Source organism: Lissotriton vulgaris, chromosome 1_2, assembly GCF_964263255.1.
Source record: "Lissotriton vulgaris chromosome 1_2, aLisVul1.2, whole genome shotgun sequence".
NCBI classification, from domain to species: domain Eukaryota; kingdom Metazoa; phylum Chordata; class Amphibia; order Caudata; family Salamandridae; genus Lissotriton; species Lissotriton vulgaris.
This window is the reverse complement of record NC_141686.1, coordinates 300,595,531-300,739,709: the sequence shown is the minus strand read 5'-3', so window position 1 is coordinate 300,739,709 and position 144,179 is coordinate 300,595,531. Positions and strand designations below refer to the sequence as shown.

Genomic DNA, 144,179 nt, shown 5'->3' with positions numbered 1-144,179 from the left:
CGCCAAATACACAGCTGCTCCACCTCTGTGACCATCTACACTAATGGCACAGTGATGATCCAAGCCAACAATGACAACCTAGAAGCTTTTAACTCCATCTTCCCTTCGCTCCGCACCGCCCCATCACCTTTACACAGCCCCGCCAGTCCAACTCTCTATCCCGGATAGGCCGCCCATTCTGAAGATCGCACAAAGCAACTACAAATCCCCTGCCTTAAAAGCCAACCTCCCCCCTCCAAACACCATCCTACCCCCACCTACCACCACTGATAGCTCTCACCTCTCTCTCCCCCTCCTCAAGCAGTCAGAGCACCATCACTGATGAGGCTCTCGAACCCCCTACTGAACAACACTCACCCCCTCTGATAGCTCTCAGTTCTCTACCCCCCTCCTCAAGCAGTGAGAGCCCCATTACTGATGAGGCTCTCCAGCTCCCTACTGAACAACACACACCCCCCTTCCTCAAACCCCCACTCCCAACTAACAACCAGCGAACCTTGCTCTCAGTAAATGACTCCCAAATCTCACTTGCAACCGACACACAAGAGATCGCTGCTCAAACCACGCAGTGATCTCCCACTCCCCACATCAAGGACTACCCATAGGAACAACTCGAGCAATTTCAACAACAAAAGCCACCCCCAAGATCCCACCCAATACCCTCACCCGACATTCACACTTTCTGCGCCAATCACGCAAGCCCCCCCCCAAGACTCAACGCCCCAGATTGAACGCTACCCCCATCTGGAACCAGACACAAAGACCCAAAAGAACAAGAGCGACAACAACCTCCCCAGACTCCCCTCCCCCACAGAAATGACCCAGCGACTTGCCCTGCTGGAAAGCCAGCTAAAAACGGTAATACTGGGTCTCACCGAAATCTTACTGAACCTCACCTCGCCACTCCCATTTCCGAAACCCACACTCACCAACTCCTATCACACAATGCCCCACAAGAACAAATGGCTCAGCTGGACCACAACTCCCCTCCTAAACCAGACACTGAGGCCCAAAAGAACAAGAGCCGCAATGTCCCTTAGTGAAGCGATGGATCTTGCCTCCGCATATGACACATCCACTACTGCCTCCTCCAGCTCCAAGATCCAGGTTATCACTGGATTTAGAAGAGACTGCTCCCCCCAGATCCTCAAGACCTCCAGCCTTCCTCAACATTATCCCCAGGGCCCCCCAAAGAACAAACTCAAAACAGAGGAGGGATCCTCTACTAACTGCATCCTCGTTAACTGCAGATCGGCCACCAAACATGCTACAGAACTGGCTGAGACGATCCTCACCCACGACATAGACATCACGTTTATCACCAAAACATAGCTAAACGAAATCTTCCCCCCAACTTGTGCCCCTGGGCTTCGCAATCATCCACAAAGACAGAAAAAAAACAACGAGGAGGAGGTATAGCAATCATACACAAGAACAACATCCCTGTGATGGAAACCGTTGACCTCGAATATAACTCTTTTGAATGTCTCATTGCCACCAATAAGACAAGCAATAACAAAACACTACTCTGCCATCTCTTCTACCATCTGCCAGGAAACACTGCCTCATTCGGAGATCACCTCTCCAACCTGATAACTCACTACTCACTCCGTGACTCCAACAGGATAATTCTAGGTGACATCAATCTACACTAGAACAAAAAAAACAACACGCTAATCAATACCCTAAACGATCTCCTAAGCAACTACAACCTCACCCAACACTGTAACGAGAAAACCCACAACAGAGGCTAAATCCTGGATGCCATCTACGCATAACCAGATTTAGTCTCCATCTACCACACCTTGCCTGTTGACTGGTCCGATCACCATACCCTTTTCTTCCACATCAACCAAACGATCCAGCGCCAGCCCCGTAAGCAAGACCCCACTGCTGGGCTGGAAATCTTTCAATCTCATCTCTGAAGTAGAGATTATCAAAAGGCTTTCCAACTCCAAACCCTCAGCACACGTCCTGGACCCCATACCTGCACAACTGGCCAAAAAGCTCAAACTCTCCCTAAGCCCGCTCTGGACCGAGAAGATAAATAGCTCCCTAAGCACTGGAGTCATGCCAGATTGTCTCAAAATCGGCCAAGTGACACCACTACTGAAAAAAACAGGCTCTGACACAAACGATCTGAAAAACTTCAGACCCATCTCCAACCTCCCTCTCCTAACGAAAATCCTGGAAAGATGTGTTCTCCTCCAACTTACTCAACACCAGGACAGCACCAACCTTCTTGACCCCCACCAATCAGGTTTCAGAAATGGATGCAGCACAGAGACAGCAATCCTAAATATAATAGATGATATGCACAAATCTCTTGACACAGGTCAATGTTGCCTACTCATATTCCAGGACCTATCGGCAGCCTTCGACACGTTTGACCACAAACGTCTCATTAAGACACTTAAAGAAAAGGTTGGAACAGAAGAGGGGGTCTTACAGTGGTTCACCTCTTTTCTACAAAATCGCACCCAAAGAATAAAAATCAAAAACTTCTCGTCTGACCTACTCCCTGTTAGCAGGGGTGTCCCACAAGGAGCAGTTCTCTTGCCGCAGCTTTTCAACATCTATATGGAACCACTTACAACCATACTAAAAAAATAAATTTAAAAAAAGCATTCCCTTCTACCTCTATGCTGACAAAACCCAGATCTATCTGGAAACCTCCATTGAAGAATTTCAGAGACTGAACGACACTCTGAGAGAAGTCCAGCACTGGTTATCACACAACCACCTGAAATTAAACCAAGACAATACAGAAATACTCCTCCTCTCCAACAAGGAGAAGAACCCCCAAATCACAGAATGGTTAAAAGCTATTGATGGTCTCAACCATAATCCCACCCCAGCCGACTCTGTAAATTCGCTGGGAATCACTCTGGACCCTAAGTTAGACATGAGTGAACACATCAAGAACACTGCAAGGAGCGCCCTCCTCAACCTTAACCTACTCAGCAAAATAAAATCTTTCATCCCTCCCAACGACCTCAAACAAGCCACTCAATCCCTGGTGCTGTCAAGACCGGACTATCGGAATGCAACCCTCACAGAATCAGCAAAATCTCACCTAGCTCCCCTCAGATCAACTCTGAACGCAGCAGACAAAATGGTCACCGGAGTCAAGAAATATGAACACATCTCGCCTGCACTCAGAGAGCTAAAATGGCTCCCAATCGGAATGCGTGCCAATTTCAAAACTGCCTGCCTCACACACAATCCAGGGGAAGGGGTGGTTGGGCCACAGTATAATGTGCACAAGGAAATTTTACCTAAACCTCAATTATGAATTCAAACAATAGATGTCGACTGAAGGATAAACACAACTTTATTAGTTTATCCTGACACTGATTTATGTCATTTGTTTTTTACTCAGTTATCCAATTGTTTTTTAATACACAGAACAAAGATAGTTATCAACTTCATGCATTGCCATATAATTTGAAAAAACAATCATAAATGTTTACAATAGAAAACGTAGTGGAAAACATGTAAATGTGCATACAATAATGAAGTGCTCGTGATTACATGGAACAATTTGATCACAAACTAGAAAAAATCACAATGATACGTAAACAACAAGAGGCGCAAAGATACTTTCAAGAACAGCACCCTAATTCCTGAAACAGTATAAATCTTTTGCAATTCAGGAAGAAATGCCCATTCCTGCATCAATAACACCGACAATAAATGTTACTAAAGGGAGTAATGCCGACGCGTTTCGAATCCCGCTAACTGATACACAGGATTCTCATCAGGGCAGTGTGAATCAGGTCCATGGGTACTATTTACAAAAAAAGAAAAAAAAGGAGTGTTTTATCAAGACATGGGTTCCTCAATCCAAACAAAAATTTGGAAACTGTGCATCGCCAGGATGCGGCATACCTAAAATGATTCTTGCCCAAGGATGCGCTTGCTTTGTGGTATCGTGTATGCTGTAGGTGTCCGCTGAAACAGAGTGGACATTGTGTCAGACAACATTTTCAAAGGGACAGGGTGTTGCTCACTGAGGTTCATCTGCGAGCAGGGAGAGGCATTTACCTTCACTTAACGTGCTCCGGCGGCGTTTCTGCCGTGTCCCGGATGGACTGTTTCCTTTCCCACTGTGTTACGTCCCTGAAAAATCATATTGTATCGTAAATAAGGATTTTGAGTGTCCGCTACCCTAGTGAAGCTTGTGAGTAGAAAGAAAATTGCGACTTACTTATTTTAGGTTCTGTAAGCGCGGGAAATAATCTTGCTTCAATTTCGAGGATTTCTTTCTGTATGGATTAAAAAAGGGCGGAGGAGAATCACTCGGTTGGTCTGTTTGTTCAAAAGCTAAATGAAACGGACCCTATTGTGTCACCGAAGCTTACCGTTAAGCTGCACGTTTGTCCCCACTCGTCAGTTTCACTGCAACACGGTACTCACGGGTTGTAGGTGTCCGCGGAAGTGCCGGTCGATTATAAGATGTATCATATGATGATTTGTGGCCAATCAGGAACTTGGTGGCCGCGAATTCATACTAGTGACTTCTGGGATTTGTAGTGCTGTGCTATAGTCCGTGATGCTCACGCCCTATTGATTTCACTAAGACAGTTGAGGCCCTTATTGACACTGTCAAATTTCAAAATAAGGTATGCCTCTTTCCGCAATAACATGGTGTCCACATTGGACTGACGTTTTGAGTCAATCCAGACCAATGTTGTCCATTTAAAATCATTTTCACTGTGATTGTTGTTCATAAAATGTTCAACCATTGGTGCGGACAGTATCTTTTTCTTTATTCGCGAACGATGTTGGGTAATCCTTACATTGATGGACTGACTTGTCTTGCCAATGTACACCCTGTTACATGGACAAACCACAGCATAAACCACATTTTTGGTCTTACAATTTGTAAATGCATCGTGTTTCCATTTGACTCCATCATGGATAAAAACATTGCCTTCAATTGTGGTAGAACAAGACACACAATTGCCACATTTATGATGCCCACATATCGGTTTCAGATTCCACTGTGCTAAGAGGTCACTTTTTTGTTTCGGAATGTGGCTAACTGCTTTGATAAGCTGTTGCCCTATGCTGATGTTCTTCCGCATGGCGAAGATCGGTTTTTGTAAGGGGTACTCTAGCGTTTCCAATAAATGCCAATTTTTTAAGATGATGCGTTTGAATTGATTAGTGTGTTGGCTAAAAGTTGTTACGCACACCAGTTTGTCTAATTCCCTTTTCTCTCTCACCTGAAGGAGAGTCTCTCTCGGGGTGAATCTGGCCCTGTTTTTGGAATGTTTAAGTAGCTTTTTTGGGTAACCCCGTTTCGCCATTTCACTGCAGAATGTTGTTGCATGTGACTCGAAATCTGACACATTTGTGCAATTTCGTCTTATCCTTAACAGTTGCCTGTAAGGCAAGTTCTCTTTCAAGCACTGTGGATATGAGCTAGTATAATGAAGAATGGTATTTCTGTCCGTTTCTTTTTTGTGCAAGGAAGTTGTCAGCTTTGTATCACCGATGCCTACTGTGACGTCAAGGAAGGTCATTTTATTTTTACTGGATTCCAGCGTGAATTTTATGTCAGGATGTCTAGAGTTTAGCCATACATGGAATTGATCGAGTTCCGTCTGGCTCCCCTGCCACAGGAGCCAGACGTCGTCAATGTATCTCAGCCATTGATGTATGTGACCTGAGAAAGGGTTGTTGTTGTGTATGAATCTCTCCTCATATTGTGCCATGTACAGCACAGCCAGCTCCGGCGCATAAGGGCAGCCCATGGCCGTCCCTTTAATTTGAATGAAGAAATCATTTTCAAACTTGAAATAATTGCTCCGTAAAGTGATTTCAGCCAAGGATACAATAAATGAGGTGGGTACCCTATGGGGCCTCTCCCGCTGTTCAAGGTATAGTTCAATCACCTCAAGTGCCTCATCTTGAGGGATTTGGGTATAGAGAGAGGCGACGTCTAGCGACACCATCAGTTGAGTTTGTTCGTCAAATGTGAGCCCCTCAGTTTTGGTAATGAAATACGTCGTGTCCCTGAGGTATGATTTCACCTGCAGTATGACTGGTTTTAGAAAGAAATCAATATATTTGGAGACTGGCTCCAACACGGAATCGCACCCAGACACGATGGGTCTGCCTGGCGGTGCCTTTTCATTTTTATGTATCTTCGGCAAAAAGTAAAGATCTGGCGTTCTTGGGGATTTCTTGTTGAGATATTCAAACTCTTTTGGGCCTAAATAGCCTTCTTCCAGTCCTGTCTTGGAAATTCTCGCAATTTTGTCTTGAATTGCAAACACAGGGTCCTCTTTTGAGGGTCGATGCCACTCTCGATTGGTCACATGTAACAGCAAGGTACATGGACCGGGGCCATTGTACTACAGCCCCGCCCTTGTCCGCTTGTTTTATTAAAATGGATGTGTCTGATTTAAGATCACTAATCGCTTTATTTTGGCCTTTGCTGATGTTGTTTTTCACAAAACTTTTGGTCTTTTCAAGTTTGGTGAGAGATGATAGGACCGCTTGTTCAAAAGCAATGATTTGTTTCGGAATGTTTTGGGTCGGAGTGAACCTTGATTTGACTCTAAATCCTGTAATTTCCTGACTTGACGTCACTTCGGCATCTGCGAAGAAAGCGTTCAACCTTATCTTGCGACAAAAGTCTAATGCCTCCAATTTAAGTTTCGTAAAATCTGTTTTTTTTGTTAGGGACAAACTTGAGGCCCAGGCTCAAGAGCATTTCTTCATCTCTCGATAGTTGTTTATCAGAAAGGTTTATTATAGTAGACCTGTCTAGTTAACCCGTCTCCAGAAAAAACATATCCGAACTGAACTCCACGGCCACTTTTTACTTAAACATCTAAAAGCAGAGACTATTCCTTGGGGCCTTCAGGTCAAGAACATTCCGGTCATCTTCACAGAGGATACAGACTACAAAAAAGGTTTTAGTCAAATCAACACCAAGTGCAGTAGGGATTTAATGGTGCACACTATAGAGACAGCACAACGCATATGTAGTCAAGAAGAGAAAGAAATAGAGGACCTGATCAAAGCCATCAACGACAATCGGTAAAATACCATCACTCCGCATTTTTTACTCCGCATACTTTCACTCCTCATACCATTAGTACGCAGGTACCTTTACTCCGCATTTTTTCATACCGCATGCCTTCATATATTATATGCTTTTATCTTGCATGCTTTTATGACGAAAATCATTTTAAAAGCATGATTGGTAAAAGTATATGTTTTAAGGTAAGTTGTAAGGTAAGTATATGGTTTTGTTTGGGTTCAGGGGTATTTTAAGGGTGGGTTTGGGTTATGGGGTGCAGGGGTATTTAAGGGTTAAGGGGTACAGGGGTATTTTTAGGGTTCAGGGGTTGTTTTGGGTTTTGGGGTACAGGGGTATTTTTAGGGTTCAGGGGTTGTTTTGGGTTTTGGGGTACAGGTGTATTTTTAGGGTTCAGGGGTTGTTTTGGGTTTTGGGGTACAGGGGTATTTTTAGGGTTCAGGGGTTGTTTTGGGTTTTGGGGTACAGGTGTATTTTTAGGGTTCAGGGGTTGTTTTGGGTTTTGGGGTACAGGGGTATTTTTAGGGTTCAGGGGTTGTTTTGTGTTTTGGGGTACAGGGGTATTTTTAGGGTTCAGGGGATGTTTTGGGTTTTGGGGTACAGGGGTATTTTTAGAGTTCAGGGGTTGTTTTGGGTTTTGGGGTACAGGGGTATTTTTAGGGTTCAGGGGTTGTTTTGGGTTTTGGGGTACAGGGGTATTTTTAGGGTTCAGGGGTTGTTTTGGGTTTTGGGGTACAGGGGTATTTTTAGGGTTCAGGGGTTGTTTTGGGTTTTGGGGTACAGGGGTATTTTTAGGGTTCAGGGGTTGTTTTGTGTTTTGGGGTACAGGGGTATTTTTAGGGTTCAGGGGTATGTTTGGGTTTTGGGGTACAGGGGTATTTTTAGGGTTCAGGGGTTGTTTTGGGTTTTGGGGTACAGGGGTATTTTTAGGGTTCAGGGGTTGTTTTGGGTTTTGGGGTACAGGTGTATTTTTAGGGTTCAGGGGTTGTTTTGGGTTTTGGGGTACAGGGGTATTTTTAGGGTTCAGGGGTTGTTTTGTGTTTTGGGGTACAGGGGTATTTTTAGGGTTCAGGGGTATGTTTGGATTTTGGGGTACATGGGTATTTTTAGGGTCAGGATGGGTTAGTGTTTAAGGGTGCTGGGGTATTTAAAGGGACTAGGGTGGAATTAGTTTTTAGGGTTTTTATATATATATATATATATATATATATATATATATATATATATATATATATATATATATATTACCTACTGGCGGTCGCCAGTAGGTATATATAGTTAGGATTTTTTCCCTATGGGATTTCTGAAAATTCTATGTCTAATAACTTTGGCGTTTGTAGACGGAATCGGCTGAAATTTTCAGGAAAATGGCACATTTTGTTTCTGAGCAGCTCCTGGAAATTTGGGGGGGGGTTCGTCAAGGGGGGGCTGAGAAAAAAGGGGGGTCCCAAAACGCGTTTTTAACATTGAGTTTTCCATAGGGCGGTTGGACTCACTTTTAGCTCGAACGGCTGAATGGATTTGCACGAAACTTGGCAAAATTGTAGGGACTGTTAGCCCGATGTGCCTTTGCTAGGTCTCAATATATGTGCTTCAGTGGATTTTGAGAAATTAACGTTTAAATCAAGATATATATCTGTAACAGCGCTCCGGGCAGCGATCCGGTTCGCGTACTTTTCGCTTATCGGAACTTTGCGAAGCGAAGCTGATTGGCTCTCCCGCGTCTGTCAACATTCTAAACAGTCCGGTGCGGCCGCCATCTTGTCTCTCGGTAGGATCGAGAGACAAGAGGAGGCCAAAACAAAGGAGGAAATGAAGGAAAGGGGGCAAGGTAGACCCCTTCTGACCCCCTAGGATTGATGAGGGGATATTATAGAGCCACGCTGGGCCCAAAAAAAAAAAAAAAAAAAAATTCCGTTTTTTTCGCCGTAGAGACGCGTCTTGGTACGCGAACCGGGCAGCTAACCGGGAAGCTAACCGGCAGTGTAACGGGAGTCTGATGAGTAGCTGATTGGCTGTCAACATTGTAAACAGTTCGGAGCGGCCGCCATCTTGTCTCTCGGTAGGATCGAGAGACAAGAGGAGGCCAAAACAAAGGGGGAAATGAAGGAAAGGGGCAAGGTAGACCTCTTCTGACCCCCTAGGATTGATGAGGGGATATTATAGAGCCACGCTGGGCCCAAAAAAAAAAAAAAAAATTCCGATTTTTTTCGCCGTAGAGACGCGTCTTGGTACGCGAACCGGGCAGCTAACCGGCAGTGTAACGGGAGTCTGAGGAGAAGCTGATTGGCTGTTATCTTTGTAAACAGTCTGGAGCGGCCGCCATCTTGTCTCTCTGTGGGATCGAGAGACAAGAGGTGGAAAAAAGGTGTAAATGAATGAAAGGGGTAAGGCAGACCCCTCCTGAACCCCTAGGATTGATGAGGGGGCTATTAAAGTTCCCTGGGGGGTGAAAAAAAAAATGCGATTTTTCGCGGTAAAGGTGCTTCCTGGTACGTTAACCGTGCAGCTAACCGGCAGCGTAACGGGAGTCCGACATATTGTGTTTTTTGAACGTTTGTGATATGTGCACGTGTGGATTTTGTCTAATTAAGGTTAAAAAAATATATATATCTTTAAGCGTGTTTTAGCGCGCTTACGTTTTGGGTTTGGTTTGCGCTGCAGAGATGATACGTCACGGTTATGCGATGCATCATGAGGCGTCTCACGGGCTACGTGATACGTCACTTAATAAAGAATATATTTTACAGCTATAGATATTAGCTTTTAAAAAACCAATGAAATTCACAGAAAAAACCATAGGTTATAGACCATATATAGTTAGGAATTTGCATTTACAAAACCTTGAAAATTCACTGAAAAAACCATAGGTTATAGACCATATATAGTTAGGGATTAGCATTTAAAAAACCTTATTTTATTTGCACAAAACCATTGAAATTCCTTATATAGTTAGTTGCACTAACTATATATCGCGGACCCGCAATCCACTGCTAATGATGTCACATATTACATCATTCATGACATGGTCAGTGACATCACTGATGACATCACTGATGACATCTCAAATGACATCACTGATGACATCACTGATGAGATCTCAAATAACATCACTGATGACATCACTGACATCTCATTTGACATTACTGATTACATCACTGATGATATCATTTATGTGATAATACATCTTCAGACTCTAATATAACCTTAGATACACTCAGTGTAAACAGGCACTCACAGACTGTCACACATCCATGGAGTTACTCACACACCTAGTCAGTCATGCAAAGAATCAATCACACCTCCATTTCCTCAACTATACAGTTATACACACCTTACTTATTCAAACATATACTAACACATATTTACTCTCTTATACAATCACTGATACAAGTTCACAATGATTCATACAGCCACTCTCACATTCACTGGCTCTTATGTTCAGTTATTTATATATGTCAACTCTCACATGGAGTGTGATTTACATATGTACTTACTTTGACATGTAGAACTGAGATATCCATTCACTCACCAATATACTCATGCACACAGTCAACTGTCCATACAGCTGTTTCTACATGCACTTTTGAAGCCATACACCTAGGGAATCAACTGCTCACACATCTATGCACAGAGTTATACACCTCCCAGCCACCCACACACATACTCAGTCTCCCATACAAATACTTGGGCAACCATTCAATAACCCATATAGTTACTGATATAGCTACTGATTTAAACATGCAGCAGTTTACAGAAGAACATAAATAATGATTGCCAAATTAAGACACTTTAATCACTAACCCATGCACTCAGTGAGACACATTTAATCATTCTCTCATACAGTCAGTCATGCACCTACTAAATCCTTCATCCAGACACTTATACATCCACTCATTCTTCAATATGTAAGACATATTTTAACTTTACAGAAACATACAGTCACTGGGTGTTGTCATCAGTGATGTCATCAGTGATGTCATTTGAGATGTCATCAGTGATGTCATCAGTGATGTCACTGACCATGTCATGAATGATGTAATATGTGACATCATTAGCAGTGGATTGCGGGTCCGCGATATATAGTTAGTGCAACTAACTATATATGGAATTTCAATGGTTTTGTGCAAATAAAATAAGGTTTTTTAAATGCTAATCCCTAACTATATATGGTCTATAACCTATGGTTTTTTCAGTGAATATATATATATATATATATATATATATATATATATATATATATATATATATATATATATATATATATATATATGTGTGTGTGTATTATTAATATAGTTCTAAATATAATGTAATTTTAAAGACTTAATTTTTCATTTTATTTAAAATTATATATATGTGTGTGTATATACATATATATTTATATTCAATGAAAAAACCATAGGTTATAGGCCATATATAGTTAGGAATTCGCATTTACAAAACCTTATTTTACTCGCATAAAACCATTGAAATTCCATATATAGTTAGAAGCGCAAACTATATATCGCGCACCCGCAATCCACTGCTGATGATGTCACATATTACATCATTCATGACATGGTCAGTGACATCACTGATGACATCACTGATGACATCTCAAATGACATCACTGATGACATCACTGATCACAACATCCAGTGATTGTATGTGTCTGTAAAGTTTAAATATGTTTCACATATTGAAGAATGAGTGGATGTATAAGTGTCTGGATGAAGAATTTAGTAGGTGCATGACTGACTGTATGAGTGAGTGATTAAATGTGTCTCACTGAGTGCATGGGTTAGTGACTAAACTGTCTTAATTTGTGCATCAGTATGTTTGTTGTTGTGTAAGCTGCTGCATGTGTTGATCAGTAGCTATAAGAGTGGCCATATGGGTTATTGATTGGTTGCCCAAGTATTTGAATGGGAGGCTGAGTGTGTGTGTGGGTGGCTGGGAGGTGCGTGACTCTGTGCATAGATGTGTAAGCAGTTGATTCACTAGGAGTATGAGTTCAAGAGTGCATGTGGAAACAGCTATATGGGCGGTTGACTGTGCATGGGTGTGTTGCTGAGTGAATGGATTTCTCATTGCTACATGTGCAAGTAAGTACGTATGTAAAACACAATACATGTGAGAGTTGAGATATATAAATAACTGAACATAAGAGCCAGTGAATGTGTGAGTGGCTGTATCGATCACTGTGAGCTTGTATCAGGGATTATATAAGAGAATAAATATGTGTTATTATATGTTTGAATAAGTAAGATGTGTATAACTTTATAGTTGAGGAAATGGAGGTGTGATTGATTCTTTGCATGACTGACTAGGTGTGTGAGTAACTCCATGGATGAGTGACAGTCTGTGAGTGTCTGTTTATACTTAGTGTATGTAAGGTTATATTAGAGTCTGAAGAGGTTCATTGTATTATCACATGAGTGATGTGATCAGTGATGACAAATGAGATGTCATCAGTGATGTCATTTGAGTTGTCATCAGTGATGTCATCAGTGATGTCATCTGAGATGTCATCAGTGATGTCATTTGAGTTGTCATCAGTGATGTCATTTGAGATGTCATCAGTGATGTCACTGACCATGTCATGAATGATGTAATATGTGACATCATCAGCAGTGGATTGCGGGTGCGCGATATATAGTTAGCGCTTCTAACTATATATGGAATTTCAATGGTTTTATGCGAGTAAAATAAGGTTTTGTAAATGCGAATTCCTAACTATATATGGCCTATAACCTATGGTTTTTTCATTGAATTTTCAAGGTTTTGTAAATGCAAATTCCTAACTATATATCCACTATAACCTATGGTTTTTTCTGTGAATTTCATTGGTTTTTTAATAGCAAATATGAAAAGCTTTAAAATGTCAAGTACGTGATAGATAAAAACATTTTCGTATTTATGCAGGCTGATGTGCTTTTAACGCTGCACCCCCCCCCCCTCCCCTCTTTTGCCTTAGTAGTACTCTCTCTTTGCAGATACTGAAGGGTAGTTAACGCAGGCCTTTACCCCCGTTGTAATCCGTCGTGCCTCCTTGTCTCTCCATTTGATTGATTGTTGTCCAAGCATTTACTGTTTTAGAATTGGTTCTCTTTGGATCATTCTCTATTTACAAACAAGCACAAAGTCGCAATACTCTGTTTAGTCTTTGCAGATAGTGAAAAATCGTGTAAAAAAATAAAAGTAATCGAGCAAAATCAGTAGGCCACTAATTGGATCTCTTTTTGACCTCGCTAAAATAGAAATATTAGGAACAACCCTTCATGAGAAATACGAAAATAGTGAGATGAACTGAGCTCCACACCATGAGGGCTGCAAGACAGCTCGGCTCCATCACCCATCCCGCACAAAATAACGACAAACCCTATGCAAATATTAAAAATATAGACAACACACCAGCAAAGAAACAGGGTAAAACATTTTATTAAAAAACTATTTACATAACGTTGGTTTATAAGATGATGTCAGTAGTGGACCGATGTGTGAATAGATCGAAAACAGCACAAGGCTCCAAGATCCGGATGGCAAGCTCCTGGATGTTGGGTGCCATAGTTTAGAGTTCTGAATTTCAGCCTTTTTCAATGCCTGTGCTTTGTTGAATCAAAATGGCGGCTTGACACAAAGCTGACTCAAGCGTTGCTACTGATGCTATGCAGAACAAAACTGGTTTTCAGTTTGTACATTTTTCTAGATTTTTCAATCCAAGTTTGGTTGACTTTGTAGAACGATGGCTTCAGATTTTCAACATACGGTGTGGTGGCGCTGACTGGGAGGGGGCGCTTCGCTCCTGCCCCCTCCCCAAGTAAGATTTTCATACGTGAAAGTACGTTAATGGTTTTGGTCCCTGAGATGCTTCGATGTCACTACCATTCTCAAATAGCATAAGTTCTGGATGTTGGGTGCCATAGTTAAGAGTTCTGAGCAGTGCTTGTAACACTGTCTGAAGCTTATTTCCACCTACTGCAGCTTCACTATTCTCAAAGTAAGTGAGTGTCGTTTGTGGACCTGACTGCATTAGAAAACAATGTGATATGTTACCTTCCTAAACAGCTTGACGGAGGCCCCTGAGGGGCGGTGTGATGGCCATGGACTCGGAGAAGACGCTTGGCTCCGACACCCTCCCCAAGTCTTATAGCACTGGTGTAGCCTGAGATCGCCCCCAACATAGGCGGCCGGCTCCCGGGGTCCGGCGGAACTTTTTGCCTTTTGATGACTCTTCAATTCTGGACCTTGTCCCACAATCCTTTTGACCTGAAGACAAGCTGTAGTGGGGCGCCCCTTTATCGTTTTAGTTGCCATTCCGCCCGCTTTTGCTACACTGTGCCTCTTCCGCCATTCAGCTGTTTACCGCCCGCTCTTGCGACTACAGCGTCTCGCTCACCATGTAGTTGAGATGCGCCCGCTCTTGCGGTGCAGCGATAGGCGGCTGCCACAGGACTCTCTAACACCTGCCCTGAGCAGTTCTTAGCCATGTTATCCAATGGGAGGTGGATAACATGGCTAAGAGCATTAGGTCGATAATACATGAATATCGCTGACTTTTCTGCGATAATAGCAAGGTTTATCTGCGATAAAAATCGCCGATGTGCGGCGATAATTTTTGTCTCTAAACAAGTTAGAGACAAAAATTATCGCTAGTTGTTCGTAATATGCCCCCGGGTTTTTGCTTGCAGAAATCGGGAGGCGGGAGACTAGCACTGAAATCAGTACTCACACGCCTGAATCAGGAGGATTGGCATGTCTGAATTCTCTACAGCTGGGGCCATAAACTACATCCGCAGGGTTAGGTGATAGCCTGGGACCAGCCTGGCATCTAAAATGGCTGCCGTGCACGACAAAATGTGGCATTCGAAAAAAGGCAAGATGGAAGAGATGTATCAACATATATCAGCCTCCTCAGCCACCCTCAGGAAACATAGGGGATTAGGATACGTCTCCCGCACCCCCTTATACCTAGTACTTTAATTAACGAAGCACAAAATGGCGAATTCCCGTTTCGCTACCAGTTTGCGGCCCAGTTCGCGGCCCGTGAAGCGCTTCTACCGTGAAAAATCATTTTTTTTTTATTTTCCCCACGGGACCCTTTAATAACCCCAACAACATTCCTAGGGGGTCAAGAGGGGGATACCTTGCCCCCTTTCATTAAATTCCCCCTTAGTTTTTCACCTTTTCTTCTCTCTCGATCCTACCGAGAGACAAGATGGCGGCCGCTCCGGACTGTCACGCAGCAAAAAAAAAAAAAAAGCTCACGCACAGCCGCTGGAAGAGATGTATCAACATATATCAGCCTCCTCACCCACCCATAGGAAACATAGGGGATTAGGATACGTCTCCCGCACCCACTTATAACTAGTAATTTAATTAACGAAGCACAAAATGGCGAATTCCCGTTTCGCTACCAGTTCGCGGCCGCGTTTCTACCGTGAAAAATCATTTTTTTTTTATTTTCCCCACGGGACCCTTTAATAACCCCAACAACATTCCTAGGGGGTCAAGAGGGGGATACCTTGCCCCCTTTCATTAAATTCCCCTTTCGTTTTCCACCTCTTCTTCTCTCTCGATCCTACCGAGAGACAAGATGGCGTCCGCTCCGGACTGTTTAGAATGTTGACAGACACCGGAGAGCCAATCAGCTTTCTGCGCGCAAAGTTCCGATAAGCGAAAAGTAAGCGGACCGGATCGCTGCCCAGAGCGCTGTTACAGATATATATCTTGGTTTGAACGTTAATTTCTCAAAAACTACTGGAGCACATATATTGAGACCTAGCAAAGGCACATCGGGCTAACAGTCCCTACAATTTTGCCAAGTTTCGTGGAAATCCATTCAGCCGTTCGGGCTAAAAGTGAGTCCAACCGCCCTATGGAAATTAACATGGGAAAAACGCGTTTTGGGACCCCCCTTTTATCTCGGCCCCCCCTTGACGAACCCCCCCCCCAAATTTCCAGGGGCTGCTCAGAAACAAAATGTGCCATTTTCCTGAAATTTTCAGCCAATTCCGTCCACAAACGCCAAAGTTATTAGGCATAGAATTTTCAAAAGTTCCATAGAGAAAAAATCCTAACTATATATACCTACTGGCTATCGCCAGTAGGTAATATATATATATATATATATATATATATATATCTTTAAAGATAAAGTACTTTTACAAAGTATATGACTTCACCACACATGCATTTGCGTTATAATTGCATGCGGAGTGAAGTCATATGCGTTGTGAAAATTTGCGGAATCATGGCATGAGGAGTAATGGGTTTTGCGGACTTAAAAATGCGGAGTGATGGTATGCGGGATTTTTTTTTGCGGAATGGAAAGACATATTCACGACAATCAGACTACCACTGAAGCAAAGTTGTTATTAGACAAGATTGAAAAGGAAATTGCGCTTTTCAAGGACAACACCTTAAATACAAAATCAGCTCAATTTGAAAGAGACTCCAACTCATTTAGATTAGAACAGGTGTATCCTTTTCTCAAAGAAGATTTTTACACTTCAGGAGAATCCTGGGGGGCTTTGAACACATTCCAGGGTAGATCTAGAAACAGGTTCATAACATTCTCCGATACAACCTCATCTGACTCTTCCCCAGATTCCAGGCAAATTAACTCCAAAAGACGAGGTGCACCAGCGGCATCGTTGTCTTTTTTAGCCAGAGGCGGACAATCGAGAGTCCGTTTCAAGCAGCCATGGGAGATGCGAACTCGCAACAAATTTTACAAGAACTAGACAGGTCTACTATAGTAAACCTTTCTGATAAACAACTATCGAGAGATGAAGAAATGCTCTTGAGCCTGGGCCTCAAGTTTGTCCCTAACAAAAAAACTGATTTTACGAAACTTAAATTGGAGGCATTAGACTTTTGTCACAAGATAAGGTTGAAAGCTTTCTTCGCAGATGCCGAAGTGACGTCAAGTCAGGAAATTACTGGACTTAGAGTCAAATCAAGGTTCACTCCGACCCAAAACATTCCGAAACAAATCATTGCTTTTGAACAAGCGGTCTTATCATCTCTCACCAAACTTGAAAAGACCAAACGTTTTGTGAAAAACAACATCAGCAAAGGCCAAAATAAAGCGATTAGTGATCTTAAATCAGACACATCTGTAGTGTAGTTCCTAGTTTCCCACTAGGCCCTGCGCATTGGAATAACATAAACAGTAGTATCGACGTGGAACTGCTTATATTCCAGGCCTCCACTGACTATGCTAAACTTAATTGGGTGTGTTACCAACTAGCTCAGAGGTCACTGGAAACGTTCTTCTCTGCATGGGAAGTGATCAGCTTCCTTGGCACAGACAAGAAGGGATTCAGCTTTCCAACAACCGTGCAACATGACAACTTTGCTCATCAGATCAAGAGTCAATCTCTAGGGTCGTGTGAAACAATAGACATGTATTTCACTCAGTCAGTCTAGTGCAGTTTACTCTCACGAGATGTAGAGAATAGAGAGACGGGCGTTTGTCAATAAAAGGTCAACATTTATTGAACATTTATTGAACAGGACAAGAGAAATGTATTGCCACAATTGCAAGAATTGTTATTATAAAAAGTACGTACAGTAAGATAAGTATTGCGAAATAGAACTGTAAAAGCATTGATATGGTTTCTTAGCCATACAATGGTTTAAAAGTAATAAAACATATATACAGTCATATATACATTAGGCTAACATACTCAACTGGTGCTTCTAACTAAGCCTACCCCAGTGTGCCTGACCTAAGCCTAACACGTGGAAGGGGAGTAAGTAAGTAGCTTTAAGTTAAGTTGGTTTTGCCAAGGTTTGTTTCAAGAATTCTCATCTAAGGGTTTAGTCAACACCATACCTCTGAATAGAATGATGGAGGATTGGTATCTCCTTCAGGGGTCACTCTCGATATCCCAGTCACCCGCGAGGGCAGACCGGAAACGCCGGAGCTGGATTTCTCTGCAGGAGAAAGGCAGCGGCTCTTCTTCAGCGCGTCGAGGAAGGAGGGGGGACAGCGTCCGCGGGCAGCTGGAATCTGCTGGATGTCTTCGCAGAGGGACGGCTGTTCAGCTCCTAAGCGTACTGCACCATCGTTCGCGCTTTAGCAGCGATAATGGTATCAGTAGCTTCACCACCACAGGGACAGCAGGCTGCAGCGACAGGGTGCTAGAGTCACCAACACGGGGTCTTGCAGGCAGCTAGCATCAGCAACAGTAGCTCGTACAACAGCAATTGCTTAAGGCAACGTTGGTAATATTTATACCTGACAGGTGCCGGGTTTGACGCAAGTTTGTTGGACATAAGACGTCAATTAAAGATGTCACTAGGAAGTGATAGTTATCCGTTGCTCATTAGAGTTCCATTACTAATCAAAACACAGCAAGCGGGGATTTCCAGGTTTGCTGAGTTTTTATCTTGTTGAAGAACTCGGAGTGTTAATATAGGAATATCAGATAGTGACTTCTGCTCTGTCATTGCACTAATTGGTCGCAAAGGAAGTGGCAGAGAGAACTATGCTGGAATGTGGCTCTGTTCGTGTGAGGCCAGAGATGACTTTTCTGAAAATCGCACTTGAACGGTTATGCCAATATAGGGAATAAATGGATTTATAGCCGAATAGGGGCATAAGGTCACAGTATCGATCAGGAACCTAGATAAACACGCAGCACCCTCTCCACGGGTTCATGTCCATCAAAATTACTAAAACTAAGCAATTAGATGCATGTGTAACATTGCCCACCCCAAAATACATAAATGCATTCGAAATAGGCGTACTTGTAATACATGAAATTTAGGTACTGTACGTTTTTTAAGCATAGAAATCATTCAAAAAATTATTGCATATGAAATCATTGAAAGATTATGCAAAAGAATTACACATGAAGTATCTCTGACAGAAGAAGGGCGAGATAAATCATCACATATATAAATGCATTGTAATAACATGTGCTAGATGCTGATGTAATGTTGTTATGTCTCTAGATGTGTTTAGAAATAGAAGTGTGAAGCTTCTGTTCTCTAAGAATAGTTTTTATGTTAAGCAAAGAATTGTTCGTGCCAAAAAAATGGTCAATATTAAAAATGTCCAATTCAAAAGAATTAATGCTTGAACGGGGAAATAGAGTTCCAAAGCTTTTTGCAGTTTTTGTTGATCAAAACTGAAGGCCGAATTCAGAGTTCATGGGAACGCTGTGTGTCGGAAAGCTTCTCCAAAAGTTATTGTTTCTGTACGGGTGAGAACATCGTATCAGACAGGCTCTCAAAAAATTGGTCTACAAAATCAGGTGACAGTTAAACCAAATTAGATAGCGCTGTAACTTGGCAGGTGTGAGAATGATTGCTGTCATCGTATTCAGGAGCAGCAATGCTCACAGATGGCTGTACCTGGGTGATGCTGCTTTTGTCGCTTGCTCCACTGTTACCACCTAGTCGTAGCACAGGAGTCTCCACAAATGCCGTCATCAGGATTGGTAGCCGCTGGGGACAACACAATGCGTGAGCCGTTATTGGACTGAGCAAAGTATCGACGTCCATTGGTACTGCTGATGGAAGTGAAAGACAGATGTCCAACACGCATTCATCTCCGCAAAGCATACATCTTAGTACCGGTAAGATACAGTTCTGCCATATAGGTCTGAATGAAAGGAACCAGGTCATGTTTAGATCTCTCAGCCTGGCCAATCCAAGGACGTTAGTTATCCTGTCCCGGTAGCGCATTGCTAGGATTGTCTCTTCCATTCCCATGGGAGCTATGTCTGAGTTTCGGCTTGCCATAACGAAGCAGGAGGGTCAAAAATAAAATCCCTGCTACAAGTCCCAAAAATAATGGTATTCCGCCAAAAACAGAGTGTACAAAATTAGGAACGATTCCCAAAATTGCCTGGAAGGGTGTTAGAAGTCCCGTAAAGACTGTCTTAAATATGCCTGGGATGCTTGTCGCACTAGACATGTTAAGGAGTTGGCTCAACATTTCTACGAAATGCACGGGGCAATTTGTTGATAAAAGGTCATGAACTTCAGTAGCTGTCCTTGCAACTAGAAGATCATACGTCTCTTTTGATGACGTTATAGGCACTGTTGTCTGTAAAAGTACAGATTTCATTTTGCTTAATGTATCAATTCGTATAGAATAGAGATTCAGACGAGGCCAGATGGGAGTCACTGTGTCTGCAGGCCCACTCGGAAACAATGCTTGCATACAGCATTTGACCATGGATGTTACTTTCACTAGATAACTTTTCCCTGGCACGAGGCCACAACATCTGTGATCCGTTCTAGGAATGTAACTCCCGTTCGAAAGTTGCATAAAGAAGGGCTCTATCTGAGTTGCAGGTGTGACTAGCTGGTGGCATGAAAGGTTGTTAGAATTTCCATCACATGCTCCGTGTAAATTAATACCCTGACACAAAAGTATACCGCTTAGTGAATGTTTACAGTTGTCACCACTAAGAAATACATTTTTGTCGCTGTCACTATAGCAAGAATGAGTGTATGGTAATTTCCATATAGATTTTACATATCCTTTACCCAATTGTTCATATTGGCCAGCAGGTATGTATTCAAGGCACTTTTTAAATCGGAAAGTTGTTATCGGAATTGTGATAATTCCGTGTATCATCCATTCAATGACAGGACTCTCTGACATTGTCAATGGTAATCTCTCGAGTTTTTCGATGCTCAGGATTGTATAGTCTGCTCCTTTCTGTGCCAAACTGATCTGTTTATCAGTAAGGTTAAAACTGGAAAATAATGACGTTGTGTTGATTAAACGCCAAGGCACATAGCCTGAACGAAGATTTTGCAGCGTCCAGCCTAATTCTATAATAGAACGCAATTGAGATTGGCCATGTTGTAACATTAGCAAGTCTCTGTCTATCACATCAAAGGCAGATGATACAATATTGTCCAACGAATATATTCTGGAAGACAGAGTCATTAACCCATTGTCTACCACAGAAAGTGATTTCTCCAAATTAATACGATCAATTTCTCGTATTTTTTCAGCAGTTTCAATTTGTTTGACTTTCCAAGCCTCGTTGTAAGCAGCATAGATGCTGGTCGCTATGAAACGCTTTTGACGCTGTTTGCGTGGTCCAAGAATGAAATCGCGCAAATCAGCACCATCTTTTAGTAAAGACAAGTGTTGCTTAATTTCAGCCAGTGTGGATGTTGTTAGCCATTCAAGGCAGAGTTTCCCTACACTGTATGTTGTTATAATCCCTGGATGTTGTCTCTGGGAATATCTCGAGTCTAATCTGGTCATTTTTAACCCCTGTGTTTTATTCGGGAATCTATCTTGACAGCTGTTTGTGTCAGTAGGCCAGATTAACCACTTTTTCCAATCAGGATGTGTTCTGTTGAAATGTAAAAATTTTACACGTCTAACTCAATATCTGTGGTTGCATTTTCAGGTATTGGCTTTGGTATAGACGGTGTTTTATGGTCTTTGTTCTTAGCTAGGCCAAGACAAGATGTTTGGTGTACTGTGTCATTTAAAAATAACATTTGTTCTGGTATCATGCAGGTTCTAAATAGTGCTTCAATGCCTTGCACCTGCCAATCTTTTGTACCCCAAATTGTTTTCGTTTCAATATTATTTTTCCAATACTCAAAACCAAATGTCATCATTTTGTCATAAAATGCTTCTGAATATATCAATTTAGAATTTGTCAGCATTGTTTTCATTCCTGTTTTATCTAACAGTTTGTAATAAAACGTTTCTGCATCACTGGTGTTAGACCCTGAGAAGTATTTGAATTTCTCAAAAAATGCTTTAGAACTGCTTTTAGGTGGTGTAGAACAATGTTCCCATTGATTATACATAAAAACATTTCTCGGCTGTGCAGATTTATGCAAGTAGTGATCCCCATAGTGGATGTAACAGAATAACTGCTCATAACTAGATGAACCTTGTAAATAATCATGATCTGTGAATCTAGCTGACATTACTAAATCAGACATCATGTCATTAATACTGTTAAAGTCCCAATCATCAGAGAATGCACTAGGTGTTACAAAGTCACTTAAGGAAACCTTTAGTTGATGAGGATACTTCAGGATTTCAACCGGACCATATATTTCATAGTCTGTTTTCTCCCATACTACCCCACCAGGTATTGGAATTGCTGTGACATTTACTGTTGACAGTTCTCTTTTCTTCGCGTGGGATGATCTGTGTGGTTTCAGGACTAGGTTGATGTTCTGACTTGCTGTGTCCATTCAATTGTAATAAACTTTCCTAAAATTAAAACTAAAATTAGGCAGAGTAGGAGTATGAATACCCCTGAAATAATCCAATGCTCAATCAACGGTGAATCCAGATATAATTCTTTGATTTGTTGAAGGAGTCCTGTTGTATTTTCTTTAGAATACTTTTTTGTTTCTGGCATCACTTCGGGGTCGTTCTGATCTTCAGAGAAGTTGTCGAAGTTGATGAAATAACCAGAGGCAGTTCTGTCAATTGATGGGATTGTTCTTTCAATCTGTCTTTCGGTAGCACTTTCTGATGCCACATCAGTGTAGACTGATGTTGTTTCTTGACGAACTGTTTCAATCTGTGTTTCAAGAGGCACGAGTTCCATGGCATTATTGCATAGTCCTTCATTGTGCACTGCAGGCTGATCGAATGTGATTAGTCTTTCAGTTTGAACCTCTTGGATTGTTGCAAGTTTGGGTATTCTGTTGTTTCTTGGGAGTCCACTGGGCCTACTGTTGATTATAGGCCACATGCTTGTGGTTTTACCAGGTCGATGGACACGACTCTGTTCTCCTTTTTACCAGCAAGGGGCGGTAGCACAACTGATCTTGTTCCGGTGACTGCCAAGACAGGTACTGCTTTTCTGTAAGAAGGCCCAAATTCCTTCTTAACCGCGATCTTTTCTCTGACTAGATCCCCAATCTTTGGAATCCAGACAGGCCTTGCTGGGGCTGTTGCTGGTAGTGCCTCGTCAGTGGTACTTGGCTGTTGCTTTAACTTCATGTTGCTTAAGGATTTTCTTGTTTCATTCAGTTCCTGTAAAACAGCCAAACGATCTTTGATGTCAAAGTTTGTTGCTTTTTCTTGTACCACTGACATCTGACTATCGAGGTCCTGAATACGCATTCTAATTCCGAACAATAGTTCATATGGGCTGAAACCTTTTAGAGAATTTCTTGGCATGTTGTTAAGACTAGTCTGGACACTTATTAAATGTTTGACCCACCCAGCGCCTGAACCTAATACCTTCGCTGTTATAGATTGCTTTATGTCCCGGTTTTTTCTTTCTACCACACTATTCCCTTCTGGGGTATGACGGACAAGAATACCGCAACCCAATTCCCATGTTAGCCATGGCCTCCTTATAAGCTCGAAAGCTAAAAGCAGGACCCTGGTCAGAATGGAACGTGGTAATTGCGTATGTGCCGATATGGACTCGCAAATCTTTTATAACCGTTCTAGCGTCAGCCGAGCGCTGGAGGCCTCATTATTTAAGTGCTTTTCGTCTTAATGGTGTACACTGGGACGCGCTTCTCTTCTTTGATTGCACAGATAGACCGCCTTATGCTGTCTAGAAGGGATCCTGAAACTACACTGGCCTGTTCATTACTGCGATTTCTGTTGCAGTTTTCACAATTTTGAGCAAAACATTGAATATCTATACTCATTCCTGGCCACCAGTACTCTGATTGTAATTCTTTCAGAGAGGCTTTGATTGTTTGGTGTCTCAGACCCAACCCCATGTGTGCTTCCAGTAAGAGGAAGCCCCTCCTGCTCCTGTTTGGAATTACTCTGTCCCCCACTCCAGGGATTCGAGCAAAAGGAACGGAGTTTGCATCGATTACATATGCATAATTGAGTGGATAGTTTACGAGTAGTGCTGCACAGTCGCCTTTTACGGTCGTTTTTACTGCCAGCATGGTTTCCCCGTCTATGTATTTATCTGTACGCTTTTTTGTGGCTACGGAAGCCGGTTTAGTTGCTTCCGCTTTGGCTGTATTAGCCAATGAATTCCCTGCAACGTGAACGCCATCACGTTGAAGACTCTGTGCGTGAATCACGTGAGTCTTTTCTAGTTCTTTGTGTAAAAGAGCTACCTGTTCCCAAAGCATTTTATGCTTTATTGTGGCACCTGTGTCATCTTTGTAGTCGTTTTCGATCCAACTCTGCAGTTTATTGTTGTAAGAGTTGATGCAAAAATGAGAATCGCACACGATAAGTGTCGGGAATTCACGTTCTGCATTTTCGAGCGCCATCTTTAAAGATCTGATTTCAGTTCTCTGAACCGAACAGTTTCTTACAGATTCAGTTTTTGTTACATTCGGTGTAATTTTACCGCACAACCAACGACATTTAATGATCGCACATGCTGCACCGTAGGATTTTCTCTCTACGTTGAAATGCTGTACAAAGCTATCTGTATATATTATACAGGCGTATTGTGGGAGAGGCAGAATTTCGATTGGCAGAGGATATTCTTCTTCATATTCTAAATCATTCAGTTCTTCGAATTGCGGGGCGAAATAGTATTTCACATCTTCCGCTCCTAGAGAATCTATACACTGTATCCATCTCGGATCCAGTGACAATGTAGGCATGTTTACTGGGCTGAATAGCGCTTCGAAGGCGGATTCCGCTGTAAGGATATTAATCCGTTTGCCGTGTGCTAGTTCTCGCTCATTTGCTAATGCTATTTGCACTGCTTTCACAGTTCTTTCTGTGTGACTGAATGTTTTTTCTGCTTGTGTGTACAAGTGAGATTTAATTGAAATAGGTACCTTTTCTCCCTCATTAGAGGTTAGGTACGTGAATCCGCATCTTCCTGGGATGACTCGGATTACAAGATCGATCGTGTTGTCACGTGTATCTAATTTTGTTTTTGCTAACATGTCTGTTTGCAGTGATCTCAAAATTTCTGTGTGTTTTTGAGTCCAATTGATTTGTTTAAAATCAGGTTTAATTAGTTCGTAGAGAGGTTTAACCCTCTCTGCGTAATTTAGGATGTAAGTTCTTCCGAAATTCAGAAAACCTAGAATGGATTGTAAATTCTTCAGCGTTTTTGGAGCTTGGAGTACAGCGCACTTCTCTAAGAAGTTGTCCGCTAGGCTTTTCCCTTCACTTGATAATTCGTACCCTAAGAATAGTACTGTCAGATGGGCAATTCGGGACTTTTTAAAGTTGAATTTGTAACCCTCTGCTGTGAACCCAAGTATAATGGTGTTCACTCTTTTCAAGTGAGTATCCAAGTCGTCGTCTGTGAGATAGATATCATCTACGTAAGATAATGCCTCATCATCATAGATTTGTAGTAACTCTGTTACCCTAGCTGAGAATAGTCCTGGGCTGTTCTTGAACCCCTGTGGGAGTCGACAGAATTTTTTCTGCGACCCAAATGCAGAGAAAGCGGTCAAATATCTGCTTTCTGGTGCAATGTTTTGACAAAAGAAACCATTAGATATGTCTAATGTCGTTTTATATTTTTTCCTAACTATGTTATTCATTAGGGCTGCACTATGCGAGTTTTGTACTGCAAAAGTTTTGCAACATGTATTAAGATGTCTGTAGTCCAAAACTAGACGATATGAATTGTCTGGCTTGGAGACAGGAAACAAAGGATTGTTCATTTGAGGGGTGCATGTTTCAATCACCCCCTGGTATTCAAGTTGATCTAAGATCTCCCTGACTTGTTTTTTAGCTTCTTGATTTATGGGATACTGCCGTTGGGCAGTTGGTTCACTTTTTAGTTGGATTTTGTGAGGAGGTGAATCCTCATCCCATCCTACATGATTTTTATACAATGCAGGTGCCTGGGCTACTGCCCATTTCCTTGCATATGTATATTTTTTGTGAATCGGAATGTGATTCGAGAAGGCAGGCATAATCACTTCTTCGCCACGAGGGCACTCCCTGACAAACTCTGGGGGCCAATCTTTTTCAGCTAACAGAATATCATAGCCTTTTGAGAGCTTATCCCAAAACAGACCCTTAATTTTCCTAGTCTTATCACCCTCCATACGCAATGTTATTTCGTATATTTTATGGGGCTCGCTAAGTCTGGTGTCGGCAGTTTCAACCTGAATGAATTCATTCGTGTCCACTGTCTCCAGATGACTCATCAAGATCTTGCGCGCTATACTGATTTCTGCTGCACTGTCCAACATTGTCAATGCCCACTCCCCGTTTTTCAACTGTGTCCTCAGTATTCTCGGCATGGTTGATTACTCTAATACTGGCTACCTTCTTTTTCTGAAATTGAGATTTTTTACTCTGAGCAGGTTCCTTGTCTTTGGACTTGGTGTGCTCTCCTGGGTCTGACCGTCCTCTTCTTTCCGAATTCTGTGGAAGAGATCGAGAGGGACGTGTATCAATACTTTGATATCTATCAGGTTTTTTCAGATTATCCCTATTTCTAAGGTTATATCTTTTCTCAGAGGGCTCCCTCTGGGGAGACTGGCGTTCTCGAGTCGGAGTTCTTTCCCTCCGTCGAGGAGACCTTCCTCTGGATTGGAAAACTTTTTCCTTGGGAGTGGATTGTTTATTTCCATCCCAGCTCTTTTTAGGAGTGTTTAAATTATTTTTAATAAATAATTTTTCAGGATTTTCGAGCAGTTGGGGCTTAACTGGTTTCCCACCCAAGCTGTCTCTACATAATTCTTCATAGCATTTTTCTATGATTTTTGCAAGCTCAACAGGATCTTTTATATCTGTTTCCTTCAACTTCTGGCGGATCGCCACAGATGCTGCTTCTCCTTTAATGTTGGCTAATAATATAGCCGAGACCTGCTTGAAGTCTTTCAGTAATTTCATACCTAGATTTAAAGCGGGCTCTGGACCGAATTCATTTTGAATCTGTTTTAGCACTTCTGGTATTACCGCCATAGACGGAACACTGTGTGTTTTTGTGTAAATGGAAGCAAAGACTGTACCCCAAGTGTCGCAGTCCTCCACGTGTGGTGCGATTCCCATTGGAAGGCAGATGGTCAAGATTCTGTGTTTCTCAATAGGGGTAGTATCAGGAAATACTGCCTCTATTTGAGTGATTTTCTGTGCTAACCAGAAAGGAATTTGTTCCCGTTTTACGGGTGTTTTACCAAGACATGACTGTATGTTCTGTGGTGTAATTTTATTTGTGTTCCCCTGATGAGGGGTCAGCTGTGGTGCATTAACAGCTGGTTGGACTGTTGCAGTCCGCATTACATATTGGACTAATTGCCTATGTATTTTAATTAGTGTTTTGAGCTGTGCTAACAGCTCTTCCTTAGACATTTTTACAATGTCAGGATGTGGTGTGTAGCTGGCTAGAACCGGCCACGTGGCTCCTGGTCTCCCTAGTGGACCGAGCCTAGTTATGTGATCATTGTGTTTTAGGGCGCCATTAAACCAGAGCAGGTGCTCTTGAAATTTAAGTGGAATTTCAATCTCCTCGAAAGGAGCGTACTCTTCCGGAGGTTTCTCTATTTTGTAATAGTGAAACTCTTTTGTTATAGCGTTTACCGCTGGAAAGTTTATCCATGAATAGAATACCTCTGTCTGCCGATACTCGTGAGCCTCTATCACGAAAATTACTGTACCACCTTGAGGTGTCAGTACGTTCTCTATAAGTTTTAAAGTTATAGATCTTCTTAAGTGTGCCCGGATGATTATAGCATCCGGGTCTGTGTGTTCGGGACCCTGCTGAGTCGCATCTGCTGTGGCCCCAGTGGTTCCGTTATTTTCTGGCATTGTAAAAATGCAAGGTTTGCAGAGTAGGTCTCCAAGGAGACAAAGATTAGGTGCACAATATTTTGGAACACTGTATCCTTCAACGTTGAATAAACCAGAGCTTTACATAGGAATCTCTTCCTACTAAGGTCGGGCGGATTTTAACCTTTCACCCACTCCAGACGTCTATTGTAGTATTTACGGGAGAAAGGGGTGTGAAATATGCACGACTGAGTTACTCTAAAAGTCTTGCGTTAGTTTATCGCCTTACCAAACGTTAGGGCGCCATGTAGTGTAGTTCCTAGTTTCCCACTAGGCCCTGCGCATTGGAATAACATAAACAGTAGTATCGACGTGGAACTGCTTATATTCCAGGCCTCCACTGACTATGCTAAACTTAATTGAGTGTGTTACCAACTAGCTCAGAGGTCACTGGAAACTTTCTTCTCTGCATGGGAAGTGATCAGCTTCCTTGGCACAGACAAGAAGGGGTTCAGCTTTCCAACAACCGTGCAACATGACTACTTTGCTTCTCAGATCAAGAGTCAATCTCTAGGGTCGTGTGAAATAATAGACAGGTATTTCACTCAGTCAGTCTAGTGCAGTTTACTTTCACGAGATGTAGAGAATAGAGAGACGGGCGTTTGTCAATAAAAGGTCAACATTTATTGAACAGTCTTTCTTCTCGTACAAGAGAAATGTATTGCCACAATTGCAAGAATTGTTATTATAAAAAGTACTTACAGAAAGATAAGTATTGCGAAATAGAACTGTAAAAGCATTTATATGGTTTCTTAGCCATACAATGGTTTAAAAGTAATAAAATATATATACAGTCATATATACATTAGGCTAACATACTCAACTGGTGCTTCTAACTAAGCCTACCCCAGTGTGCCTGACCTAAGCCTAACACGTGGAAGGGGAGTAAGTAAGTAGCTTTAAGTTAAGTTGGTTTTGCCAAGGTTTGTTTCAAGAATTCTCATCTAAGGGTTTAGTCAACACCATACCTCTGAATAGAATGATGGAGGATTGGTATCTCCTTCAGGGGTCACTCTCGATATCCCAGTCACCCGCGAGGGCAGACCGGAAACGCCGAAGCTGGATTTCTCTGCGTCGAGGAAGGAGGGGGGACAGCGTCCGCGGGCAGCTGGAATCTGCTGGATGTCTTCGCAGAGGGACGGCTGTTCAGCTCCTAAGCGTACTGCACCATCGTTCGCGCTTTAGCAGCAATAATGGTATCAGTAGCTTCACCACCACAGGGACAGCAGGCTGCAGCGACAGGGTGCTAGAGTCACCAACACGGGGTCTTGCAGGCAGCTAGCATCAGCAACAGTAGCTCGTACAACAGCAATTGCTTAAGGCAACGTTGGTAATATTTATACCTGACAGGTGCCGGGTTTGACGCAAGTTTGTTGGACATAAGACGTCAATTAAAGATGTCACTAGGAAGTGATAGTTATCAGTTGCTCATTAGAGTTCCATTACTAATCAAAACACAGCAAGCGGGGATTTCCAGGTTTGCTGAGTTTTTATCTTGTTGAAGAACTTGGAGTGTTAATATAGGAATATCAGATAGTGACTTCTGCTCTGTCATTGCACTAATTGGTCGCAAAGGAAGTGGCAGAGAGAACTATGCTGGAATGTGGCTCTGTTCGTGTGAGCTCCCAAATATTAAGAGTATGAAAATTATAAACAATTTACGCCTAAGTATTACAATTAATCACACAACAAGAACGTTTTCTTCTTCAAAGATTAAGAATTTTTATGTAATCATTTACTTGTAAATCTCATTTTCCAACAAGTCAGTTATAGACACAATTAATGCAAAATGAAAGAAATGACAAAAATTGTAACTCAACAACACTAGAATGCTGTGTTTCTGCAATTAACACTCTGCAGAAAAATATACTGATACATTAGAGAACATAGTTGAGAAGTAGGCCCAATGCATTTCGGGGGGATTCCCTTCTTCAGGGGCACTGCAAAGATAAAACAGTGTATAGGTCATTCATATTTACATTTTTGGTAAACCTAAGAATACAACAGTGAATTATTTACGATGCGGAGGCAGTTCATGGCAACCAGTTGGTAATACATAAATGGATATAAACGTAAAAATTACAACATCATGTTGTATAGTTTATGCACTGTGAACATCTTATCCAGGTAAACGAAGAACCCCATTTGCTGGGGAAAATTGCGAAGACTGTATTACAGTGATTTGATACAGACACTATAATGAACTAGGTAATTCTGTACAAGTGGCAACATTCCTAAGAAAACGTCATGTTATTGTAAGTGTGAAATATAAAATAACTCATATACTCACATCTCAACTATTCTGAGTCACATAATGGATTAAGGGATATTTCCACCATGTGGAAATTTCGAATACGATCCTATAAACTGCGGACAGAAAACAACAAAATGTATGTTTATCGACCACCTGTTATCTAAATAATCACTGACCAACCAGGTTTGCTATTCAGATAGAACACAACTTACTCAATATCTTTACAGACTGTGGCTGATAAATAAATTGGATTCCGCGAGGGTAGTCAATGCTGGAATCAGTTTAAAGTATGTGTACACCTAATCCGTCTGCTCTAAGCGGCATTCAACCATTGCGAGGAATTATCGATACTCTCTTTTTCTGTGGTGTAATAAACAAAGAAAAATAAGGCTCTCCTATATTTATTAAAAGTTGCAGAAAACACTCTAAAGTAAAAAACTCAAAATCATTCTGAAACATCTACACGGCGAAGTTCTAATACACGCATGTAAAAGCCATCATTTTTAGTTTCCAAATAACAGTGCAAGCTAAGCCGATCATTTAAACTCTTCCCTGGATGTCAAAACTCTTGGCATTAATGTGAAAGCAGGTTGATTTAAACAGCCTAATGTCGCGCATCGTGTCCCCTTGCCGAAACTGGTAAACTATTTGTAGGAAGGTGGATATCTGACTATGGTTACCCCCAAACTTTTTGCCTGGTGTTTAGCTGGTTTTTGACTTAGTTGGCCTGGGATCCTGCTATTCAGGGCCCCAGGCTGATTGCTCTCTCCTTAAAATGGACTCCATGTACCTTAGGTGCATAACACAATTGGAATTGGTTCACCTTATAGGCCCCTGTAACAGTGTACCATAGGTACCCAGGGCATAGGTGTAGCCAAGGCCTGCCAGGGGCTGCAGCACGTATTGTGCCACCCCTGGCCTGGCCTCCATCTTTGACACAACTGGCTGATCACTCAGCTGGGGTAAGTCGGTGTAACCACCTCTTACTTAGGTACAGTATGTCTGTGCCTAACCCTAAACTGGACACATATGTTCCTATCAGCCACTCCTATGGAAGGCCTCATCAATCCTGGAGGCAGAGTGCTTGGAAATATGTGAGATGGTGCTCTGGCATGAGCTGAGCCTGTCTGCAGCTGTCGGGAACAACTCCCTAAGCTGTTCCGGGATATTGCCATACCATATACTCTTAAGTGCATTATAATCCTCGCGGTTAAATGCTAACTTTGGTTTGGCTTTATCAAAACATGTCGAGTAAGGTGTCATACGAATTGGAATACTATCCCCTCGCCAATTCTGGCGACGGGGATAGCATTCCACCCTTCTAGAGGGACACGACATGTGCGTAGCCTTAACCCCGGTTAAAGTTAAACAGAGCCTCAGCTTCACAAAATGGACGCTGCCACCACAGACACAAGTCTGGCCTCCTGCTGCTGACCGAAACTCGGCAGATGGTGGCCTGGACAAAGGGTTTCCTGCCTTGGGAGGTGCGAGCACCACCCCAGACAGGATTTTGTGTATTAGGTAGGACAGGGCTGAAAAGAATCAGACATGCCCGGGGCACACAAGGTGTCCCCGTGCATAGGCCAGTCCAAACCGGTTCTGGGGCCTTCCAGCCCCAGTCCTGGCGCGGAGCTGGACAAAGGAAAGGGGGTGTAACCGCCCCCCTTCCTGGTTCCTCCCAGAGGAGGGACCTAGTAGGTGATCCACCCCCAGTTTGGGAATAAGAGGGGGAGCAGTGCCATTGCACGGCAGATCATCCCGAAATCAACTTAAAACTAAGAAGAAGACTGGACTTCGACATTCTGCTGCACAGAAGACTGAAGAAGAATCTCCCTTGTGGCCAAGGAGTGACCACCCTGTGAACACAGGTACCAACCAGCGACTCGACGTCTGCTTTGCCGCCGCCTCCCGCCGGAGACCGAGCCCAGAGCCCGACAAGAACCAGACTCCCAGACCTCTCAGAGCCCGATCCACAGTCCCTGCGAAGAAGGGACCCGTGGAGGCACCGAGCGACGTGGGACCGGACCTCTTGAAAGACACCCGACAAGCTGACTGCGCAGCTTCTGAGGCATCCTCGACGTTGTGCTTTGGGGATTGAGAACCCCCACCACCGAGCAGCCCTTGCACCGAAGATCAGCCCTCCAGCATCTCCACGATCTGCGTGGGGCCCTTTTGCATTGTGCCACTCGACGCGCCATCCCGGCCACTAGCCACGCGGCCAGCGGCCATCTTGGCGACGAACCCGAAGATTTAAACAGCAGGTCTGGTTGCTCCAGACCTACCCAAGCTCCTGTGAAAAGGAGCACTCGCTCTGACCTTGCTGGTCCGAGTGAACAGCATCTTTCAACTCCTGCGTGGCTTGCATTTGCCAAGGCCTGTTTGCTCCGATCAGGTCGCCGACACCGCCAACAGCGAGAAGCCTACGTGGGACAGCTCGTGACCGACTCCTGGACGTCCTCGACCCCGGGTATCCACGTGGCTGCAGAAAGAAGCTACCCGACAACGCCTGTTTGCACCCGACATCACCTGGTTCCACTCTGGTTCCACGGCAGTCACTGGCTAGTGACTTTGAACACTGTCCCCTCTGCTTTCAGGTCTTCAACTCTTCAGATCCTCCCTTGGATCCACCGGAACTCTTCTCATCGAGCCGCCTGCAGCCTCTTCAGCTCCAAGCACCATCGACCAGCGTGACGAAACCCGACACATCTTCGACCCTGTGCACCCGCTTCCTGTGGGTGAGGTAACTCAGCTCCGCCGGTGCTCCTGCACTGGTACACATCCCAAGGGCCTGTGTTTTAAGTTTCAGCTCCGTAGGTCACTCGGAAGGTTCCTAACTTTCTAACTTTGTGCTTTTTACGCACCATAGACTTTGTATTGTAAAGTGCGTGCACTTTGAACACTGCACCCGAGTCCCGTGGGCCCTTCCCGACTTAGTTAACTCCAGTCTCGAATAGCTCCAGCGATTCCCAAGGCCCTAGGCCTCTTCACTTTCCTCCTGGTATCTCTTATACCACTTATTTAGTATATGGTTTAGGTGGCCCCTAGGGCTCATCCATATTGTGCAACTTTTGTGTATTTTAAACTGTCTTGTGATTTAACGCTTGTGCTTCTGTGCTCATAAAGAGTCCAGGGGATTTTATAGTTAATAAATCAATATATATTTTCAATATATATCTGTGTGGTGTCCCTTTCATTTGGTATTCAAGGGGGTTGTGTATGGTATAACAGCTGGCTTCACATGCCTTTCAGAGTTTAGCCTAAGACTGCTTTGTCCACGTTACCACTAGGATAACTGGTCTACAAGGTTGAATTACAACCATCATCATAAGGGTTGCTTGGCATGGTACAAAGTGATCACTAGAATTAGTGAGCATTATATACCAGGCCAACTTCTCACATTGGTGAGCAGCGGATTGGGATCTGAGCTTGCTGTTGTTTTACCATTACAATCTTTGAGATTATCATCTGAAAGATCACACAGGTACCTGCTAGGTACATATAAAACAAGACTAGTATACTTAAGTTCTACTGAACTTAGTTGTTGTAGAGCAAAGGGAGTAGCACACCCTAGCTACAACTACTAGATAGGTTTAGTAGGTAAACACCAGTGTAGGTAGATTGCAACACATCCACCCACACTAGAGCAATGTCTGGAACAGAGGGGTCCAGTGGACTTACTCCTGTTGAGAGTGACCCTCCAAGGGCACCATCCCAGTTTGCTATTTTTCCTTTTAAGGAACTAAGACAGCTTTGTGTCTTAAGGGGTCTGAAGACAGGGCCTTCCCCTACTGCAGACCACCTAAGAGAGCTTTTGGATCAGTCTGAAGCTCTAAAGACCTCTAAAGCAAACCCCACAGGGAATGCTGAAGGAGGCCATCCTTCAGAGGATGACACTGTAGACACCCCTGCCCCTATCATCCTAGAAGATGAGGAAGCCTCCACCACTGGAGCTCCTCAAGTAGATGTAGAGGAAGAAGAAGAGGAGGAGGAGGTGGAAAGCAGTGAGTCAGATGATGACAGAGATAGTCAGGTGCTGGTCAGTAGACTGAACCAGGCTAACTTAAGTCAACTTGGGAATGAATCAGGTAACAACCCATTCAGACCCTCAGGTGGACTTAACCAGGGCCATAGGAGGAGGAGGCATCACTCAGGTGAATCCAATACCTCCCATGTCTCTAGAGGCTCTCATGGTCACTCCAGAAAGGAGATGACTAGCCCTCAGAGAAGGGAACATGAGGCCAAAATGAGAGAGGCTGAGCTTAGGATCCAGAGGCAAGAGTTAGAGGTTGCCCTGGCTAAGGAGAAACTTGCTAGAGCAAGACAGCCTAGAGAGAGTGGATTAGGATCCACTGGTGGCAGCACTATCCAGAAGGATAAAGACAGGTCCTTTGATACAAGAAACCTGAGTAAGATTGTGCCCCCCTACAAAGCTGGGGATGATATCCACAAATGGATGACTGCACTTGAGAGAGCCTGCATGGTACAGCAGATCCCTCAGGAGCAGTGGGCAGCAATCTTGTGGCTCTCCTTTGAAGGTAGAGGCAGAGACAGACTCCTCACAGTTAGTGATGAGGATTCTAGAACCTACATGGTCCTGAAGAGTGCTCTGATTGATGGGTTGGGCTTAACCACTGAACAGTACAGGTTAATGTTCAGAGACACCCAGAAGACACAGACTCAGGACTGGTCTGAATTTGTTGAGTGTGCCACTAAGGCTCTGGAGGGCTGGTTGCTGGGAAGTAAGGTTACTGACTATACAGGATTGTATAATTTAATTATGAGAGAGCAAATCTTAAGTAATTGTCAAAATCAGCTTCTACATCAGCACCTGGTTGACTCTGATCTGACCTCCCCACAAGAATTGGGTAGGAGGGCAGACAAATGGGTCAGAACCAGGATCAGGCCTAAGAACCAGGGTGGTGACCAAAAGAAAGAGACTACCAAGCCTCAAGAGAAGGGTGGGGATAAAAGTAAGGAAAAGACTTCCCCAGGGCCCCAAAACTCCAAGAATGGGGGTGGGTCCCAAGACACTTCTACATCCCAGAAAAAGCCTTATTGTCATACCTGTAAACAGGTGGGGCATTACAAAACAGATAGCTGTTGTCCCAAGAATGGCAATAAGGAGAATATACCTCCAGGTAAGGCTCCAACACCTCCTGTCACTGTTAGCAGTGGTCCCCCAGGTGGTGGGAGCACCCCCAAGAATTTGGGTGGGTTTACTTTTGGAGGACAGGTGGACTCTGGCCTATCCAGGTCCCCTAACTCAGATACTCTTGTCTATGAGACTGGCATGGGGTTTGCCAATTTCACTGCTTGCCCAAACACTTTGAGCAAGTATAGACAGGAGCCCCTCATCAATGGCTTGAAAGTTGAGGCCTTCAGAGACACAGGGGCTAGCATCACCATGGTGGCTGAATGTCTAGTCCCCTCAAGGCAACTTTTACCTGATGCCAAATATCAGGTGACAAACATTGATGGCATAGAATCCAATCATCCCATGGCAGTAGTCAATCTTAGCTGGGGAGGTGTCACTGGCCCAAAGAGAGTGGCAGTGTCAGCAAACTTGCCTGTAGATTGCCTACTGGGTAATGATTTGGAAATCTCAGCCTGGGCTGAGGTTGAACAGCAAACCCATTCTAGAATGGTAAATCTCCATGGAAAGGTTAGTGGGGCTGTAATGGCTACAGCCCCAATTCAAGATGTCCTTCCTGAAAAGGTTGGGAGGGCTGAGCAAACCTCAGCCCCATCTTTAGATAACTTCCCTCCTGAAAAGAGTAGCAGGGCTGTACTAGTAACAGCCCATACCCAAACTGAGTCTCCTCCTGAAAAGGTTGGTGGGGCTGTGATGGCCACAGCCCAAACTCAAACTGATACATGGGTAGTGAAGCCTGAAATGATGGATCACTCCACCCAAACAGAGAGCATTGAGGAGGAAGAGAAATCTCCCTCCCACCAGACTTTAGGAAAGGATCAGCCTCCTCAGGGAACTGATCTTACCCCTGATGAAGGAACTGACCCAGAGGTTGTTAGGCCTGGCCTGACAGAGCCTCTGATGGCAGTGGACCCTTCTCAGGAGGGACCCAGTCTGGAGCAGGTAACCTGCCCCTCTCTACCTTGCCTTACTCAGCCCAGGGCTGCAGAGGACAAGAAGGACAGTGAGACCCAAAGGGCCCCCTGTCAAATAAAGCACCCCCATCAACAGATTAGGGGCACCGAAACTAGTAGCCCTAGTGAGGTGAAAACTTTAAAAACTCCTGAGGGATCCCCCTTAAAAGTAGTTAGGGACCTCCCCCAGATGGATATTGTTGGGCACAGCCAAACCTGGGACCCTAAGGGCCCAAACCTGAACTGTCCCTCCAGTAAGCCAAACAGAGGGACCCAGCCTCCAGCTTTAGGTAGCCAGAGGTTGACCCTGAGAGCACAGTGCAACTCAGTCAGAGAAAGAAAGGCACACATGGTGGAGAGTGATTGGAGGAAGCTGAGCCCTACAGAGGAAACTCACTTCAGTACTCCATCCCAACACCAGCCTTTGACTTTGCAAAGACACACCACAGGTAGAGATTCCCTATGGTGGAGACCCTCAGATACCCTTAGGGTGAGGGATTGCTTAGTGGACCATGAGACAGGGGGTTACCAAGCCAGAGCTGGTACTTCCTTATATGGCCACTTAGGCAATATAGGCTTACCTGGTCAAGGATAGCCTTATCTCCTTTCGTTTGGGGGGGGGTTATGTAGGAAGGTGGATATCTGACTATGGTTACCCCCAAACTTTTTGCCTGGTGTTTAGCTGGTTTTTGACTTAGTTGGCCTGGGATCCTGCTATTCAGGGCCCCAGGCTGATTGCTCTCTCCTTAAAATGGACTCCATGTACCTTAGGTGCATAACACAATTGGAATTGGTTCACCTTATAGGCCCCTGTAACAGTGTACCATAGGTACCCAGGGCATAGGTGTAGCCAAGGCCTGCCAGGGGCTGCAGCACGTATTGTGCCACCCCTGGCCTGGCCTCCATCTTTGACACAACTGGCTGATCACTCAGCTGGGGTAAGTCGGTGTAACCACCTCTTACTTAGGTACAGTATGTCTGTGCCTAACCCTAAACTGGACACATATGTTCCTATCAGCCACTCCTATGGAAGGCCTCATCAATCCTGGAGGCAGAGTGCTTGGAAATATGTGAGATGGTGCTCTGGCATGAGCTGAGCCTGTCTGCAGCTGTCGGGAACAACTCCCTAAGCTGTTCCGGGATATTGCCATACCATATACTCTTAAGTGCATTATAATCCTCGCGGTTAAATGCTAACTTTGGTTTGGCTTTATCAAAACATGTCGAGTAAGGTGTCATACGAATTGGAATACTATCCCCTCGCCAATTCTGGCGACGGGGATAGCATTCCACCCTTCTAGAGGGACACGACATGTGCGTAGCCTTAACCCCGGTTAAAGTTAAACAGAGCCTCAGCTTCACAAAATGGACGCTGCCACCACAGACACAAGTCTGGCCTCCTGCTGCTGACCGAAACTCGGCAGATGGTGGCCTGGACAAAGGGTTTCCTGCCTTGGGAGGTGCGAGCACCACCCCAGACAGGATTTTGTGTATTAGGTAGGACAGGGCTGAAAAGAATCAGACATGCCCGGGGCACACAAGGTGTCCCCGTGCATAGGCCAGTCCAAACCGGTTCTGGGGCCTTCCAGCCCCAGTCCTGGCGCGGAGCTGGACAAAGGAAAGGGGGTGTAACCGCCCCCCTTCCTGGTTCCTCCCAGAGGAGGGACCTAGTAGGTGATCCACCCCCAGTTTGGGAATAAGAGGGGGAGCAGTGCCATTGCACGGCAGATCATCCCGAAATCAACTTAAAACTAAGAAGAAGACTGGACTTCGACATTCTGCTGCACAGAAGACTGAAGAAGAATCTCCCTTGTGGCCAAGGAGTGACCACCCTGTGAACACAGGTACCAACCAGCGACTCGACGTCTGCTTTGCCGCCGCCTCCCGCCGGAGACCGAGCCCAGAGCCCGACAAGAACCAGACTCCCAGACCTCTCAGAGCCCGATCCACAGTCCCTGCGAAGAAGGGACCCGTGGAGGCACCGAGCGACGTGGGACCGGACCTCTTGAAAGACACCCGACAAGCTGACTGCGCAGCTTCTGAGGCATCCTCGACGTTGTGCTTTGGGGATTGAGAACCCCCACCACCGAGCAGCCCTTGCACCGAAGATCAGCCCTCCAGCATCTCCACGATCTGCGTGGGGCCCTTTTGCATTGTGCCACTCGACGCGCCATCCCGGCCACTAGCCACGCGGCCAGCGGCCATCTTGGCGACGAACCCGAAGATTTAAACAGCAGGTCTGGTTGCTCCAGACCTACCCAAGCTCCTGTGAAAAGGAGCACTCGCTCTGACCTTGCTGGTCCGAGTGAACAGCATCTTTCAACTCCTGCGTGGCTTGCATTTGCCAAGGCCTGTTTGCTCCGATCAGGTCGCCGACACCGCCAACAGCGAGAAGCCTACGTGGGACAGCTCGTGACCGACTCCTGGACGTCCTCGACCCCGGGTATCCACGTGGCTGCAGAAAGAAGCTACCCGACAACGCCTGTTTGCACCCGACATCACCTGGTTCCACTCTGGTTCCACGGCAGTCACTGGCTAGTGACTTTGAACACTGTCCCCTCTGCTTTCAGGTCTTCAACTCTTCAGATCCTCCCTTGGATCCACCGGAACTCTTCTCATCGAGCCGCCTGCAGCCTCTTCAGCTCCAAGCACCATCGACCAGCGTGACGAAACCCGACACATCTTCGACCCTGTGCACCCGCTTCCTGTGGGTGAGGTAACTCAGCTCCGCCGGTGCTCCTGCACTGGTACACATCCCAAGGGCCTGTGTTTTAAGTTTCAGCTCCGTAGGTCACTCGGAAGGTTCCTAACTTTCTAACTTTGTGCTTTTTACGCACCATAGACTTTGTATTGTAAAGTGCGTGCACTTTGAACACTGCACCCGAGTCCCGTGGGCCCTTCCCGACTTAGTTAACTCCAGTCTCGAATAGCTCCAGCGATTCCCAAGGCCCTAGGCCTCTTCACTTTCCTCCTGGTATCTCTTATACCACTTATTTAGTATATGGTTTAGGTGGCCCCTAGGGCTCATCCATATTGTGCAACTTTTGTGTATTTTAAACTGTCTTGTGATTTAACGCTTGTGCTTCTGTGCTCATAAAGAGTCCAGGGGATTTTATAGTTAATAAATCAATATATATTTTCAATATATATCTGTGTGGTGTCCCTTTCATTTGGTATTCAAGGGGGTTGTGTATGGTATAACAGCTGGCTTCACATGCCTTTCAGAGTTTAGCCTAAGACTGCTTTGTCCACGTTACCACTAGGATAACTGGTCTACAAGGTTGAATTACAACCATCATCATAAGGGTTGCTTGGCATGGTACAAAGTGATCACTAGAATTAGTGAGCATTATATACCAGGCCAACTTCTCACACTATTAATCTTCACGTTGAATCGCACTTGGTTAATTACATAATGGAGCACTAGATGAAAACGTGCATTTCTAAACACCAGATGCGCACTTGTAGCCGTTTGCATGCCAAACCAAAGCACATTGTTTTCCCTCGGCGAAACCAATTTACTGTTAATCTTAACGTTCTAGTGATTGACATCTTTCCGAAATGCAGCGCTTTATAACGTACACAACTAAATACCGTGTTCATGCTTACTAACCAGTAAAGCTCTGCTTTTCATATTTTCGTACTCACCCCAGTAGTACATTCCCTCATCAAATTACCAATCAGCTTCTCTCTTTAAATCTGGAAAGAGTAAGCGAGTCTATTTTAAACAGGTTAAAATCTGCTAACTCGAGACTAACAATACCACCGCCAGCTGCAGCTCACCTTAACCTCTAACAGTCCCGGTCGTTTTCTGACGGGCTCCACCATGGATTAACCTGTTACTGGTGTGCTACATTGTTATATACCAGAGTAAATTAGAAACCGAAATGGGACTACATTGTAGCATTCGTTACTAAGCGCCCATGTGACCACCATTGACAGAGCAAAAGGACTCAGTTATGTTCGGCCATCTTCGAGTGGTGCAGAGAAGCGAAATGCGGGAACCACACAGACTTGGCTGACTGGAGGTCACATTTATTATTCACGGTATCTCTCTTGTTTTGACAGCAGCTGGTTTATTATTTATTATTTATTACCTATTATTTATTATTCTTCATTTCAATAGCATCCCAATTTACTTCATTTTAGTAACAATTTTGTCCAGGACAGAAATACATAGGAAAAACCAAGCGTACCATGCACTCTCGGCACACTAATATTGAGTAGTCACACACAGTGGACCTATTGTGTTTCGTGTTGGTGATTTTCATTTAGTTGAGTTTTTGCATTGCTGGTAGCAGTAGATGAGATAGACATTACATCTATCTTTGTCTAAACATGGATGGAAATTTCAAGCTTTGTGATTGCACCACATGATATATCAGCGTGAGATATATTATATAATCTCAACGTTTCGGTCAGTGTTGTTCACAGGGTCGCTACACGTTGGGTATTTATCTATTCAGATGAATGATCATCTGTCCGTTTCTTCACTTTATTTAGAGTTAGAACGAGGGTTCATATCAAAGCAACATATTAAGTGAAGGTAATAGTGTAGGACGCATTTCGCTTCTCTGCACCACTCGAAGATGGCCGAACATAACTGAGTCCTTTTGCTCTGTCAATGGTGGTCACATGGGCGCTTAGTAACGAATGCTACAATGTAGTCCCATTTCGGTTTCTAATTTACTCTGGTATATAACAATGTAGCACACCAGTAACAGGTTAATCCATGGTGGAGCCCGTCAGAAAACGACCGGGACTGTTAGAGGTTAAGGTGAGCTGCAGCAGGTGGTGGTATTGTTAGTCTCGAGTTAGCAGATTTTAACCTGTTTAAAATAGACTCTCTTACTCTTTCCAGATTTAAAGAGAGAAGCTGATTGGTAATTTGATGAGGGAATGTACTACTGGGGTGAGTACGAAAATATGAAAAGCAGAGCTTTACTGGTTAGCAAGCATGAACACGGTATTTAGTTGTGTACGTTATAAAGCGCTGCATTTCGGAAAGATGTCAATCACTAGAACGTTAAGATTAACAGTAAATTGGTTTCGCCGAGGGAAAACAATGTGCTTTGGTTTAGCATGCAAACGGCTACAAGTGCGCATCTGGTGTTTAGAAATGCACGTTTTCATCTAGTGCTCCATTATGTAATTAACCAAGTGCGATTCAACGTGAAGATTAATAGTTTACCAGTTTCGGCAAGGGGACACGATGCGCGACATTAGGCTGTTTAAATCAACCTGCTTTCACATTAATGCCAAGAGTTTTGACATCCAGGGAAGAGTTTAAATGATCGGCTTAGCTTGCACTGTTATCTGGAAACTAAAAATGATGGCATTTACATGCGTGTATTAGAACTTCGCCGTGTAGATGTTTCAGAATGATTTTCAGTTTTTTACTTTAGAGTGTTTTCTGCAACTTTTAATAAATATAGGAGAGCCTTATTTTTCTTTGTTTATTACACCACAGAAAAAGAGAGTATCGATAATTCCTCGCAATGGTTGAATGCCGCTTAGAGCAGACGGATTAGGTGTACACATACTTTAAACTACATCCAGCATTGACTACCCTCGCGGAATCCAATTTATTTATCAGCCACAGTCTGTAAAGATATTGAGTAAGTTGTGTTCTATCTGAATAGCAAACCTGGTTGGTCAGTGATTATTTAGATAACAGGTGGTCGATAAACATACATTTTGTTGTTTTCTGTCTGCAGTTTATAGGATCGTATTCGAAATTTCCACATGGTAGAAATATCCCTTAATCCATTATGTGACTCAGAATAGTTGAGATGTGAGTATATGAGTTATTTTATATTTCACACTTACAATAACATGACGTTTTCTTAGGAATGTTGCCACTTGTACAGAATTACCTAGTTCATTATAGTGTCTGTATCAAATCACTGTAATACAGTCTTCGCAATTTTCCCCAGCAAATGGGGTTCTTCGTTTACCTGGATAAGATGTTCACAGTGCATAAACTATACAACATGATGTTGTAATTTTTACGTTTATATCCATTTATGTATTACCAACTGGTTGCCATGAACTGCCTCCGCATCGTAAATAATTCACTGTTGTATTCTTAGGTTTACCAAAAATGTAAATATGAATGACTTATACACTGTTTTATCTTTGCAGTGCCCCTGAAGAAGGGAATCCCCCCGAAATGCATTGGGCCTACTTCTCAACTATGTTCTCTAATGTATCAGTATATTTTTCTGCAGAGTGTTAATTGCAGAAACACAGCATTCTAGTGTTGTTGAGTTACAATTTTTGTCATTTCTTTCATTTTGCATTAATTGTGTCTATAACTGACTTGTTGGAAAATGAGATTTACAAGTAAATGATTACATAAAAATTCTTAATCTTTGAAGAAAACGTTCTTGTTGTGTGATTAATTGTAATACTTAGGCGTAAATTGTTTATAATTGTCATACTCTTAATATTTGGGAGCGCGCTTGGTATACTAGTGGAGTTTTCCACCGGAGGTTCTCTTGTTACTTTGGGCTGGCTGCCCTACCACCAAGCAGCACACCTATCTTTTGCAAATTGTACACAAAATTTTTTTTGAGTAAACATTGATATCAAATCAGGGAGTGCGCAGATAACAAAACATTTTTCTGTTCGTGTGAGGCCAGAGATGACTTTTCTGAAAATCGCACTTGAACGGTTATGCCAATATAGGGAATAAATGGATTTATAGCCGAATAGGGGCATAAGGTCACAGTATCGATCAGGAACCTAGATAAACACGCAACACATCCATTTTAATAAAACAAGCGGACAAGGGCGGGGCTGTAGTACTATGGCCCCGGTCCACGTACATTGCTGAAGGTCAATTACATGTGACCAATCGAGAGTGGTATCGACCCTCAAAAGAGGACCCTGTGTTTGCAATTCAAGACAAAAATTGCGAGAATTTTCAAGACAGGACTGGATGAAGGCTATTTAGGCCCAAAAGAGTTTGAATATCTCAACAAGAAATCCCCAAGAACGCCAGTTCTTTACTTTTTGCCAAAGATACATAAAAATGAAAAGGCACCGCCAGGCAGACCCATCGTGTCTGGGTGCGATTCCGTGTTGGAGCCAGTCTCCAAATATATTGATTTCTTTCTAAAACCGTTCATACTACAGGTGAAATCATACCTCAGGGACACGACGGATTTCATTACCAAAACTGAGGGGCTCACATTTGACGAACAAACTCAACTGATGGTGACGCTAGACATCGCCTCTCTCTATACCCAAATCCCTCAAAATGAGGCACTTGAGGTGATTGAACTATACCTTGAACAGCGGGAGAGGCCCCATAGGGTACCCACCTCATTTATTGTATCCTTGGCTGAAATCACTTTACGGAGCAATTATTTCAAGTTTGAAAATGATTTCTTCATTCAAATTAAAGGGACGGCCATGGGCCACCCTTATGCGCCGGAGCTGGCTGTACTGTACATGGCACAATATGAGGAGAGATTCATACACAACAACAACCCTTTCTCAGGTCACATAAATCAATGGCTGGGATACATTGACGACGTCTGGCTCCTGTGGCAGGGGAGCCAGACGGAACTCGATCATTTCCATGTATGGCTAAACTCTAGACATCCTGACATAAAATTCACGCTGGAATCCAGTAAAAATAAAATGACCTTCCTTGACGTCACAGTAGGCATTGGTGATACAAAGCTGACAACTTCCTTGCACAAAAAAGAAACGGTCAGAAATACCATTCTTCATTATACTAGCTCACATCCACAGTGCTTGAAAGAGAACTTGCCTTATGGGCAACTGTTAAGGATAAGACGAAATTGCACAAATGTGTCAGATTTCGAGTCACATGCAACAACATTCTGCAGTGAAATGGTGAAACGGGGTTACCCAAAAAAGCTACTTAAACATTCCAAAAATAGGGCCAGATTCACCCCGAGAGACACTCTCCTTCAGGTGAGAGAGAAAAGGGAATTAGACAAACTGGTGTGCGTAACAACTTTTAGCCAACACACTAATCAATTCAAACGCATCATCTTAAAAAACTGGCATTTATTGGAAAAGCTAGAGTACCCCTTACAAAAACCGATCTTCACCATGCGGAAGAACATCAGCATAGGGCAACAGCTTATCAAAGCAGATAGCCACATTCCGAAACAAAAAAGTGTCCTCATAGCACAGTGGAATCTGAAACCGATATGTGGGCATCATAAATGTGGCAATTGTGTGTCTTGTTCTACCACAATTGAAGGCAATGTTTTTATCCATGATGGAGTCAAATGGAAACACGATGCATTTACAAATTGTAAGACCAAAAATGTGGTTTATGCTGTGGTTTGTCCGTGTAACAGGGTGTACATTGGCAAGACAAGTCAGTCCATCAATGTAAGGATTACCCAACATCGTTCGCGAATAAAGAAAAAGATACTGTCCGCACCAATGGTTGAACATTTTATGAACAACAATCACAGTGAAAATGATTTTAAATGGACAATATTGGTCTGGATTGACTCGAAACGTCAGTCCAATGTGGACACCATGTTATTGCGGAAAGAGGCATACCTTATTTTGAAATTTGACAGTGTCAATAAGGGCCTCAACTGTCTTAGTGAAATCAATAGGGCGTGAGTATCATGGACTATAGCACAGCACTACAAATCCCAGAAGTCACTAGTATGGATTCGCGGCCACCAAGTTCCTGATTGGCCACAAATCATCATATGATACATCTAATAATCGACTGGCACTTCCGCGGACACCTACAACCCGTGAGTACCGTGTTGCAGTGAAACTGACGAGTGGGGACAAACGTGCAGCTTATCGGTAAGCTTCGGTGACACAATAGGGTCCGTTTCATTTAGCTTTTGAACAAACAGACCAACCGAGTGATTCTCCTCCGCCCTTTTTTAATCCATACAGAAAGAAATCCTCGAAATTGGAGCAAGATTATTTCCCGCGCTTACAGGTCCTAAAATGAGTACGTCGCAATTTTCTTTCTACTCACCAGCTTCACTAGGGTAGCGGACACTCAAAATCCTTATTTACGATACAATATGATTTTTCAGGGACGTAACACAGTGGGAAAGGAAACAGTCCATCCGGGACACGGCAGAAACGCCGCCGGAGCACGTTAAGTGAAGGTAAATGCCTCTCCCTGCTCGCAGATGAACCTCAGTGAGCAACACCCTGTCCCTTTGAAAATGTTGTCTGACACAATGTCCACTCTGTTTCAGCGGACACCCACAGCATACACAATACCACAAAGCAAGCGCATCCTTGGGCAAGAATCATTTTAGGTATGCCGCATCCTGGCGATGCACAGTTTCCAAATTTTTGTTTGGATTGAGGACCCCATGTCTTGCTAAAACACTCCTTTTTTTCTTTTTTTGTAAATAGTACCCATGGACCTGATTCACACTGCCCTGATGAGAATCCTGTGAATCAGTTAGCGGGATTCGAAACGCGTCGGCATTACTCCCTTTAATAACATTTATTGTCAGTGTTATTGATGCAGGAATGGGCATTTCTTCCTGAATTGCAAAAGATTTATACTGTTTCAGGAATTAGGGTGCTGTTCTTGAAAGTATCTTTGCGCCTCTGTTGTTTACCTATCATTGTGATTTTTTCTAGTTTGTGATCAAATTGTTCCATGTTTTATCATAATCACGAGCACTTCATTATTGTATGCACATTTACATGTTTTCCACTACGTTTTCTATTGTAAACATTTATGATTGTTTTTTCAAATTATATGGCAATGCATGAAGTTGATAACTATCTTTGTTCTGTGTGTTAAAAAACAATTCGATAACTGAGTAAAAAACAAATGACATAAATCAGTGTCAGGATAAACTAATAAAGTTGTGTTTATCCTTCAGTCGACATCTATTGTTTGAATTCATAATTGAGGTTTAGGTAAAATTTCCGTGTGCCTCACACACAAAGCACTGCACACAGGGAATCCCGCCTACCTGGCCTCAAAACTCCAGAAGGTCAGTCAGACAAGAGGCCTAAGGAGTACCAACACCCTACTCCTTATCCCTCAGAAAACTCGCAAACAAAAAAACGCATCTCGCTCCTTTGCAGGAAATGAGCCCAGAATATGAAACTCCATACCAATCCGTATCAGCACCAACCCCTCCTACTAAATTTTCAAAAGGCAGCTCAAAGACCTCCTCTTTAATCGATCTCTCACGAATGGATAGCTAAAGCCTAACCAACGAAGCCTGCCTATAGCAGCACACAGACACTTTGACATTAAGACCTTACCTCATTAATCTCGCCAAGAGTCACGGTTGCTGCTACGACGTCATTTCTGTGAAGCGTCATGAGACACCGTACACCCTACTATGTTAACATATCTTATGAAGGACAATGTGCTCTTTTACGAAGATTCTCTGCGATGCGTCCTCCTGACACTGTACATATTACTGTGTAAATTTATCTTACGTGTGACAATGCTGTAAAGCGCTCTGATACCCAAGGGTCTAGCTAGCGCTATATAAAACTCTTAAATAAATAAATAATAGAGGTCTTCTTAATTTATGAGCAGTTATTGGTTTCCTAGCACTAGAAAAAATTGTTAGCAAATGCTAAAAAGACGGCCTGTTAGACTGAAAAATGTATCTAATTGACTCCTTCTAGCATTGTGCGAGGTAAGTTAGCATTTGCAGCACCATTTTGTATTCAGCTGCCATTTTGTACCATGATCCAAATTAAGCTCCTGTTTCATACTGCCTGCCTCAGCAGAAAACAGCCTCGATTTTTTCTCTTTATTATTCAAGGTTGAACTACGCTGCACTAATGAATAGATCGTTTTTTCATTGCATGCCTTTCCCAGTAGGTAGGCCTGCTCCCACTCTCAGAGAGACGGGCACGGGCAGAGTAACCTTGAAACCAAAACAGCATGTACCCAGTCTCAAGATTGTAGCCCATCCTTCTGTACCTCCTTTGTTCATCAGCTCCCAGACTCTAAAATTCCAGTCTAGGTGCGTCTTTAGGGGTGCTGGAAATGTATATCTTATGTTACCACGTTGAAGGGGGTCAGTCCTTCTGCAGCATTCTAAGGAGGCTGGTCAGACTGGACTCCGCTCTAATGACTCACTAATAAATTACTTTGGTTTGTATTCTCTACTGTCTGACCGACTCTTCATTTGTATGAGAGGTGGTTGCAAGTGACCCAGGTGGCCCTAATCGGGTCACTTTCTTCATGCTCCTTGCTTCTATCTGTCCATGCGGTCCTTGCTTCTCTCTGCCTGTCCATGTGGTCCTTCCCTCTCTCTGCCTGTCCATGTGCTCAAGAGCCATACCAACTATCCCTGTGATAAGATAGACACTCTGCCTCCATCTTTGTTCCACAAGCTCCTCCCGCTGCATGTTCATTGTATGCCTCAAGCTGTATTTTGGAAAACAACAGACATTGAAATAGTTTGGTTTACTACACATACTTATGACAAGGTTGATACATTTTCTGTGAATAAGTGAAGAGCATTATATTAATGTGAGCAGGATCTATTTTGTTTTCAATGTGTTTTATATTAATTTTAGCACATGTAATATCGAGTTTAACAAATCAGATTCGTTGTCAAGCATGTCATGATCATTTCAATGTCATCATCATTTCGATGTCATCATTTCAATAAATGTCACATCTGAACACAGGAATATTAATTATATACATGTTACAATTCTCTCACATTCGTTTAACTTCATTCATTTCAATTCATGTCATGTTCATTTTAACACTTGTCATATTCATTTCCACTCATTTCATTTTCCCTTAAGTGCATCATATTCATTTCAAAATACCTTTTATAATTTCAAACTGTCTCATTTTCATTCACATGTGTGCTACATTCATTTTAAGGTGAGTCATGTTCATTTTAATGGGTAATTTCTATTTTAGGTGTCCTTTTTTCAATGTGTTTTATTTATTTTCAAAATATAATATTTTAAGTTTACTGTCTGTCACATTCATTTCAATAACGGTTATATTAATTTCAGTAAATCATATTCTTTTCATAGTGTCATATTCCTCTTGGAATGTGTCAGGCATTTTAGAGAATGTCATATTCTTCTTTAGTGGACGTCAATTTCATTTCAGTGCTTACTATCTTATTTGTAGTATAGACTATTTTTATATCAGTATGCTTGCTATGCATTATAATATATGTTTTATCCATTTTGTAGACGTTTTACTCATATTTTTCTATATCTAGAATATTCATTCTGCTGTGCATCGTATCTGCTGTGCAACGTTACATAGATTCTGTCATGTATTATATTTATTTTGAGACATTAATTCTGGTGTGTGTTATGTTAATCTTGTTGTGGACAATGTATTAAGTGGCATATTTGCTATTTTTTAATTGTAATTGTGACACAAATGGCTTCCCATACATTCTGTGTATTTTGAATCATTCAAGTCTAATCTATTTGTTAGTACCGGAGATACACTTTGCTCCAATTAACATTAGCATGCTGCCCACAACATAAAAGCCCAAAGGCATACTGCAGAACATACTGTTGCCACCATTTCCATTAGAAGGTTGCTCAGATATTTCCCAGTTCATTGACTTCAACACTGCTTTCTTCCACCGTGCATAGCGAAATTCGCTTTCTTCTGGGTTGATCTGTGGCTCAAATCGTTCACAGGTCACAGCAGATAAATTCTCTGGATCGAGGCTCCAGACTCCAACGCCTTCGGCGGACCCAGCAGCCATAGCAGCTCCCAGCGCCGTTGTTTCTGGCATTGACGGCTTAACAACTGGAATGCACAGAATATCAGCCTGCAACTGCATTAGTATCTTGTTGCAGGTCATTCCACCATCAACTTTCAGCTGACTTAGAGGAATTCCACAGTCCTTGTTCATTGCATCCAAGATCTCTCGTGTCTGGAAGCAGACTGCCTCCAATGCTGCAAACGCTATGTGACTTCTATTCGTGAACTGAGTCAGGCCACAAATGATACCCCTTGCACTGGGCTCCCAATATGGTGCATACAACCCAGAGAATGCTGGGACAAAGTAGCAGCCGTAGGAGGTTCCACCTTCAGAAGCAAGTCTTTCGACTTCCTCAATTGACTTCACAATGCCAAGGTTATCTCTCAACCAACGCACAACAGCTCCAGCTATAGCGACCGATCCCTCAAGTGCATAGCAGGCAGGTTTGTCCCTACCCAGTTTGTAGGCCACCGTTGTGAGAAGACCATGCTCAGACAACACAGACTTTTGCCCAGTATTACACAGCAAGAAACAGCCAGTTCCATACGTATTTTTGGCTTGCCCATCACGGAAACACATTTGTCCCACTAACGCTGCTGACTGGTCACCCAAGCAACCAGATATGGGTACGCCAGTTAGTTCTCCTGATTTCATGTGTCCATAGATCTCTGAGGAGCTCCTTACGTCTGGAAGCAAATCCTTAGGAATATCAAAAAACGTGCAGAGTTCGCTATCCCATTCCAATGTGTGGATGTTAAACAGCATTGTTCGACTAGCATTGGTCACATCCGTGCAGTGTACACCTCCGTTCTTTCCACCCGTTATATTCCAGATAAGCCATGTGTCTATAGTGCCAAACATTGCTCGACCCTCAGCCACAGCTTTTCGGATGTCTTCGACATTGTCCAGGAGCCACCGCAGCTTCACTGCGCTGAAGTAAGTGCTAAGAGGAAGGCCAGTCCTGCTCTTGAAAAAGTTTTTATCATTTCCTGGTATTCTTTTTAGGAGCCTCTCAACTGTAGACTGAGTTCTCAGATCCAGCCACACAATTGCATTGTAAAGTGGTTCTCCTGTTGTTTTATCCCACACAACAGTCGTTTCCCTTTGATTGCTCACACCAATTGCTTTAATGTTGCTGATGCTGATACTCAGCTGACCCAGTTTCTCACATGTCTTTTCTAAACATTCATAGACAGATTGCAAAATTTCTTTTGCGTCCTGTTCAACCCACCCTTCTTTTGGAAATTTCTGCTTTATTTCCACATGGTGATGGCTCAGTAGTTCTGCTGTTTTTGCATTGAAGACCAAGAATCGAGTGGAGCTTGTGCCCTGGTCGATAGCCCCGACCAGTGGCCCGATGGTGATTCTGTTAGAAGCTGCCATGGATGAAATCCACACCTGCCCGGTGTACCCTCCCCTTTGTTGTCTCAGTGTAGTTTGTACTGCAGTCCCCTCACCCTGTGATTGTGTGATTTGTGGCACCACTTACCCACTAATCACTATCTTCTGTTGTGTCAAACTTTACACCACACCTGCTCTTACCAGCTCCCCCTTAACACACAATCACACTAAATTTATAACCAAGGATGTCTTAATATGCAATACAGGATCCTGTTTTGTTTCAATAGGATGTCTCTTTCCTCTGAAGACACCTGTCTTAGAGTTTGAATCTGAGCATCAGTTCCTCTGTTACTATGGTGTCCAGGAACCTTTTATTCCCAGATTACTTGTGCATGTTTTGGATTCAGGATCCTCTACATCTGAGGTTCAGACATGTATCAGTGGTACTTTTCACTCCCAGGTGCTTTTTACTTCTTTATCACAAAGAAGCTTCTTCAATGCGGTCTGGAGTATTTCTCTTAGTTCCAGGGCAGCATGTTCATGGTATTTATTCTGGTGACAAATTTCCTTCTTACACTTTTACGCGTGCTTCCACCACCTGGAGATTTAAAAATAGAACATTATCTTTCCAGATCTTAAGATAATACATAGAAAAAAAATCACATCTGGGTAAATGCAGAATTTTCTGTATTTTAACAGTAATCATGTGGTCAAAAACTTGATGTGGCAATTCCAATGCTCCACCAGGTTTTTAAAGGCTCCAAACTGAATTTATAGTTGAGGGTTGATGAGGCGGCCTATGTGAATGGCATGCTGGCCGGAGTATTGAATTGGAAGATATACTTTAATCTTTATTTCATTAGTGAAAATAATCCTAAAAGAACATTACACTTTACAATCAATAAAATGCCATCAGTTCATTAAATATTATAAAAATAAAACCATGCTCATTAAAACAGCAATGATCTACAATATGCAGATAATTTAAAAAGCTACCCACTGAACAGCACATTCATGAGTTCTTCAATGTTCGTTAGAAATAATGTGCTTGTTTGCATTTAGTAAATTTACATTCTTCAAGAATATGCATTAAAAAATGACACATAAAAGGTTAATAACGTTTTTTTTTATATACAATGCGCAACAAGGTTTCAGTAGAAGATTCTTTGCATGGACAAACTAGTGCAGTGGCTAAAATATATTGCTCCAAGGGAAAATCGAGGAGGTAAAGGATTGTCCCTAAATGGGATCTTGTTAAAGGAGTTCTTTCCCATGGGTTTAAAAACCTGGTCAGATATGGTTCCATTTCCCCTGTAGTCTCGATTAAACAATAATCCCATATGGAGTATTTTGGAAATCCGCACCCTCTCTGATGGAGTTCATGTGCTCCCTAAAAACTTCTTTAATCTAGGTGATCTCCCCTTTAGTAATCATATTGGGGCTGGTAAATGACTCAAGTCTTCCAAGGATCTTAGCAGTATGCTTTAAGGTATGGCCAAAGTTGCATGCAAGTCAATCCTGTGTAATCTTTTGATTTAAAGCGGTTTGAGGATTTGACCAGACACACAACCAGATTGGATTTGGAGCCTGTTTTATGAGAGCTTCTACATAGCACAGCCCCACTTCCTCGTGCAGGAAGTAGCTGGGGGTACTTGGGGTAACCCCAATAGACGTCTACAGAGCGGTTCTCTTCCCCATGCATAATACTTATCGCAAGTTAACCCAACAACCCTGCCCGGTGAGTTAATATGGGTGGACACCTCAGTTTATACATTTTGGTAAGGGCTTGAAGGGTTTGTTACCTATATTGTCGAAAACATTGAAAAAAGTAATAACTGATTGGACAAACGTTTGTTGCCTACTAGACAGGTTTGACTATAGCTTCATATGAGAAATGGCTAAGCCTTTCGATTCTCTTACCCTTGATATTAAAACTGTTGATTTAGAACTTTTTGGACAACAGGCCCTATAAAATCTTTTTCTAGATTGATTTCAAGTTCAAGATTTTCCATGAACTCTATAAATTTATCAATTTGATTTTAGTCTGTTAGGGGTCCACAACATTAACACCGCATCATCAGCTACACAAGAGTCGGTATAAAGGTAAAGTTACTTTAAGCATATCTTGTCCAGGAGCAATTAGAAAGGGATAAAGGTTGTTCATGTACAGCAGGAACAGGATGGGTGCCCTGACACAGCCTTGTCTTATCCGTCAATTCAGGGATAACCACCGTGGACATTCACCCCTTCTCCAAATCTCATAGAAGCTGAAACACCTGTGTGAAGAGCAAGGAGGAACTGACTTTAGCAAGTCCATACTCAGAGCAGTGAGAAGGCCCCAATGTTTTGATCTGCTCGCTCAATTGAAGACAGAGCTTAAATCCATGAACAATAGATACAGGGGGGCCTCCTTTCACAGCAGTATATTTGCTAATTAGCATATGCAGATTAAAGCATTTTTCACCTTGTTCCAGGCCCTTCTCTGAACCCATATTGTACCTCAGACAAGACTCTTGCATCTGCACACCAAGGCCGAATTCTGACAACGCCAATATGGAAAATCACTTCAACCATGGAATCGAGTGAAGAAATGGATCTACAACAGTGCAGATAATGCCTGGTGCAGTTTTAAAATATGGGTACTATTGCAGTGTTCAACAAAAAAGTTTGGAGCTGTTCCTCTTTGAATGTGGCCATCCACCAAACAGAATTAGTGGTGGATGGTTGGGCTGTAAGGGGAATAGATGGAGAAGTGGGGCGGAGAAAGAGGGATAGGGGGATCCCGCTTTTGCGGGACTAGGGTTCTCACACACCCAGCAAGCTAGGTGTCATGCTTCATCATTTGGACCTGCTCCTTGTTGGACCAGCTGGCCCGTGGTAGTGTAGATGGTCAAGTGGTGCAGTGAGTGCGTGGATGATTAAAAAAGGTTAGATAGTCCAAGTAGATATTTTTATTCTGGTTGGTAATACACCTTGGTAAAAACAAAGTGGAGTGGCAGTTCCCTCGGGGCGGGATAGTCAGCTGCTACACTGCTCTACTCTCTGGGTCAACATGTGTCTTGCCCTAGTGGTTAACAGCAATTTTTCAGGAACGTGATGTGTATAAAAACAGTACACGTGAAAAGTAAAATCTACACTGAATGGTGCTTCTAATGAAGTGTTAGCAATCAGTTGTCACTACATGTCACATAATCATGCAGTCATTCTAAAGATGCCTCCCATTTTGGTGAGGGGTGCCTCAACAGGGGTAGACAGTTCTTGCCGGCGTGGCAATAGTCGGTGCCTTGTGTCTCCTGTGGTCCAAGCGATAAGACCTACCCCACTGCCAGCCCCTGGGTCGTTGGTGAGCGAGGTTGGCAGCGGTCCTGAAGAATTGCCACGGTATACTGTTAACCACTAGGGCAAGAAACATGTTGACCCAGAGAGTAGAGCAGTCTAGCAACTGACTATCCCACCCCGAGGGAACTGCCACTCAACTGTTTTTACCAAGGTGGATTACCAACCAGAATAAATATATCTACTTAGGCTATCTAACCTTTTTAAATCATCCACGCACTCACTCCACCACTTGACCATCTACACTACCATGGGCCACACACCCCCACTTCATCATACGGCTAAGGAACAAAAGATCTCAGATAAAGAGCCCCTTCGCGGGTGCCCGTTGGACATTGCAGCGCCGGTCCAACGAGGAGCAGGTCCAAATGATGAAGCATGACACCTAGCTTGCTGGGTGTGTGAGAACCCTAGTTTATGCAAAAGCGGGATCCCCCTATCCCTCTTTCTCCGCCCCACTTCTCCTTCTTTTACCCTTACAGCCCAACCACCCACCACTAATTCTCTTTGGTGGATGGCCACATTCAAATAGGAACAGCTCCAAACTTTTTTGTTGAGCATGACTCAGGTGGGCATGGACCCTGGACCTCTTTAAAAAGCCCCCACCATTGTTCCCCCCTTTTGTTGAGAGATACTATTGCAGTGTGCCATGAAGAGGCTAGATTTAACTGACAAGATGAATTTAAAGCACAGTCGTGGCTGGCATGATTTGATGGTGGGTGCGGGGGTCGGGTGGGGAAGGTTTACTTTAAAATAAAATAAAAAGGTTAACGTACCTTCGCCAACCTGGTCCGGTCCCGCAACCTCTCTGCTCTTACAAGGAAGCAAACAGTGGTCCTGAACCTATAAATCACAGTATTTTGAACAAATCAAGAATGCATCAATATTTAAGTAAGAAAGCAACAATGATCTGTCTGCTATTGGTAAAAAGACTATAGTGTCTTTGAAAGGAAGCCTTACACCACGGTTAGAGAAAATATATTCCTATTTAATTTTTATATTCATATTTTTGCAATACTTTTTATCAATAAAAACACAAACATCTCTATACATACACCTTGGACCAATTGTTTGTTAACATTGTACACAGTGCAAAATTGATGATACTTAGGCTCATGTAACACAATATTTTTTGACTAGATTGTGAGGACTATGTTGTTGGCCAGGTGTTCAATACAACGAAGAATTTTGTTCTGTATTGATTGTAAAATTATGCAAATTATCTCTTAATCACTATTTCTTTATTCATCTTCCCCTTCTTTTCACTTGTTTTCATTTTTCTGAATCACATCTTTCCTTTGCACGCTCCTGTTCTGGGGCAACCTTTGTGTTTTTATTGATAAAAAGTATTGCAAAAATATAAATATAAAAATTAAATAGGAATATTTGGAATTTGGAATGGTATTTATAAAGCGCAGGCGGTCGCTCCGGAAGGAGCATCATGGCGCTATGATAATATATTTTCTCTAACCGTGGTGTAAGGCTTCCTTTCAAAGACACTATAGTCTTTTTACCAATAGCAGACAGATCATTGTTGCTTTCTTACTTAAATATTGATTCATTCTTGATTTGTTCAAAATACTGTGATTTATAGGTTCAGGACCACTGTTTGTTTACAATTATATTCACCCAGGTCCATACCTTATGGGCTACCCCATTTCTATCATGCTTACAAGGAAGCAGGCAGCCTCCCTCCCCTCCCCTAAGCCACTCACATTGCTGCAATGGCAGAGTTGTGATTGCTTGAAACACCGACCTCACAGGTGTCTATGGGGAGGCCATTTTCTCCATGTAGGCTGCATGCAGCCTACAGGAGTAAATGGAGAGTGCGTATGACTGGTTTGATCGGCCCTGGGGCCGACCAAACAATCAGTGCTCTCAGAGTGGGCAAGCCACTCATCCCCTGCCATAGAGCAGGACCGCCTGCCCACCCCCAACCAAACCCTTCTGCTTTCTCGCCGTGCGTGAAGCAGAAACATAAAATGGTATGTATAATATATGGTATTTATAAATATACCATTTTATTTTTCTGCTTCAGCAGTGGCACACTGCTTCTCCACCCACATGGAGGAGCCGCCCCTGTAAAAGCCCCTGTTAAAGCAGTTGGCCCTGCGTGATAGCGGTAGCAACTACCCTCTTGAAGCTCAAACCTAATAGCCAACGGCTAGTGAATCTGAGCTCCTCAGTTGAATCAAAAGTGTATATTGCACTGAAATGTGCAATATCATTCTATAAGAGCAATGTGATATCATTCTATAAGGGCAAAGCGATATCACTCTATAAGGGCAAAGCGATATCATTCAGGTCTAAACTTACACTTCGAGTGTAAACTTAGACTTCAGGCCTAAACTTACACTTCAAACCTAAATTTCAGTTTCAGGTCTAAACTTACACTTCGAGTCTAAACGTAGGTTTCACGTCTAAACTTACACTTCAAGCCTAAACATAGACCTCAGGTCTAAACTTACACTTCAAGCCTAAACATAGACCTCAGGTCTAAACTTACACTTCAAGCCTAAACATAGACCTCAGTTCTAAACTTACACTTCAAGCCTAAACATAGACCTCAGGTCTAAACTTACACTTCAAGCGTAAACATAGACGTCAGGTCTAAACTTAAACTTCAAGCCTAAACATAGACCTCAGGTCTAAACTTACACTTCAAGCCTAAACATAGACCTCAGGTCTAAACTTACACTTGAAGTCTAAACATAGACCTCAGGTCTAAACTTACACTTCAAGCCTAAACATAGACCTCAGGTCTAAACTTACACTTCAAGCCTAAACATAGACCTCAGGTCTAAACTTACACTTCAAGCCTAAACATAGACCTCAGGTCTAAACTTACACTTCAAGCCTAAACATAGACCTCAGGTCTAAACTTACACTTCAAGCCTAAACATAGACGTCAGGTCTAAACTTACACTTCAAGCCTAAACATAGACCTCAGGTCTAAACTTACACTTGAAGCCTAAACATAGACCTCAGTTCTAAACTTAAACTTCAAGCCTAAACATAGACCTCAGGTCTAAACTTACACTTCAAGCCTAAACATAGACCTCAGGTCTAAACTTACACTTCAAGCCTAAACATAGACCTCAGGTCTAAACTTACACTTGAAGTCTAAACATAGACCTCAGGTCTAAACTTACACTTCAAGCCTAAACATAGACCTCAGGTCGAAACTTACACTTCATGTCTAAACTTTCACACTTCAGGTCCAAATTGGCCTTTGTGAATCAGGCTCTAAGTTTAGACTTCAGATCTAAACTTAGACCCTAGGTCTAAGTTTACCTTTGTGAATCGGGGCCTTAGCGGGCATGTTTTTGTTTTGGTGCTTGTTATCATTAAGGCCTCTAAAGAGGCAAAAAAACATTAGCAATGCAAATCGGCCCGCGTATGGTAGCAATACCAAGACTCATTGTCTTTACCAATGCTTGTTCAGTTTAATGATTATGGCTGTGGCTTATCTTCTTGAATGGAAAGGATGTGAGGACTAACTTTATCTCTGACCTTTTAACTTCTCATAGCCATATTTTTCATCAATAATAATTAACCCACAATGATCCTGCTTTCAGTAAATCCCTTTGAACATGATCATCCCTGGATCAAAGCTCTGTATTAGAGTGGCTTGTACTTCTTATCTCTACACTTCAGTAGATCTTAGATTTTTCTATGTTTGTAAGTGTGTCGATTCTGGGATTGTCATTTATACGTCCAGCGCCACCTCCTTCGGGTTAGAGAGCAAGGCCTTGGAGGGCGAGATGTTTGCGAATACTCCTGCGCTGGTTCCAGGGCTAGCAGTGGCTCGATGTGACTAATTGAAGGATTCTGCATCTCTGGGCAATTTGATTCCACTAGATTTTTCAGATGTATCCGGTGATCAGCAGCTCTACCCCTCCCCCCCACCCCTCCTCCGTCCATCAGTCCTGCTGTCTTCATCTTTTGATGTTTTGTCATTAGATCTGGTGATCACCTCCTCAGTGGTGATTCTCTCTGCCTCTATCAGTCTTCTGAGTATCACCTGATCTGGTCCCAGTTGTTATTCCTCCTGTTTTCTGGTACGCAAACCCCTTCGGAGAGGAGGTTCTTCGTTGGTGCTGCCAGGGAATTCTTTTGTCTTGATGTCTGTGCTGGAGAGATATCCAGACCGAAGCCTGGCTGTGGACCTGAATCGATCCGACTGTTGGCTCAGATAATTGTTCTGTTATTTTATGTAATGTTCTGTTATGCAGATTTGTTGAGCGCACTGTCACCCGGAGGGTATCCTTGTTCTGAGCAGGTGTGAGTCTAGCCAAACCCAAGACCCAGTGGGACTATTCGAAAAGCCAAGTCTTCAGCTTCTTGCAGGACTCAGGAAGTGCGGGGAGGCTCTGATGCGTAGCGGCGGGCCGTTCCATGCTTTAGGAGCGATGTAGGCGACGGCTAGACTGCCAGAACTGGTTTCTCTTTATGCGTGGGGTGGGCTCAGTAAGAGCCCAGACGAGTGGAGGTGCCTGGAAGGTTTGTGTAAGCAGATGTGATTGTTGACATACGCCAGGCTGTAGCGCCTTGAAAGCGTGGGTGAGGAGTTTGAATTGTGCTCGTTTGTGCAGAGCGCCTTCAGGTGAGGTGTGATGCGAGTGTGGCGCGGGAGGTTGAGAATGGTTTTGTCCGCCACAGTCTGAATGTTCTGCAGACTTCTGCTGAGTTCATTAAAAAGATACCTAGCTTGCCAAGGAGTCCTTGGTTTCGCTGCAGAGGAACATGATCCTGAGTTTAATCCGGAGACTCCCCTCTTCTTGTCGTCGTTCCTTTAGCACCCACGCAGCTTCCAGCACAGAATGCTTCATCGCTCTTCACTCCAAGGCCTGTGTGGGGTTGATGGATGAATGACTGAGAGGCAGACATGAAGGGGTGCCAGGACGTTCTGAGGCTTTTAAATCCTGTACCCCACTATCCTGACCTGTGGGGACTCTAACTAGTGGAGTTTGACTGGCAAGAGAATGCCTCAACATACCTTCCTTTCCAGAAACACCCATGTCATTAACATCACAGGTTCCAGGTGATTGGATGTGAGCCTTCTTAGAAACTTTGAATGAATTGAGATTTGGTAACTTGTGACATTGCTGGGGGTAAAGCTGTTGTCTGTGCTGTTCTAGTGTCAGGGAGTTTCCTACTCCCATAGGATGCTTTTAACTCAACAGGATTCCATGCCACAGGGGCTCTGCCTGTACAGGGCTTCCATACTGTCTCTTTGAGATGTTGTCAAAGGGCCTGTCCCTCGTGGTGCAGGTTGGAGGTGCAATGGGGAAGGTGATTCTGTTTCTTTGAGACTATCTTTGTTTTTGCATTTGTGATTGCTTTGACACATTTCACCTCTGCCGCTAGTGAATTCCTGTAGAGACCTTATTCAGAGTAAAAGGGATTGGGAAGGAGTTTAAGCAGACAGAGAAAGAAGGTTCACAGGGGAGTAGTAAGACTTCAGTGTGAGAAGGGGCGGTAGGGTGTGTGTATCTATGTATGTATGTATGTATGTTTGTATGTATGTATGTATCTACCTATCTATGTATGTCTGTATACATGTATGTATCTATGTATGTATCTATGTATGTATCTATGTATGTATGTATCTATCTATCTATGTATGTATGTATATATGTATGCATGTATCTATGTATGTTTATATGTACGTATGTATGTATGTACATAGGTACTTATATATATACACATAACAGTATCATGGTGGCCAGAGAGGCCCTCCAATCATGGCAGGGCTAGCGAGATGCACTCAAAAGTGAGGCGTGAAGGGTCGCACCTCACAAACACAGGCCTAGCTAGCAAAGCTCCCGCTGAGGATAGCAACAGCAGTACAAGGGGTGAGTCCACTGTGTGCAGTGTTAGGGTTAAAAGAAAGCGTTATCATGTACTGTACACTTTATGTACTGACTGGACGAGTAGGGCGTACAACGCTGGCACGGCCCACTCATGGGGGACCTGTTTGGTCTCTAAATCAAGGAAAGTGCAGTGAAGGGGACATGTGAAGGTTGACCTGCTCTTGTGGGACTGAGCCTGGTGGGGCCTGGTGGGGTCAGGTGGGGCCCGGTGGGGTCAGGTGGGGCCAGGTGGGGTCAGGTTGGGCCAGTTGGCATCAGGCCGGGCCAGGTGGGCAGGTGGGGTCAGGTGGGCCCAGGTTGGGCCAGGTGGCGTCGGGCGGGGTGAGGTGGGGCCAGGTGGCGTCAGGCGGGGCCAGTGAGGTGTCAGGCGGGGCCAGGTGGGCAGGTGGGGCCAGGTGGGCAGGTGGCGACTGGTGGGGCCAGGTGGGCAGGTGGCGACTGGTGGGGCCAGGTGGGCAGGTGGGGCCAGGTGGGCAGGTGGGGCCAGGTGGGGAGGTGGGGCAAGGTGGCGTCAGGCGGGCCAGGTGGGGCCAGGTGGTGTCAGGCGGGGCCAGGTGGGCAGGTGGGGTCAGGTGGGGCCAGTGAGGTGTAAAGAGTCCGTTCATGAGCTTGCACCACATCAAGTCTGTTGGAGCAAACAGTCCAGGTTTGAGTTGGCCTCTGTTGATACTTACCCTTCAGATGTTTGTTTCAGGGGCGTGGGAGCTCTTGTCCTTGTCTCCAGTTCCTGATAGCCGCTCTGCGTCCCTTGGCTTGTGTAGGTTTTTATTTTCACAATCTCTGGTTGCGACTCTTTCAGGCTAAAAACCTGTTCTAGGTTTGCACCACTTGCTCTTCCAATTTCCTGATACTAAAATAAATAAGAAAAAACACAAGTTTGGACTTTAGATCAATGAAAACCCAGAGGAACCTCACTAGACAGGGACAAAACCAAAACGGCCAACAGAATGCAAAGTCCAAGTACTTTTCGCTAAAGGGGATTGTTTCACATGACTTGACCAATGGGTCACAAAGATCAACACAGTATTAAAGCCATCAGTGACCCCAAGGTGTGGTTCTTCAACAGACATGAAGCGGTAGCTGTGACGCGTCAGTGGTCCATGACTAGAGTAGTGCATCCAACGAGAATTGATTCTCAGCCTCTCCTGACACTGTCTAGTCTCTGCATGGTGAAGTCACACATTGTTCCCCGTTCAACTCACTTCTGTACCTGTTATGATTCATTCATACATCCATTTACAAGACCTCATGCATCGATAATATTGAAATTGATATTAAAAACACAGATATTCTTGAAAACAATATTGCTTACCTAAAAATCAATATTCTTGTCAAAAATATTTCTGCATCACGATATTTAAGTGTCACAATATTAAAAAATCAATATTTGTGTATCTTGATATTTATAATTTGATATTTTGTCCAAATACCAGTGCTGGCTACTACTCCAATGATGCCGTCACTCTTTGGAGTGGCTTCTTACATCCCACCAGTGCTGCCTAGGTAGGTTGAACACTATTTAGGAGTCAGTAGAAAATGCCACGCGCACAATATTTAATTTCCACCTTTACATGCCGTAGAAGTGTTTTAAGTGCAATTGTGGGCGACAACATTATTTTAGATACTAATGACGTTCATGGTGAATTCTAGTTGGAACCGATTCATTAATAATGATGTGATTGAAACAATATTTCCAGCTTATATATAAAGTGTGTTTATTAACGTGTTTTATATATATGGGCACCAGTTTAGTTCAATGGATGTTGTTTTTGATGTGCTGTGAATCCAGCTCCTTCCCCCTCCCAATCGTGCCCCTTCCCCCCTCCCCCACCTCGATGGCCTTCTCTGCTCCTGGTTTCTTCAGACTTTGCAGAGCACCCAGGGCACTACCACACAATTGGCAACTTCCCTAGAGCTGCTGTGCCCTGAATGAAACGTTCCTCGTATTGTGAAGTAGCTAATTCTGATGGTTGGTCTCTTCCAGCTGTAGCTCCCTGAAGCTTCTTGACGCTGCCTGCTGAAAAGCTTATTGTTCAGTAAATGAAACACGATGTGTATTCGGAGCTCGTAGAGGGGTCAGAGGTATTTCACTTCATTATATGACGTGTTTCTTTGTAATTGGTTAATGTTGTGATAGTGGTGATCATGCCATGCTGAATTTTCTTAGCAAATGTGCAAATGTGTATCAGAACTCTTGGATTTGAGGGATTGTAATGACACTTTACCTTTTGCTCCTGGACTTTGGGACAGAATTACTAGCTTGTCACACAAATATGCACCACAGACACACCTTTGCACCACAGTGCAAGGGTGTCTCCGTGAGTCCAGCACAGGATACAGTTCCAGTACAAAATACTGTGCTTAGACTAACTTTAAACCTTTTCCCACTTTGTATGTGTTCCGCACAGTACAGCACGCATGTAAAGTCGGAGAATAACGGGTAAATTAAAGCATTTCTCCTTCCTAGCGTCTTTTACTTTCCCTTGGCCTGTAACTCCTTGATAGAGGGGTCCCAGTTATTTGCCAATTCAAAATGTTTTTTTATGAGATTTATGGTAAGAACAGAGATGTCTTTTTAGGGTCGATCAAGGGTGCTGCAGCAGAACGTCTGAGGAAAAATCTGTTTCATAACCGGGGGTGAAAGAGAGTATTGGGGTTCTGCTCCCACTGTACCATGCATTACACAGCATTGAAGTATTTTCATTTTTGTAATAGTTCAATCATCTTTACTTTGTCTTGGGCAGTTGCGTTAGAACATGATATTGTAGTTGTATTCTCAATCAGTAAAGAAACATTTTCCAATTTCCTCAGCCATTCATTCCGCCTTTGTCCCACCAGATCTAAACTAGACGTGAAAACCAGCATTCAAATGTGCCTTTTTATGAAGAATAGATTGAACCACATACAGTACTGCTGGAGAACAAACTGAAGTTAAAAAAAATTGCTTTTAACTCTATGCATGAAATGCAAATGTAAATGATGTCACATACTTTCCCTCTTTGCCGTTCCCCCAGTAACGGCATCTTGCACCCCATGGCAGGTGCAGACACCCCAGGTTGGGAACCCCTGTCCTAAGAGAAGATTGATCCAGATGTGTGTGTGCTGGTGTTTCATTCAGTGACTGACCATGCTGAATAAAGAGGCACCAGCCCCAGTCAGTCCTTCATCTGACCTCTGCCGCAGTCACTCCCAGCTGCTGCCTATGCCACTCAATGGTCCCGATTCACTAGAATAATCTGAGACAAAATCTTAGCTTTACTCCTCCTAAATGCCTTTTGTGAATATCGAAAGTCGCAAAGTTAGGACTTTGTCTCAGATTACTTTTGTGAATCGGGACCCTGTGTCCAATGGCAGTCGCTGAATCTAAGGTAGGACTGCGACAGAAACCCCTGTTGATTCATGTGGATTCGTCGCCAAGTGTTGTAACTTAATCTGTTTGTTTAGACTTTCAAATAATGTTGGGATCAATGCCAGCAGGATGGCTCAGTGAGCTAACCACCTGTCACTAACAAATGCAGTGATTGACAGGTCGCGAGTTCAACTCCCAGCAAGGCTGAGTCTTGGGCAAGGTCGGTAAACTGAGTAGTAATAAAATGGGTAATAAAAGCCTCTATCTTCTACTGTGCTTACACACGGCGGATGTGGAGTTTGGACTGCTATATAAAAGCAAGGCATTGTCACAATTCAGCAATGGTTCATTGGGTCTGCTTTTAACCATCTGAGGATCCCTCAATCACATTACCCTCTACTTACTTCAATGGGGGAGGGGGGAGAAGGGAAGGGGGAGGCTTAAACCTCCAGTTGCTGATTAAGTAACAGAACCTTACTTTGGACATATACTTATTCATTACTCCTGATTTCTAAGGCTGCGAGTAAAAGTTATTCCGCTATTCTGATTATAAGGGCCGGGTTCAGTGCGGTGCGACCGGTGCAGTCACACCTGGTGCTGAGCTGGGGGGAGGGGGCTATGATTGGAAAAGCACCTGCTGCTGAGTTCCTTGTGTGTCCAGCAGTTTTTAGGTAACAATAAAAATGGCAATATAACTCTGGTGATTCATGTTTCAGATTGCGAGAGATCGGAGTTTTGTCTAGTAGTTTTTTGTTTCTCAGTTCTTTAATACATTTTCCAATGTTAACTCATCATAAAGTAGCACAGAGGGTTAATATGCCTGATGCAAAAATCGTATACCATGCAGATCACAGAACTGTATTTTATGTGGATAGCTTAGGGGGTTACTGCTTTTGTCACAGAGATCCTTTTGTAACTTGCAGTTCATAAGCAACAATCCTAACATGGCACAGTGGCCTATGAAGAACCATTGATTACGGGAAGTCGGACGTGCGGTCACGATGCCACTATGTTCGACCTAATCACTTTATGAAGCTACAATAGAAGGCTGTTCTTACTTATGAGAATATAAATTTGAGTTGGACCATAGGCTCGCAAGTTATCTCAGAGGAGAAGCGACATTCAATTATTTTCTTCTCACATGAAACCACTGAGAGGATAATACAATCCATTATAAAGCCCTGAAGAAGTCTCTAGAAAAAGAGACGAAACGCGTTGGCTATGTGTTGGATGTTTTATGAAATGGAAGAATTTTTGTAATTTGAACAATAAAGGAAGAAAAAGATTTGAAAAAAAGAACATCGACTGTAGTCTGACCTTTTCTTATGTGTCTATTTGCAATACAGGTTGATATGTAATTGTGTCTAAGAATCTAAAATACTGATCAGTTTTTAGTGTGCTGAAACCATTCTTTGTTTGTGTCAAGTATTTGTAGGTTATTACTTACAAGTTGTGGGGAGTGGAGGGGGAAGCACTCCCAGGTTTCGTGCACCTAGTTACAAAACGACACTACCACTTAGGTAGAGTGCTAGGTTCTATTGGCCTCTGCCCTCTGTAGTTTGCTAGTGTTAATATAAAAGCTGTTTCAAAGTGCACAAACAGAATGTGATCCCAAACTTTGTGGTGCGGGCCTCACTCCTAGATTAATGCCTCACAAGTTCCTCATCACTTGATTGATGCAATGTGCCAAAGAAGCAACATAACTCATATTTCATTCATGAGTGACGTAAAGTGCACTGTACCATACGAAAATATAGTGCCGGCGTCATTCTTAAACCGTGAAAAATAAAAAAAATTTCAATGTGTAAAATTAAATTAAATATTCTTACATTTATTCTTAACTTGAGACATAATAAAACTGCCTATGAAATTGATCCAGTATAAAAGGAAACTGTTGGTAACTCCTCGTACTATGGAGGTGTAAAGTGCATTGTACAGGCTGGAACTATCACGTTAGTCCCCGCCTCTGTGCTCAATCCAACTAACACACTAGATGCTGTTAACATGTAAGGATCTAAACAGGTGCAAAGTGTCCAAATTTAGAACTCTAAGGGGCAGATTTACAATAAGTGGCGCATCCCTGCATATCAGCAGGGATGCGCCAGTTATTATGCGTCATGGCTGCACCACCATGGATGAGCCGCATTTACAATGCGGGGCTTCATTGGAAAAAAACGGCACAGATGCGGGACGCATCTGTGCCATTAACGCGGCGCTTAGCTGGAGTTGCGCCATAAGCATGACGCAGCTTCAGAAATGCTCCGGGGGGCCCTATCTTTGTAATGATGCGTCAATCCTTACGCCTGCTTCAAGCAGGCGCAGGGTTTTGACTCAGCATGGGCCCCAAAGTGACTGAGTGAAATCTTGTAGATTTCACTCAGCCACTTTTAGGAGGCGTTCCTGCGCCAGAACGTCCCCCCCGCCCCCCGAGCCGGGACGCCTACTTCTGGCGCAGGGCTTTACAACGTGACGCATCTCCCAGATGCGACACGTTGTAAATACCCTGCACAATGGCGCATCTTTTGCACCGCTGCTGCGTCACAAAAGTGGCGCACCGGCGGCGTAAAAGAGGCGCAGGGGCTTGTAAGTCTGCCCTCTAAATACTTAAGGGTTGGAGGCTGACAAGGGGTTTATGAATACAACTTTATAGGTGTCCTTTAAAAATGTTACAAATCCTGCAGTTAGCTGAGCTTGACTTCCGCTCAGGCAATCTGTTATTGCATTTTGACATTTCCTGGTTCCTAGATATGAAATACAGCGGTTAACCAATAATGCCTTAATAATGTCAGTTCTTTGCATACACATACTACACGTGACAGGGATTGAAAGGGGTTAGGGAAGATTTGCCCACCAAGAAAAGTTCATAAAAATGGACAAAAAAGGGTTTATCAACGATTTTTCAAATGCATTGGCTTAAAAAGAAGGGTTTTACAGCCAGTTTTGAAATGAACTATTGCACCATTTTAATACTTCATTCTGCCACAGTTCTCAGGAGTTCTTTTTGTGGTAGTAGAAGTGTGCCTACGAGAGAGGTTTGCACTCGATACAAAACATGGGCTGCCCAGCAGCAAAAACACGAGTGTCTGAAGGATCTCTGCCCATCTGATAAACTGTGCCACGATGGAAGAAACAGGACTCTCACAAGGCATTACCATATACTGTTCTACGCTGATATCCCAGTGCTGAGACATTTGCAAAGCTCCCATAATGCACCTCTCTGTGGACCTGCGCCAAGCATCACTAACTCACCACTGCGACATTCACAAAGCTCTCAGAATGATGTTGCATTTTGTTGTGCACGGTTACCAGAGTGTTGATACCTTCATGGTTCTCCCTCGAGGAATCCCGCAGGGCTCGGCCCTACGGCCTACTCTGTATAACATGTACATGACTCCCTTGGCCAACATTGTAAACAGATCACATGGACTGAACCTCATATCCTATGCCGACGACATCCAGCTCATCCCCTCACTATTAGAAGACCCCTCCGCCACGCTGACGAACTTCCACAGGGGCATGACGAACATCTCTGAATCGGTGAGAAACAACTGCTGCCTAGCAGCAAGATGGAAGTGCTGATCTTCGGATAACACCTCACTTTGGAAAAACACGCCTGGTGGCCCCCCAGACTAGGACCATCACCCAAGCCGACTGCCCACGCCAGGAAGCTTGGTGTCATCCTTGACAGTAGACAACCCAGGTTTCAAGCAAGCCGGGCCGAAGACGTCTGAAATGCCAGAAACCGGTCCCCGGAAGCTTGTTTCCTTCCCAGTATAAGAATTGGCTTGGTAGTTTGGTCTGCCCTGTTCCCATGATGCACTGGGCCAGGGACAGGCTAATTTGCATGTAGCCAGGTTCTGAGCTGGGATGGTGCAGTGAGCTAAAAAACGGTGATGGATCAAGCCCTGATCTTTGGACTGGGTAAGAGTGGTCTGCTTAATTCAGACACTCTGTTCATCACCTCCCCCTTTTCTGAATCGTTTTTGTCCACCATAAGCGTGGAAGGGTATACTCAGATGTGAGTCCCTTGCTCATTGCACCATCAGGATTCAAGCAAGCCGGGCCGAAGACGGCTGAAATGCCAGAAACCGGTCCCCAGAAGCTTGTTTCCTTCCCAGTATAAGAATTGGCTTGGTAGTTTGGTCTGCCCTGTTCCCATGATGCACTGGGCCAGGGACAGACTAATTTGCATGTAGCCAGGTTCTGAGCTGGGATGGTGCAGTGAGCTAAAAAACGGTGATGGATCAAGCCCTGATCTTTGGACTGGGTAAGAGTGGTCTGCTTAATTCAGACACTCTGTTCATCACCACCCCCTTTTCTGAATCATCCTTGACAGTAAGCGCACCATGAAAAACAGATAACGCTGTCTTATACGCCTGCTTCCTCACCCTCCTCATGCTCCGCATGTTTTTTAAGTGGCTCTCCATTGACATTATATGCACCATCACTGAAGCCCTGATCACCAGCTGACTGAACGATGGCAACACACTATACGTTGGAAACCCTTTGTACCTACTAAAATAACTACAGACAATACAGATTGCAACAGCCAGACTCATCCTAGACCTCCCCAAATGGACCCACCTCACCCCCTCACCTCAAGCAGCTCCACTGGCTCCTCATTCAGCAGAGATGCCCGTCAAGATGCTGACACACGCCTACAAAGCCCTGCACAGCCAGGGGCCAGCGTACATCAACCACCAACCTAACTTCCACCTTCCCTCCAGACACCTGCGCTGCGCCTCCCTCGGCCTCGCACACACACTGCATCCGCCACAGCAGCCGTGGAGGGCGCTCCTTCTCCTACCTCACCGCGAAGGCCTGGAACGACCTCCCGCTCTGGCTACAGACCGTCTCCTCTCCTGGAATTCAGAAAAGAACTCACGACCTGGATGTTTGACTGAGCCCCCGTCAGCAGCACCCGCAGCACATAGATACCCTCAGAGGTGATCCGCTGTGCTTTACAACTCTCGATTGATTGATTGACAGTGCGCCTCTACGTGCATTGGATGCACCAGGCATCACTAACTCGCTACCGTGACACTCACAAAGCCATCAGAATGATGTCCCATTGTGTTGTGCCGCACGCACTGATATCCGCCTATAGAGACATCCACAGAGCTCCCAGGATGCACCTCCATATGGACCTGGGAGGAGCACAGATTGCTCAATACTGAGACATTCACAGAGCTCTCAGGATGCACCTCCATATGGACCTGGGAGGAGCACAGATTGCTCACCACTGAGACATTCACAGAGCTCTCAGGATGCACCTCCATATGGACCTGGGAGAAGCACAGATTGCTCAACACTGAGACATCCACAGAGAGCCCCCAGGATGCACCTCCATATGGACCTGGGAAGAGCACAGATTGCTCAACACTGAGACATCCACCGAGCTCCCAGGATGTACCTCCATATGGACCTGGGAGAAGAACAGATTGCTCAATACTGAGACATCCACAGAGCTCCCAGGATGCACCTCCATATGGACCTGGGAGAAGCACAGATTGCTCAACACTGAGACATCCACAGAGCTCCCAGGATGCACCTCCATATGGACCTGGGAGAAGCACAGATTGCTCAACACTGAGACATCCACAGAGAGCTCCCAGGATGCACCTCCATATGGACCTGGGAAGAGCACAGATTGCTCAACACTGAGACATCCACCGAGCTCCCAGGATGCACCTCCATATGGACCTGGGAGGAGCACAGATTGCTCACCACTGAGACATTCACAGAGCTCTCAGGATGCACCTCCATATGGACCTGGGAGGAGCACAGATTGCTCACCACTGAGACATTCACAGAGCTCTCAGGATGCACCTCCATATGGACCTGGGAGAAGCACAGATTGCTCAACACTGAGACATCCACAGAGAGCTCCCAGGATGCACCTCCATATGGACCTGGGAAGAGCACAGATTGCTCAACACTGAGACATCCACCAAGCTCCCAGGATGTACCTCCATATGGACCTGGGAGAAGAACAGATTGCTCAATACTGAGACATCCACAGAGCTCCCAGGATGCACCTCCATATGGACCTGGGAGAAGCACAGATTGCTCAACACTGAGACATCCACAGAGCTCCCAGGATGCACCTCCATATGGACCTGGGAGAAGCACAGATTGCTCAACATTGAGACATCCACAGAGCTCCCAGGATGCACCTCCATATGGACCTGGGAGAATCACAGATTGCTCAACACTGAGACATCCACAGAGATTTCACAATGTCCCAGTGAGTGGTGAACTTTGAACATGGCGGGCCATGAACTGCACCAAGTAAACAAAGTGAGTGAACTCGACTTGCTCCGAGGGTTTGCCTAAGAGAGGTTTTTAATGGTGATTTTTAGAAGTTTATATAGCACAGTTTTCACATACATTTGCTAAAATTCCACAGGAAAGGAAGAGGCGTGCCTGAAATCTTGCAATGCTTTCATGGGTTGACAAACAAGCAGCAATATGAGTGTAAGATAAGCGGTCGCTGTGAGTGCAGCCAGGACTGTAACTAGAACTGCAGTGTGAACATTCCATGTGAGTGCCATGTGAACATTCCATGTGAAGACAGTATGAACATTCCATGTGAGGGCAGTGTGGACATTCCATGTGAAGACAGTATGAACATTCCATGTGAGGGCAGTGTGAACATTCCATGTGAGGGCAGTGTGAATATTCCTTGTGAGGGCAGTGTGAACATTCCATGTGAGGGCAGAGTGAACATCCTTTATGAGGACAGTGTGAACATTCCATGTGAGGACAGTGTGAACATTCCATGTGAGGGAAGTGTGAACATTCCATGTGAGGGCAGAGTGAACATTCCATGTGAGGGAAGTGTGAACATTCCATGTGAGGGCAGAGTGAACATTCCTTGTGAGGGCAGAGTGAACATTCCATATTAGCAGCTCTACATGAGTGAGCTTATCCACAGAGTGGTCAGTTACTGTCACTGTCGTATGTACATTCTACGTGAGTGCAGTTTGAGCAGTGTATCATGAGAAGGTCAGAATGAGTGAGTGTGACTGCAGAGTGAACAGTTACTGTCACTGTGGTGTGAACATTCTATGCAAGTGCAGTGTAGATAGGTAGTGTCCAAGCAGTCATTGTTAGTTCTGGATGAGCTGTGTAGTGAGAGCAGAGCAGTGAAAATTAATGAGAGTGTGTGTTTGCAGGGCGTTGTGTGGAAGCTCAATACGAGTAGGCTACTGTAAGCAGAAGGGGCTCAGTGCACATTGTGCAGTGTAAGCTCAGTGTGCCTGGGGCACTGCGAGCAGAAGGGGCTCAGTGCACATTCCGGGCTAGATTATTTGCTGATGTCAAACACAACAACAGTGCCAGATTCTGGAACACTGTAAAATAACTCATTCATTACAATCACAATGGCGTCTCCTCTTACATTGCAGAGGAAGATTGGGTAAAATACCTAAAATCCCACTTCCAAATAAGTACGGAACTTAGGGAACAGGACCTAAATGCTCAAAAAGAACCAGATCGCTAATTGATAACCAAGGACAGCGCCGAAAGAAACATTAACAACTCCGAGTATACAAGTGGCGGCTCACCAAGGGAGAATCTCCAGAGCCCTCATGCAACAGCTATTAAAAAGCAGATAGGCAAGGGGAGAAGGGAAGGAGCTCCTGGTCCAAATGGAATTCCACCAGCATTATACAAATAGGGTGCAATATTCTGGGTTGGAGCTTTGGAACCACTGATTACAGAAATAAGGAGGCTAAACATTCTACCTAGCTCCTGGAAAGGATCAATAATCTTCTCCAATCCATAAATCCGGTGGAAAGACAGTTCCACAAAACTATTGCCTAGTAGCTTTACTAGACAATGAGGCAAAATATTTTGCTGGCACATTATTAGAAGACGTCCAGGCATGGGCCACCAATAAATCTGCAATACCCCTACAGCAGACTGGGTTCGTAAAATCAGTCGGAACATTAACCAACATCCTAAGTATGGCAATGCTCATGGATAAGGCTGAGGCTTTGCGGTCACCCCGATACTTATGCTTCATTGACTACAAGGCCGCCTTTGACCACGTGAACCGCTCTAAATTATGGACTAAACTGCACAAATGGGGGCTGCCACAGCCCCTACTAAACCTGCTGAGAAACTTACATACAGATACATGGTGAAGTTGGGCAATGGATCTTCCCTGTCAAGACGTATACCTACGGACAAAGGTTTGAAACAGGGTTGCGTCTTGGCACCGACTCTGTTTAACCTTTACATAGCCGACTTAGTACCACTCTTGATTAGCTGTAATTCACATGCCCCAAAACAAGGAGACATTCTGATACCTGGCCTCCTTTATGCTGACGATATAGTCCGGTCCTGATCAGTAAAACAAAAGTAGGGCTACAACATCTTCTAAACGTAACATGGGATTCTTCCAAAGCAAATGACCTACCGATCAACCTTGACAAAACGAGAACCATGATTATCAGGAAAAAAAGGAGACAAACCGGAGCCTGGTTCTGGGGAGAAACAAAAATTGAGGACACAGCGGAATACAAATACCTGGGAGTGAAGCTGGAAGCAGGGGAACGCTTTTTGGGAAAGGAAAACTAGTATCAGGCGCAAAGGCCTATTACTGGCTACCACGCAAAAAACATTACACTCAAAACTGACGGGACCCTCGATCTTTCCCTTGATTGAGGTAGCCCAGGCTAAACTACTGCCAACAATTACCTATGGCAGCGAGGTCCAGAAAGTCAGAGACGCTAAAACACTAGGGGCCCGATGTAGGTAAATTTCATTTACCGACTCTAGAATACCGAATTTTACCAAAACGGTATTCTAGATTTGGTAAATGAGATGAAAGTAATAATTCGGTAATTTTTACCGAATCAGTATGATTTGATAATTACCGAATCAGTATTTACCGAGGCCCATAGGAATCAATGTCAATTACCGAATCGGTAAATACCGATTCGGTAAAATTACCGAATTGTCAAGGGGGACAGAGTGTCACTTTGACACCCTGTTGAACCCCTGATTCTGGCTTGTGTGCCATGTGACACACATACATGCCCACAGGAATTCGTTATTTACCATGAAATAGTATTTCATGGTAAATAACGAATTCTTAAGGGCCTGTGGCACTGTTTTCAGTGCCACCTACATCTAGATTTACTTATTCGGTAAATTTACCGATTCGGTATTTTACCGAATCGGTAAATATTAGGCCCCCTACAGCTCAATCTCCAAATACCGGTCGGTAACGGCCGAAATCGGCCGTTACCGACCGGTATTTGGCGACCTACATCTGGCCCTAGATGCCACAGTAACAAAAGTATACAGTGTCATCTTTGGGCTGCCCAAACACACCTCACCTGCTCAAATCATGCTTGAATTTTACATTCAAAAGCAAACAGTTGCCAGACAAGGGGCCTTTATCATTGCGTGGGAGTTAGTGTGAAAAGCTCCGCACGGTACACTCAATGAACAGCTATGGAAGGAGTTATACCAACACGCCAAATCACCTGCTGCAGAATATCTCAACAGCAGCTTAAAAATGATGGGGATATGTCAGCTTTGGGAAACACCAACAACTACCACCATTTTAAAAAAAGTAGTGTGGAAGACAGTAAACATCTTTCCTTTCTGGAGGACAAAGCTGCATTGGCAGAAAAGGGCCCACGGCTGGATGATTTTGAAGTCATATACAAAGGTGGCCAGTCAAGCCTTTTTCAATTTGAGCTTCGGCAAAAAAACAAAAATTGCTTTCATGAAGTTCTGACTGGGGCTGCTACCTTGTACACAACCCCTCCCGCCCTGGCTAAGAAAGAAAGCGGGTCCTTTGTGCCGGTTATGCGGATCAGCTCCTTAAAATTTGCTGCATCTGCTGTGTTCCTGTGAAAAACTCCTCAAGGAACGGAAACAACTGCTGAAGGGACATTTTTACCAGCAGCGGATTCGTACCAGGAGGCAAGCTCTGCTGGCATGTTTTGCACCTGATTATCCACAACTCAACTGCTGCTTAGTGAAGTACCTGAGACTGTGTGAAAGTAAAATGCTGGAAACGCTGATCTTAGGAAACCAGGTGGCAAATATATGAGGGACTCCCTAAGGCGCAGCAAAGCAATTCTCCCCACTTATAAAACTGCATTTCGGATGTACGAGGTGGTCAGACTCCCCAGCAGTGAGAACACGCCATATGGAGCCGATAGTACTTCAACTTAGGGTTTAACTGCAAGGTGAGAAGGTCTTCAAACAGGGGGAGGGACATCTGATGACGGCCTGGAATGCTGCCTGCAGCAAGCAGATGGAAAACAGACTTCTTAACTGTAAAGCTGTTTAACCAGAAAAAAAAATAATAATACTTTTTTGAATTTTTTAACATCCATGAAGGAATGTGTAATATATGTATTTATTTTACTTTTTGAATATGTTGGATTTCTGCAACGCTTTTAATGAACTATGCCAATAAATGTATACATTGTGCAGTGTGAGTTCAGTGTGACTGGGGCACTGCGAGCAGTCGGAGAGAGTGCCGAGTGAGCAGAGACTTTTTAAGGCACGAGCAAAGTGGTCTTAGGCCGAGGGCCCCAGCCTTTCAGGGGGGCCCCCGGATAGAGCCAGCTCTGCTCCGTAGAGTCTGGTCTTAATTATGTGTGTGATGTGTGAGAGTCTACTGCAGACATTTTGCAGAGAAATGTTGAGTTTGAGTTTCTTGAAACAACCATAAAAAAGTTTTTTTAGATCAAAACAGGACCTCACAGATGAGAAATGGACGGGTGTCACAGAGAGTATTTGCTGTAATATTAGTGAACTGCTGCTGTGTTTGAATATTGAAAACACGTCACTATCCCGGAATATTAGATGTAAACACATTTAAAATTTGGAGCAGTGCGCCTGCGCACTGTCAGTGACCTGCCAAAGAGGGCATGTAGAACTGTAACTGGATTATAAATACAAAGCTGTTCCGAACAGGGGCCCCCACATACGTTTGCCATTCACAGGGACCCAGGAATCCTTCGGATGTCCTGGGTGAGCAGTCAGCATCAAGGCATCGTGAGGCAGGCGGGTTGCAGTGAGCATGCGCACAGCACTGGGTGTACAAGGTAAGCAGTGAACCTGAAGGCAGTGGAAGCGAGGCGCTGCAGCTGGCTGTATGTCACAATGTAGTCCACAGAAGAGTCGTCTGTTGTTCCCCTGGGTGTAGATTTTCTATTATTCACTCCTCTGGGCCAGTACTACATAGGACACGATATTTATCTCTGGGGATATTCGGACAATAATATTCTGGCACCACAATGCAAACCTGGGATTGCCACCTTGAATAAAATATCAGACGTGCTCCAATACCCCAAATCTGCAACGTAAATTAAAGCTTCATGCAGAAACTTGAGTTGAGCAAACACAGAATCCTCTAGGCCTGAGCACAATGAAAGAAACTTATTCTCAGAAGGCAGCCACCTGCTGAAGCCCCCGCACATCCCGTCTTTACTTCTAGCCGAAACGTACCTGTTCACCAGCTTTGCCGCATAAAAATGAAAAGGCAAAAGCTTCTGGGTCACACTCATTCATTCTTGTTGCACTATTTCGAGACTCTGAAAATTGGCAAGTCTGGGGATATTTTCTTTTCTTTAATTATATAAATTAAGAAACTTTCAAAGTGACTATGGAGACTTAGTCAAATAATTATGATAAACAGAGTGGTGGTGGTGGTGGTGGTGAGGGGGCTAGGGGGATTGGCAGTTACCTGTTACAATTGTTGATGTTGCTGCCCAGCCTAGTCAGAAGTGGTTTATAGATAAGCTGTCAGTTTTAAACTAGGTTTGCCCAAAATGTGGGTCATTTGCTTTCGTGAAATTATGTGAAATGTCAGGAAAATTATCATCACTTAATAATATATTTTAGCGTGATATGCATCCTCGTGTCAATAGTTAATGCAAGGCCACGTTTCTCTATAAAAATTGCATGAAAAACCAAATAGCACTGGCAACAAATGCTTGCGTTCTCTCCGTTTACGTTATTCCTGCGCGTTCCCGGTAAAATGTTACTGGTAATGGTGCATAATTACCCAACGTGGCATAAGGGAGTAATTTCAGGAGTTTCGCGCAACCAGCCTAAGGCAAAACTCCTGAAACTATGCAAACCACACCGCCTATAGAACTGGGCTAAAATTTAGCCTTAGCACTAAACTGTAAACCTGTAAGATCCTAGGCAAATCTCCCTAGGCCTCATTTATGAAAAATGACGCATCGCTACGTGAAAAGAACAATGCGTCACTTTTCATTGCGCCCTCCTTGCAACTTGCTGGATGCGTCATATTTACAGTATGACCCATCACGTCGAAAGGAGTTACAGATACGTCAGTATGTCTCATATATCTGTAGGGGCAAAAATGACGCATTGCTGGAGTGTGTCACAAAAGTGACGCAGCTTCAGCAATGGGTCATTTCACATGGGCAAGTCCCATTTCAAATGTGCCTGCGTCAGTCTTATGCCTGCTGTGAAGCAGGCGTAAGATATTGACACATTTGCGTCCAAGAAGTGACGCAGTGAAATCTCAAGAATTCACTGCCTCACTTCTACGAGGCTTACTTGTGTCAGAACGCCCCCTGCATGCATTATACCTGGCACAGGTATAATGAGGTGCAGGGGTTTACAAAGAGACACATCTACCTAGATTTGTCACTTTGTAAATTTGACGCAACATGGTGCATTTTTTACGCCACTGGTGCATCAGAAAAATTGGCGCACCAGGGCGTAAAAGTGACGCAAGGGCTCAGAAATAAGCCCCCCTGTGTCTAAAATGTTAATAGATGAAACGTCCTTTCTTGATGTATTCGATTTTGTAGATAATCCAACGCCCCACATATTGTACCAGTACACACACACTGCATGTAGGGGAAGTGCCCGTGTCTGCTCAGTGATTGCGGCGTATATGGTATAAGGAGATTAAACACATACCACACAATAGGTATTCACTCATTACTGGCCTTGTAGGTATATTGTGCAGTGGATATAGTGAAATACCAGCTAAATGGCAACCGTAAGGGACTGATTACGAGGCAGGCAGTGTGGTATGTATGTACATGGTATTTTTATAGCGCAAACCCAGCAATAAGCAGCACGGCATGCAGGGGTGGTGGGCTGGTGTGACTGCTGCCAGGGGTCACTCTGGATGGCAGCAGTTACCATAATAACAGACGCCATGCATTACTGGGCATCAGGGGTTAACTGCCTCTGCAGCCCCCACCCACTTCATTTTTATACAGTCCCCCTCGACATCCTGCAGGACTGACCCGTGTGAGCACACACATGGGTGGTAGTGGCATTACACAGGACCCCCAAACCCCGCGATGCGGACGGCCCTGCCTAAGCTCCAGGGGGCCCCCCTCAGTGCAGTAGTCTGGTCGAGAGCTCCCGATTGATTCCGGAGGGGGCCCCTCCATGTACCTTGCAGTTGAGCCCCCCTCAAGTTTCTTTACGTCAGTGATGGGTAGCACTTGCACAACCACCCCCCCAACATGTTGGAGATTGTACATTACAGTGGGCATCGTTACCACCCATCCCCCGCACCTACAACTCTACAGAGGAGCTTGGATGCTTAAATATTGCTCAAAGCTAATGGTGAACAAGAGCACAAAAGGCCCCATTTATCTGCCAGAATTGGGATCCACCCATGTGTTTTTTATCTGCTTAAATAGGGCCAGTGTGTTATTTCCCATGTCAGGGTGAATAAACTAGCAATAACAGACATTAGGTGTGGGGAGGATGGCGGTAAAGCAGAGGTTCCCAACCTGTGGTGTCCGCACACCGGGCGTGATGTGGCATTTCGGGGGGTCACACAAAGAGGGAAAGTATGTCCTGTATGCATATTAGGAAATTTGATTTTCCGTTTGTAGGGGGTGCAAACATTAATCGAACATTTTCTAGGGGTACAGGGCACAGAAAAGTTTGGAAGCCTTTGCTTTAAAGGTTCATTCCAGCCCCTGGTACGTCCACACCTATATACAGCAAACACAAGGAGATGGCAGTTGGTCTGGACTGTTCCCATGAGGCACAGGGTCAAAACTGATTTGCATATAGCTGTGTCTGAACTTGGGTGACAAAGTGAGCTAAAAAACGATGATGGATTCAACCCAGATCTGTGACTGGGGTGAGAGTCTGAAAAGTTTCAGCGCTCTGGCAGACGTGGGTCCTGTGCTCTCCATACTCCTATACGTTGCGGAGTGCCGCAGGGCTCTTCATTGAGCCCAACGCTCTTCAACGTGTATATGGCACCACTGGAAAAAATTGTCGTCCCGTATGGCATCAAACTTCTGACCTACGCGGACGACACTCAGCTGGTTGTCTCCCTCAGCCAGTCAGATAATCGCACCATTGATCGGCATTCCTGTCTGGGGGACATAGTCAGTTGGATGAACGCCTCCCACTTAAAGCTCAATGGGGACAAAACTGAGCTAATGGTATTGGGTAATCAGTCCCATTTTCGTCCGGAGCCTCTATGGCCCCCAAGCATGCCCCCCCCCAATCCCCAAAACTGACATCAAAAGTTTGGGGATCTGGCTGGATCATAATCTAACCCTTAACACCCAGGCCAGAAAAACAGCGGGAACATGCTTTGGTCTATTACGCTCCACCCGCAAGATCCTCCCCCTGCTTCCTTTCCAGTCAAAAAAACTACTTCTACAGGGTCTTAAACTGTCGAGACTTGATTACGGCAATGCCTTATACCTCGGTTCACCAAAAAAAGTCATTGCCAGGTTACAGGTGGTGCAAAACGCGGCCGCCCGGATTCTCACGGGCACAAAAAAACGTTGCTCCGCAAAACCTGCGATCAGAGCACTCCATTGGCTTCCGGTGGAGCAAAGGGTGCAGCTTAAGGCCATGTGCTTAACTCACAGAATCCTCCATGGAAACGCCCCTCCCGTCCTTAAAGATCTTGTGATGCCTTATATCACAAATAGAACCCTCCGATCCTCTAATGTCCACCTCACTCAAATACCTAGGATTAAGAGAACACGCTCCGGTGGCCGGCGGTTCTCCTATCAGGCGTCCAGGATGTGGAATGCTCTCCCACTGGACCTTCGTGCCCAACCTAACCTCCTGTCCTTTCGCAAATCCTTGAAGACGTGGCTGTTCCCTTGACCTTCTCCTGTTTCCGCCTGACTATATGGATTTTCAGTCTGCGCTGGGACTCTCTTGGGCAGCCATGCGCTTTATAAATCCCATTCCATTCCATTCCATTCCATGCCACTGGATTCAAGATAACCTGGCTGATGAGGGATGTTAGCCCGAAACCGGTCCCAGGATGCTTGTTTCCAGTCCAAGGAAGGCATGGCTTCGCAGTTCGGGCTGGACTGTTCCCATGAGGCACAGGGTCAAGACGTATTTGCATATAGCTGTGTCTGGCGAAGTGAGCTAAAGAACGATGATGGATTCAACCCAGATCTGTGATTGGGGGTGAGTGTCTGAAAAGTTCCAGCGCTCCGTCCATCATCTCCTTGTTTGTACTTCACACTAATATATAACCAGCTCATAATCAGCCCCTACATCTGAGTGGTGGGTTAGTGATTGTGGTCGTGTAGTGTGAGTGCAGTGTGTGCAGTGAACCATGACCACTGTAGTGAAGTGTGTCTGTGTAAGTGAGAAATGCAGGTTTATCAGAGTTGGGTGAGAGCTTAAGTGTGAGTACAACAGTGGTGGTGCAGTGTAAGTGCTGTGGAGTGAGAGTGTGGCAAAGGCTGTAATTCAGTACGAATGCAGCGCGAGATGTAATGTCCCGGAGTTGGCTCACTATGAGAGGCACAGATTGAAAGGAGGTTTAGAATGTGACAGCAGATAAGGAGGCTGAGAGTGCTGCAGTATGATAGGTGGTTGAGAGTGTGACAGCATAAAAGGAGGCCGACACTGCCATAGCATAAAAGTAGGTTTAGAGTGTGACAGCATCGAAGGAGGCCGAGAGTGCCGGAGCATGAAAGGAGGTTTAGAGTGTGACAGCACCGAAGGAGGCCGAGAGTGCCACAGCATGAAAGGAGGTTTAGAGTGTGACAGCACCGAAGGAGGCCGAGAGTGCCACAGCATGAAAGGAGGTTTAGCGTGTGAACAGCAGAGAAGGAGGCCGAGAGTGCCGCAGCATGAAAGGAGGTTTAGAGTGTGACAGCACCGAAGGAGGCCGAGAGTGCCACAGCATGAAAGGAGGTTTAGCGTGTGAACAGCAGAGAAGGAGGCCGAGAGTGCCGCAGCATGAAAGGAGGTTTAGAGTGTGACAGCACCGAAGGAGGCCGAGAGTGCCACAGCATGAAAGGAGGTTTAGCGTGTGAACAGCAGAGAAGGAGGCCGAGAGTGCCGCAGCATGAAAGGAGGTTTAGAGTGTGACAGCACCAAAGGAGGCCGAAAGTGCCGCAGCATGAAAGGAGGTTTAGAGTGTGAACAGCAGAGAAGGAGGACGAGAGTGCCGCAGCATGAAAGGAGGTTTAGAGTGTGACAGCACCGAAGGAGGCCGAGAGTGCCACAGCATGAAAGGAGGTTTAGAGTGTGAACAGCAGAGAAGGAGGCCGAGAGTGCCGGAGCATGAAAGGAGGTTTAGAGAGTGACAGCAAGAGAAGGAGGCCGAGAGTGCCAGAGCGTGAAAGGAGGTTTAGAGAGTGACAGCAAGAGAAGGAGGCCTAGAGTGCCACAGCGTGAAAGGAGGTTTAGAGGGTGACAGCAAGAGAAGGAGGCTGAGAGTGCCACAGGATGAAAGGAGGTTTAGAGGGTGACAGCAAGAGAAGGAAGCCGAGAGTACCACAACTTGAAAGGAGGTTTAGAAAGTGACAGCAAGAGAAGGAGGCCGAGAGTGCCACAGTGTGAAAGGAGGTTTAGAGAGTGACAGCAAGAGAAGGAGGCTGAGAGAGCCATAGCATGAAAGGAGGTTTAGAGGGTGACAGCACCAAAGGAGGCTGAGAGTGCCACAGCATGAAAGGAGGTTTAGAGTGTGACAGGACCGAAGGAGGCCGATAGTGCCACAGAATGAAAGGAGGCTTAGAGAGTGACAGCAGAGAAGGAGGCCGAGAGTGCCACAGCATGAAAGGTGGCTTAGAATGTAACAGCACCGAAGGAGGCCGAGAGTGCCACAGAATGAAAGAAAGTTTAGAGAGGGACAGCAGAGAAGGAGGCTGAGAGTGCCGCAGCATGAAAGGAGGTTTAGAGGGTGACAGCAAGAGAAGGGGGCCGAGAGTGCCGCAGCATGAAAGGAGGTTTAGAGTGTGACAGCAAGAGAAGGAGGCCGAGAGTGCCACAGCGTGAAAGGAGGTTTAGAGAGTGACAGCAAGAGAAGGAGGCCTAGAGTGCCAGAGCGTGAAAGGAGGTTTAGAGGGTGACAGCAAGAGAAGGAGGCCGAGAGTGCCACAGCATGAAAGGAGGTTTAGAGAGTGACAGCAAGAGAAGGAGGCCTAGAGTGCCACCGCGTGAAAGGAGGTTTAGAGGGTGACAGCAAGAGAAGGAGGCTGAGAGTGCCACAGGATGAAAGGAGGTTTAGAGGGTGACAGCAAGAGAAGGAAGCCGAGAGTGCCACAGCATGAAAGGAGGATTGGAGTGTGAACAGCAGAGAAGTAGGCCGAGAGTGCCGCAGCATGAAAGGAGGTTTAGAGTGTGACTCTACCGAAGGAGGCTGAGAGTGCCACAGCTTGAAAGGAGGTTTAGAGTGTGAACAGCAGAGAAGGAGGCCGAGAGTGCCGCAGCATGAAAGGAGGTTTAGAGTGTGACAGCAAGAGAAGGAGGCCGAGAGTGCCACAGCGTGAAAGGAGGTTTAGAGAGTGACAGCAAGAGAAGGAGGCCTAGAGTGCCACAGCGTGAAAGGAGGTTTAGAGGGTGACAGCAAGAGAAGGAGGCTGAGAGTGCCACAGCATGAAAGGAGGTTTAGAGTGTGACAGGACCGAAGGAGGCCGATAGTGCCACAGAATGAAAGGAGGCTTAGAGAGTGACAGCAGAGAAGGAGGCCGAGAGTGCCACAGCATGAAAGGTGGCTTAGAATGTAACAGCACCGAAGAAGGCCGAGAGTGCCACAGAATGAAAGAAAGTTTAGAGAGGGACAGCAGAGAAGGAGGCTGAGAGTGCCGCAGCATGAAAGGAGGTTTAGAGGGTGACAGCACCGAAGGAGGCCGAGAGTGCCACAGCATGAAAGGAGGATTGGAGTGTGAACAGCAGAGAAGGAGGCCGAGAGTGCCGCAGCATGAAAGGAGGTTTAGAGTGTGACTCTACCGAAGGAGGCTGAGAGTGCCACAGCTTGAAAGGAGGTTTAGAGTGTGAACAGTAGAGAAGGAGGCCGAGAGTGCCGCAGCATGAAAGGAGGTTTAGAGTGTGACAGCAAGAGAAGGAGGCCGAGAGTGCCACAGCGTGAAAGGAGGTTTAGAGAGTGACAGCAAGAGAAGGAGGCCTAGAGTGCCACAGCGTGAAAGGAGGTTTAGAGGGTGACAGCAAGAGAACGAGGCTGAGAGTGCCACAGGATGAAAGGAGGTTTAGAGGGTGACAGCAAGAGAAGGAAGCCGAGAGTGCCACAGCTTGAAAGGAGGTTTAGAAAGTGACAGCAAGAGAAGGAGGCCAAGAGTGCCACAGTGTGAAAGGAGGTTTAGAGGGTGACAGCAAGAGAAGGAGGCTGAGAGAGCCATAGCATGAAAGGAGGTTTAGAGGGTGACAGCACCAAAGGAAGCCGATAGTGCCACAGAATGAAAGGAGGCTTAGAGAGTGACAGCAGAGAAGGAGGCCGAGAGTGCCACAGCATGAAAGGAGGTTTAGAGTGTGACAGGACCGAAGGAGGCCGATAGTGCCACAGAATGAAAGGAGGTTTAGAGGGTGACAGCAAGAGAAGGAAGCCGAGAGTGACACAGCTTGAAAGGAGGTTTAGAAAGTGACAGCAAGAGAAGGAGGCCGAGAGTGCCACAGTGTGAAAGGAGGTTTAGAGGGTGACAGCAAGAGAAGGAGGCTGAGAGAGCCATAGCATGAAAGGAGGTTTAGCGGGTGACAGCACCAAAGGAGGCCGATAGTGCCACAGAATAAAAGGAGGCTTAGAGAGTGACAGCAGAAAAGGAGGCCGAGAGTGCCACAGCATGAAAGGAGGTTTAGAGTGTGACAGGACCGAAGGAGGCCGATAGTGCCACAGAATGAAAGGAGGTTTAGAGAGTGACAGCAAGAGAATGAGGCCTAGAGTGCCACAGCGTGAAAGGAGGTTTAGAGGGTGACAGCAAGAGAAGGAGGCTGAGAGTGCCACAGCATGAAAGGAGGTTTAGAGTGTGACAGGACCGAAGGAGGCCGATAGTGCCACAGAATGAAAGGAGGTTTAGAGAGTGACAGCAAGAGAATGAGGCCTAGAGTGCCACAGCGTGAAAGGAGGTTTAGAGGGTGACAGCAAGAGAAGGAGGCTGAGAGTGCCACAGCATGAAAGGAGGTTTAGAGTGTGACAGGACCGAAGGAGGCCGAGAGTGCCACAGCATGAAAGGAGGTTTAGAGAGTGACAGCAAGAGAAGGAGGCCTAGAGTGCCACAGCGTGAAAGGAGGTTTAGAGGGTGACAGCAAGAGAAGGAGGCTGAGAGTGCCACAGGATGAAAGGAGGTTTAGAGGGTGACAGCAAGAGAAGGAAGCCGAGAGTGCCACAGCATGAAAGGAGGATTGGAGTGTGAACAGCAGAGAAGTAGGCCGAGAGTGCCGCAGCATGAAAGGAGGTTTAGAGTGTGACTCTACCGAAGGAGGCTGAGAGTGCCACAGCTTGAAAGGAGGTTTAGAGTGTGAACAGCAGAGAAGGAGGCCGAGAGTGCCGCAGCATGAAAGGAGGTTTAGAGTGTGACAGCAAGAGAAGGAGGCCGAGAGTGCCACAGCGTGAAAGGAGGTTTAGAGAGTGACAGCAAGAGAAGGAGGCCTAGAGTGCCACAGCGTGAAAGGAGGTTTAGAGGGTGACAGCAAGAGAAGGAGGCTGAGAGTGCCACAGCATGAAAGGAGGTTTAGAGTGTGACAGGACCGAAGGAGGCCGATAGTGCCACAGAATGAAAGGAGGCTTAGAGAGTGACAGCAGAGAAGGAGGCCGAGAGTGCCACAGCATGAAAGGTGGCTTAGAATGTAACAGCACCGAAGAAGGCCGAGAGTGCCACAGAATGAAAGAAAGTTTAGAGAGGGACAGCAGAGAAGGAGGCTGAGAGTGCCGCAGCATGAAAGGAGGTTTAGAGGGTGACAGCACCGAAGGAGGCCGAGAGTGCCACAGCATGAAAGGAGGATTGGAGTGTGAACAGCAGAGAAGGAGGCCGAGAGTGCCGCAGCATGAAAGGAGGTTTAGAGTGTGACTCTACCGAAGGAGGCTGAGAGTGCCACAGCTTGAAAGGAGGTTTAGAGTGTGAACAGTAGAGAAGGAGGCCGAGAGTGCCGCAGCATGAAAGGAGGTTTAGAGTGTGACAGCAAGAGAAGGAGGCCGAGAGTGCCACAGCGTGAAAGGAGGTTTAGAGAGTGACAGCAAGAGAAGGAGGCCTAGAGTGCCACAGCGTGAAAGGAGGTTTAGAGGGTGACAGCAAGAGAAGGAGGCTGAGAGTGCCACAGGATGAAACGAGGTTTAGAGGGTGACAGCAAGAGAAGGAAGCCGAGAGTGCCACAGCTTGAAAGGAGGTTTAGAAAGTGACAGCAAGAGAAGGAGGCCGAGAGTGCCACAGTGTGAAAGGAGGTTTAGAGGGTGACAGCAAGAGAAGGAGGCTGAGAGAGCCATAGCATGAAAGGAGGTTTAGAGGGTGACAGCACCAAAGGAAGCCGATAGTGCCACAGAATGAAAGGAGGCTTAGAGAGTGACAGCAGAGAAGGAGGCCGAGAGTGCCACAGCATGAAAGGAGGTTTAGAGTGTGACAGGACCGAAGGAGGCCGATAGTGCCACAGAATGAAAGGAGGTTTAGAGGGTGACAGCAAGAGAAGGAAGCCGAGAGTGACACAGCTTGAAAGGAGGTTTAGAAAGTGACAGCAAGAGAAGGAGGCCGAGAGTGCCACAGTGTGAAAGGAGGTTTAGAGGGTGACAGCAAGAGAAGGAGGCTGAGAGAGCCATAGCATGAAAGGAGGTTTAGCGGGTGACAGCACCAAAGGAGGCCGATAGTGCCACAGAATAAAAGGAGGCTTAGAGAGTGACAGCAGAAAAGGAGGCCGAGAGTGCCACAGCATGAAAGGAGGTTTAGAGTGTGACAGGACCGAAGGAGGCCGATAGTGCCACAGAATGAAAGGAGGTTTAGAGAGTGACAGCAAGAGAATGAGGCCTAGAGTGCCACAGCGTGAAAGGAGGTTTAGAGGGTGACAGCAAGAGAAGGAGGCTGAGAGTGCCACAGCATGAAAGGAGGTTTAGAGTGTGACAGGACCGAAGGAGGCCGATAGTGCCACAGAATGAAAGGAGGCTTAGAGAGTGACAGCAGAGAAGGAGGCCGAGAGTGCCACAGCATGAAAGGTGGCTTAGAATGTAACAGCACCGAACAAGGCCGAGAGTGCCACAGAATGGAAGAAAGTTTAGAGAGGGACAGCAGAGAAGGAGGCTGAGAGTGCCGCAGCATGAAAGGAGGTTTAGAGGGTGACAGCACCGAAGGAGGCCGAGAGTGCCACAGCATGAAAGGAGGATTGGAGTGTGAACAGCAGAGAAGGAGGCCGAGAGTGCTGCAGCATGAAAGGAGGTTTAGAGTGTGACTCTACCGAAGGAGGCTGAGAGTGCCACAGCTTGAAAGGAGGTTTAGAGTGTGAACAGTAGAGAAGGAGGCCGAGAGTGCCGCAGCATGAAAGGAGGTTTAGAGTGTGACAGCAAGAGAAGGAGGCCGAGAGTGCCACAGCGTGAAAGGAGGTTTAGAGAGTGACAGCAAGAGAAGGAGGCCTAGAGTGCCACAGCGTGAAAGGAGGTTTAGAGGGTGACAGCAAGAGAAGGAGGCTGAGAGTGCCACAGGATGAAAGGAGTTTTAGAGGGTGACAGCAAGAGAAGGAAGCCGAGAGTGCCACAGCTTGAAAGGAGGTTTAGAAAGTGACAGCAAGAGAAGGAGGCCGAGAGTGCCACAGTGTGAAAGGAGGTTTAGAGGGTGACAGCAAGAGAAGGAGGCTGAGAGAGCCATAGCATGAAAGGAGGTTTAGAGGGTGACAGCACCAAAGGAGGCCGATAGTGCCACAGAATGAAAGGAGGCTTAGAGAGTGACAGCAGAGAAGGAGGCCGAGAGTGCCACAGCATGAAAGGAGGTTTAGAGTGTGACAGGACCGAAGGAGGCCGATAGTGCCACAGAATGAAAGGAGGCTTAGAGAGTGACAGCAGAGAAGGAGGCCGAGAGTGCCACAGCATGAAAGGTGGCTTAGAATGTAACAGCACCGAAGGAGGCCGAGAGTGCCACAGAATGAAAGAAAGTTTAGAGAGGGACAGCAGAGAAGGAGGCTGAGAGTGCCGCAGCATGAAAGGAGGTTTAGAGTGTGAACAGCAGAGAAGGAGGCCGAGAGTGCCGCAGCATGAAAGGAGGTTTAGAATGTGACTCTACCGAAGGAGGCTGAGAGTGCCACAGCTTGAAAGGAGGCTTAGAGTGTGACAGCATCGAAGGAGGCTGAGACTGCGACACCTCAGGATGATGGTGAAGAGTGACACAGCACAGGATGAGAGTGAAACAGCACTGAAGGTGACTGAGAGTAAGAATGCTGTTAAAGGCTGTTTCTCATACCGCACGATGCTGTGGGCTCACAGCTGTGCCAGTGTGGAGGGGCTGTGGGCTCACACTTTGTGCCACTGCTGTGGGGCTGTGGGCTCACACTTTGTGCCACTGCTGTGGGCTCATACTTTGCGCCACTGCTGTGGGCCGGCTCACAGTTTGTGCCAGTGCTCTGGACTCACACTGTCTACCTGTGTTGTAGCCTCACACTTTGTGCCAGTGCTGTGGGCTCACACTTTGTGCCAGTGCTGTGGGCTCACACTTTGTGCCAGTGCTGTGGGCTCACACTTTGTGCCAGTGCTGTGGGCCAACACTTTGTGCCAGTGCTCTGGGATCAGACTTTGCACCATTTCTGTGGCCTCACACGTTGCACTAGTGCTGTGGACTCACACTTTGTGTCAGTGCTGTGGTGCTGTTGGCTCACACTTTGCGCCAAAGCTGTGGGCTCACACTTTGTGTCAGTGCTGTGGGCTCACACTTTGCCACAAATTAAGAGGGAAAGGCCCAACCCTAAGGGACTGAGTGCCAACACGAACAGTGTAAAATAGTTTATCCCTTGGACTGATCTTCAAAACAAATCATGCAGCTTTACACACTGCTTTGCATGCCTTATATCCTGGAGAACTATCTCCCTTAACTATACATACACACCCTTTGCAAATGTGACTCCAAACATATATTATGAAATTGTCAAAAATGTATTACTGTCATAAACAACAGTGCATTACACAAAAAATAAATAAGGAATTGTTAAAAACATATTGCTCAGAAAGAGACAAATTGAAGTGAATCAATGCGAAAACATCAAATTACATTAATCCGTTAGAATCTTGAGCACCACGTCAAGCCAATATTAGCAAATGACATTGCATAAGTTCCTCGGAATTAAAAAAAACAATTGTGTCAACGCGTTTCGGTGTGTTACTTGTTTTTGCACCACCTTTCTCAAGACAAAAACTTTCTCTTTTCTTGTCTCACACTTTGTGCCAGTGCTCTGGGCTCAGACTTTGTGCCAGTCCTGTGGCTCACACTTTGCGCCAGTGCTGTTGGCTCACACTTTGCGCCAGTGCTGTGGGCTCACACTTTGTGCCAGTGCTGTGGACTCACACTTTGCACCAGTGCTGTTGGCTCACACTTTGCGCCAGTGCTGTGGGCTCACACTTTGTGCCAGTGCTGAGGACTCACACTTTGCGCCAGTGCTGTTGGCTCACACTTTGCGCCAGTGCTGTGGGCTCACACTTTGTGCCAGTGCTGTGGGCTCACACTTTGCGCCAGTGCTGTTGGCTCACACTTTGCGCCAGTGCTGTGGGCTCACACTTTGTGCCAGTGCTGAGGACTCACACTTTGCGCCAGTGCTGTGAGCTCACACTTTGCGCCAGTACTGTGGACTCACACTTTGTGCCGGTGCTGTGGGCTCACACTTTGCACCAGTGCTGTGGGCTCACACTTTGCACCAGTGCTGTTGGCTCACACTTTGCGCCAGTGCTGTGGGCTCACACTTTGTGCCAGTGCTGAGGACTCACACTTTGCGCCAGTGCTGTGAGCTCACACTTTGCGCCAGTGCTGTGGGCTCACACTTTGCACCAGTGCTGTGGGCTCACACTTTGCGCCAGTGCTGTGGGCTCACACTTTGCGCCAGTGCTGTGGGCTCAGACTCTGTGCCAGTGCTTTGGGCTCAGACTCTGTGCCAGTGCTGTTGGCTCACACTTTGCGCCAGTGCTGTGGGCTCACACTTTGTGCCAGTGCTGTGGACTCACACTTTGCACCAGTGCTGTTGGCTCACACTTTGCGCCAGTGCTGTGGGCTCACACTTTGTGCCAGTGCTGAGGACTCACACTTTGCGCCAGTGCTGTGAGCTCACACTTTGCGCCAGTACTGTGGGCTCACACTTTGCACCAGTGCTGTGGGCCCACACTTTGCACCAGTGCTGTGGGCTCACACTTTGCGCCAGTGCTGTGGGCTCACACTTTGCGCCAGTGCTGTGGGCTCAGACTCTGTGCCAGTGCTTTGGGCTCAGACTCTGTGCCAGTGCTGTTGGCTCACACTTTGTGCCAGTGCTGTTGGCTCACACTTTGCGCCAGTGCTGTGGGCTCACACTTTGCGCCAGTGCTGTGGGCTCACACTGTAGTGTAGTTCCTAGTTTCCCACTAGGCCCTGCGCATTGGAATAACATAAACAGTAGTATCGACGTGGAACTTCTTATATTCCAGGCCTCCACTGACTATGCTAAACTTAATTGGGTTGTGTTACCAACTAGCTCAGAGGTCACTGGAAACTTTCTTCTCTGCATAGGAAGTGATCAGCTTCCTGGGCACAGACAAGAAGGGATTCAGTTTTCCAACAACCGTGCAACATGACAACTTTGCTCCTCAGATCAAGAGTCGATCTCTAGGGTCGTGTGAAACAATAGACATAGATTTCACTCAGTCAGTCTAGTGCAGTTTACTTTCACGAGATGTAGAGAATAGAGAGACGGGCGTGTATCAATAAAGGGTTAACATTTATTGAACAGTCTTTCTTCTCGTACAAGAGAAATGTATTGCCACAATTGCAATAATTGTTATTATAAAAAGTACGTACAGTAAGATAAGTATTGCGAAATAGAACTGTAAAAGCATTGATATGGTTTCTTAGCCATACAATGGTTTAAAAGTAATAAAACATATATACAGTCATATATACATTAGGCTAACATACTCAACTGGTGCTTCTAACTAAGCCTACCCCAGTGTGCCTGACCTAAGCCTAACACGTGGGAAGGGAGTAAGTAAGTAGCTTTAAGTTAAGTTGGTTTTGCCAAGGTTTGTTTCAAGAATTCTCATCTAAGGGTTTAGTCAACACCATACCTCTGAATAGAATGATGGAGGATTGGTATCTCCTTCAGGGGTCTCTCTCGATCTCCCAGTCACCAGCGAGGGTAAACCGGAAGCGCCGGGACTGGATTTCTCTGCACGAGAAAGGCAGCAGCTCTCTTCAGCGCGTCGAGGAAGGAGGGGTGACAGCGTCCGCGGGCAGCTGGAATCTGCTGGATGTCTTCGCAGAGGACGGCTGCTCAGCTCCTTAAGCGTACTGCACCATAGGTCGCGCTTTAGCGGCGATAATGGTAATCAGCAGCTTCAGCACCACAGGATAGCAGGCTGCAGCGACAGAGTGCTAGTTTTTACCAACACAGGGTCATGCAGGCAGCCAGCATCAGCAACAGTACCTTGCAGCTCACAGCTCACATTGCTTAAGGCAACGTTGGTAATATTTATACCTGACAGGTGCCGGGTTTGACGCAAGTTTGCTGGACATAAGACGTCAATTAAAGATGTCACTAGGAAGTGACAGTTATCAGTTGCTCATTAGAGTTCCATTACTAATCAAAACATAGCAAGCGGGGATTTCCAGGTTTGCTAAGTTTTTATCTTGTTGAAGAACTCGGAGTGTTATCTAGGAATATCAGATAGTGACTGCTGCTCTGTCATTGCACTAAGTGGTCGCAAAGGAAGTAGCAGAGAGTCATGCTGGAATGTGGCTCTGTTCGTGTGAGGCCAGAGATGACTTTTCAGAAAATCGCACTTTGAAAGGTTATGCCAATATAGGGAATAAATGGATTTATAGCCGAATAGGGGCATAAGGTCACAGTATCGATCAGGAACCTAGATAAGCACGCAACACCCACTCCACGTTTTCATGTCCATCAAAATTACTAGAACTAAGCAATAAGATGCATGTGTAACATTGCCCACCCCAAAATACATAAATGCATTCGAAATAGGCGTACTTGTAATACATGGAATTTAGGTACTGTACGTTTTTTAAAGCATAGTAATCATTCAAAAAATTATTGCATATGAAATCAATGAACGATTATGCATAAAGAATTACACATGAAGTATCTCTGACAGAAGAAAAGCGAGATAAATCATCACATAAAAATGCATTGTAATAACATGTGTGCTAGAGGCTGGTGTTATGTTGTTATGTCTCTAGATGTGTTTAGAAATAGAAGTGTGAAGCTTCTGTTCTCTGAGAATAGTTTTTACGTTAAGCAAAGAATTGTTCGTGCCAAAAAAGGTCAATATTAGAAAAAATTGTCCAATTCAAAGAAAATAGATTTCCAAAGCTCCTGGCAGTTTTTGTTGATCAAAACTGAAGGCCGAATTCAGAGTTCATGGGAACGCTGTGAGTCGGAAAGCTTCTCAAAAAGTTATTGTTTCTCTGTGGGTGAGAACATCGTATCAGACAGGCTCGCAAAGAATTGGTCTACAAAATCAGGTGATAGTTCAACCAAATTAGATAGCGCTGTAACTTGGCAGGTGTGAGAATGATTGCTGTCATCGAGGGCAGGACCAGCAATGCTCACAGAACGTTGTACCTGGATGATGTTGCTTTTGTCACTCGCTCCACTGTTACCACTTGGCTGTAGTACAGGAGTCTCCACGAATGCCGTCATCAGGATTGGTAGCCGCTGGGGACAACACAATGCGTGAGCCGTTATTGGACTGAGCAAAGTATCGACGTCCATTGGTACTGCTGATGTAAGTGAAAGACAGATGTCCAACATGCATTCATCACCGCAAAGCATACACCGTAGCACAGGTAAAATGCAATTTTGCCATATCGGTCTGAATGAAAGGAACCAGGTCATGTTTAGATCTCTCAGCCTGGCCAATCCGAGGACGTTAGTTATCCTGTCCCTGTAGGGCATTGCTAGGATTGTCTCTTCCATTCCCATGGGAGCTATGTCTGAGCCGAGGCTTGCCATAACGTAGCAGGAGGGTCAAAAATAGAATCCCTGCAACGAGTCCCAAAAATAGTGGTATGCCGCCAAAAATGGAGTGCACAAAATTAGGAAAGATTCCCAAAATTGCCTGGAAGGGTGTTAGCAGTCCCGTAAAGACTGTCTTAAATATGCCTGGGATGCTTGTTGCACTAGACATGTTAAGGAGTTGGCTGAACATTTCTACGAAATGCACGGGGCAATTTGTTGATAAAAGGTCATGGACTTCAGTAGCCGTCCTTGCGACTAGAAGATCATACGTCTCTTTAGATGACGTTATAGGCACTGTTGTCTGTAAAAGCACAGATTTCATTTTGCTTAATGTATCAATTCGTATAGAATAGAGAATCAGACGAGGCCAGAGGGGAGTCACTATGTCTGGAGGCCCGCTCGGGAACAATGCTTGCATACAACATTTGACCATGGACGTTACTTGTACTAGATAACTTTTCCCTGGCGCGAGGCCACAACACCTGTGATCCGTTCTAAGAATGTAACTCCCGTTTGCGAGTTGCATAAAGAAGGGCTCTATCTGAGTTGCAGGTGTGACTAGCTGGTGGCATGAAAGGTTGTTTGAATTTCCATCACATGCTCCGTGTAAATTAATACCCTGACACAAAAGTATACCGCTTAGTGAGTGTTTACAGTTGTCACCACTAAGAAATACATTTTTGTCGCTGTCACTATAGCAAGAATGAGTGTATGGTAATTTCCATATAGATTTAACATATCCTTTACCCAATTGTTCATATTGGCCAGCAGGTATGTACTCAAGGCATTTATGAAATCGGAAAGTTGTTATCGGAATTGTGATAATTCCGTGTATTATCCATTCAATGACAGGACTCTCTGACATTGTCAATGATAATCTCTCGAGTTTTTCGATGCTCAGGATTGTATAGTCTGCTCCTTTCTGTGCCAAACTGATCTGTTTATCAGTAAGGTTAAAACTGGAAAATAATGACGTTGTGTTGATTAAACGCCAAGGCACATAGCCTGAACGAAGATTTTGCAGCGCCCAGCCTAGTTCTATAATAGAGCGTAATTGAGACTGGCCATGTTGTAACATTAGCAAATCTCTGTCTATCACATCAAAGGCAGAGGATACAATATTGTCCAAAGAATATATTCTGGAAGACAGAGTCATTAACCCATTGTCTACCACAGAAAGTGATTTCTCCAAATTAATACGATCAATTTCTCGTATTTTTTCAGCAGTTTCAATTTGCTTTACTTTCCAAGCCTCGTTGTAAGCAGCATAGATACTGGTCGCTATGAAAGGCTTTTGACGCTGTTTGCGTGGTCCAAGAATGAAATCGCGCAAATCAGCACCATCTTTTAATAAAGACAAGTGTTGCTTAATTTCAGCCAGTGTGGACGAGGTTAGCCATTCAAGGCAGAGCTTCCCTACACTGTATGTTGTTATAATCCCTGGATGTTGTCTCTGGGAAAATCTTGAGTCTAATCTGGTCATTTTTAAACCCTGTGTTTTATTCAGGAATCTATCTTGACAGCTATTTGTGTCTGTAGGCCAGATTAACCACTTTTTCCAATCAGGATGTGTTCTGTTGAAATGTAAAATTTGTGACACGTCTAATTCAATATCTGTGGTTGCATTTTCAGGTATTGGCTTTGGTATAGACGGTGTTTTAAGTTCTTTGTTCTTAGCTAGGCCAAGACAAGATGTTTGGTGTATTGTGTCATTTAAAAATAACATCTGTTCTGGTATCATGCAGGTTCTAAACAGTGCTTCTATGCCTTGCACCTGCCAATCTTTTGTACCCCAAATTGTTTTCGTTTCAATATTATTTTTCCAATAATCAAAACCAAATGTCATCATTTTGTCATAAAATGCTTCTGAATATATCAATTTAGAATTTGTCAGCATTGTTTTCATTCCTGTTTTATCTAACAGTTTATAATAAAACGTTTCTGCATCACTGGTGTTAAAACCTGAAAAGTATTTGAATTTCTCAAAAAATGCTTTCGAACTGCTTTTAGGTGGTGTAGAACAATGTTCCCATTGATTATACATAAAAACATTTCTAGGCTGTGCAGATTTATGCAAGTAATGATCCCCATAGTGGGTGTAACAGATAACTGCTCATAACTAGATGAACCTTGTAAATAATCATGATCTGTGAATCTAGCTGACATTACTAAAACAGACATCATGTCATTAATACTGTTAAAGTCCCAATCATCAGAGAATGTACTAGGTGTCACAAAGTCACTTAAGGAAACCTTTAGTTGATGAGGATACTTCAGGATTTCGACCGGACCATAGATCTCATAGTCTGTTTTCTCCCATACTACCCCACCAGGTATTGGAATTGCTGTGACATTCACTGTTGACAGTTCTCTTTTCTTCACGTGGGATGATCTGTGTGGTTTCAGGACTAGGTTGATGTTCTGACTTGCTGTGTCCATTCAATTGTAATGAACTTCCCTAAAATTAAAACTAAAATTAGGCAGAGTAGGAGTATGAATACCCCTGTGATAATCCAATGCTCAATCAACGGTGAATCCAGATATAGTTCTTTGATTTGTTGAAGGAGTCCTGCTGTATTTTCTTTAGAATACTTTTTTGTTTCTGGCATCACTTCGGGGTCGTTTTGATCTTCAGAGAAGTTGTCGAAGTTGATGAAATAACCAGAGGCAGTTCTGTCAATTGATGGGATTGTTCTTTCAATCTGTCTCTCCGTAGCACTTTCTGATGCCACATTAGTGTAGACTGGTGTTGTTTCTTGACGAACTGTTTCAATCTGTGTTTCAAGAGGCACGAGTTCCATGGCATTATTGCATAGTCCTTCATTGTGCACTGCAGGCTGATCGAATGTGATTAGTCTTTCAGTTTGAACCTCTTGGATTGTTGCAAGTTTGGGTATTCTGTTGTTTCTTGGGAGTCCACTGGGCCTACTGTTGATTATAGGCCACATGCTTGTGGTTTTACCAGATCGATAGACACGACTCTGTTCTCCTTTTTACCAGCAAGGGGCGGTAGCACAACTGATCTTGTTCCGGTGACTGCTAAGACAGGTACTGCTTTTCTGTAAGAAGGCCCAAATTCCTTCTTAACCGCGATCTTTTCTCTGACTAGATCCCCAATCTTTGGAATCCAGACAGGCCTTGCTGGGGCTGTTGCGGGTGGTGCCTCGTCAGTGGTACTTGGCTGTTTTTTTAACTTTATGTTGCTTAATGATTTTATTGTTTCATTCAGTTCCTGTAAAACAGCCAAATGGTCTTTTACATCAAAGTGCGTTGTTTCTTCTTGTTCCACTGACATCTGACTATCGAGGTCCTGAACGCTCATTCTAATTCCGAACAATAGTTCGTATGGGCTGAAACCTTTTAGAGAATTTCTTGGCATGTTGTTAAGACTAGTCTGGACACTTATTAAATGTTTGACCCACCCAGCGCCTGAACCTAATACCTTCGCTGTTATAGATTGCTTTATGTCCCGGTTTTTTCTTTCTACCACACTATTCCCTTCGGGGTGCGACGGACAAGAATACCGCAACCCAATTCCCATGCTGGCCATGGCCTCCTTATAGGCTCGAGAGCTGAAAGCAGGACCCTGGTCAGAATGGAACGTGGTAATTGCGTATGTGCCGATATTGACTCGCAAATCTTTTATAACCGTTCTAGCGTCAGCCGAGCGCTGGGGGCCTCATTTTTTAAGTGCTTTTCGTCTTAACTATTAATAGGACGCAGGATGGGGTGTAGGCAGCGTTACGCTCTTTCTGACTGGTAGCCGGTAGCAAGGTTCGCTACTGCGATCCCTATTACAGTTTTCACAGTTGTTTGCATATATTTGGTGTTCTACACTCATTCCCGGCCACCAGAATACTGATTGTAATTCAGTCAGTGGTTCCTTGATCTCTCTGTGCCTTAGACCCAAACCCATGTGTGCGTCTGCTATTAAAAATATTCTCCTGTTCGTGTTTGGAATTACTCTATCCCCCACTCCAGGGATTCGAGCAAAAGGAACGGAGTTTGCATCGATTATGTATGCATAATTGAGTGGATAGTTTACGGGTAGTGCTGCACAGTCGCCTTTTACGGTCGTTTTTACTGCCAGCATGGTTTCCCCGTCTATGTACTTATCTGTACGCTTTTTTGTGGCTACGGAAGCCGGTTTAGTTGCTTCCGCTTTGGCTGTATTAGCCAATGAATTCCCTGCAACGTGAACGCCATCACGCTGAAGACGCTGTGCGTGAATCACGTGAGTCTTTTGTAGTTCTTTGTGTAAAAGAGCTACTTGTTCCCAAAGCAATTTATGCTTTATTGTGGCACCTGTGTCATCTTTGTAGTCGTTTTCGATCCAACTCTGCAGTTTATTGTTGTAAGAATTGACGCAAAAATGAGAATCGCACACTATAAGTGTCGGGAATTCACGTTCTGCATTTTCGAGCGCCATCTTTAAAGATCTGATTTCAGTTCTTTGAACCGAACAGTACTTTACTGATTCAGTTTTTGTTACTTTCGGTCTGAATTTACCGCACATCCAACGACCTTTAATGATCGCACATGCTGCATCGTAGGATTTTCTCTCTACGTTGAAATGCTGTACAAAGCTATCTGTATAGATTATACAGGCGTATTGTGGGAGAGGTAGAATTTCGATTGGCAGAGGATATTCTTCTTCATACTCTAAATCATTCAGTTCTTCAAATTGCGGGGCGAAATAGTATTTCACGTCTTCCGCTCCTAGAGAATATATGCATTGTATCCATTTCGGATCCAGTGACACTGTAGGCAGGTTTACTGGGCTGAATAGCGCCTCGAAGGCGGATTCCGCTGTAAGGATATTAATCCGTTTACCGTGTGCTAGTTCTCTTTCATTTGCTAATGCGATTTGCACTGCGTTCACAGTTCTTTCTGTGTAACTGAATGTTTTTTCTGCTTGTGTGTACAAGTGAGATTTAATTGAAATTGGTACCTTTTCTCCCTCATTAGAGGTTAGGTACGTGAATCCGCATCTTCCTGGGATGACTCGGATTACTAGATCGATCGTGTTGTCACGTGTATCTAATTTTGTTTTTGCTAACATGTCTGTTTGCAGTGATCTCAAAATTTCTGTGTGTTTTTGAGTCCAATTGATTTGTTTTAAATCAGGTTTAATTAGTTCGTAGAGAGGTTTAACCCTTTCTGCGTAATTTAGAATGTAAGTTCTTCCGAAATTCAGAAAACCTAGTATTGATTGTAAATTCTTCAGCGTTTTTGGAGCTTGGAGTACAGCGCACTTCTCTAAGAAGTAGTCCGCTAGGCTTTTCCCTTCACTTGATAATTCGTACCCTAAAAATAGTACTGTCAGATGGGCAATTCGGGACTTTTTAAAGTTGAATTTGTAACCCTCTGCTGCGAACCCAAGTATGATGGTGTTCACTCTTTTCAAATGAGTATCCAAGTCGTCGTCTGTGAGATAAATATCATCTACGTAAGATAATGCTTCATCATCATAGATTTGTAGTAACTCTGTTACCCTAGCTGAGAATAGTCCTGGGCTGTTCTTGAACCCCTGTGGGAGTCGACAGAATTTTTTCTGTGACCCAAATGCGGAGAAAGCGGTCAAATATCTGCTTTCTGGTGCAATGTTTTGACAAAAGAAACCATTAGATATGTCTAATGTCGTTTTATATTTTTTCCTAACTATGTTATTCATTAGGGCTGCACTATGCGAGTTTTGTACTGCAAAGGTTTTGCAACATGTATTAAGGTGTCTGTAGTCCAAAACTAGACGATATGAATTGTCTGTCTTGGAGACAGGAAACAAAGGATTGTTCATTTGAGAGTTGCATGTTTCAATCACCCCCTGGTACTCAAGTTGATCTAAGATCTCCCTGACCTGTTTTTTAGCTTCTTGCTTTATGGGATACTGCCGTTGGGCAGTTGGTTCACTTTTTAGTTGGATTTTGTGAGGCGGTGAATCCTCATCCCATCCTACATGATTTTTATACAATGCAGGTGCCTGGGCTACTGCCCATTTCCTTGCATATGTATATTTTTTATGAATCGGTATGTGATTCGAAAAGGCAGGCATAATCACTTCTTCGCCACGAGGGCACTTCCTGACAAACTCTGGGGGCCAATCTTTTTCAGCTAACAGAATATCATAGCCTTTTGAGAGCTTATCCCAAAATAGACCCTTAATTTTCCTAGTCTTATCACCCTCTATACGCAATGTTATTTCGTATATTTTATGGGGCTCGCTAAGTCTGGCGTCGGCAGTTTCAACCTGAATGTATTCATTCGTGTCCACTGTCTCCAGATGACTCATCAAGATCTTGCGCGCTATACTGATTTCTGCTGCACTGTCCAACATTGTCAATGCCCACTCAACTGTGTCCTCAGTATTCTCGGCATGGTTGATTACTCTAATACTGGCTACCTTCTTTTTCTGAAATTGAGATTTCTTATTTTGAGCAGGTTCCTTGTCTTTGGACTTGGTGTGCTCTCCTGGGTCTGACCGTCCTCTTCTTTCCGAATTCTGTGGAAAAGATCGAGAGGGACGTGTATCAATACTTTGATATCTATCAGGTTTTTTTATATTATCCCTATTTCTAAGGTTATATCTTTTCTCAGAGGGCTCCCGTTGGGGAGACTGGCGTTCTCGAGTCGGAGTTCTTTCCCTCCGTCGAGGAGACCTTCCTCTGGACTGGAAAACTTTTTCCTTGGGAGTGGATTGTTTATTTCCATCCCAGCTCTTTTTAGGAGTATTTGAATTATTTTTAATAAATAATTTTTCAGGATTTTCGAGCAGTTGGGGCTTAACTGGTTTTCCACCCAAGCTGTCTCTACCTAATTCTTCATAGCATTTTTCTATGATTTTGGCAAGCTCAACAGGATCTTTTATATCTGTTTCCCTCAACTTCTGGCGAATCGCCACAGATGCTGCTTCTCCCTTTATGTTGGCTAATAATATAGCCGTGACCTGCTTGAAATCTTTCAGTAATTTCATACCTAGATTTAAAGCGGGCTCTGGACCGAATTCATTTTGAATCTGTTTTAGCACTTCTGGTATTACCACCATAGACGGAACACCGTGTGTTTTTGTGTAAATGGAAGCAAAGACTGTACCCCAAGTGTCGCAGTCCTCCACGTGTGGTGCGATTCCCATAGGAAGGCAGATGGTCAAGATTCTGTGTTTCTCAATAGGGGTAGTATCAGGAAATACTGCCTCTATTTGAGTGATTTTCTGGGCTAACCAGAAAGGAATTTGTTCCCGTTTTACGGGTGTTTTACCAAGACATGACTGTATGTTCTGTGGTGTAATTTTATTTGTGTTCCCATGATGAGGGGTCAGCTGGTGTGAATTAACAGCTGGCTGGACTGTTGCAGTCCGCATTACATATTGGACTAATTGCCTATGTATTTTTATTAATGTGTTGAGCTGTGCTAACAGCTCTTCTTTAGACATTTTTGCAATGTCAGGATGTGGTGTGTAGCTGGCTAAAACCGGCCACGTGGCTCCTGGTCTACCTAGTGGACCGAGCCTAGTTATGTGATCATTGTGTTTTAGGGCGCCATTAAACCAGAGCAGGTGCTCTTGAAATTTAAGTGGGATTTCAATCTCCTCGAAAGGAGCGTACTCTCCCGGAGGTTCCTCTATTTTGTAATAGTGAAACTCTTGTGTTATAGCGTTTACCGCTGGAAAGTTTATCCATGAATAGAATACCTCTGTCTGCCGATACTCGTGAGCCTCTATCACGAAAATTACTGTACCACCTTGAGGTGTCAGTCCGTTTTCTATAAGTTTTAAAGTTATAGATCTTCTTAACTGGACCGGGATGATAATAGCACCCGGGTCTGTGTATTCGGGACCTTGCTGAGTCGCATCTGCTGCGGCCCCAGTGGTGCCGTTGTTTTCTACTGACATTGTATAAATGCAGGTTTTGCAGAGTAGGTCTCCAAGGAGACAAAGATTAGATGCACAATATTTTGGAACACTGTATCCTTCAACGTTGAATAAACCAGAGCTTTACATAGGAATCTCTTCCTACTAAGGTCGGGCGGATTTTAACCTTTCACCCACTCCAGACGTCTATTGGAGTATTTACGGGAGAAAGGGGTGTGAAATATGCACGACTGAGTTACTCTACAAGTCTTGCGTTAGTTTATCGCCTTACCAAACGTTAGGGCGCCATGTAGTGTAGTTCCTAGTTTCCCACTAGGCCCTGCGCATTGGAATAACATAAACAGTAGTATCGACGTGGAACTGCTTATATTCCAGGCCTCCACTGACTATGCTAAACTTAATTGGGTTGTGTTACCAACTAGCTCAGAGGTCACTGGAAACTTTCTTCTCTGCATAGGAAGTGATCAGCTTCCTGGGCACAGACAAGAAGGGATTCAGTTTTCCAACAACCGTGCAACATGACAACTTTGCTCCTCAGATCAAGAGTCGATCTCTAGGGTCGTGTGAAACAATAGACATAGATTTCACTCAGTCAGTCTAGTGCAGTTTACTTTCACGAGATGTAGAGAATAGAGAGACGGGCATGTATCAATAAAGGGTTAACATTTATTGAACAGTCTTTCTTCTCGTACAAGAGAAATGTATTGCCACAATTGCAATAATTGTTATTATAAAAAGTACGTACAGTAAGATAAGTATTGCGAAATAGAACTGTAAAAGCATTGATATGGTTTCTTAGCCATACAATGGTTTAAAAGTAATAAAACATATATACAGTCATATATACATTAGGCTAACATACTCAACTGGTGCTTCTAACTAAGCCTACCCCAGTGTGCCTGACCTAAGCCTAACACGTGAGAAGGGAGTAAGTAAGTAGCTTTAAGTTAAGTTGGTTTTGCCAAGGTTTGTTTCAAGAATTCTCGTCTAAGGGTTTAGTCAACACCATACCTCTGAATAGAATGATGGAGGATTGGTATCTCCTTCAGGGGTCTCTCTCGATATCCCAGTCACCCGCGAGGGTAAACCGGAAGCGCCGGGACTGGATTTCTCTGCAGGAGAAAGGCAGCGGCTCTCTTCAGCGCGTCGAGGAAGGAGGGGTGACAGCGTCCGCGGGCAGCTGGAATCTGCTGGATGTCTTCGCAGAGGACGGCTGCTCAGCTCCTTAAGCGTACTGCACCATAGGTCGCGCTTTAGCGGCGATAATGGTAATCAGCAGCTTCACCACCACAGGATAGCAGACTGCAGCGACAGAGTGCTAGTTTTTACCAACACAGGGTCATGCAGGCAGCCAGCATCAGCAACAGTAGCTTGCAGCTCACAGCTCACATTGCTTAAGGCAACGTTGGTAATATTTATACCTGACAGGTGCCGGGTTTGACGCAAGTTTGCTGGACATAAGACGTCAATTAAAGATGTCACTAGGAAGTGACAGTTATCAGTTGCTCATTAGAGTTCCATTACTAATCAAAACATAGCAAGCGGGGATTTCCAGGTTTGCTAAGTTTTTATCTTGTTGAAGAACTCGGAGTGTTATCTAGGAATATCAGATAGTGACTGCTGCTCTGTCATTGCACTAATTGGTCACAAAGGAAGTAGCAGAGAGTCATGCTGGAATGTGGCTCTGTTCGTGTGAGGCCAGAGATGACTTTTCAGAAAATCGCACTTTGAACGGTTATGCCAATATAGGGAATAAATGGATTTATAGCCGAATAGGGGCATAAGGTCACAGTATCGATCAGGAACCTAGATAAGCACGCAACAACACTTTGTGCCAGTGCTGTGGACTCACACTTTGCGCCAGTGCTGTGAGCTCACACTTTGCGCCAGTGCTGTGGGCTCAGACTCTGTGCCAGTGCTGCGGGCTCAGACTCTGTGCCAGTGCTGCGGGCTCAGACTCTGTGCAGTGCTGCGGGCTCAGACTCTGTGCAGTGCTGCGGGCTCAGACTCTGTGCCAGTGCCGTGGGCTCAGACTCTGTGCAGTGCTGCGGGCTCAGACTCTGTGCCAGTGCTCTGGGCTCAGACTCTGTGCCAGTGCCGTGGGCTCAGACTCTGTGCAGTGCTGCGGGCTCAGACTCTGTGCCAGTGCTCTGGGCTCAGACTCTGTGCAGTGCTGTGGGCTCAGACTCTGTGCCAGTGCTTTGGGTTCAGACTCTGTGCCAGTGCTGTGGGCTCAGACTCTGTGCCAGTGCAGTGGGTTCAGACTCTGTGCCAGTGCAGTGGGCTCAGACTCTGTGCAGTGCTGCGGGCTCAGACTCTGTGCAGTGCTGCGGGCTCAGACTCTGTGCCAGTGCAGTGGGTTCAGACTCTGTGCCAGTGCAGTGGGTTCAGACTCTGTGCCAGTGCAGTGGGCTCAGACTCTGTGCCAGTGCTGCGGGCTCAGACTCTGTGCCAGTCCTGTGGGCTCAGACTGTGCCAGTGCAGTGGGTTCAGACTCTGTGCCAGTGTAGTGGGCTCAGACTCTGTGCCAGTGCTGTGGGCTCAGACTCTCTGCCACTGCTGTGGGCTCAGACTCTGTGCCAGTGCTGCGGGCTCAGACTCTGTGCCAGTGCTGCGGGCTCAGACTCTGTGCCAGTCCTGTGGGCTCAGACTCTGTGCCAGTGCAGTGGGTTCAGACTCTGTGCAGTGCTGCGGGCTTAGACTCTGTGCCAGTGCTGCGGGCTCAGACTCTGTGCCAGTGCTGTGGGCTCAGACTCTGTGCCAGTGCGGTGGGTTCAGACTCTGTGCAGTGCTGCGGGCTTAGACTCTGTGCCAGTGCTGCGGGCTCAGACTCTGTGCCAGTGCTGTTGGCTCACACTTTGCGCCAGTGCTGGTGGCTCACACTTTGCGCCAGTGCTGTGAGCTCAAACTTTGCGCCAGTGCTGTGGGCTCACACTTTGTGCCAGTACTGTGAGCTCACACTTTGCGCCAGTGCTGTGAGCTCACACTTTGTGCCAGTGCTCTGAGCTCACACTTTGAGCCAGTGCTGTGAGCTCACACTTTGTGCCAGTGCTGTGAGCTCACACTTTGCACCAGTGCTGTTGGCTCACACTTTGTGCCAGTGCTGTGAGCTCACACTTTGCACCAGTGCTGTTGGCTCACACTTTGTGCCAGTGCTGTGAGCTCACACTTTGCGCCAGTGCTGTGAGCTCACACTTTGTGCCAGTGCTGTGAGCTCACACTTTGCACCAGTGCTGTTGGCTCACACTTTGCGCCAGTGCTGTGAGCTCACACTTTGTGCCAGTGCTGTGAGCTCACACTTTGTGCCAGTGCTCTGGGCTCACACTTTGTGCCAGTGCTGTGGACTCACACTTTGCGCCAGTGCTGTTGGCTCACACTTTGCACCAGTGCTGTAAGCTCACACTTTGCGCCAGTGCTGTGGACTCACACTTTGTGGCAGTGCTGTGGACTCACACTTTGCGCCAGTGCTGTTGGCTCACACTTTGTGCCAGTGCTCTGGGCTCACACTTTGTGCCAGTGCTGTGAGCTCACACTTTGCGCCAGTGCTCTGAGCTCACACTTTGAGCCAGTGCTGCGGGCTCAGACTCTGTGCCAGTGCAGTGGGTTCAGACTCTGTGCCAGTGCAGTGGGTTCAGACTCTGTGCCAGTGCAGTGGGCTCAGACTCTGTGCCAGTGCAGTGGGTTCAGACTTTGTGCCAGTGCTGTGAGCTCACACTTTGCCTCCCCCTGACTCAGCTACTGTTTGGGACAACGACGGACAGAGCGGGTCTCACATTAACCTGAGCCAGGTCCAGGAAGAGGTGAGGTCCTTACCCCGGGCACACTGGATCACACCAGGTGCCAAGGAGGAATAGAAACAGGAATAGGAGAAATATTCACTTGTGTGTTTTTTATTTTACATGTTTTTCACTATTTGGCAGTAGCATTTTTTGAGAACAGAGACCCTGACGAAAGCCTTGGGTCCCTTCCCAGTATAGGCTGAAACATGTTGGTCCTCTCGCAGCTATTTGTTTAAACTGCGCTTATGTTGTTGCACTGTTCTTGTTTTTAACAAGGAAGGGGCTTACGCCCATTAAAGAAATCTTTGTTGAAGCTCCCTATCCTTTTTTAAACCATCACTTTCACTTTCCTGTGTTTGCACTGCACTTTCCCATCAGATCATCATCATTTGGTCTATTCTAGTGACTGTAAGTCATTACCCCTTGCCAACGATGGGGGTATGCCGTATGTCTCAATGGTCAAGAGGCAGAATACCCTGGCAGGATTACCAAATGAAAACATTGATCCATACAAGCTATTGATGGGAATCCTAAATGGGTTTTGACTGACAGTTACAGGTGGCCCCCCTTTTTTGGTGATCTGGTCTGTTGTTCATACTTGTCAGCGACTTCTTTATCTCGATGTACTTTGTAGACACGAAGGTATTTTGAAAGTTCTTCAGATTAGGTTTCTGATTTAGACCTCTAAGTTTGCTTGGTGTTCAAGCTCACACTTTGCGCCAGTGCTCTGAGCTCACACTTTGAGCCAGTGCTGTGAGCTCAGACTCTGTGCCAGTGCTTTGGGCTCAGACTCTGTGCCAGTGCAGTGGGTACAGACTCTGTGCAGTGCTACGGGCTCAGACTCTGTGCAGTGCTGTGGGCTCAGACTCTGTGCCAGTCCTGTGGGCTCAGACTCTGTGCCAGTGCAGTGGGTTCAGACTCTGCAGTGCTGCGGGCTCAGACTCTGTGCCAGTGCAGTGGGTTCAGACTCTGTGCAGTGCTCTGGGCTCAGACTCTGTGCAAGTGCTGCGGGCTCAGACTCTGTGCCAGTGCAGTGGGTTCAGACTCTGTGCAGTGCTCTGGGCTCAGACTCTGTGCAAGTGCTGCGGGCTCAGACTCTGTACAGTGCTGCGGGCTCAGACTCTGTGCCAGTGCTGCGGGCTCAGACTCTGTGCCAGTCCTGCGGGCTCAGACTCTGTGCAGTGCTGCGGGCTCAGACTCTGTGCCAGTGCTGTGGGCTTAGACTCTGTGCCAGTGCTGTGGGTTCAGACTCTGTGCAGTGCTGTGGGCTCAGACTCTGTGCAGTGCTGCAGGCTCAGACTCTGTGCCAGTGCTGCGGGCTCAGACTCTGTGCCAGTGCTGCAGGCTCAGACTCTGTGCCAGTGCTGCGGGCTCAGACTTTGTGCCAGTGCTGTGAGCTCACAATTTGTGCCAGTGCTCTGGGCTCACACTTTGTGCCAGTGCTGTGGACTCACACTTTGTGCCAGTGCTGTGGGCTCACACTTTGTGCCAGTGCTGTGGACTCACACTTTGCGCCAGTGCTGTTGGCTCACACTTTGCACCAGTGCTGTAAGCTCACACTTTGCGCCAGTGCTGTGGGCTCACACTTTGCACCAGTGCTGTGGACTCACACTTTGTGCCAGTGCTGTGGACTCCCACTTTGAGCCAGTGCTGTTGGCTCACACTTTGTGCCAGTGCTGTGGGCTCACACTTTGTGCCAGTGCTGTGGGCTCACACTTTGTGCCAGTGCTGTGGACTCACACTTTGTGCCAGTGCTGTTGGCTCACACTTTGTGCCAGTGCTCTGGGCTCACACTTTGTGCCAGTGCTGTGAGCTCACACTTTGCGCCAGTGCTCTGAGCTCACACTTTGCACCAGTGCTGTGAGCTCAGACTCTGTGCCAGTGCTTTGGGCTCACACTTTGTGCCCGTGCTGTGGACTCACACTTTGTGCCAGTGCTGTGGGCTCACACTTTGTGCCAGTGCTGTGGACTCACACTTTGCGCCAGTGCTGTTGGCTCACACTTTGCACCAGTGCTGTAAGCTCACACTTTGCGCCAGTGCTGTGGGCTCACACTTTGTGCCAGTGCTGTGGACTCACACTTTGTGCCAGTGCTGTGGACTCACACTTTGTGCCAGTGCTGTGGACTCACACTTTGCGCCAGTGCTGTTGGCTCACACTTTGTGCCAGTGCTCTGGGCTCACACTTTGTGCCAGTGCTGTGAGCTCACACTTTGCGCCAGTGCTCTGAGCTCACACTTTGAGCCAGTGCTGCGGGCTCAGACTCTGTGCCAGTGCAGTGGGTTCAGACTCTGTGCCAGTGCAGTGGGTTCAGACTCTGTGCCAGTGCAGTGGGCTCAGACTCTGTGCCAGTGCAGTGGGTTCAGACTCTGTGCAGTGCTGTGGGCTCAGACTCTGTGCCAGTCCTGCGGGCTCAGACTCTGTGCCAGTGCAGTGGGTTCAGACTCTGTGCAGTGCTGCGGGCTCAGACTCTGTGCCAGTGCAGTGGGTTCAGACTCTGTGCAGTGCTCTGGGCTCAGACTCTGTGCAAGTGCTGCGGGCTCAGACTCTGTACAGTGCTGTGGGCTCAGACTCTGTGCAGTGCTGTGGGCTCAGACTCTGTGCCAGTGCTGTGGGCTCAGACTCTGTGCCAGTGCTGTGGGCTCAGACTCTGTGCCAGTGCGGCAGGCTCAGACTCTGTGCCAGTGCTGCAGGCTCAGACTCTGTGCCAGTGCTGCAGGCTCAGACTCTGTGCCAGTGCTGCAGGCTCAGACTCTGTGCCAGTGCTGCAGGCTCAGACTCTGTGCCAGTGCTGCGGGCTCAGACTTTGCGCCAGTGCTGTGGGCTCACACTTTGTGCCAGTGCTCTGGGCTCACACTTTGTGCCAGTGCTGTGGACTCACACTTTGTGCCAGTGCTGTGGGCTCACACTTTGTGCCAGTGCTGTGGACTCACACTTTGCGCCAGTGCTGTTGGCTCACACTTTGCACCAGTGCTGTAAGCTCACACTTTGCGCCAGTGCTGTGGGCTCACACTTTGTGCCAGTGCTGTAGACTCACACTTTGTGCCAGTGCTGTGAGCTCACACTTTGCGCCAGTGCTGTGGGCTCACACTTTGCACCAGTCCTGTGGCTCACACTTTGTGCCAGTGCTCTGGGCTCACACTTTGTGCCAGTGCTGTGAGCTCACACTTTGCGCCAGTGCTGTTGGCTCACACTTTGTGCCAGTGCTCTAGGCTCACACTTTGTGCTAGTGCTGTGAGCTCACACTTTGCGCCAGTGCTCTGAGCTCACACTTTGAGCCAGTGCTGCGGGCTCAGACTCTGTGCCAATGCAGTGGGTTCAGACTCTGTGCCAGTGCTGTGGGCTCAGACTCTGTGCCAGTGCAGTGGGCTCAGACTCTGTGCCAGTGCAGTGGGCTCAGACTCTGTGCCAGTGCAGTGGGTTCAGACTCTGTGCCAGTGCTTTGGGCTCAGACTCTGTGCCAGTGCTTTGGGCTCAGACTCTGTGCCAGTGCAGTGGGCTCAGACTCTGTGCAGTGCTACGGGCTCAGACTCTGTGCAGTGCTGTGGGCTCAGACTCTGTGCCAGTCCTGTGGGCTCAGACTCTGTGCCAGTGCTGCGGGCTCAGACTCTGTGCCAGTGCAGTGGGTTCAGACTCTGTGCAGTGCTCTGGGCTCAGACTCTGTGCAAGTGCTGCGGGCTCAGACTCTGTACAGTGCTGTGGGCTCACACTCTGTGCAGTGCTGCGGGCTCAGACTCTGTGCCAGTGCTGTGGGCTCAGACTCTGTGCCAGTGCTGTGGGCTCAGACTCTGTGCCAGTGCTGCAGGCTCAGACTCTGTGCCAGTGCTGCGGGCTCAGACTCTGTGCCAGTGCTGCAGGCTCAGACTCTGTGCCAGTGCTGCGGGCTCAGACTCTGTGCCAGTGCTGCGGGCTCAGACTCTGTGCCAGTTCCCTGGGCTCAGACTCTGTGCCAGTGCTGTGGGCTCAGACTCTGTGCCAGTGCTGCGGGCTCAGACTCTGTGCCAGTCCTGTGGGCTCAGACTCCGTGACAGTGCTGTGGGCTCAGACTCTGTGCCAGTGAGGTGGGCTCAGACTCTGTGCCAGTGCTGCGGGCTCAGACTCTGTGGCAGTGCTGCGGGCTCAGACTCTGTGCAGTGCTGCGGGCTCAGACTCTGTGCAGTGCTGCGGGCTCAGACTCTGTGGCAGTGCTGCGGGCTCAGACTCTGTGGCAGTGCTGCGGGCTCAGACTCTGTGCAGTGCTGCGGGCTCAGACTCTGTACAGTGCCAGTGCTGCGGGCTCAGACTCTGTGCCAGTGCAGTGGGTACAGACTCTCTGCAGTGCTACGGGCTCAGACTCTGTGCCAGTGCTGCGGGCTCAGACTCTGTGCCAGTGCTGTGGGCTCAGACTCTGTGCAGTGCTGTGGGCTCAGACTCTGTGCCAGTCCTGTGGGCTCAGACTCTGTGCCAGTGCAGTGGGTTCAGACTCTGTGCAGTGCTGCGGGCTCAGACTCTGTGCCAGTGCAGTGGGTTCAGACTCTGTGCAGTGCTCTGGGCTCAGACTCTGTGCAAGTGCTGCGGGCTCAGACTCTGTGCCAGTGCAGTGGGTTCAGACTCTGTGCAGTGCTCTGGGCTCAGACTCTGTGCAAGTGCTGCGGGCTCAGACTCTGTACAGTGCTGCGGGCTCAGACTCTGTGCCAGTGCTGCGGGCTCAGACTCTGTGCCAGTCCTGCGGGCTCAGACTCTGTGCAGTGCTGCGGGCTCAGACTCTGTGCCAGTGCTGTGGGCTCAGACTCTGTGCCAGTGCTGTGGGTTCAGACTCTGTGCAGTGCTGTGGGCTCAGACTCTGTGCAGTGCTGCAGGCTCAGACTCTGTGCCAGTGCTGCGGGCTCAGACTCTGTGCCAGTGCTGCAGGCTCAGACTCTGTGCCAGTGCTGCGGGCTCAGACTTTGTGCCAGTGCTGTGAGCTCACACGTCAAAGTATTAAGAGAATCGGGAGATTGGTCAACCACCATCTTTCGAAAGCCCACTGACAGGAACTCTACCCTGCATTATCAAAGCTTCCACCATATGGGACTCAAAAACAACCTACCATACGCTCAGATACTGAGGGTGAAAAGAATAGTTTCTAAAACAGATGAGAGCAGATTACAGATCAGAACTGTTCTAGACCGTTTACGAGCACGGGGATACCCTCCCCCCATTCTAGACTTGGCCATCCAGAGAAGTGAGAAATGCAGCAGAGCCTCTCTGCTACAACCTAGCCTGAAGACTCCCTCTGACCGCATGGTCGTAGTTTCGAAGTTCTCGAGAGCTTCTTCACAATTTCAAAAGATCATTCGTAAACATTGGTCCATCTTGACACAGGAACCAGATTTCAAAGGTTTATTTACAGAACCCCCCATCTTCGCTTTCACCAGGGGCAAGAATTTGAAAGAGATCTTGAGTAACACCAGTGGTTCCACACCCAAAGTAACTTACAGTGGCTTTAAACCTTGTCACAACTGCAGTAACTGCAATAATAGCATTCAGGGCAATGTGATCAACCATCCCATGAAAGGCCACCCCATTAAATTGAAAGTGAACGCCACATGCAATAGCAAGAATGTGATCTACGCCTTAAAATGCCCATGTGGCAAATGTTATGTTGGCCACACAGAGACGAAGATTCGCACCAGAATCTTGGAACACAAGAGTAACATTCGCACTGAAAATTTGAAATCGAGTGTGGCTACTCACTTCTTGGAAAACAGACACTCAGTTGTGCAGCTCAAATTCCAAGTCCTTGAACAAGTTCCTATCACAGTGAACAATAAGAACCATCTACTTAAAAGAGAGAACTTTTGGATCCGGTACCTATCCACGATGGCCCCCTCGGGACTCAATGATCGCATAGAATTTTTGTGTTATTTATGACCTGTTGATCCACCGATAGTTATGTTTTTGATAACGTCATGTCTATTCATTTGTGTTATTTTTGATCCGTTGATCGAATGATAATCTTGATTTTGACATTATCATGTTCATTCATTTGTTTGTATCTTTACTACGGTGTTCACATCTTTGCACCTTCCAAGATGGCGCTCATTTTCATTTCAGCACCTGGCCTTTTAGTCCTACCCCTATGTTTACTTTCTGTATATTCTCCTTTCCCGGCCGCCCACTTCATGTTTACCCTATCGGAACTCCGCGGAGTCCGAATGTAATCATCGCACCTGTAAGTACCCTCTCCGGAAACTTTGTTATACTTCTCACTATCGTTGGTCTCTTCTATCACACTTCTTGACCTACTCGGCATGTTTCACCCTTCCGTTCCGTTCCGTTTTTAGATAATCACTCGCTTTTACGTCTGGTGACCGTCCACGCCTTCTTTACAGCCTTTAAACCTCCCAAGCTTTTGGGCACCATCCGCAACTTTTTTTAAAACACTCTGGTATTTCTCACTATAGGCACGTTCAACACTTTGGTCACATTTTGTTTTTCAGCATGCAAGCACCACAGACGATCTTTGTATGATGTTGGTTTTTGTTAATGCGCTACATGACGATTACAACTGGTTCCTTTGTTTTTGGTTCGTAGAGTAATCCCCCTGACGACGGGCTCCGCCCGAAATGCATTGGGTTGTGTGATGTGATAACACACCTGAATTAACGTACACTTGGATAAGGATTACAAGTGCTGATATGCATCGCTTATAAGAACATCTTATCATGGATATTGAATAAAATTGGATGTTTGAATACTTTCCTATATGGGATACGATTTGTTGTCTAATGGAACATTGAATTAGACCTTTGGTCTCCTTGAAGTGGTGCGCAGGGCCGCCCTCTCCCTAGGCGGGAGAGCTTCTTTGCAGTCTTACACTTCACACTGCCTGGCCAGACAGTGTTTTCCACCCTGCAGCACACGAGAACCCATCAAAAACCTCAGCCTTTGGATTACCCTAGCTGTGCGAGATCCACCACACTGTACAGCTCACACTTTGTGCCAGTGCTCTGGGCTCACACTTTGTGCCAGTGCTGTGGACTCACACTTTGTGCCAGTGCTGTGGGCTCACACTTTGTGCCAGTGCTGTGGACTCACACTTTGAGCCAGTGCTGTTGGCTCACACTTTGAGCCAGTGCTGTTGGCTCACACTTTGCGCCAGTGCTGTAAGCTCACACTTTGCGCCAGTGCTGTGAGCTCACACTTTGCGCCAGTGCTGTGGGCTCACACTTTGCACCAGTGCTGAGGACTCACACTTTGTGCCAGTGCTGTGGACTCACACTTTGCGCCAGTGCTGTTGGCTCACACTTTGCACCAGTGCTGTAAGCTCACACTTTGTGCTAGTGCTGTGGGCTCACACTTTGTGCCAGTGCTGTGGACTCACACTTTGTGCCAGTGCTGTGGACTCACACTTTGCGCCAGTGCTGTTGGCTCACACTTTGTGCCAGTGCTCTGGGCTCACACTTTGTGCCAGTGCTGTGAGCTCACACTTTGCGCCAGTGCTCTGAGCTCACACTTTGAGCCAGTGCTGTGAGCTCAGACTTTGAGCCAGTGCTGTGAGCTCACACTTTGTGCCAGTGCTGTGGACTCACACTTTGTGCCAGTGCTGTGGATTCACACTTTGTGCCAGTGCTGTGGACTCACACTTTGTGCCAGTGCTGTGGACTCACACTTTGCGCCAGTGCTGTTGGCTCACACTTTGTGCCAGTGCTCTGGGCTCACACTTTGTGCCAGTGCTGTGAGCTCACACTTTGCGCCAGTGCTCTGAGCTCACACTTTGAGCCAGTGCTGCGGGCTCAGACTCTGTGCCAGTGCAGTGGGTTCAGACTCTGTGCCAGTGCAGTGGGCTCAGACTCTGTGCCAGTGCAGTGGGTTCAGACTCTGTGCAGTCCTGTGGGCTCGGACTCTGTGCCAGTCCTGTGGGCTCGGACTCTGTGCCAGTGCAGTGGGTTCAGACTCTGTGCAGTGCTGCGGGCTCAGACTCTGTGCCAGTGCAGTGGGTTCAGACTCTGTGGAGTGCTGCGGGCTCAGACTCTGTGCCAGTGCAGTGGGTTCAGACTCTGTGCAGTGCTCTGGGCTCAGACTCTGTGCAAGTGCTGCGGGCTCAGACTCTGTGCCAGTGCAGTGGGTTCAGACTCTGTGCAGTGCTCTGGGCTCAGACTCTGTGCAAGTGCTGTGGGCTCAGACTCTGTGCCAGTGCTTTGGGTTCAGACTCTGTGCCAGTGCTTTGGGTTCAGACTCTGTGCCAGTCCTGTGGGCTCAGACTCTGTGCCAGTGCAGTGGGTTCAGACTCTGTGCAGTGCTCTGGGCTCAGACTCTGTGCCAGTGCTGTGGGCTCAGACTCTGTACAGTGCTGTGGGCTCAGACTCTGTGCAGTGCTGTGGGCTCAGACTCTGTGCCAGTGCTGTGGGCTCAGACTCTGTGCCAGTGCTGTGGGCTCAGACTCTGTGCCAGTGCTGCGGGCTCAGACTCTGTGCCAGTGCTGCGGGCTCAGACTCTGTGCCAGTGCGGTGGGCTCAGACTCTGTGCCAGTGCTGCGGGCTCAGACTCTGTGGCAGTGCTGCGGGCTCAGACTCTGTGCAGTGCTGCGGGCTCAGACTCTGTGCAGTGCTGCGGGCTCAGACTCTGTGGCAGTGCTGCGGGCTCAGACTCTGTGGCAGTGCTGCGGGCTCAGACTCTGTGCAGTGCTGCAGGCTCAGACTCTGTGCCAGTGCTGCGGGCTCAGACTCTGTGCAGTGCTGCGGGCTCAGACTCTGTGGCAGTGCTGCGGGCTCAGACTCTGTGCAGTGCTGCGGGCTCAGACTCTGTACAGTGCCAGTGCTGTGGGCTCAGACTCTGTGCCAGTGCAGTGGGTACAGACTCTCTGCAGTGCTACGGGCTCAGACTCTGTGCCAGTGCTGCGGGCTCAGACTCTGTGCCAGTGCTGTGGGCTCAGACTCTGTGCAGTGCTGTGGACTCAGACTCTGTACCAGTGCTGTGGGCTCAGACTCTGTGCCAGTGCTGTGGGCTCAGACTCTGGGCCAGTGCTGAGGGCTCAGACTCTGTGCCAGTGCTGTGGGCTCAGACTCTGTGCCAGTGCTGTGGGCTCAGACTCTGTGTCAGGGCTGTGGGCTCAGACTCTGTGCCAGTGCTGCGGGCTCAGACTCTGTGCCAGTCCTGTGGGCTCAGACTCTGTGCCACTGCGGTGGGCTCAGACTCTGTGCCAGTGCGGTGGGCTCAGACTCTGTGCCAGTGCGGTGGGCTCAGACGCTGTGCAGTGCTGCGGGCTCAGACTCTGTGCAGTGCTGCGGGCTCAGACTCTGTGCAGTGCTGCGGGCTCAGACTCTGTGGCAGTGCTGCGGGCTCAGACTCTGTGCCAGTGCTGCGGGCTCAGACTCTGTGCCAGTGCTGCGGGCTCAGACTCTGCGCCAGTGCTGCGGGCTCAGACTCTGTGCCAGTGCTGCGGGCTCAGACTCTGCGCAAGTGCTGGAGGCTCAGACTCTGTGCAGTGCTCTGGGCTCAGACTCTGTGCCAGTGCTGCGGGCTCAGACTCTGTGCCAGTGCTGCGGGCTCAGACTCTGTGCCAGTGCGGTGGGCTCAGACTCTGTGCCAGTGCTGCGGGCTCAGACTCTGTGGCAGTGCTGCGGGCTCAGACTCTGTGCAGTGCTGCGGGCTCAGACTCTGTGCAGTGCTGCGGGCTCAGACTCTGTGGCAGTTGTTGGACAGGCCACATGAAGGGCCGCTCTCCCCCGGCTCAACCAGGCCCGAGCCCGGTCCCGCAAGTACCACACACCACCATTGCACGTCCTCCGTCCCCTCAGGGACCCCTGCCCCCGAGCACGTTAACCTCGTGGATCCGATCCACTGCCGGCCCACGCGCCCAGCCCGGGCCGCCATCTTGGACACTTCACCACGAGGCCGCCTGGCCCCCGATCGACCTCAACCCTGGGCCTGGCCAGGCCTCAGACATCCCTGCACCACCATCCACCCAGGAGGTGAGCGGGCTACTTGGCAAGTCAATGGGAGAAGGAGGTGTCGATGGCTCTCCCCCGCCAAGTGCCGCTCGCCCATCGCCTCCCCGGACGCTGGCTCCACCCCCCTGCTGGGTGTCTGGACTCCCTCATCCCGGACCTCCCGACCTCCAAGTGCGAGGGTCCGGACATCAAAGCACACCAGCCCTATAACTGGGGCAGCTCCAGAGCAGGAAGGCAGTTGTATCTTGGAGTCGAGAGACGTAAAGAGGAACTCATCCTGGACGGACTACTGGCGCTGCCGTAGCTCTGTCCTGTGCACCATCGTCCTGCCTGTTGGCGCTGCCACAGCCGTCGTAACCTTCATCTTTCATCGTCGTCGGGACCTGCTGGCGTGGCCGCGGACCGTTGTAACCGTCATCTTTCACCGGGACCTGCAGGCTCCGCCGCGGACCGTCGCCCTTCCTTCATCCATCTCGGGACCTGCTTGGCTCCTCCACGGCCCGATCATCTAGAACGCCGAGCTCGAGGATTGAGAGCTATTTTTGGACTCATTGGTAACTAAGACTGTCCCGCTACCCTTTTCCTCAGCCAGAGATCAGAACCGAGGGGACCCCTGAGTCCAGACCTCCTTGTATCGTACCATCGTAACCTAAGAATTGCATATAAAGTCTCGTTAACCTTCAACCTTGTGTGGTGTCCGTCTGTGGGGGGGAAGTTACTTGTCTGTACAGTCGTTGGAGACGGCTCTCCCTGGAGACCTCTCCCCGTAATCTCGGCCGACCCTCCCGGTCCGTCTAACATTGGTGGCCAGCGGCGCGATCCGAATCACCGCATAACGTACAGAGAGTAGCTCACCCCACAACGAACCACAATGACAACTAAAGAGAGCGGATCAACTGAGAAGTTCCAAATGGAAAAACTAGAGGAGTACAGCCATCGTGAACTAAAGCAGTTCTGCATCGAACTAGGTATCGCTACCACCGGACTGAGTACCAAGGACGATTTTAAGCATGCCCTAGAATCATGGGCAGAGACCGGGGCTGCCGGAACCCCTGATCAGAGCACCGCAGAAAAAACGACCACGGCCCCTGAAGGACAAAGAACGGGTCTCTCGCAAGACGAGATCCAGGAAAGAGAAAGAACCCGACTACACGAACTAGAAATGGCCCGACTCAAAATGGACGTTGAACTTAAATTGGCCGAACAAAAAATCAACTTAGAGCACCTGCGTCTCCGAGAAGAAAGAGAGGAGAAACAGAGGCAAAGGGAGCTCGAGGAAAAGAAACTAGCGTACGAGCACGAACGGAACCTAGCCGAGATCAACCTGCGCAAGCAGAATAAAGAGTTAGGGGTGCCCGACAGACCACACACCCCAGGGACCACGGAGAAAAAAGTACACATCCCCAAGGATGTTGTCCGAGAATATTTTCGAGAAGACGACATCCAGCAATGGTTTAAGGCCTATGAAATCGCGATGACTGCGCACCGGATCGATAGAAACGATTGGGGAGCCGGCCTATGGGGCAAATTCCTCAATGAGGGTCGCGATACCCTGTTACAGCTCCCAGACCACCAGATGACCTCCTACGACCATATGAAAGCGGCCCTCCTCACCCGCTATGGCCTCACGCCGGAGATGTACCGTCAGAGGTTCCGAGACTGCACACGCATCCCGGGTACAACTTGGGTGGACTATGTAACGTACTTTAGCCGAGCCTTCGAAGGCTGGATCAGAGGGAACAACGTCACGACCTACGAGCAGCTGTTCAATCTGATGGTATGGGAGCATCTGTCCAACAATTGCTTCATTGAACTACGCCAACACCTCCTCGACAGCAAGTTAACCGATCCCCGGCAGCTCGCAGCCGAAGCTGACCGGTGGGAGATCACTAGAGTGGGCCGGAATGGGTCCTACGAGCAGAACAGGAACAACAATGGTCACCACCGACCCAGAGGAGGAGGAGGGGGCCAAGGACGAGGAAGAGACCACACTCCGGCCGCCCCCGCTACCAGCACCACCCCCCCGGCCAACCGGGGCAGCACCCCGGCGTGACCGGGGTACAGAGCCAATGTTACATGTCACCGATGCCAACGAGTCGGCCACTATGCAAACGACCCAAGCTGCCCGCAGTATCAGAGTCCAAAACCCCGCCATGTGGCCGCCGCGGCACTAGGGGAAGAACAGATCTCCGAGGAACAAGAAACAGACGAGCAAGAGTATCAAGAGTGGGAGCCAGCCGCCATGACTCTCGCGTGCTTAGGGGGAAGAGACATGGTCCCGCGGGTCCCCCTACCCGCTAACACCCAGAAGTACAGCCAGTGGGTGAGCATCAATGGACAACGGGCCGAAGCCCTTCGGGACACCGGGGCCAGTGTGACAGCCGTCCGCTGTCATCTGGTGACCCCAGAACAATATCTACCGAACATTCTCTGCCCTGTGCGATCAGCCGACAACTCGGAAAGTCTGTGTCGGATGGCCTGCGTCCCCTTTGAGTGGGGAGGGGTCTCCGGCATGTTGAAAGTGACGGTCCGAGACGACGCCCCCGTGGACTGCCTCCTCGGAAATGACCTGGAAAGCTCCCCGTGGGCAGCCGTGGAGCGAAAAGAACACTTGGGGATGTTGGGCGTCCCGGACTGGGCGTGCGTCACCACCCGGTCCATGGCCGCCCGTGCCAACCATCACCCGGAAGAACCAGAATGGCCGGCGCCACCGCCTCCGGTCGCCCCAGCCGAGACCCCCGACCATGACATCCCCCTCGAACTTGCTCAACCTTCCGACCTCGCTAACCTTGACCAGTGGGCTCAAGAAGGGGGACCCACACAAGAACAATTTCGTCAGGAACAAAAGACCTGTCCCTCCCTCGAGGGACTCCGACAACAAGCGCTCGCCCAAAGCGCAGGGGATACCTCCGGAACCCATTGGGTCTACTGGGACAATGATCTGTTGTACAGCGAGCAACGAATCGCCGAGCTGGGGGCCAACCGAGTACTAGTAGTGCCCCTCCGCTTTAGAGACTTCCTGCTAAATCTGGCCCACGATGTCCCCCTGGCAGGGCACCTGGGACAGGATAAAACCTACAGCCGCCTAGTGACCCACTTCTTCTGGCCCAAAATGAGAAACGATGTGCACCAGCATTGCCGATCTTGCCCCACGTGCCAAGCCAGTGGAAAGAGCGGCCGCAAACTAAAGGCCCCCCTGCAACCCTTTCCAGTAGTCACGACCCCATTTGAGAGGGTCGGAATAGACATTGTGGGACCCCTGGACCCGCGTACAAGACAAGGCCATCGCTTCATCCTGGTACTAGTGGACCACGCCACCCGCTACCCTGAGGCTATTCCTCTCCGGACCGTGACAGCCCCAGTGGTCGGCCGGGCCCTGATGGGGATCTTCTCCCGTGTGGGGTTCCCCCGAGAAGTCGTCAGCGACAGAGGCACGAACTTTATCTCTAAATACATGAAGTCCCTCTGGCAACAGTGTGGGGTCACCTACCGCTTCACGACCCCCTATCACCCCCAAGGAAACGGACTTGTTGAGCGGTTCAATCGCACGCTAAAAGGGATGATCGGGGGATTGGAAGAGCCCCTCCGTCGCCAGTGGGATGTGCTGCTGCCGTGCCTCCTCTTCGCCTACCGAGAGGTCCCACAGAAATCCCTAGGCTTCAGCCCATTCGAACTGCTATATGGGCACCCAGTGCGGGGGCCGCTCAGCCTGATCAAAGAAGGCTGGGAGATGCCTCCGGCCAAGAGCCCTCCAGATGTCTTCCGGTACCTCCTCACCCTCCGCAACCAGTCCCGGCGGTTCAGAGACCTAGCAAAAGCCAACCTAGAGGCCAGTCAAGAGGACATGAAAAAATGGTATGACCAGAACGCCTCATCCATTGAATTCGAGCCGGGGCAACAGGTATGGGTAATGTCCCCCACGGAGCCATGCGCTCTCCAAGACAAATGGACAGGACCCTTCAAGGTAATCGAGCGCAAGGGTCCTGCCACCTATCTGATCGATATGGAGTCCTCCCGGAATCCACTCCGAGTCCTCCACACCAACAGGCTGAAGCCCCACTTTGCACGAACAGAACTCAGCCTGCTGATGGCCACAGACAATGGGGTTGAAGACGACTCCGAGCCTCTCCCTGACCTCCTGCGGACCCAGGAGCAAGACGGCTCCGTGGATGGGGTCCGACTCTCGGAGACCCTCACCAGAGAACAACGCCAAGAGTGCCAAGCCCTCCTGTCACAGTTCGCCAGTCTGTTCTCCCTCACCCCAGGTGTCACTTCCTGGTGTGTACACGATGTGGACACCGGAGACAGCCCTCCTATCCGCCACCGGGCCTACCGCGTACCTGATCGGGTACGGGCCTGCATCCAGGCGGAAGTGGCTAAGATGCTCACGCTCGGGGTCATCGAGCCATCAGACAGTCCATGGGCCAGCCCGGTCGTACTGGTCCCCAAAGCAGCCGCCCCCGGGACCACCCCAGAACTCCGGTTCTGCGTCGACTACCGGGGCCTGAATGAAGTCACCAGAACGGACGCACATCCCATCCCCCGGGCAGATGAACTGGTCGACCGAATGGGAGCTGCCCGCTACCTCAGCATCTTCGACCTGACAGCAGGTTATTGGCAGATCGGCCTCACACCCCGAGCACAAGAACGTTCTGCCTTCTCCACCCCCGATGGCCACTACCATTTTACGGTCATGCCCTTCGGCATGAAGAATGCCCCAGCAACTTTCCAACGGCTCGTCAATCAGGTCCTGGCGGGGCTCGAAGGGTTCAGCGCCGCCTACCTAGACGACATCGCTGTGTACAGCCACCATTGGACCGAACATCTCCACCACCTCCGAGCCGTACTGCAAGCCCTTCAGCGAGCTGGCCTCACGATCAAGGCCAGCAAGTGTCAAATTGGACAAGGGTCTGTGACCTACCTCGGACACCAGGTGGGAAGCGGCCTAGTGGCCCCTCTACAGCTGAAAATTGCCGCCATCCAGGGCTGGCAGCCCCCTATCACCCAAACCGAGGTACGAGCCTTCCTGGGCCTCACGGGCTATTACCGAAGGTTCGTGAAAGACTATGGTACTATAGTGGGGCCTCTCACCGAACTCACATCAAAGAATCAGCCCAAGAAGGTGAACTGGACCCCAGAGTGTCAAGCGGCATTCGAACAGTTGAAGGCCGCCATGTGTTCCGCTCCTGTGCTCCAGGCCCCAGACTACAGCCGGGAGTTCGTCGTCCAGACGGACGCCTCCGACCAGGGCATTGGGGCGGTCCTGTCTCAAGTGAACACCGAAGGCCTTGATCAACCGGTGGCCTTCATCAGCCGGAGACTCCTACCACGGGAGCAACGCTGGAGCACCATAGAGAGGGAAGCCTTCGCTGTGGTATGGGCCCTCAAGAAGCTCCGGCCCTACCTTTTTGGCACCCACTTTCGGGTGCAGACCGACCACCGACCCCTGCAGTGGCTGATGCATATGCGGGGGGAAAACCCAAAGTTGCTACGCTGGTCCATCTCCTTGCAAGGTATGGACTTCACAGTAGAACACCGGCCTGGGTCAGACCACGCCAACGCGGATGGCCTGTCCCGGTTTTTCCGCCTCGACGAGGAGAGTCCCCAAGAGGATGGGTAACTCTCCCCGCCTTCAGCTGGGGGGGACGCATGTTGGACAGGCCACATGAAGGGCCGCTCTCCCCCGGCTCAACCAGGCCCGAGCCCGGTCCCGCAAGTACCACACACCACCATTGCACGTCCTCCGTCCCCTCAGGGACCCCTGCCCCCGAGCACGTTAACCTCGTGGATCCGATCCACTGCCGGCCCACGCACCCAGCCCGGGCCGCCATCTTGGACACTTCACCACGAGGCCGCCTGGCCCCCGATCGACCTCAACCCTGGGCCTGGCCAGGCCTCAGACATCCCGGCACCACCATCCACCCAGGAGGTGAGCGGGCTACTTGGCAAGTCAATGGGAGAAGGAGGTGTCGATGGCTCTCCCCCGCCAAGTGCCGCTCGCCCATCGCCTCCCCGGACGCTGGCTCCACCCCCCTGCTGGGTGTCTGGACTCCCTCATCCCGGACCTCCCGACCTCCAAGTGCGAGGGTCCGGACATCAAAGCACACCAGCCCTATAACTGGGGCAGCTCCAGAGCAGGAAGGCAGTTGTATCTTGGAGTCGAGAGACGTAAAGAGGAACTCATCCTGGACGGACTACTGGCGCTGCCGTAGCTCTGTCCTGTGCACCATCGTCCTGCCTGTTGGCGCTGCCACAGCCGTCGTAACCTTCATCTTTCATCGTCGTCGGGACCTGCTGGCGTGGCCGCGGACCGTTGTAACCGTCATCTTTCACCGGGACCTGCAGGCTCCGCCGCGGACCGTCGCCCTTCCTTCATCCATCTCGGGACCTGCTTGGCTCCTCCACGGCCCGATCATCTAGAACGCCGAGCTCGAGGATTGAGAGCTATTTTTGGACTCATTGGTAACTAAGACTGTCCCGCTACCCTTTTCCTCAGCCAGAGATCAGAACCGAGGGGACCCCTGAGTCCAGACCTCCTTGTATCGTACCATCGTAACCTAAGAATTGCATATAAAGTCTCGTTAACCTTCAACCTTGTGTGGTGTCCGTCTGTGGGGGGGAAGTTACTTGTCTGTACAGTCGTTGGAGACGGCTCTCCCTGGAGACCTCTCCCCGTAATCTCGGCCGACCCTCCCGGTCCGTCTAACAGCAGTGCTGCGGGCTCAGACTCTGTGGCAGTGCTGCGGGCTCAGACTCTGTGGCAGTGCTGCGGGCTCAGACTCTGTGCAGTGCTGCAGGCTCAGACTCTGTGCCAGTGCTGCGGGCTCAGACTCTGTGCCAGTGCTGCGGGCTCAGACTCTGTGCCAGTGCGGTGGGCTCAGACTCTGTGCCAGTGCTGCGGGCTCAGACTCTGTGCCAGTGCTGCGGGCTCAGACTCTGTGCCAGTGTTGCGGGCTAAGACTCTGTGCAGTGCTGCGGGCTCAGACTCTGTGCAGTGCTGCGGGCTCAGACTCTGTGGCAGTGCTGCGGGCTCAGACTGTGCAGTGCTGCGGGCTCAGACTCTGTGCAGTGCTGCGGGCTCAGACTCTGTGCCAGTGCTGTGGGCTCAGACTCTGTGCCAGTGCTGAGGGCTCAGACTCTGTGCCAGTGCTGTGGGCTCAGACTCTGTGCCAGTGCTGCGGGCTCAGACTCTGTGCCAGTGCTGCGGGCTCAGACTCTGTGCAGTGCTGCGGGCTCAGACTCTGTGCCAGTGCAGTGGGTTCAGACTCTGTGCAGTGCTGCGGGCTCAGACTCTGTGCCAGTGCTGTGGGCTCAGACTCTGGGCCAGTGCAGTGGGCTCAGACTCTGTGCAGTGCTCTGGGCTCAGACTCTGTGCAGTGCTGTGGGCTCAGACTCTGTGCCAGTGCTGTGGGCTCAGACTCTGTGCAGTGCTGCGGGCTCAGACTCTGTGCAGTGCTGCGGGCTCAGACTCTGTGCAGTGCTGAGGGCTCAGACTCTGTGCCAGTGCTGAGGGCTCAGACTCTGTGCCAGTGCTGAGGGCTCAGACTCTGTGCCAGTGCTGAGGGCTCAGACTCTGTCAGTGCTGTGGGCTCAGACTCGGTGCCAGTACTGTGGGCTCAGACTCTGTGCCAGTGCTGAGGGCTCAGACTCTGTGCCAGTGCTGAGGGCTCAGACTCTGCGCCACTGCTGGAGGCTCAGACTCTGTGCAGTGCTGTGGGCTCAGACTCTGTGCAGTGCTGTGGGCTCAGACTCTGTGCCAGTGCTGCGGGCTCAGACTCTCTGCCAGTGCTGTGGGCTCAGACTCTGTGCAGTGCTGAGGGCTCAGACTCTGTGCCAGTGCTGTGGGCTCAGACTCTGTGCCAGTGCTGGTGGCTCAGACTCTGTGCAGTGCTGCGGGCTCAGACTCTGTGCCAGTGCTGTGGGCTCAGACTCTGTACAGTACTGCGGGCTCAGACTCTGTGCCAGTGCTGCGGGCTCAGACTCTGTGCCAGTGCTGCGGGCTCAGACTCTGTGCCAGTGCTGCGGGCTCAGACTCTGTGCCAGTGCGGTGGGCTCAGACTCTGTGCCAGTGCTGCGGGCTCAGACTCTGTGCCAGTGATGTGGGCTCGGACTCTGTGCAAGTGCTGGAGGCTCAGACTCTGTGCAGTGCTTTGGGCTCAGACTCTGTGCAGTGCTGCGGGCTCAGACTCTGTGCCAGTGCTGTGGGCTCAGACTCTGTGCAGTGCTGCGGGCTCAGACTCTGTGCCAGTGCTGTGGGCTAAGACTCTGGGCCAGTGCTGAGGGCTCAGACTCTGCGCCACTGCTGTGGGCTCAGACTCTGTGCCAGTGCTGTGGGCTCAGACTCTGTGCCAGTGCTGTGGGCTCAGACTCTGCGCCACTGCTGTGGGCTCAGACTCTGTGCCAGTGCTTTGGGTTCAGACTCTGTGCAAGTGCTGCTGGCTCAGACTCTGTGCAGTGCTCTGGGCTCAGACTCTGTGCCAGTGCTGCGGGCTCAGACTCTGTGCAGTGCTTTGGGCTCAGACTCTGTGCCAGTGCTGGGGGCTCAGACTCTGTACAGTGCTGCGGGCTCAGACTCTGTGCAGTGCTGCGGGCTCAGACTCTGTGCCAGTGCTGCAGGCTCAGACTCTGTGCCAGTGCTGCGGGCTCAGACTCTGTGCCAGTGCTGTGGGCTCAGACTCTGGGCAAGTGCTGAGGGCTCAGACTCTGTGCCAGTGCTGTGGGCTCAGACTCTGGGCCAGTGCTGAGGGCTCAGACTCTGTGCCAGTGCTGCGGGCTCAGACTCTGTGCCAGTGCTGTTGGATCAGACTCTGTGCCAGTGCTGTGGGCTCAGACTCTGTGCCAGTGCTGTGGGCTCAGACTCTGGGCCAGTGCTGAAGGCTCAGACTCTGTGCCAGTGCTGTGGGCTCGGACTCTGTGCCAGTGCTCTGGGCTCGGACTCTGTGCCAGTGCTGTGGCCTCAGACACTGGGCCAGTGCTGAGGGCTCAGACTCTGTGCCAGTGCTGTGGGCTCAGACTCTGTGCCAGTGCTGCGGGCTCAGACTATGTACCAGTGCTCTGGGCTCAGACTCGGTGCCAGTGCTGCGGGATCAGACTCTGTGCAGTGCTGCGGGCTCAGACTCTGTACCAGTGCCAGTGCGGTGGGCTCAGGCTCTGTGCAGTGCTGCGGGCTCAGATTCTGTACAGTGCTGTGGGCTCAGACTCTGTGTCAGTGCTGCGGGCTCAGACTCTGTGCCAGTGCTGCGGGCTCAGACTCTGTGCAGTGCTGCGGGCTCAGACTCTGTACCAGTGCTCTGGGCTCAGACTCGGTGCCAGTGCTGTGGGCTCAGACTCTGTGCCAGTGCTGCGGGCTCAGACTCTGTGCCAGTGCGGTGGGCTCAGGCTCTGTGCAGTGCTGCAGGCTCAGACTCTGTACAGTGCTGCGGGCTCAAACTCTGTGCAGTGCTGTGGGCTCAGACACTGTGCCAGTGCTGCGGGCTCAGACTATGTGCAGTGCCAGTGCGGTGGGCTTAGGCTCTGTGCAGTGCTGCTGGCTCAGATTCTGTACAGTGCTGGTGGCTCAGACTCTGTGCAGTGCTGCTGGCTCAGACTCTGTGCCAGTGCTGTGGGCTCAGACTCTGTGCCAGTGCTGCAGGCTCAGACTCTGTGCCAGTGCTGTTGGATCAGACTCTGTGCCAGTGCTGCGGGCTCAGACTCTGTGCCAGTGCTGCGGGCTCAGACTCCGTGCAGTGCTGCGGGCTCAGACTCCGTGCCAGTGCTGTGGGCTCAGACTCCGTGCCAGTGCTGCGGGCTCAGACTCTGTGCCAGTGCTTCGGGCTCAGACTCTGTGCAGTGCTGCGGGCTCAGACTCTGTACCAGTTGTCTGGGCTCAGACTCGGTGCCAGTGCTGCGGGATCAGACTCTGTGCAGTGCTGCGGGCTCAGACTCTGTACCAGTGCCAGTGCGGTGGGCTCGGGCTCTGTGCAGTGCTGCGGGCTCAGATTCTGTACAGTGCTGTGGGCTCAGACTCTGTGTCAGTGCTGCGGGCTCAGACTCTGTGCCAGTGCTGTGGGCTCAGACTCTGTGCTAGTGCTGTGGGCTCAGACTCTGTGCCAGTGCTGTGGGCTCAGACTCTGTGCCAGTGCTGTGGGCTCAGACTCTGTGCCAGTGCTGTGAGCTCAGACTCTATGCCAGTGCTGCAGGCTCAGACTCTGTGCCAGTGCTGCGGGCTCAGACTCTCTGCCAGTGCTGTGGGCTCAGACTCTGTGCAGTGCTGTGGGCTCAGACTCTGTGCCAGTGCTGCGGGATCAGACTCTGTGCCAGTGCTGCGGGCTCAGACTCTGTGCCAGTGCTGTGGGCTCAGACTCTGTGCCAGTGCTGCGGGCTCAGACTCTGTGCCAGTGCTGCGGGCTCAGACTCTGTGCCAGTGCTGTGGGCTCAGACTCTGTGCAGTGCTGCGGGCTCAGACTCTGTGCCAGTGCTGTGGGCTCAGACTCTGTGCCAGTGCTGTGGGCTCAGACTCTGTGCCAGTGCTGTGGGCTCAGACTCTGTGCCAGTGCTGTGGGCTCAGACTCTGTGCAGTGCTGTGGGCTCAGACTCCGTGCCAGTGCTGTGGGCTCAGACTCTGTGCAGTGCTGTGGGCTCAGACTCTGTGCCAGTGCTGTGGGCTCAGACTCTGTGCCAGTGCTGCGGGCTCAGACTCTGTGCCAGTGCTGTGGGCTCAGACTCTGTGCCAGTGCTGTGGGCTCAGACTCCGTGCCAGTGCTGTGGGCTCAGACTCCGTGCCAGTGCTGCGGGCTCAGACTCTGTGCCAGTGCTGTGGGCTCAGACTCTGTGCAGTGCTGCGGGCTCAGACTCTGTGCCAGTGCTGTGGGCTCAGACTCTGTGCAGTGCTGCTGGCTCAGACTCTGTGCCAGTGCCGTGGGCTCACACTTTGAGCCAGTGCTGTGGGCTCAGACTCTGTGCCAGTGCTGTGGGCTCAGACTCTGTGCCAGTGCTGTGGGCTCAGACTCTGTGCCAGTGCTGTGGGCTCAGACTCTGTGCCAGTGCTCTGGGCTCAGACTCTGTGCTAGTGCTGCGGGCTCAGACTCTGTACAGTGCCAGTGCTGCGGGCTCAGACTCTGCCAGTGCTGTGCGCTCAGACTCTGTGCCAGTGCTGTGGGCTCAGACTCTGTGCAGTGCTGCGGGCTCACACTTTGAGCCAGTGCTGTGGGCTCAGACTCTGTGCCAGTGCTGTGGGCTCAGACTCAGTGCCAGTGCTGCGGGCTCAGACTCTGTACAGTGCTGCGGGCTCAGACTCTGTACAGTTCCAGTGCTGTGGGCTCAGACATTGTGCAGTGCTGTGGGCTCAGACTCTGTGCCAGTGCTCTGGGCTCAGACTCTTCTGCCAGTGCTGCTGGCTCAGACTCTGTGCAGTGCTCTGGGCTCAGACTCTGTGCCAGTACTGTGGGCTCAGACTCTGTGCAGTGCTCTGGGCTCAGACTCTGTGCAGTGCTCTGGGCTCAGACTCTGTGCCAGTGCTGTGGGCTCAGACTCTGTGCCAGTGCTGCGGGCTCAGACTCTGTGCCAGTGCTGCGGGCTCAGACTCTGTGCCAGTGCGGTGGGCTCAGACGCTGTGCAGTGCTGCGGGCTCAGACTCTGTGCAGTGCTGCGGGCTCAGACTCTGTGCCAGTGCAGTGGGTTCAGACTCTGTGCAGTGCTGCGGGCTCAGACTCTGGGCCAGTGCAGTGGGCTCAGACTCTGTGCAGTGCTCTGGGCTCAGACTCTGTGCAGTGCTGTGGGCTCAGACTCTGGGCCAGTGCAGTGGGCTCAGACTCTGTGCAGTGCTCTGGGCTCAGACTCTGTGCAGTGCTGTGGGCTCAGACTCTGTGCCAGTGCTGTGGGCTCAGACTCTGTGCAGTGCTGCGGGCTCAGACTCTGTGCAGTGCTGCGGGCTCAGACTCTGTGCAGTGCTGAGGGCTCAGACTCTGTGCCAGTGCTGAGGGCTCAGACTCTGTGCCAGTGCTGAGGGCTCAGACTCTGTGCCAGTGCTGAGGGCTCAGACTCTGTCAGTGCTGTGGGCTCAGACTCGGTGCCAGTACTGTGGGCTCAGACTCTGTGCCAGTGCTGAGGGCTCAGACTCTGTGCCAGTGCTGAGGGCTCAGACTCTGCGCCACTGCTGGAGGCTCAGACTCTGTGCAGTGCTGTGGGCTCAGACTCTGTGCAGTGCTGTGGGCTCAGACTCTGTGCCAGTGCTGCGGGCTCAGACTCTCTGCCAGTGCTGTGGGCTCAGACTCTGTGCAGTGCTGAGGGCTCAGACTCTGTGCCAGTGCTGTGGGCTCAGACTCTGTGCCAGTGCTGTGGGCTCAGACTCTGTGCCAGTGCTGGTGGCTCAGACTCTGTGCAGTGCTGCGGGCTCAGACTCTGTGCCAGTGCTGTGGGCTCAGACTCTGTACAGTACTGCGGGCTCAGACTCTGTGCCAGTGCTGCGGGCTCAGACTCTGTGCCAGTGCTGCGGGCTCAGACTCTGTGCCAGTGCTGCGGGCTCAGACTCTGTGCCAGTGCGGTGGGCTCAGACTCTGTGCCAGTGCTGCGGGCTCAGACTCTGTGCCAGTGATGTGGGCTCGGACTCTGTGCAAGTGCTGGAGGCTCAGACTCTGTGCAGTGCTTTGGGCTCAGACTCTGTGCAGTGCTGCGGGCTCAGACTCTGTGCCAGTGCTGTGGGCTCAGACTCTGTGCAGTGCTGCGGGCTCAGACTCTGTGCCAGTGCTGTGGGCTAAGACTCTGGGCCAGTGCTGAGGGCTCAGACTCTGCGCCACTGCTGTGGGCTCAGACTCTGTGCCAGTGCTGTGGGCTCAGACTCTGTGCCAGTGCTGTGGGCTCAGACTCTGCGCCACTGCTGTGGGCTCAGACTCTGCGCCACTGCTGTGGGCTCAGACTCTGTGCCAGTGCTTTGGGTTCAGACTCTGTGCAAGTGCTGCTGGCTCAGACTCTGTGCAGTGCTCTGGGCTCAGACTCTGTGCCAGTGCTGCGGGCTCAGACTCTGTGCAGTGCTTTGGGCTCAGACTCTGTTGCCAGTGCTGCGGGCTCAGACTCTGTACAGTGCTGCGGGCTCAGACTCTGTGCAGTGCTGCGGGCTCAGACTCTGTGCCAGTGCTGCAGGCTCAGACTCTGTGCCAGTGCTGCGGGCTCAGACTCTGTGCCAGTGCTGTGGGCTCAGACTCTGGGCAAGTGCTGAGGGCTCAGACTCTGTGCCAGTGCTGTGGGCTCAGACTCTGGGCCAGTGCTGAGGGCTCAGACTCTGTGCCAGTGCTGCGGGCTCAGACTCTGTGCCAGTGCTGTTGGATCAGACTCTGTGCCAGTGCTGTGGGCTCAGACTCTGTGCCAGTGCTGTGGGCTCAGACTCTGGGCCAGTGCTGAAGGCTCAGACTCTGTGCCAGTGCTGTGGGCTCGGACTCTGTGCCAGTGCTCTGGGCTCGGACTCTGTGCCAGTGCTGTGGCCTCAGACACTGGGCCAGTGCTGAGGGCTCAGACTCTGTGCCAGTGCTGTGGGCTCAGACTCTGTGCCAGTGCTGCGGGCTCAGACTATGTACCAGTGCTCTGGGCTCAGACTCGGTGCCAGTGCTGCGGGATCAGACTCTGTGCAGTGCTGCGGGCTCAGACTCTGTACCAGTGCCAGTGCGGTGGGCTCAGGCTCTGTGCAGTGCTGCGGGCTCAGATTCTGTACAGTGCTGTGGGCTCAGACTCTGTGTCAGTGCTGCGGGCTCAGACTCTGTGCCAGTGCTGCGGGCTCAGACTCTGTGCAGTGCTGCGGGCTCAGACTCTGTACCAGTGCTCTGGGCTCAGACTCGGTGCCAGTGCTGTGGGCTCAGACTCTGTGCCAGTGCTGCGGGCTCAGACTCTGTGCCAGTGCGGTGGGCTCAGGCTCTGTGCAGTGCTGCAGGCTCAGACTCTGTACAGTGCTGCGGGCTCAAACTCTGTGCAGTGCTGTGGGCTCAGACACTGTGCCAGTGCTGCGGGCTCAGACTATGTGCAGTGCCAGTGCGGTGGGCTTAGGCTCTGTGCAGTGCTGCTGGCTCAGATTCTGTACAGTGCTGGTGGCTCAGACTCTGTGCAGTGCTGCTGGCTCAGACTCTGTGCCAGTGCTGTGGGCTCAGACTCTGTGCCAGTGCTGCGGGCTCAGACTCTGTGCCAGTGCTGTTGGATCAGACTCTGTGCCAGTGCTGCGGGCTCAGACTCTGTGCCAGTGCTGCGGGCTCAGACTCTGTGCCAGTGCTGCGGGCTCAGACTCTGTGCAGTGCTGCGGGCTCAGACTCCGTGCCAGTGCTGTGGGCTCAGACTCCGTGCCAGTGCTGCGGGCTCAGACTCTGTGCCAGTGCTTCGGGCTCAGACTCTGTGCAGTGCTGCGGGCTCAGACTCTGTACCAGTTGTCTGGGCTCAGACTCGGTGCCAGTGCTGCGGGATCAGACTCTGTGCAGTGCTGCGGGCTCAGACTCTGTACCAGTGCCAGTGCGGTGGGCTCGGGCTCTGTGCAGTGCTGCGGGCTCAGATTCTGTACAGTGCTGTGGGCTCAGACTCTGTGTCAGTGCTGCGGGCTCAGACTCTGTGCCAGTGCTGTGGGCTCAGACTCTGTGCCAGTGCTGTGGGCTCAGACTCTGTGCCAGTGCTGTGGGCTCAGACTCTGTGCCAGTGCTGTGGGCTCAGACTCTGTGCCAGTGCTGTGAGCTCAGACTCTATGCCAGTGCTGCAGGCTCAGACTCTGTGCCAGTGCTGCGGGCTCAGACTCTCTGCCAGTGCTGTGGGCTCAGACTCTGTGCAGTGCTGTGGGCTCAGACTCTGTGCCAGTGCTGCGGGATCAGACTCTGTGCCAGTGCTGCGGGCTCAGACTCTGTGCCAGTGCTGTGGGCTCAGACTCTGTGCCAGTGCTGCGGGCTCAGACTATGTGCCAGTGCTGCGGGCTCAGACTCTGTGCCAGTGCTGTGGGCTCAGACTCTGTGCAGTGCTGCGGGCTCAGACTCTGTGCCAGTGCTGTGGGCTCAGACTCTGTGCCAGTGCTGTGGGCTCAGACTCTGTGCCAGTGCTGTGGGCTCAGACTCTGTGCCAGTGCTGTGGGCTCAGACTCTGTGCAGTGCTGTGGGCTCAGACTCCGTGCCAGTGCTGTGGGCTCAGACTCTGTGCAGTGCTGTGGGCTCAGACTCTGTGCCAGTGCTGTGGGCTCAGACTCTGTGCCAGTGCTGCGGGCTCAGACTCTGTGCCAGTGCTGTGGGCTCAGACTCTGTGCCAGTGCTGTGGGCTCAGACTCCGTGCCAGTGCTGTGGGCTCAGACTCCGTGCCAGTGCTGCGGGCTCAGACTCTGTGCCAGTGCTGTGGGCTCAGACTCTGTGCAGTGCTGCGGGCTCAGACTCTGTGCCAGTGCTGTGGGCTCAGACTCTGTGCAGTGCTGCTGGCTCAGACTCTGTGCCAGTGCCGTGGGCTCACACTTTGAGCCAGTGCTGTGGGCTCAGACTCTGTGCCAGTGCTGTGGGCTCAGACTCTGTGCCAGTGCTGTGGGCTCAGACTCTGTGCCAGTGCGGTGGGCTCAGACTCTGTGCCAGTGCTGCGGGCTCAGACTCTGTGCCAGTGCTGCGGGCTCAGACTCTGTGCCAGTGCTGTGGGCTCATTCTCTGTGCAGTGCTGCGGGCTCACACTTTGAGCCAGTGCTGTGGGCTCAGACTCTGTGCCAGTGCTGTGGGCTCAGACTCTGTGCCAGTGCTGTGGGCTCAGACTCTGTGCCAGTGCTGTGGGCTCAGACTCTGTGCTAGTGCTGCGGGCTCAGACTCTGTACAGTGCCAGTGCTGCGGGCTCAGACTCTGCCAGTGCTGTGCGCTCAGACTCTGTGCCAGTGCTGTGGGCTCAGACTCTGTGCAGTGCTGCGGGCTCACACTTTGAGCCAGTGCTGTGGGCTCAGACTCTGTGCCAGTGCTGTGGGCTCAGACTCAGTGCCAGTGCTGCGGGCTCAGACTCTGTACAGTGCTGCGGGCTCAGACTCTGTACAGTTCCAGTGCTGTGGGCTCAGACATTGTGCAGTGCTGTGGGCTCAGACTCTGTGCCAGTGCTCTGGGCTCAGACTCTTCTGCCAGTGCTGCTGGCTCAGACTCTGTGCAGTGCTCTGGGCTCAGACTCTGTGCCAGTACTGTGGGCTCAGACTCTGTGCAGTGCTCTGGGCTCAGACTCTGTGCAGTGCTCTGGGCTCAGACTCTGTGCCAGTGCTGCGGCTCAGACTCTGTGCCAGTGCTGTGGACTCAGGCTCTGTGCCAGTGCTGCTGGCTCAGACTCTGTGCAGTGCTACGAGCTCAGACTCTGTGCAGTGCTGCGGGCTCAGACTCTGTGCAGTGCTGCGGGCTCAGACTCTGTGCAGTGCTGCGGGCTCAGACTCTGTGCAGTGCTGCAGGCTCAGACTCTGTGCAGTGCTGCGGGCTCAGACTCTGTGCAGTGCTCTGGGCTCAGACTCTGTGCCAGTCCTGCGGGATCAGACTCTGTGCCAGTGCTGCAGGCTCAGACTCTGTGCCAGTGCTGCGGGCTCAGACTCTGTGCCAGTGCTGCGGGCTCAGACTCTGTACAGTGCTGCGGGCTCAGACTCTGTACAGTGCTGCGGGCTCAGACTCTGTGCAGTGCTGCGGGCTCACACTTTGTGCCAGTGCTGCAGGCTCAGACTCTGTGCCAGTGCTGTGGGCTCAGACTCTGTGCCAGTGCTGCGGGCTCAGACTCTGTGCCAGTGCTGCGGGCTCAGACCCTGTGCCAGTGCTGCGGGCTCAGACTCTGTGCCAGTGCTGCGGGCTCAGACTCTGTGCCAGTGCTGTGGGCTCAGACTCGGTGCCAGTGCTGTGGGCTCATACTCTCTGCCAGTGCTGTGGGCTCAGACTCTCTGCCAGTGCTGTGGGCTCTGACTCTGTGCCAGTGCTGTGGGCTCTGACTCTGTGCCACTGCTGTGGGCTCAGACTCTGTGCCACTGCTGCGGGCTCAGACTCTGTGCCAGTGCTGCGGGCTCAGACTCTGTGCCAGTGCTGCGGGCTCAGACTCTGTGCCAGTGCTGTGGGCTCAGACTCTGTGCCAGTGCTGTGGGCTCAGACTCAGTGCCAGTGCTGCGGGCTCAGACTCTGTACAGTGCTGCGGGCTCAGACTCTGTACAGTTCCAGTGCTGTGGGATCAGACATTGTGCAGTGCTGTGGGCTCAGACTCTGTGCCAGTGCTCTGGGCTCAGACTCTTCTGCCAGTGCTGCTGGCTCAGACTCTGTGCAGTGCTCTGGGCTCAGACTCTGTGCCAGTACTGTGGGCTCAGACTCTGTGCAGTGCTCTGGGCTCAGACTCTGTGCAGTGCTCTGGGCTCAGACTCTGTGCCAGTGCTGCGGCTCAGACTCTGTGCCAGTGCTGTGGACTCAGGCTCTGTGCCAGTGCTGCTGGCTCAGACTCTGTGCAGTGCTGCGAGCTCAGACTCTGTGCAGTGCTGCGGGCTCAGACTCTGTGCAGTGCTGCGGGCTCAGACTCTGTGCAGTGCTGCGGGCTCAGACTCTGTGCAGTGCTGCAGGCTCAGACTCTGTGCAGTGCTGCGGGCTCAGACTCTGTGCAGTGCTCTGGGCTCAGACTCTGTGCCAGTCCTGCGGGATCAGACTCTGTGCCAGTGCTGCAGGCTCAGACTCTGTGCCAGTGCTGCGGGCTCAGACTCTGTGCCAGTGCTGCGGGCTCAGACTCTGTACAGTGCTGCGGGCTCAGACTCTGTACAGTGCTGCGGGGTCAGACTCTGTGCAGTGCTGCGGGCTCACACTTTGTGCCAGTGCTGCAGGCTCAGACTCTGTGCCAGTGCTGTGGGCTCAGACTCTGTGCCAGTGCTGCGGGCTCAGACTCTGTGCCAGTGCTGCGGGCTCAGACCCTGTGCCAGTGCTGTGGGCTCAGACTCTGTGCCAGTGCTGCGGGCTCAGACTCTGTGCCAGTGCTGTGGGCTCAGACTCGGTGCCAGTGCTGTGGGCTCATACTCTCTGCCAGTGCTGTGGGCTCAGACTCTCTGCCAGTGCTGTGGGCTCTGACTCTGTGCCAGTGCTGTGGGCTCTGACTCTGTGCCACTGCTGTGGGCTCAGACTCTGTGCCAGTGCTGCGGGCTCAGACTCTGTGCCAGTGCTGCGGGCTCAGACTCTGTGCCAGTGCTGCGGGCTCAGACTCTGTGCCAGTGCTGTGGGCTCAGACTCTGTGCCAGTGCTGTGGGCTCAGACTCTGTGCCAGTGCTGCGGGCTCAGACTCTGTGCCAGTGCTGCGGGCTCAGACTCTGTGCCAGTGCTGTGGGCTCTGACTCTCTGCCAGTGCTGTGGGCTCTGACTCTGTGCCAGTGCTGCGGGCTCAGACTCTGTGCCAGTGCTGCGGGCTCAGACTCTGTACCAGTGCTGCGGGCTCAGACTCTGTACAGTGCTGCGGGCTCAGACTCCGTGCCAGTGCTGTGGGCTCAGACTCTGTGTCAGTGCTGCGGGCTCACACTTTGCGCCAGTGCTCTGGGCTCAGACTCTGTGCCAGTGCTGTGGGCTCAGACTCTGTGCAGTGCTGCGGGCTCAGACTCTGTGCAGTGCTGCGGGCTCAGATTCTGTGCCAGTGCTGCGGGCTCACACTTTGCGCCAGTGCTCTGGGCTCAGACTCTGTGCCAGTGCTGTGGGCTCAGACTCTGTGCAGTGCTGCGGGCTCAGACTCTGTGCAGTGCTGCGGGCTCAGATTCTGTGCCAGTGCTGCGGGCTCACACTTTGCGCCAGTGCTGTGGGCTCAGGCTCTGTGCCAGTGCTGCGGGCTCAGACTCTGTGCCAGTGCTGCGGGCTCAGACTCTGTGCCAGTGCTGTGGGCTCAGACTCAGTGCCAGTGCTGTGGGCTCAGACTCAGTGCCAGTACTGTGGGCTCAGACTCAGTGCCAGTACTGTTGGCTCAGACTCTGTGCCAGTGCTCTGGGCTCAGACTCTGTGCAGTGCTCTGGGCTCAGACTCTGCCAGTGCTGTGGGCTCAGACTCTGTGCCAGTGCTGTGGGCTCAGACTCGGTGCCAGTGCTGCGGGCTCAGGCTCTGTGCCAGTGCTGCGGGCTCAGACTCTGTGCCAGTGCTGTGGGCTCAGACTCTGTGCCAGTGCTGTGGGCTCAGACTCTGTGCCAGTGCTGTGGGCTCAGACTCAGTGCCAGTGCTCTGGGCTCAGACTCAGTGCCAGTGCTCTGGGCTCAGCCTCAGTGCCAGTGCTCTGGGCCAGACTCTGTGCCAGTGCTCTGGGCTCAGACTCTGTGCAGTGCTGCGGGCTCAGACTCTGTTCCAGTGCTGTGGGATCAGACTCTGCCAGTGCTGCGGGCTCAGACTCTGTGCCAGTGCTGTGGGCTCAGACTCTGTGCCAGTGCTGCGGGCTCAGACTCTGTGCAGTGCTGTGGGCTCAGACTCTGTGCCGGTGCTGTGGGCTCAGACTCTGTGCCAGTGCTGCGGGCTCAGACTCTGTGCCAGTGCTGTGGGCTCAGACTCTGTGCCAGTGCTGTGGGCTCAGACTCAGTGCCAGTGCTGTGGGCTCAGACTCAGTGCCAGTGCTGTGGGCTCAGACTCAGTGCCAGTGCTACGGGCTCAGACTCGGTGCCAGTGCTGTGGGCTCAGACTCGGTGCCAGTGCTGCGGACTCAGACTCTGTGCAGTGCTGCGGGCTCAGACTCTGTGCCAGTGCTGTGGCTCAGACTCTGTGCCAGTGCTGTGGCTCAGACTCTGTGCCAGTGCTGTGGGCTCAGACTCTGTGCCAGTGCTGCGGGCTCAGACTCTGTGCAGTGCTGCGGGCTCAGACTCTGTGCAGTGCTGCAGGCTCAGACTCTGTGCCAGTGCTGCGGGCTCAGACCCTGTGCCAGTGCTGCGGGCTCAGACTCTGTGCCAGTGCTGCGGGCTCAGACTCTGTGCAAGTGCTGCAGGCTCAGACTCTGTGCAGTGCTGCAGGCTCAGACTCTGTGCAGTGCTGCGGGCTCAGACTCTGTGCAGTGCTCTGGGCTCAGACTCTGTGCCAGTCCTGCGGGATCAGACTCTGTGCCAGTGCTGCAGGCTCAGACTCTGTGCCAGTGCTGCGGGCTCAGACTCTGTGCCAGTGCTGCGGGCTCAGACTCTGTACAGTGCTGCGGGCTCAGACTCTGTACAGTGCTGCGGGCTCAGACTCTGTGCAGTGCTGCGGGCTCACACTTTGTGCCAGTGCTGCGGGCTCAGACTCTGTGCCAGTGCTGCGGGCTCAGACTCTGTGCCAGTGCTGCGGGCTCAGACCCTGTGCCAGTGCTGCGGGCTCAGACCCTGTGCCAGTGCTGCGGGCTCAGACCCTGTGCCAGTGCTGCGGGCTCAGACTCTGTGCCAGTGCTGCGGGCTCAGACTCTGTGCCAGTGCTGTGGGCTCAGACTCGGTGCCAGTGCTGTGGGCTCATACTCTCTGCCAGTGCTGTGGGCTCAGACTCTCTGCCAGTGCTGTGGGCTCTGACTCTGTGCCAGTGCTGTGGGCTCTGACTCTGTGCCACTGCTGTGGGCTCAGACTCTGTGCCAGTGCTGCGGGCTCAGACTCTGTGCCAGTGCTGCGGGCTCAGACTCTGTGCCAGTGCTGCGGGCTCAGACTCTGTGCCAGTGCTGTGGGCTCAGACTCTGTGCCAGTGCTGCGGGCTCAGACTCTGTGCCAGTGCTGCGGGCTCAGACTCTGTACAGTGCTGCGGGCTCAGACTCTGTACAGTACTGCGGGGTCAGACTCTGTGCAGTGCTGCGGGCTCACACTTTGTGCCAGTGCTGCAGGCTCAGACTCTGTGCCAGTGCTGTGGGCTCAGACTCTGTGCCAGTGCTGCGGGCTCAGACTCTGTGCCAGTGCTGCGGGCTCAGACCCTGTGCCAGTGCTGCGGGCTCAGACTCTGTGCCAGTGCTGCGGGCTCAGACTCTGTGCCAGTGCTGTGGGCTCAGACTCGGTGCCAGTGCTGTGGGCTCATACTCTCTGCCAGTGCTGTGGGCTCAGACTCTCTGCCAGTGCTGTGGGCTCTGACTCTGTGCCAGTGCTGTGGGCTCTGACTCTGTGCCACTGCTGTGGGCTCAGACTCTGTGCCAGTGCTGCGGGCTCAGACTCTGTGCCAGTGCTGCGGGCTCAGACTCTGTGCCAGTGCTGCGGGCTCAGACTCTGTGCCAGTGCTGCGGGCTCAGACTCTGTGCCAGTGCTGTGGGCTCAGACTCTGTGCCAGTGCTGTGGGCTCAGACTCTGTGCCAGTGCTGCGGGCTCAGACTCTGTGCCAGTGCTGCGGGCTCAGACTCTGTGCCAGTGCTGTGGGCTCTGACTCTCTGCCAGTGCTGTGGGCTCTGACTCTGTGCCAGTGCTGCGGGCTCAGACTCTGTGTCAGTGCTGCGGGCTCACACTTTGCGCCAGTGCTGCGGGCTCACACTTTGCGCCAGTGCTCTGGGCTCAGACTCTGTGCCAGTGCTGTGGGCTCAGACTCTGTGCAGTGCTGCGGGCTCAGACTCTGTGCAGTGCTGCGGGCTCAGATTCTGTGCCAGTGCTGCGGGCTCACACTTTGCGCCAGTGCTGTGGGCTCAGGCTCTGTGCCAGTGCTGCGGGCTCAGACTCTGTGCCAGTGCTGCGGGCTCAGACTCTGTGCCAGTGCTGTGGGCTCAGACTCAGTGCCAGTGCTGTGGGCTCAGACTCAGTGCCAGTACTGTGGGCTCAGACTCAGTGCCAGTACTGTTGGCTCAGACTCTGTGCCAGTGCTCTGGGCTCAGACTCTGTGCAGTGCTCTGGGCTCAGACTCTGCCAGTGCTGTGGGCTCAGACTCTGTGCCAGTGCTGTGGGCTCAGACTCGGTGCCAGTGCTGCGGGCTCAGGCTCTGTGCCAGTGCTGCGGGCTCAGACTCTGTGCCAGTGCTGTGGGCTCAGACTCTGTGCCAGTGCTGTGGGCTCAGACTCTGTGCCAGTGCTGTGGGCTCAGACTCAGTGCCAGTGCTGTGGGCTCAGACTCAGTGCCAGTGCTCTGGGCTCAGCCTCAGTGCCAGTGCTCTGGGCCAGACTCTGTGCCAGTGCTCTGGGCTCAGACTCTGTGCAGTGCTGCGGGCTCAGACTCTGTTCCAGTGCTGTGGGATCAGACTCTGCCAGTGCTGCGGGCTCAGACTCTGTGCCAGTGCTGCGGGCTCAGACTCTGTGCCAGTGCTGCGGGCTCAGACTCTGTGCAGTGCTGTGGGCTCAGACTCTGTGCCGGTGCTGTGGGCTCAGACTCTGTGCCAGTGCTGCGGGCTCAGACTCTGTGCCAGTGCTGTGGGCTCAGACTCTGTGCCAGTGCTGTGGGCTCAGACTCAGTGCCAGTGCTGTGGGCTCAGACTCAGTGCCAGTGCTGTGGGCTCAGACTCAGTGCCAGTGCTACGGGCTCAGACTCGGTGCCAGTGCTGTGGGCTCAGACTCGGTGCCAGTGCTGCGGACTCAGACTCTGTGCCAGTGCTGTGGCTCAGACTCTGTGCCAGTGCTGTGGCTCAGACTCTGTGCCAGTGCTGTGGGCTCAGACTCTGTGCCAGTGCTGTGGGCTCAGACTCTGTGCCAGTGCTGCGGGCTCAGACTCTGTGCAGTGCTGTGGGCTCAGACTCTGTGCCAGAGTAAGCATCTCTGTGACCAGCGGACAGGAAGTACAGAGGGCGCTAGAGAGTAGCTACAGACCAGCTACAGACCAGCAGCAGCAGGAGTGGTGGTGAGCGGAGAGCGCCGTGGCGTGCGGTGAACAGCAAGCAGCAAGCAGGAAAACGTTGCCGCCACCGCCGCCACCGAGACCCGAGACCAGAACCGGGATCTCAAAGGCCAACTTGAAGGGTTGATTGAAGGGCCGCAACCCGGGGGCCGGGGGCCGGGAGTCGGGAGTCGGGAGCCGGACTCCGTACTAAGGACCCGCCGCCACTCCAGCCATCGTCGCAGTGCCCGCTACACCCTAACAGCCCAAGTCACAGCCTCATAGTCTACAACGGAGGCGAAGGGGACGTGAGGGGGACGTGAGCAACGTGAAGAGCGAGGCGGAGGCGGAATGCAGAGATGCAGTAAGCGGTAAGCGGAGACCTGCACCTTCACCGCGCTGCACCTGCATCTGCACCCCACACACTACCTGCCCCTCCCCCGGCGTCAAGCAAAGGATAGCTGGCTGAAGAGCAGCAGCTATAGTGGTAGTGGCAGTGGTACTAAACAGTGGCAGCAAACAGTGATCAACTAATCAAATGTGCACAAGCACAAGTGCAGCAGCAGCAGCAGCAAGCAGTAAGCAGCAAGCGAGCTGCCTATCAGCCTTCCAACCTACCAACTCGTCAATCCAAAGCAGCCAAGCAGCCAAGGCGAGGCGAAAACTAGCGCTAGGAGTGAGGCGCGAGTGAGGCGCGAGGATCCCTCCTGCAGCCGGCAGCCGGCAGACCCTACCGAAAAGCGCGTGGCAAGAAGTAAAGAGTAAAGAAGCGACGCCAAGGAGAGCAACGCAGCCCCTCCACCGCCTGCACCCTTCTGAGCGACCCTCGCCCGGGGGCTTTGGTTTCCTCCAATCGAGTAGCAGGAACCCAGGAGCCGGCAAACCACCTAAGCCACCTAGCCAACCACCTAGCCTACCCAAAATGAGGACCAGAAATTCGACCCTAGTCCAACCCCAGGAGAAGCCCCGGCCACATAGCTCCGCCAAGAGAAGGAAGGCAAAGCTATTTTACCCCCCAGTACTAGAGCTAGGGGGACCTTACCAAGGCCCAGGGCCCTGGGACGAGGAACAAGCAGGGGGAGCGGGAGCGACTGGGGCTACTCCAACCTTCCCGGGACAAGACATCGACTTCACTGTGGAACTACCTGCTCCTTCCCTCCCACCCCACCCCCCATCTGACATCAGGGGGAAGCCTCCTAGCACCCCAAACTCAAACATGCTCAAGCCCAGGCTCAGCATCAAAGACCGCTCAAACTGTCCCGCCGGGAACACCGGGAACAGAGACATAAGAAGCTTCCTGAACCCAAAAACATCCTCTACCCCCACTTGTTCCAGTTCTTCGGACAGCCTGCTCGCTATCAAAGTAACAGGGGAAGAAGAGTTGAACTTAACACTTGCAAGCCCTCGGGCAAACAGGATACCCCTCTCACCAGCAATACTTACCCTCCAGAGTGGCACGCGATCCAAACCTTTGACACTGGACACGGAGGCACTTGGGCTCACCCAACCAAACACCACAGCCCAGATTCTCCCCACCTCAGCGGACTGCCAGCGGAGCAGCCCCTCCGCAGCTACAGCGAGTACATATGTCACCTCAGACAGCTCCCATGCCGACAAGAGAGGAGGCACAACCCCCACCACCACACTAACGCACACAGAATTCTTCTATGACTCGCCGGCCATGGAGGAAGGTGCAACCCGACAATTATTCAACAGGACCCCAAAACACTTATTGAACTCACCTACATCGGGCCTCCAAGAAAATGATAAAACGGGCCCATCCCCGCCCTCGGATAGCGGCCCTGCAAATACTAATCATTTACTATCAATCAGTGAAGCCCTCGTCTCAATGACCGGCGCAGCGATAATGCACGCGGACAAGCTTGATGTGCAGATCAACATTCTACAAATAGTGGCAAATCTGATATCGGGGATAGACTCAAAACTGGACAACTTGAATGCCCTGATACGCAGAGCGCAGGACGGCACACAATTCAAACAAGAGTCATGCAGTTGTAGTCCGATTCTGCATAGTCTAGAAAAGCTTCCAAATATTATGACCTCTCTAATAGAGGACCTCATGGGTGAAGCAAATAAAAAACACGGTTTGAAGAGTATGCCCTCAATTACACAGGGCCCCGTCATGGCATACCCCATGGATAAAACACCGGCCACCCCCCGCCCAAGCAGCTCGGAAAAGCCAGCACCCTTGGCCCTGCCCTCTGCTGGCGGCACAAGGCTAAACCTGACAAAGGCTGAAAGTCAGGAACACCAACCAACCCCCAAGCCGTCCAGCTCAGAGTCACAAAACTTGTCAAGGAAAAACAAGAAAAAACTAAGAAAACTCAACAAGGAGAAGAAAAATAACGCATACGCCAACAGCGTTATTCACAATTGGTTACGACCCAACAAGCAGCCTACCCTGGCAGCCCCCATGCATACAGCAGAAGCCACAGGATCATTGATCGAAAATTTGCACATCTCCACCTCACCTCAGGATCCAAGCTCGCTTGCTCCCCCCCTGGCTTCTCAACCCGCGACAGCGCCAATAACACAAAAACATGCGCATGATTCGCAGGTAACCAACCTTGTTGAAGTCAGGCAACACCTACAAGAGCCTCGCCAAACCAGCTCTGAGAACCCAGCACAAACCAAGCTCACAATGAGCGAAGTAATAGCCCCCGACAATCCAAAAAGTATCAACGTCATCAACAGTGATTCTCAGAGTGCCCCCCATGGGCCAACCCCGTTTAAACCAGAGCAAGTCGTCGATAGGCAACGGAATAAGCACTGCTCCTCTAGCACAACGCCCATGGAGGCACCTCAAGTGACAATAGGACCAAACCAGCAGACAAATTCTCACCTGCCCGGGCTTAAAAAGGCCATTCCAAGCCAAGCAAAGGAAGAGGACCGGAAAATACTGTTATACCCAGAATACATCTCTCAAGGAAAATGGGACATCTTGAACCGAAGTAATCTCTTAACACTGCGCAAATCTGCCGGGACTGGAAGGCATAAAAACCAAAGACATCGATACCATATCTTTTCTGCCCCCAGACGCCGAAGAAAAAAATGAAACAACGGAATTAACCTTCATCAGACCAGACCTGGCGGAGGCACTGAGGAGCCAACAGCCACTACTAGAAAGCTGGGGCATAAAGATAAAGGTAAAGCCGACCCAAAAGTATCCCCTAATCTTAAAAGCATCGATTCCACACCCTAAACCGGACAATCAGGCACAGGACATGGTTGACTCTACATCCATAAACGCTCCTACTATCCATCGGCAAAAAATCGAGTCCGTTCTCCAGGGGTGCAAAGGTAGCATAAACAACAGCCCAATCGATGGCACCCCAATTAAGATCACAACAAACCTCACTCAAGGAAAACGATTGTGCACAACCAGGGGCCCCTCACGCAATGACTGGTCCTGGCTGCCATCTGCACTAAATTCCAGCTCCTAACACAGCCCGCCCCGCAAATTCAGCTCGTACATCTCAATATGCTGCTAGCGAGCGAGAAAAAAATCTAAAGAAAAAAGAGAAATTCACCGAGAGTCTAAAAATACTAACGTGGAATGTCTCAGGACTCAAAAAGCTGCTACTAAGCCCAGCTGCGGTGAAATTCTTGGAGGAAGCAGACATCATTTGCACACAGGAAACTTGGCTGACTCACCCACTCTCGCTAAGAGGATATGCAGAATATAGTAAAGCGGCCAAAAAGACCAACATATTTGGAAGACCATCAGGAGGAAAGTGCGTCTATATAAAACATGCCTTGAACATAGAATTCTTGGAAATACATGATTTACCAGACACCCTACAGGCGGGTATTCTGAAATTCCCCAACTCGACCAACGGAATCCCACCAATACTATTAATCAACATCTACCACAACTCGCAGGAGAACACAATTAACTCGCTCACACTCGCAAATCAACTAGAAACTTTACTGCTAGGCCACCCATCATTAGACTGCATTATCCTCGGTGACTTTAACATTCATAACATAGGGGTTTCAACCAAGCAAAAACAACACCGCGGGGGGACCGAAGCACTGAATGAACTCTTAAACTCTCACAAACTGGCGACGGCCCACACATTGCTTTTAAATAACACCCCGGGAGCCTTGATCGGTCACACGTATAATAACCAAACGACGATCGATTACATCATCTTAAGCGATAACCTGCAAGACAAAATGATAAATTTCATGGTTCACCAACGTAATGATAGCGACCACGCAGCTTTAACAATAACCATGAACTTATCGGTGCAATCACGATATCAGCCGATATGTGTGGGAGCATCGGACGGCCAAGAATTAACAAAACTGCCCAGAAGAATAAAATGGGGGCAGGTAGCCACAGCAACCTTTAACAACTGGGTAAATACGTGGGCAGGCTGGCCCCCGCGTAAACACAATCAGGAGATGATAGCCACATGGGAAGGAATCACTTTGTCACTAGCGGCAGAACTTAGGGGAGGTGGAGACAAACCCAGGGCAATCCGCTGGCATCCTCTGACCACACTTGGATTCAATGCAGAAATTAAAACCAGTGCAAAGGACTTAAACAAAAAACGTAAAGCCTATAGTAAAAACCGCACAACTAAAAACAAAATCTAATTGCAAGAGGTTGCAAAGAGCCACTCCATAAAAGTGTGGGCTGCAAAGCGTAATCATTGCGAGGCCCAGTGGCTGAAAATTTTCGATCTACTGAGCCCCGGAAAATCACAAGAGTTTTGGAGTTACATCAGTCACCTTGGTCGAGGCACGAATCATAGAGAAAACGCCCTCGAGGCATCTGTCTGGGTTCGCCACGTAACAGCACTTTACCAGGAAGAAGGACTTACCATCAAGCCTCACAACACGACCCCACAAAAATTGGACCCGGCTTTAACTACTAACATAACATCCCCTCCTGGAAAAACTCTAGTGTCCAAAATATTGAAAAAAATTCGAGCAAACGGCGCACCGGGCCCTAACGGTCTACCAGGCCACCTATTCAAATCAAACATCGAATTCTGGTCCGAAAACCTGACCCACCTATTTTCTGACTGTTGGCTGTCGGGGGCTGTGCCTGACTCATGGCGAGGCTCGCTCCTGCACCCAATTTATAAAAAAGGGACCAAATCAGACCCAACAAATTACCGTATGATCGCCCTGCTGGACATAGAGGGTAAAGCTTATGCAAGTGCCATCCTGAAAGATCTCACAGACTGGGCAAGTGAAGAAAATCTCCTGCCATTCTGCCAAACCGGTTTCAGATCAGGGTCCTCGACCGCGGACAACATCACTGCACTCTCTTATCTAATCAATCGAGCACGGCTGCGTAAAACCCTCCCCTTATTTGCCTGCTTCATTGACTATTCTGCCGCGTTCGATGGGGTAGACCGTACCATCCTTTGGAGAAAGCTGGTCCACTGGAACATTGATCCTTCCCTGTTAAGAGCGATACAATCCCTGTATCAAAACACCTGGGTAAGAATCAAACTTTCAAACGACTCCGCAACTGATAAGATAGACACGAACCGCGGTTTAAAACAAGGGTGCGTGTTGGCGCCCCTACTGTTCAACTTATATAGAGCAGACATGGAGACAGCCTTGCAGGGGGCCACCTTAGTAACACCAAAGATCGGGGCAACCAAAATACATTTCATGCAGTATGCGGACGATCTCGTAATTTTAGATCACACAAAAACAGGACTCCAAAAGGCACTCACTGCCCTCGCAATATATAACAACAAAAACAGGCTGGTGGCAAACCCGACTAAATCAAAAATAGTCATTTTTGGGCACTACCCCAAAAAAAAAAGAGCAAAATGGAGCCTTGGCCATTTAACCTTGGACAGTACCCAGAAATACTTATACTTAGGGGCTTCCTTTCACGAATCAGGGTCGTGCAGTGCCCACTTAAAGAAAGTTCAGGGTAAAGGTAAGTCCATCACCTTTGCCCTATGCAAACTACAAGCTCTTATGCATAGTCCATCAGCAACGGCCATCCAAAGAGTCCTTAAGGCCAAGCTAATGCCAGCCCTTAACTACGCACAACAGGCGTACCCAGGCAAATTAAATAAGGAGCTGGAAAAAATCCATTGCGGGGCATACAAGAGACTGTATCACCTGCCGAAATGTATAAGAAACACTCTAATCCGCTTGGAATTCGCCCTTAACCAACAAACTTTGGAAGAAATGGCAGCCCTAAGCAAATATTACTACCTCGCAACAGCGGCACGCGATAACACACTAAAGGCTGTCCTGAAATACATCTTTACGGAACCAGGGAACCCCTGGTCAGTTACCATCGAAGCTGCTATGACGCAATTGAACCTGGCGATCGAGTCGTGGAACCCAGACCTTGTCAACTACACTACCATCAAACAAGTGATAAAGAGACAAGTGCGTGCACGCTCCCGGGAGCTGGACCTGGAGTCCCTCAGGAAAAGAGCCTTCCATGAGTCCTTATGCTTGCCACACATCGCGCAAAATCCTCGAAATCATCTCACGCAGGCCGTGGGCCTCCCAGCACTGCATAAGATCCTCGCTTACAGATTGCACCCCCTGCCGCTCAATGAACTATATCACCCGGAAAATGCAGGCGCAGGAGTCCGGGATTGCAGACTCTGCAACTATAAACGAGAGTCCCTGGCCCACTTACTGTTTTGCTGCCCCGCCCTACGTGCACCCCGCACTCTCTACCTTAGGCCCATTCTGAGGGATGCTGGGACACGTACAGTCAAGGAAGCAATCCATCATCTATTCACTTTGAGTGTAGTAAAACAGATGGCCTCATTCGGAAAATTTATTCAACAGACCCGGCTCGAGTTGACAGCAGTAAGGGCCACGCAGGAATAGAGACCTTGCCGTACGAACCCCCGGTGGACCTCTCAGGCCCCCGACCGCGTGTGCCCGTATGAACTTTGGGAACTCCTTATAAATGCTTGTCACCAGAAACTCTGTGGCCTTTTGCCCTCACGAACTTTGGGAACTTTTAACATACGCTTGACTACTGGAATTTTGTGGTTTTTTTTAAACTTTTGTAATTTTATACTTGATCTTAATGTAATGGTTTTAAGTAACCACACAATAAAAGATATTCATTCATTCAGTGCTGCGGGCTCAGACTCTGTGCAGTGCTGCGGGCTCAGACTCTGTGCCAGTGCTGCGGGCTCAGACTCTGTGCAGTGCTGCGGGCTCAGACTCTGTGCAGTGCTGCGGGCTCAGACTCGATGCCAGTGCTGCGGCTCAGACTCTGTGCAGTGCTGCGGGCTCAGACTCTGTGCAGTGCTCTGGGCTCAGACTCTGTGCAGTGCTGCGGGCTCAGACTCTGTGCAGTGCTCTGGGCTCAGACTCTGTGCAGTGCTGAGGGCTCAGACTCTGTGCAGTGCTGCGGGCTCAGACTCTGTGCAGTGCTGCGGGCTCAGACTCGATGCCAGTGCTGTGGGCTCAGACTCTGTGCCAGTGCTGTGGGCTCAGACTCTGTGCAGTGCTGCGGGCTCAGACTCTGTGCAGTGCTGCGGGCTCAGACTCTGTGCCAGTGCTGTGGGCTCAGACTCTGTGCAGTGCTGCGGGCTCAGACTCTGTGCCAGTGCTGCGGGCTCAGACTCTGTGCAGTGCTGCGGGCTCAGACTCTGTGCAGTGCTGCGGGCTCAGACTCTGTGCAGTGCTGCGGGCTCAGACTCTTTGCCAGGGCAGTCCTACTCTTGGTCTATAGCCTGGGGAAGCTGCCAGGCCTGGCACGGAAGTGCCAGAGGGGCGGGGTTTAAAGTGCTCATCAGCAGGAGGCCGGGGATAGGCCAGAACCCACACACCCCTCACGGTGCAGAGTCACAGCCCCGCCCCGCACTGCCGTGCTGCACAGACCGCGGTGCTGTCTGCCACCACACGGGTGTTTCCAGGCGGCCTGACCTGACCTCACCCCCTTTGAAAACTTTGTTGCCACAATACAAGTGAGTCATTTTAAAGGCTAAACCCGACACATGGCGTGTTTTTCCCATCGATGGATTGCTTTGACACGGACTTTTCGTGGGCTGCAATGATAATTCTTGATTTTTAAATGTAACGGCATAAGTACGTTTCAGAAGTATGTGTCAATTATAGTAAATTAGTGTGAGATACAGGTGGCATGTATCAGACACCACGAGCTTCTTGGCGCACTGGCTCGGCGCCTGCTTCTCGGCGCTGTCATGACCACCTGTGGTGTGCACGGGTACCAGGCATCACCCTCACAAACAGTGCCTTAACGGAGCGGGTACTCACCCTTTAGAGCCCCTGCTTGCCCCTGAGAAGTGTCGGTGCTCCCTCGTTAAGAGTGCTTCATCGCTGCTGAGAAGTGCAGGCACTCTGCCTCTCAATTAAAGAAGTGCCTCTTCAGCACTGTATGCAAAGCCTGCAGCCTGCCCTTTACAGCAGGGGGCGCTGCAGAGAGAGGGCTGTGGAACCATGGCAACCGATGCACACATGTAACATTAGATCAATGACACGAGAGGGCAGCGCCGAGTACCTAACACCCCAGCAGCAAGCGTCATCAAGCGCCTAGACTCAGCCAAGCGCACTGAAGCGGACACGCGGAGCCAGTGAGCTGTGCAGCTCAGCCACGCACCCCGAGGGAGCTCCGGGGGCAGGGGGCCGTCCATGCCCCGGCCCCAGCGGCTCTCCAGGCCCCGACTGACAGCCTTCTCTATAGGCTAAAGTCCACCTGTAGGCACGTGCCCATGTCCTCACCTAAGGTGCCAGAATCCGCTGCCCTCGCCCCAGTGCCCCCTTACCTGAGCGTGCCTCCCACCGGGCGCCCCTCGGAGCTGGCACAGGGCGGCGCGGCCTAGGGTCCCCTCAAGCCCCCGCACTGGTCACCGCAGGGACAGGCTGTGGTGCCGGAGTCCCGGCGGGTCGGTGGACGCACAGTGTGACACGTGGAAACGCTCTTTGCACCCAGGGAGGGTGTGTACGAGGCCCGGCCGGCTCCACTGCTCTGTAACCCTTCCACTGCCGGCGCGGGAGAGAGCTGCACAGGTGAATGAAGGAGAACACAGGTAATTATAGGTGTATACTGAGTGAAGCCAGACCTTAACCCTCTCACTGCTGGCGCAGGTTTAACTTTGTACAGGTGAATACAGGTAACTACAGGTGTAAACTAAGTATGGTCTGCCTTTAACCCTCACACTGCTGGCGCAGGCTTAACTCTACACAGGTGAATACAGGTAACTACAGGTGTGAACTAAGTATAGTCTGCCTTTAACCCTCACACTGCTGGCGCAGGCTTAACTCTACACAGGTAACTACAGGTGCGAACTAAGTATGGTCTGCCTTTAACCCTCTCACTGCGGGGAGCAGGCTTAACTCTGTACAGGTGAATACAGGTAACTACAGGTGTGAACTAAGTATGGTCTGCCTTTAACCCTCACACTGCTGGCGCAGGCTTAACTCTACACAGGTGAATACAGGTAACTACAGGTGTGAACTAAGTATAGTCTGCCTTTAACCCTCACACTGCTGGCGCAGGCTTAACTCTACACAGGTGAATACAGGTAACTACAGGTGTGAACTAAGTATGGTCTGCCTTTAACCCTCACACTGCTGGCGCAGGCTTAACTCTACACAGATGAACACAGGTAACTACAGGTATGAACTAAGTATGGCCTGCCTTTCACCCTTTCACTGCGGGGAGCAGGCTTAACTCTGTAAGGGTGAATACAGGCAACTATAGGTCTAAACTAAGTATGGTCTGCCTTTAACCCTCTCACTGCTGGCGCAGGCTTGACTCTACACAAGTGAATACAGGTAACTACAGGTGTGAACTAAGTATGGTCTGCCTTTAACCCTCACACTGCTGGCGCAGGCTTAACTCTACACAGGTGAATACAGGTAACTACAGGTGTAAAGTA

General features: G+C 48.6%; 1 protein-coding gene and 1 long non-coding RNA gene across 5 annotated transcripts; one reads left to right on the top strand and one right to left on the bottom strand.

Moving 5' to 3' along the window:
- Positions 1–40,797: 40,797 nt before the first annotated feature.
- On the top strand, positions 40,798–41,954 carry LOC147736553 (uncharacterized). Its single transcript, XR_015307622.1, has 4 exons — positions 40,798–40,876; positions 40,961–41,011; positions 41,570–41,717; positions 41,817–41,954. It is a non-coding gene; the product is annotated as an uncharacterized LOC147736553 (long non-coding RNA).
- A 5,653-nt stretch (positions 41,955–47,607) lies between these two features.
- LOC147736552 (glycerol kinase-like) lies at positions 47,608–143,229 on the bottom strand. Of its 4 annotated transcripts, XM_086953298.1 has the most exons (5): positions 143,064–143,229; positions 60,043–60,218; positions 54,269–54,335; positions 52,270–52,432; positions 47,608–50,754 (listed from the first exon to the last, which is right to left on the bottom strand). In XM_086953298.1, exon 5 carries the CDS (start codon positions 50,196–50,198, stop codon positions 48,525–48,527), a length of 1,674 nt encoding a protein of 557 aa, XP_086809424.1. In that variant the 5' UTR covers positions 50,199–50,754; positions 52,270–52,432; positions 54,269–54,335; positions 60,043–60,218; positions 143,064–143,229; the 3' UTR covers positions 47,608–48,524. The 4 variants fall into 4 exon arrangements, with proteins under 4 accessions (XP_086809424.1, XP_086809423.1, XP_086809426.1 ...); XM_086953297.1 differs by lacking the exon at positions 52,270–52,432; XM_086953300.1 differs by lacking the exon at positions 54,269–54,335 and having other exon boundaries at positions 143,064–143,214.
- Between the last annotated feature and the right edge of the window lie 950 nt (positions 143,230–144,179).

Excerpts from the sequence above, each read along its gene's own strand:
- LOC147736552 (XM_086953298.1), bottom strand. The coding sequence starts at position 50,198 with ATGGCAGCTTCTAACAGAATCACCATCGGGCCACTGGTCGGGGCTATC.